This window comes from Onychomys torridus, chromosome 3 (genome assembly GCF_903995425.1).
Source record: "Onychomys torridus chromosome 3, mOncTor1.1, whole genome shotgun sequence".
Lineage (NCBI taxonomy): Eukaryota > Metazoa > Chordata > Mammalia > Rodentia > Cricetidae > Onychomys > Onychomys torridus.
In genome coordinates, this window is record NC_050445.1 from 156,122,437 (window position 1) to 156,244,332 (window position 121,896).

At 44.7% G+C, this 121,896-nt stretch overlaps 1 protein-coding gene across 5 annotated transcripts; it reads right to left on the reverse strand.

Annotated features, from left to right (window-relative positions):
* Positions 1 to 33,928: 33,928 nt before the first annotated feature.
* Positions 33,929 to 119,482, reverse strand: Bcat1 (branched chain amino acid transaminase 1). Of its 5 annotated transcripts, none has more exons than XM_036180767.1 (11): positions 119,237 to 119,482; positions 87,734 to 87,802; positions 79,369 to 79,569; positions 72,137 to 72,247; positions 70,478 to 70,597; positions 58,937 to 59,100; positions 48,126 to 48,268; positions 42,652 to 42,737; positions 40,444 to 40,584; positions 37,927 to 38,001; positions 33,929 to 34,413 (listed from the first exon to the last, which is right to left on the reverse strand). In XM_036180767.1, exons 1-11 carry the CDS (start codon positions 119,240 to 119,242, stop codon positions 34,372 to 34,374), a joined length of 1,158 nt encoding a protein of 385 aa, XP_036036660.1. In that variant the 5' UTR covers positions 119,243 to 119,482; the 3' UTR covers positions 33,929 to 34,371. The 5 variants fall into 5 exon arrangements, with proteins under 5 accessions (XP_036036660.1, XP_036036659.1, XP_036036661.1 ...); XM_036180766.1 differs by lacking the exon at positions 119,237 to 119,482 and adding an exon at positions 88,982 to 89,382; XM_036180768.1 differs by lacking the exon at positions 119,237 to 119,482 and adding an exon at positions 87,880 to 88,117.
* Positions 119,483 to 121,896: the final 2,414 nt, after the last annotated feature.

The window sequence follows — 121,896 nt, forward strand, 5'->3', positions numbered from 1 at the left end:
TGGAATTTTTCATTTAATATTTTCAGATAGCCATTGACCAAAGACAACACAAACTATAGAAACTGAAGCCACAAATAGAAGAGTGTTAGATACTGAGAAAAACGTAGAGGTGAGAGGGTTCTTTTTGACTCACTGTATCAGAGATTTCAGCCCATGGTCCCAGCTCGATGATGAGGCAGTGTCATGGTAGCAGCATGCAGAGGATGAGGCTCTTCATCTCAAGGCAAACATGAAGTCCAGACCAGTCTGGTTATACTTGCAATTTCCCTCCATTTTCCACAAGACTCCCCCAAGGCCACAGAACCTCCCCCTAACACTCCCAGAAGTGCCCAGAACCAAATGGTACCACCACTGGAGACACTAAGGAACATTTCACATTCAAACTACCAGGGATGTCAATGCCCTGGCTCTTTTGATCCTCAGGACAATACTAAAATAAGGGCATGCCTCAGAAGAGTTGTTTATGCCAGTGTCATCGACCCCAGCCTACCTGTCCCCATCCTTTCTGTTGAAGGATGAAGCTCTTGAGGTATCCTCAACTGTCTCTGTCTCATGGCCCTTTCCTACTCAGGCAAGAAGCCTTCTTGATTCTGCCCAAGCACTTCCTACCATTTCTCCACTGTCATGACTGAATTACTAAGTGGCGCTCCTGGCTAGAGACATGGCTCAGAGGTTAACAGCACTACTAAGTGGCACTCCACTGACCTTTCTGCTGTCTTCAGGGAAGACACTCAATACAAAAACAAGAGGGGTTCTTTTCAAAAGCAAGCCAAATGGCACCTGTCCACTGCTCAGAGCTGCCTTGCAGCTCATTTTGTTGAAATTCAAGCTCTCATTGGGTTCCATGAGGACCACACTATCCATCCTGTTCACATCCCTTCCATCTCATTTCCACTTCTCTCTACCACCCTCTACCCCTGCTCTAGCCATGGTTCCTATCCAGACCCTTAACCTACTGCTGGAACACAAGGTTCACAGAAGCAGGGGACTGCGTTTGGTTCCCTGCAGATCCCAAGAGCCTGGAGCAATACCCAGAACATAGTTAGCTTTGAACATGCAGTTGTTGAACAAAGGCACCAAACTTGTGAACATAAAAATAATTCAGGCATGCTTTCTCACAAATAGAATTAAGCCTTCTATTGAATTTCTCTTTGTCAGCCCTAAACAGGATGTCTGTAAAACTCCTCCAAGACCCAGGGAACATGACAGAAGGGTGACAAAAAGAGTCAGAAGACAGTGTCTTAGGGTTTCTGTTGCTGTGAAGAGACACCATGACCATGGAAACTCTATAAAGGAAAACATTTAATTGGTGTGACTTATATTTTCAGAGGTTTAGTCTATTATCGTTATGGTGGGACATGGTAGCATGCAGGCAGACGTGGTGCTGGAGAAGGAACTGAGAGTCCTACATTTTCACTTGCAGGAAACAGGAAGTGGTCAGTCTCACTGGGCATGGCCTGAGCATATATGAGACTTCTAAGCCCACCTCCATAGTGACTCATTTCCTCTAGCAAAGCCACACCTCCTAATAGTGCCACTCCCTTTGGGGGACATTTTCTTTTAAACCACCATCATTGGTAAGAATGCTGTGAGATGCTGTCTTGTGGATATGACACGGCTGTTACAATAATGAATGCACAGCAGCTATGGATGCCTGCACAGGACATATACACAGAGACAGACGAGAGATCAGGGATGGCTCAGTTTTTAAAAACACACGCTGCTCCCCCAAAGGACCAGGGTTTGGTTTCCTGCACTATTGGTGAAATTATTAAGGCCACTCCACATAGTTAAAAGGGAGGTTTATTTTGTGGTAACTTACAAATGAAGGGATAGGTTGCAAGGTCTGGGAAAAGGATGGCACAGTCCAGAGGTGTTCTCTGGAGAACTCTGCTTGGTCTACCTCCAGCGTCCAGGGTCCTGGAACCAAGAGAAGCCTCTCCTTTGGATCCTGGGTCTTCAGTGTCCTCCCTCAGCCCTGCCTTGTGGGTATGACCATTACCAAAGCCTCAATGGGGGTTGGAACTTCCAGGCCAAGGCTGGAATGGCTACCCACTGCGCTGCACCATGCTGGATGACTCACAACCATGAGTAATTCCAGATCCAAGGAACCCAATGCCCTCATCTGGCCTCTGCAGCCCCTGCACTCATGTGCACATGTGCATACATACTTCACACACACACACACACACACACACACACACACACTTACAAATAAAATATTATTAAAGATATGAAAGAGTTCTTTGGAGTCAGTGAACACTCATCAGATTAAATACTAGTTTCTAATTTTATATATCAGAGGAAATGGTTGTTTATGAAATATATACAAATATTCCCTTTTGAAATGTTTTGTGATTTAGTCACTGGTCCAGAGATTTCTGGATAAATAGGGAATCTTTACATACACATCAGAAATGGTGACAAGAAAATGTATGTACACATTGAGCCATGAGGTATATGATAAAACAAAGAAAGTAAAATATTTAAAGAATAGCCAGACTGAGCATGGTAGCACACACCACTAGTCACAGCTCTCTGGAGGCAGAGGGAGGTGGGTCTCTGAGTTTGAGAATAGCCAAATCTACAGAGTGAGTTCCAGGTCAGCAAGAGCTATAAAGAAGCCATGTCTCAAAAAAATTAGAAGGTAGATAGGTAGCCAGGCTATACAGAAGCCAAACCACCACAAGATTATGAGTTCAAGGAAGGCCCCAGCTACATAGTGATTTCTAGAACCAGGTCCTCAAGACACACAAACAAAAGAACAAATTGCTTCTATGACTTTTATTTGATTAAAAAAAATATGTTGCACTAAAGTCTCATAAAAATTCTAAACTGATTATGGCAAATTTACAAGGGTTTTTCTTGGACTTAAAAATAGATATATTTCCCCTTCACTCACATAACTCAAAGTCAAATACACATATTCTCAAAATGCATCTTACATTGTGCTGATATTTTCTTTGTGCACCCCAATAAAGCTTATCTGAGGATCAGAGGAAAAACCCAGCCACTATATTAAACATAGAGGTCAGGCAATAGTAGCACACGCCTTTAATCCTAGTATTCAGGCAGAAGATATCCATCCTGATCTCTGTGAGTTCAAGGCCACATTGGGAACAAAGCCAGGCATGGTGACTCACACCTTTAATCCCAGCACTAACCATAGAGTTCTGGAGGTCTGTACAGACAGACAGGAAGTGATGGAGCTGGGTGGACAGAGGAAGTGAGATGAAGAACAGAAAGGCATATAGGCGTGGGTATACAGGAAGTTGGTCTCTTTGGAAGCTGAGGAGTTGGTGAGGTGAGGTTGTCTGTGGCTTGTCCTATTCCTCTGATCTCTCAGTTTTTCACCCCAGTATCTGGCTCTGGGTTTTTTATTAGTAAGACCATTTAGCAATTCAAGTTACATTACATTCCTCCTGTCTCCCCAAAACCATGAGGAAGAAGAAGTCCGGCTGGAAGGGTACTTCCTTCTATTCATCCTCCCTTAAAGAAGAAACTGAGGGAAGATTACAAACCTTAGAGTCATCCCTCTCACTTCCTCTGCAGCCATTTCATCGCCAGCACAGAATCCGAGCAGAGCAGACTTCCTCAGTCAGCCAGCCCTGCAGAGGGTGTCCTGCTTTCTTATAAGGAGCAAGAGGTGTGATTTTCAATAGAGCCTGGTAAAGGTGCTTATGATTTTCAACTCAAGGAAACCACTTGAGACCTAATTGATGCCCCACCCTGCTTTTTGACACAACTGTGCTCCTAGTTGATGGAGGAAGTCCCATTCAGGGCTAGCCACACTCTGGAACAAATGAGATATTCTGGGGTGTTCCTTGGATAAAACTTGATAGACCCACACTAGCACCCCTCTGCCCCCTTCTCTCTCTCTCTCTCTCTCTCTCTCTCTCTCTCTCTCTCTCCCCTCTCTTCTCTCTCTCTCTCTCTCCCTCTCTCTCTCTCCCCTCTCTCCTCTCTCTCTCTCTCTCTCTCTCTCTCTCTCTCTCTCTCTCCTCTCTCCTCTCTCTCTCTCTCTCTCTCTCTCTCTCTCTCTCTCTCTCTCTCTCTCCCCTCTCTCCTCTCTCTCTCTCTCTCTCTCTCTCTCTCTCTCTCTCTCTCTCTCTTCCCCTCCCTCCCCTCCCCCACCTCATCTTTTTTGTTTTAAAGACAGAATCTCATGTAGTCCACACTGGCCTTAAACTTCTGATCCTCCTGCCTCTACCTCCCACATGCTAAGAAAATCGGCACATACTGACACACCAGGAAAATCTGGTAATAAAGGGGCACCCACACATTCACCTGCCTAATTCCACTTATTTGCTTTAAAAAATGCAAAGGCAGAAGGAGGCAGAGTTACCTGGCCCCTTAGCTTATTCTTGGGTGGCTCGCTGAGTTAAGTTGGGGTGAGCTGTCATCCCATACTGAAAATGTTTGATGCAGTTTGCTTCCTGTGGTAGAAAAATCTTCACATAAAAAAAAAGTTCCTCTGGTCTAAGTTTTGAAAGTAAAATGAGTCATTCTGAATACAATTGCGTCTCAGCTCAGTTTAAAGACACTCTTTTTATAATCGGGCTTAACATTTTGAGTGATGGTGTGACATCTTTAAAAGAAGTATTTGTTTGAGTGTTGTTTGCCACCATCAGAAGAAATCCCAACTTTCTGAAAATGAGGCCTGCATGCTGCTCTGATCCTTTGTTAGTCCCTGTGGTATTCACGACGTTCTTCCCAGAACATATGGGATTTTATACAGTAAAGCAAAGCTGTGTTTGTTAAAAATAAAAATAAAAGCCTGCTGATTTTAAGTCCTAGTTTTAGTCCATGTACACTACACCCTGTTAGGAAAAAAAACAAAAAAACAAAAAAAACAAAAAAAAAACTTCCAGATCATTCTTTGTTGCCCCAAATTCGCAGAACAGAAGCCTCTGTATCAAGAAAGGAGCGTTAATGAAAAGTCAGGCTACTGTTTACACGGCCGCAAATATCACAAGGCAATGCTCTATGTTTACATTTAGCTGGACTATTTATAGAGGGTACATGCTGCAGTGAAGCCCTCTTCTCCCTCATAATAGATATCTTTGTGCCTGGATTCTTCTACAGACACGGTTGACATCTTTATCCCTCTCCTGGCTCCGGTTACCACTGCATTAGTTTGTTCTCTGTGGCTCACTGTATTAGAGCAGCACCTTCTGGCTAGACACAGACATGGAAAGTCTGTAAGAGGACAGCATCCCACCACTCGGTGGTGCCCAACTGGAAAGGCAGACATAAGGAGCAGTGGCCATCCACTGAGTCAGCCGTGAGAGTCTTCCCTTCCCTCTCCAGTGGACTATGAAAGCACTCACTTCTAAGTAAGTTTCTTTCTCTACAATACTGGCCAATACCTGTATCTCTATTTTAGTTATATCTTCACTAATTAGCATCTTCTGACTATTCTAAAGCTGTTCTTGTAGCAAGGACAGTACCAGTAATTGAATTTGGGAGTCCCTCTGGTAGTGATGGGCATGAGTTTCAAATGCAGCTGATTTTTTCCCTGCCTTTCTTAGCTACATTCTCACTCCCTTGTATCTCTGTACCCCAATGGCCACCAGCTCTACTTCCCTGCATCTCCTGTGGCACACACTTCCTTACCCCACATCATTGTGCTCAGATGCTAAGACCCTGTCTCAGATACTAAGATGAGAGCTATAAGGCATAAACCAATATCAACCTCTAACCCCCACATGTGAACTCATCTGTCACTCTCTTTTTCTTCAGTTTGGGATATTTTGACCAGGTCCTTGGACTTTTAATAAAGGTCTCTCACTTATAAGGACAGTGCCAAAATTTAAAAACTCTTACCAGTCCTTGGTTCCTCACCAGCAGGCCACAGTTCCAGGTTCTTTCTTCCAAGTGTAGATATGGAGATCAGCCTGTCTCTGGAAAAGATGGCTTTCTGCACTGGTATGGACCTTACTAATTTGTCTTTCTTTTATGTCACATGATTTCCTCTCTTTAACTGTTTACTTACACTAGTTCAAGAAGATAGAAAACAATTCATTATGCTAGGCTTGGCATTCTGACTCATATCTGTAAACCCAGCACTGGGGAGGCTGAGGTGGGCATATTTCTGTGCATTCTAGGCTAGCCTGGGCTACACAGTGAAACCTTGCCTCAAAAGAAAATAGGGTGGGGAGAAAAAAATTATGGTCAGGATCAATGACTTGGATTGATGATTGCAAAGGATCCCATCTGACCTTGGCTTCTTCTTCCCCACATGGGAGAAAGTCTCCCTAGGGTTAGACCATGAATGACAGAGAAGACTTTCAAGTAAGCCTTGAGTTGTGCTTAGAGGAGATAAATTCTTTACCTAAAACAGGGATGTTTCCAGCCCATGGTCTCAGATCAGAATTAAGCATTCAACACTCAGCCTTGAGAGTCTGCAGTTGCTCTGAGTGGAGATGTGTTTTCTGCCTTCATGTTCAGCTGACAGATGTTCAACTTCAAGGGGGTGTTGGCTTTTACTCAGGACACAGTACATACTCAGGACACAATACACTGGATTGGAGAGATGTCTGACTGGTTAAGAGCATGTACTGCTCTTGCAGAAGACCAAGGTTTCTGCAACACTGCACTGCCATGCACACAGGCACACTTGCACAAGCACACACACACACACACACACACACACACACACACACACACACAGAGAGACACACACAATTTCTCTGTTTTCAAGAGAAAATAAGTACATGAAATGTTATTTGTTGTGGGATATTTGTACACTGTGTGAAAATGTGTTGTTGTGATTGGTTTAATAAAAAGCTGAACAGCCAATAGCTAGGCAGGAGAGGTTAGGCAGTACTTCCAGGCAGAAAGAGGAACTTGGGGGATGAATTTATGTGCCCAGCATTAACCCATGAGACACATAGGGAATTGGACTTACAGAATGGAGAAGATGTAAAGAGCCACATGGTAGACCATAGATTAATAGAAACAGGTTAATTTAAGTTAACCAGTTTAATTAAGAGCTAGTAAGACAAGCCTAAGCTAAGGCTAAGCTTTCATAATTAATAATAAGTGTCCATGTCATTATTTGGGAGCTGACAGTCCAAAGAAAGTCTAACAAGAAAGACTCACTACAGTTCTTTCTGAAAAGGAAGTGAGCAAAAGTAGCCATGACGTCAATGCTTACATCTCCCAGATGCTCCTCTTCGTGGCTACCTTTCCTTCTGTTACACTGAGTTCCAGAGTGGTAAAGTGCTGTATTATACACCACAAATCTGAGCTATCAACAACCTGTTCTACTAAACTCAACAAAGAAAATTGAATATACATGTATGGTTAGAAATGTGAAATACACAGATCATATTCTTAAATGGCAAATATAAAAACCCTAGACACAAATTACTAAAGCATCATCAAAGCTTCTATGGTGATGCACTCTTTAATACCAGCACTTTGGAGGCAGAAGAGGTGGGTCTCTATGAGTTCAAGGCCAGCCTGTCTACACAGTGAGTTACAGACCAGCCCGGGCTACAAAGTGAGATGCTGTCTCAGAACAACAATAACATCAACAAGGAGATAAGACCCTGCCCAGCTGGGTCTTAACAAATGATGCTGCCTTTGTTGCTATTCAACACTAACAGGAATAGAGTGAATAATTTTCAAGAAAAGACATGGAGGCAGCTTTTGCTGCCTTTTCTTAAACACTGAAGCACACATGTGTTTAAGTAAACAAATGCCTGTGCCTCAACTGGCTTTGCTGACATCCCCTGGAACACTAATTTCCCAATCACTTTTTTGTGCTCTGTGACTCCATGGTGCTCAGGGATTCTGAAAGGATGCTATTCTTCACATTTTCATATTTTGAAGGAATGTAGAATACACAGCAAGCAGACAGAAAATGAGTTTAATCTCTGAGTTTTTTCATAAGTAGAGACTGTTGGGTCTCGAATGTGATGTCAGTCACCACTACTCTCGGGCAGGTTTTCTGAGTCTATAACAGTGGGATTTACACTTTCCCAAACAACTATGTCAGCGACTGTCATGTGGTCCTAATTATTTTAGATTAGAAGAGGTGACTGACATCTCCAGAAACATGGATGCTTAGCACCATCTAATGTTCAAGAATAAAATAACTACATGGTGAATACCAGGATGCATCCTAGAGCAGGGTGTGTGTGTGTGTGTGTGTGTGTGTGTGTGTGTGTGTGTGTGTGTGTGGTTTGCCTGCATGTATGTGCAGTGCCCATAGAGACCAAAATGGCATTGGATTCCCTGGAACTGGCATTACAGACAGTCATAAACCCCCATATGGGTGCTGGGAATCAAACTTTGGTCTTGAGGTGGGATTTTTTTTTTTTAAGGAGAGTATTTGTATTAGTTTCCTGATGCTTCTATAACAAAGTGCCATACATTTTTGTGGCTAAAACAAAAAAATTTATCCTCTGGATTCTGTGGATTATAAATCTCAAAAGGGTCTTCCTGGGCCAAGTCCAAGGCATCAGCAAGATGTTCCTCCGGGGGGATCTCATTCCTCTTGAAGCCCCCACGTTCCTCTTCCTTCACCTCTTCAGAGCTCATGTGACTAGACTGAGTTGATCCACCCAACTGACCCGAAAACCTCCCCACCAAGGTCCTCGCCTGTGAGAAATGCCTTAGTCACAGGTCCCAGGTTGGGACACAATGGGGAAAGGGGGAGCATTGTTTCACCTGAGGCAGGGGTGAAAGTTAAAGCAGTGACTCAGATCACAAACTACTATGCGTCCAAATGGGAGTCCCGACTTCCTGTGGTCCACACATTGACACTGGCATGTTTGCTTTATATTGGTGGAGTTGGGGAAAATACTGACTACAGAAAAGGGACCCTCCCGAGCTATCCTATGTTTTCTAACTGTCTTTCTCCTCTATATTTCTATCTACATATTCCTCATTTCTCCCTCCTCAAGAGTACCCTGGGAGGGGAAAGAGGAAGCAGGTCTCCCTCGCTTTATGTTTAGGGTGGGGAAGAAGATGGCTTCCTTTATGTTTGGGGTGGGGAGAAGATGGCTACATCTTGCAATTGCAACCTTTTTCCTCTTGCTCACTTCAGTGCTTAAGCACCTAGGCTGCAGTTTGCTTCCTGCACCTGGCTATTACATAGTGAGCACCTGGTCTTTAGATAGTCTCTTAAGACCCACCCAGTTCAATGGAATGTTCCAAGGGGGCCAGGGCAGGTCTTATTACTTTGTGTCTTTGTTCATCCAACCTCTGCCTCTCATCTCATCCATCCTTTGACCAACACACACACACACACACACACACACACACACACACACATATACACACGGACGGACAGACGGAAGGACATATATTCACAATTTAATGCCATTTCTTTCATGTCTTCTCTACAGACACTCTTTACAATGCATAGGTAACTTTCCTGCCTACCTCCCATGCTGAAAGCTCACACCTATGTATTGGTGAAATTATTAAGGCCACTCCACGTAGTTAAAAGGGAGGTTTATTTTGTGGGGTAACTTATAAATGAAGGGGTAGGTTGCAGGGTCTGGCAAATGTATAGCACAGTCCGGCGGTGTTCTCTGGAGAACTCTGCTCGGTCTACCTCCTGCGTCCAGCGTCCCCGAACCAAGAGCCCGACCTCCTCTTCCTCCTCCGTCTTCCGCTCCCTCCTCTGCCCCGCCTTGTGGGCGTGATCATTACTGAAGCCTCAATGGGGGTTGGAACTTCCAGGCCAATGCTGGGATGGCTATCCACTACACCTATGAGTTATTCGGTCTTTTCTTCAGTAATACTATTTATATATTAGCAATAGACAATCTTGATGATGGATACTAATTTTAGCATTGGTAATTGAACATTCATGAGCTGTTAGCTCTAAGCTGCTGCTCGCACTAACTGACCACACTAGGAAAGAAGAAGAACAAAGCTTGCTCCATTACACACCTGCTCTGTCTTCTGGCCACAGCTCCTGGCTGATAAGGTTACTAGTGAAATTGTAACCAGCATTCCTTGCTGGGTTGTAACTGGAGGAGAGAGCACTCCACACTGACTCAGAGATGGATTTGATGATTATCAATGAGCATGAGCAATGGGAAACAGTAGAGATTTTGGGAACTAACACCCTCTTTCTATAATTTCTCAAAATTTCTAATAAAATAAAGTTTTGAAAATACTTCAGAACAAATATCAGGCATTCAAGAGTTTTCCAAACTTCCTTCTCAATAGCGACCAGGGCCGCCCAGATGGGGTAGCTGGTAAAAGCGTTTGCCATGCAAGCCTGACAACTCTAGGGAGTTCCATTCCTAGAACCCACAAATTGTGGTTTCCTACCTGTTGTTGTGGCAACAATGCAAACCAAAGCAACTTAGGGGAGGAAAGGTCAAAGGTCAGTCTGTCATGAGTGAAGTTGGGGCAGGCACTTGAAGCAGAAGCCACGGAGGAACAGTTTGCTGACTCACTCCCATGTTCATGTTTAGCTGACTCCTTCTACAGCCCACGATTCCGTTCCCCGGGGAATGGTGCCACCCACAGATGGTGGAGCCCTCTACATCAATTGGCAATCAAGACAATGGGCCACAGACCTGTGCACTGGACCATCTGATCTGGGCTATCCGTTCTCAGGCGACTCTAGGCTGCATTAAGCTGACAGTTCAGTTGACTAAGACATGACATAAAGATGGAAAAAAAGAATGGACTCTACAAGTTATCCTCTGGCCTCCACATTGGGCACCATGGCACATACACACCCACATACATACATCATACACATGCAATAATAATAAGTAAAAATGTAGATAGTAATAAAAATAGAATATATACAAAAATTGTTACTTGTGAATCACATTTACAACCATGGAGTGGACTAATACCAACTATGTGGGATAGATGTCATTTTATAGTTCAAGAAATGAATGTCTGTATTTAACTGACCAGGAGTCTTGTTGACAAGGATAGGGAGAAATAGAGAGGTGGCTCCTTGGTTAAGAGAAATTGCTGCTCTTCCAGAGGACTCAAGTTTTGTGCCCAGCACCCACATCAGGTAGCTCACAACCACTTGTAACTCTAGCTCCAGTAAATATGACAGCCTTTTTCTGGCCTCCACAGACACCAGGCACACATGAAGCATACAGATATACATGCAGGCAAAATACCCATATGCATAATTTTTTTTAATTTTAAAAGGACATGGAGAAATTATTACAGTTATATCAACAGTGACAAAAGGACTTGATTCAGCTCCCCAATAAAGGCAATATCACAAAGTTCAGTCTTTGACCCCAAACCCATTTTAGTTTGTCCTAAAGAAAACAATGTGAACAATGATTGAAATAAAGTAGTGTTCATCTCAGAGTTTTTTAATCACAGCAATAAATTGGAAACAATATAAGGTATAAACTACTAGTATTCGGAAAAACATCTCCTCTCTCTGCTGACATTCCCTGGCCTTTCTGGAGTTTGACCACAGGGTTGTATTTTGGGTCACTGACTATAAGAAGTATGACACAAGCAGGTTCGAGTTCAAATCCACCCATACTGCTGAGACAGCCTCTGTGCTGATGACAGTGAAGTGCAGAGGGGCAGATAAAGAAACCTGGAGCCTACAATGCATGTTGTCAAAACTAGTAGGAAGAATCCTACATCTCTGGATGGACCATCTGCAAAATGTCACCTGAACTGATTGCACTTTGTATGAGCAACAGATATGGTTTTACCAGAGTAAGACACCAAGGTTTGAGTATTTGCCCAGTGCAGCTGCTAATGTAAACACTAAGATGAACTTTAAATAGCCAATGATGAAGAAATCAGTCCAATAAACTTAAGTGATTTTCTTGCAGCTCGGATTCTCTTTGAATGAATTATTGATCAGAATCTGGGCAGTCACCAAGCTGAAGAGAGATCAAAGCTGTGTTTCCATCCTGCTGGACCATTGGCTTTAACTGCAGCTCTTAAATGAACGTAAAATGTGCACTGGCTGCCTGCTTTGTGTGGTTAAGCCAGGGTCACTCTACTTCACATCTTTAGTTTCTCACACTGTTAGAGGCATCGAAAAATAAACAGTGATTTAAATAAGTACATGGAAATTCACCTCCGGTTAAATCATTTTAAAGTAAAATGACACATTCTCTTTTCTTTACATTTTTGGGGGTGCCACACCTCCATGGCATCACCGGTCAGAGGACAATTTACAGAATTCAATCATCTCCACTCGTAGGTGATCAAGCTTGACAGGAACCACTTTTACCTAGAATGTTGCATCTTGTGGGCCAAAATTATCTTGTGTTTACTGTCCATCTCTGTGTGTGTCTCCTCGTGACTATTAGGTCAATTCTTTTAGTGAACAGACTTCTAGGTTCTACAAACCCAAAGGCTGGCAGAATCTTGACAAGTAGCCCCTGAAACCTGCAGCAGAGACTTCCCCACTTTGCTATACCCTGCCTACCTAAGGTTTCTGCCGATGCATTCCAAAAGTGTCTTCAGAGGCTGGAGATGTTTCTGTGGTTAAGAGTATGTACTGTTCTGCATAGTTCTGTTCCCAGGAAGATACACACACTACACACTATAGATGAAAAAATAGATGAAAAGTATCTTGACTTGCATATTTCTTTGTTAATACTATATAACATAACGAAACTGTTACCACATTGAACAAAATGAGGTTGTCTGAATCTGTGTTCTGGGCCACGGTCACTTGCATTTGACTCCTAACAATCTCCTATTCCCTTTGAGGTGCAAGCTATGGTTTTTTTTGTGTGTCAACAACTACAAAGAGAATATATACATGACAGCCACCTTCAGAATCACCCCCACCTTTGAGAACAGATCACCCTCTTCCTAGAACAACCCTAGAAAAAGACTGGGTTGCTAAGACTCCCCATTTCTATCCAGCACAAGACCTGTCTTGGGGGGTTATCTTGGCTCCAGGGTATCCATTTGTGGGAAACACTGCATGTCCAATTTCAACCCTCCCTTTTCCACAGGCATCTTATCCCCTGGTGAAACACATATATCCCTGAATCCAGCTCAGCACCCACTTCCTGGAAAAGGCACATAAATCATTTTGCATCCTTCTTAAGACAGAAATTAGGTCAGTGGCTATTTAGTAAATTAGTTGAGTATAAAAATGAAATTTAACAGTTCAATGTGACAATGTGCTTTCCTCAAACTTTAAATGTAAGTGATTGCCCTACAGATAATTCCTTATTTCTCTGGTAAGGCAGATACTACAATTGGCACATAAATCAGTGTTCTGGGATCTGCTGTAAAATGTCAGCTTGGAAGGTACGCAACTCATGTCCACAGACATAAACTGAAATTGATGGCAGTGTGGCCCACCCATCTACTTCAACCACTAATTCTTATAAATGATATTCAGATAGATTCGGTCATAAGGATAGACAGCTTTGGGGGCTGGAGGGACGGTTCTGTGGTCACAAGTATGGAAGGTTGTTACAGAGGCCTGAGTTCCCTTCTCAGCACCCAAGTGAGGAAGCTCACAACTGCCTATGACTCTAGGTGATTCAGGTGAGCTTGGTGCCCTCTTCTGGCCTCTGAATTCACTGCACTCACATCCATATACCCACACAGACACAGACATAGACACTTTTTTTTTTAAAATCAGGGGCTGGAAATATGGCTCAGAGATTAAAGTCCACCAATCCACCCAAGTTTGGTTCCTAGCATCCATAACAGAGGACTTACAACCACCTGTAACTCCAGTTCCAGAGGATCTGATGCTTTGGTCTCTGGTACCCATCAGCACCTGCACACACATAGCCCATACCCATAAACAGCACACATACACCTAATCATAATTTAAAATAATAAAAATAAATATTTTAAGTTAAAAAATAATTTACAAAAGAAGATCAGCAGCTTTCTTGAATGGAAGAAGAATACATGGCCACATGAGGCAGAAAGAGCTCAGAAACAAAAATTGGTCTGCCCATGGGGGTTGTCACCATTTAAGTATATTAGGGCTGGAAAGATGGCTCAGCAGTTAAGAACATTCGGCTGCTCTTCCAGAGGTCCTGAGTTTGAGCCCTATCAACTTCATGGTGGCTCACAACCATCTGTAATGGAATCTGATGCCTTGTGATGTACATGAAGACAGAGCACTCATATATATAAAATACAGGAATAATTAAGTATATTGGAACCATTCCTATTGTCTCAAATGGAAAGAGGTAGTAAAGTTCATCCAGAGCTTACAATATCCACAGAGTTCAATAGAACAAAGACCAGACGTATAACCACCAGGGCAGAAGAAGTACAACCAGTGTAGGAAGGCATCCACCAGTGACTGTCAGCCAGCTGAAATCCCACATGCCAACAGAAGCCACCATGAGTAATCTCAGCTGCCACTGGAGGATGCTGGCTCTTCCTGTGGACACTCTAAAGTTCATGCAAATAAATGGAGATCATTTGTCAGGATGAGACCCCAAAAGAGTTTGTATTTCCCAAGACTTTATTCCTTCCTTACAAGAGATGGAAAGACAGAAGTCGGGAATGATGTTGATTCATTAACAGATAATCCAGTTATGGGCCTCACAGCTTTGTGTGGAGGCCAAAGGAGGACATCAGATCCCCTAGAGCTGGGGTTACAGGTAGTTGTGAGCCACCCAACATGGGTGCTGGGGTGAGGAAAAAAAATGGGTCCTCTGCAGTGAGTATGCTTATGCACTGAGTTATCTCTCCAAAACTCTTAATTTTTAAAATTTCATAACAACTTGAAAATTACTTAACACAACAATAAAAATGTGCACACCTCATCCTGAAAATGAACTTCTTGGTTGGGGATCAAAGCATATAATTCTTATCTGCAGTGGAAAGTGTGTGTTAGTGTTTAAATGTTTAACTTCCCAAACAAGAAAAACTGCAGCATCTTCAAGAAAATGTGAGAAACACAGCTCCTCTGCATTTAGTCATTGCTTCTTTCAGAGGACCCGGGTGATGCTATTACCTTTAGTCAAGCAGTCCTTGTTTCCAGTCTAAATGTCAAGTGTAGTTGAATACTGTGATAAGTACATATGGACCAATCAGTCAACTGTACAGGAAAAAAAAAAACTCCTGAAAATACTGTGACTTCAGGAAACATGACACCTAAAGGCTTGTTAAAAGTCTGGGAGAGTGACTCTCCCCCTAACAGGACATGTACTAGGGTAAAAGCCCCTCCCTGTCACACATCAGAGTCTCACAGCTAAGCCCTACTTCCTGAGTTCTGATTCACTGCTATAACTGTTTTCTCCTTTTCTTTCTTCTTTTTCACATTGACCTAAATTCTGGTCAATCACACCTCTTGAGAGAAACAGACACAATGCATACATTACTTCTTGAGGCCTTTATAGACTGGTCCAATAGGTGATCAGGCATTTATTCCCTACACAGTCATATTTAGAAATGCATCCAGTCATCATTTAAAAGAACTAGAAAGCTGGATGATCAGGATATTTCCAAGACAGAGCTGCGTACATGGGCAAACTGTTTCACAAACCAGGTCACTGAATGCCTCTGCTGACGTAGTTGGCAAAGAAGGTATCCTCTGAATTCAGTTATCAGCTCTTCAGTTTCTTGCTTTAACCACTCCTTGCTGGTAATCCATCAGTGGTCTTTAAATTCAAGGATGCCCAATCTCCATGGAGCTTGGTGTTCAGCTTTGTATCTGGATTTCCCATTTAGAGAGAGAGTCCATACATTGTGTATGGTTAATTCATCTTTTGTTGGGAGTTTGTTTATCCATCCAGTGAATCTCTTGTAGACAGACTTCTTGTATGTTCTGTCTAAAGGCTTATATCTTGAGCAAAATAGCAGCCTGCTCTGGGTTATGGTGCCTCTCCTGTAGACATTTTGAGCAGGTCGTGAGTGTGTGCTAGGGGTAGAAGTCTTACAGAATGGGTGTCCCGTATAAGGAGCTGAGGCACCAACAACCACAAAAGGCAGGATAGAAAAATGGGGAATGTTTGGGAGATGTGAGAGAGAAAGAGGTCCCTATCTAGAATCCCATTAAAGCCTCTTGCCAGCCTCAAAGCAAAGATTCCAACACAATTAACCATTGCTCAAGGCTTCTCCCTTCCCATTATAACCCAGCAGTTTTCTGGGAATCTCACCAGAAACCCATTAGAGGGAAAGGAAGTGTTTCACCTTATCAGACTACATCCAAGGCAGGTCCAGAACCACCTCACTTGTCTCACTTATCAAATTAGAAAAGGGGGTGGCTGTTCTTAGCAACTTTTGAGACGTAACTTGAGAACCACCAAAATGTTAAACATGGCTACAGCTAAGACATCCATTGCTTCTGCTCTCTTGGAGACTGTACCCAGAAAAGAAATTATTTTCCTCTTCAAAGCTGTATGTCCTGATTTGTCCTGAGTCAATGTCCCTAGAGTCCCAGGGGAAGAGGAACTGACTCCTTGGGCTACGGAGGGTGCCAGTGTAGAGCTGTCCCCTCATCTCTAACAATAATGTCTATAATCACCCCCAATGAAGACCACATACTTTCCCAAAATCTTTCCCCCAAAGCGGTGACATCAGATTTCTATTCCTGCAGTGGTGTGGGGAGGCTGTCACACTGAAGCTGTTATCTCTGCTCATCTGTGACTCTCAGACAAGCTCTGTGAGAGGGCACACCAGGCCTTTCAGTCTGAGGCATGTCTCCTTTAGACCCCTTCTCATGCAGTTAGAAGAACGAAAAAGAGAAATACCGTGACTCACCTCCACTCAGTGGGATAATTTTAGTAAAACTTGAGTCTATTCTGTGAACCTGAACGTTGACAGCTGTACAAACTACTGATTTGAGTTGTAGTTTGACTTGTATTTTTATGGATGTAAGTCTATACCTATTTATTTTTTGAGAAGCTGCAGATGCAATTTCAATTTCCATCACTCATAACAGGCATGGTGGTTCACAGTTGTCATCCCAGCACTTGGAAAGTAAAGGTTCAAGGCCATCCTTCCCTCAAACAAACAGAAAACACCACAAGGCACAGCAAGGGAAAATGAGTCCTAACACCCCTGTTCTAAGTCCTTAATAACTTTAGTTAGTAATACACATCAATACTGGTCATCAGCAATAATAATAATAATAATAATAATAATAATAATAATAATGATGATGATGATGATGATGATGATGAGATTGCATTAGTACATGCCAATAATAAGGAATCTGGAGGGCAGGGGAGGCAATACAATTAGCATATACCTTCTGCTTATTACTTTTAATAAACTTAAAACATCTTGGAAAATAAAATTATAATCATTTTAAAATGCTTAAACCAATGGCTCCTTCAGTGGACGTATCACTGAGCAGCCAATACTGTCACCTTGGGAAAACTGCAAATTTCAGTGGCAGTGTCTGCCACCCAGCTGCTTGGTGTCATCTGAAGTGGAGGAGAATGGCCACAGTAAGCGAGGCACTTAGAAGGACTTGGAGATGTGCTCTTGCCCCTACATCTTTTCTGGCAGATCCACAGCCCCTGGCCAGAATGAGGACCAAGAATGTGAAATGTCCACCATTCTGGTCAAGCTCGAGGCCCTATGGAATGAGCACATGTGCTCACCCGACTGTCACTTAGATGTGAAACTTACAAAATGTCAAGACATTCTCCAAGGCATAAAAAGGATTTCAATAGAACTTTTTTCTATGTCATTTTTGGTGGCTCTGGAAGAAAATTTTGTTACTGGTTTTAAAATATGTATATGTGAATGTGTGTGTGTGTGTGTGTGTGTGTGTGTGTGTGTGTGTGTGCATGCTGCTGTGAGAAAATCAAAAAGAGAATGTTGTACTTAATTTTTACCACAAGCAACAATATTTCTGGTGGAAATATTAAGACATGAATAGCATGGAAAATGTTGCGTAAACTTTTATGCTGGGCAAAAATATCCTCCAGAACTTTAGGAATATTACACAGCTCAAGCAATCACAGTAGCCTACAGGAGCAATGCGCTCTCCAACTTGTACATTAACAAACATGCTACACCCCCAGGCAAAGAGAACCATTTCACATTCCCAGATAAAACCTAAGACAAATGAATCTGAGCAGCTAGTTAGGAGCTTGAATCACAATCCTTAACTCCGCTGAATCTCTTTCACTTTCTTTGTTAATCGAATGTCACCTTGAATGCTCTATGGGTATGCGTTTGGCGGTTAGGCACTCTGACTGTCCCACTGTCTGATTAACAGCTAATTAAAAAGGCAACGTACAGGTGCCTTTCTCCCTTTCTCTTCCTCTCAGGAGTGTGGTGACGTAAGAATGAAAGGCACATTCGTAATTAGCTACTGGTACCCATCGTCCTGTCTTGTCCCTCAGGGTCTGCATGCTTCTGCCAGGTAACTGGTCCTTACTGGTTTGTCTTGAGATATCCCAGAGTTCTGCTGTCAGCTGCTCAGAGCATATGGAGAATCATGGGTGAATTGTTTTTTAGCACAATCAAGACTTAATCCTGCTTATGACTAACTTGGCGGGAAGATCCGTTTACAGATTCTCTGACCTATCGGTTCTGCAGTTTTAACTCCAGTTCCAGAGGACCTACCGCCTTCTTCTGGCCGCCTTAGGCATGGCATGCCTGTGATGCACTCAGACGCAGGCAAGACGTTCATACTCATGAAATAAAAGTCAACAAAAGGGTTGGGATGTGCAAGGCCCCGGGTCCTATTCCAATACCATAAAAAAGGAAAAAGTGAGATGAGCACATGGGTGATTTAAAGAGTCTTCATAATGTGTGGGGGTTTGAATATAACTCTTTTTTTTTTTTTTTTTTTTTTTTGAGCTGGGGATTGAACCCAGGGCCTTGCGCTTGCTAGGCGAGTGCTCTACCACTGAGCTAAATCCCCAACCCTCTTAACAGAATCTTCTAAAAATTTGACAGTGTACTCCAGGTAATGGTGGTACAGGCCTTTAATCCCAGCACTCAGGAGGCAGAGCCAGGCAGATCTCTGTGAGTTCAAGGCCAGCCTGGTCTACAGAGTGAGATCCAAAGCTACACAGAGAAACCCTGTCTCGAAAAACTGAAAAAAAAAAAAAAAAGAAAGAAAAGAAAAAAATAGACAATGTATTAGTTGTTTATCTGTTGCTGTGATAACGCCATGACCAAGGCAACTTACAGAAGAGTTTACTGGGCTTGGGGCTTACAGTTCTGAGCAGAGGTAGCAAGTAGCCAAGCTGGAAACTCAGACCGACCTTGAACCTCAAAGCACAAGGCACAAATGGCTGATGGGAAGTAGGTATCAGTCTTGCCCCTCAGAGCCTATCCCCTAAGCCTACCAGAACATCCCACCAACTGGCCGCTCAGGTAGGTTTCATTCAAACCTCCACAGATGAGTAATGTAAGACCCACACCCCTCCACCATGTGCAACAGCTAAGCAACTGAGTCCTTAAGAGAATTAATTGTAAGAGAGACAGAAGTCACAGAAAGACACCAGGAGTCACCCACTAAGGGCAGGTGTCATAGAGGTGGCAGCTTAACAAGGCGCACATGCGCAGGGAGAGGTGGGGACTATGACGAGGCTCAGCTTCTGAATTCTCCCAATTGAATGCTTCCTTAAGACAGTCTCTCTCTGCTCTTTCTCTGCGTGCTCGCTCTCTCCCTCCCTCCCCCTCCCACCTCTCTCTCTGAATCTGAAATTTAGACAAATACGAAAAAGTGCCTTAGACAAAATTAATAATAACAACAGGAGATGGCTCAAGGGTTAAAAGCACTTGCTGCTCATACTGAGAACCCCCATGGCAGCTCAACCAGAGAATCCAAATCCCTCTTCTGACCTCCTCAGGCACAGGCACACAAGTGGTATTCAGACATACATGCTGGCAAAACACAAACACACGTGCACACACACCAAGGAACACAGCAGCAGTCACCTTGGCTGAAAAGAAAGATACACACGGTAGTTAGTCAGCCCCGCATGAGCAATGCCAAAACCATGCATCTAAACTAGAATAGTAAGAGAAACACGTCTTGATGGGCCTGTGTCTCCTCCACTGACCACAGCTCAACCCCAAAGTCCACTGTGGAGGTCCCCATCTGAAGTATAAGGGAAGCTATTCTGGTTTGCTTTTCTGTTTCTGTGACAAAACACTGACCAAAAGCAACTTGGGGAGGGAAGTTTGTTTGACTTGCACATTCTGATCACAACCCATCATTGGGTGAAGTCAGAGAGGAACTCCAGCAGGAGAAGAGGAAGGAACCACAGAGGACTGAGGGAGGAAGGAAGCTCAGCTGCCGCCATCTACAGCCCAGAACCATCTGCCCAGAGTTGGCACCACCCACACCAACCATCAGTCAAGAAAATGCCAAACAGACGTGCCTACCAGCCAATCCAGTGGAGGCAATGTCTCAACTGAGGTTCCTCTTCCCAAGTGACTAGTTTGTGTCAAGTTGACATAAAACTAACCAGGTCAGGAGCAGAGCACTCTGAGAGGCTCAAGACATGAGACAAAACCTCAAAAGAGGCAGAGGAGACCTCAGGGCAAAAATTGGCAACTGATTAATGACATCACGCGTGTGGAAGGAAGTCACCTAAGGGAGGCTTGGTGCTTCTCCTTTTGGAAATGTTGGCCCTAGCTGGATTCAGGGCTTTGTCACTGGACAGTGGGAAGGATTTATGAAGCTTGCAACACTTTAAACATGAACGTGGTGTCCTGAACTCCTGAGGGGCTTGCTGCACCTTTAGTCTGGTGATAGTTTAAAAGGAGGGTAGAGGTCCTCCTGTCTGCTGGCTCAGATACAGCCCAGTCTAGTGTGAGGAACACTGCTGAGCTGCAGTAGTCCACGGAGCTAAGGTCTGCAAGAGACAAACTCAACTGCAGATGAGCAGATGGCTCAGTGAGTAGCTTTAAAAATGGTGCTTGCCTCACAAGCACAAGGACCTAAGTTTGACCCCCCAGAACCCACATAAAAAGCCAGGTATGGAGGCTGGAGAGGCAGCTCAGAGTTTACGAGCAGGAACTGCTCTTATAGGAGATCCAAGTTCAGTTCCCAATGTCTGTCTTGGGCAGCTCACAATTGCCTGCAACTCTAAATCCAGGATGATCTGAAGTGTCTGGCCTCTGACATCTCTGGCCCATGTGGACATCTGCACTCATATGTGATACTTACACATACTACACATAATTTTAAAATCAGGCATGGTGGCACAGTCTTAAAACTCCAGCACTGGGCAGACAGAGACAGGCAGTTCCTGGGATTTAGTGGCAAGCTAGCCTAGCTTGGGAATCATTGGCAAGCTAGCCCAACCTAAGCGTCAAGTTCTAGGTCTCAGTGAGGAGACTCTGCCTCAAAAAACAGGAAGACAGATAGCCAGAGCTGTCCTCTGGTTTCCATATGCACAAGTACACATGTTCACCCTCACCCCCACATGACACCCCCATACCCCCACACACACCCCTGCCCCTTATTCTAAGAAAGGTATGACCCTGTAACTGGAGAAAGATAGCTCTTGGGGCTGTGCTGACCCTTGGAAGGTTCCAGTCCCTTGCTGTGTTCTCAGAGCCAGCCCACTGCCATTGGCAGAGCACTTTCGAGACTACAAGGCTATGAGAGGAAGCACTCATGAGGGATGCATTCCAAAAGTCAGCCCGCCGCAGCTTGGCTAAGAGTCTTGTTGATCTTTCTAATTGTGTAGATAGGCCCTGAGGCCTACAGTGCAAAAAGAAAAAGAAAAAAAAAAAGACTAAATAAAGTATAGGAATTCACTAATTAAGAGCTCCTGTTATTTCCTGTGTGGTAATTTTTATGGACCACCATGATACCTTCCTCACAGGAGACCCAGACAGAAGGGAAGTGCCTGGAAAGTGCTTGGGAGGAAAGATTAGCTATTTAGGGGGAACATTTACCAACCCAAACCCAAGGCTTCTCTGAGCACTGTAATGTGAACCCTTTAACATCAGTACTGATTATTTTATTTTATTAATATGATATATGCTATATACATGCATGCATATCTGTGTGCATTTGAAAGCCAGATGGCAACATTTGGTGTCTCCATGATCACACTGTACCATATTTTTGAGGCAGGATTTCTCACTGAACCTGTTGTTCATGGATTGGCTAGACTGACTGGCTTGAGAACCCCTGGATCTTCTTGTCTCTGTCTCCCCAGCACTAGCCGTACAGACTATGCACTGTACCTCGATTTTTACTTGGATGCCAGGGATTTGAATTCAGGTCCTCATGCTTGTGTAATGACACTTTACCCACAGAGACAATCGCTCCAATACCCCCAATTCCTTTACTTATAAGATCATTTCTGCTTTGCAAATGATTTGGTTGCTAGGCATGCTGTGGCTTTGTGATGCTGAGCAGGTTTAAGATTAGTGCTTTTGGACTGAATGTGCAGGGAAGTCATCTTGCTAAAATGAGAATTCTGATTTGGTTAGGTCTGACAAGGGTCTTAGAGACTGTATTTCCAAAAAGCACACAGGTCTTTGCCACTGGTCTGCTAGCAAAGCTGTGCATGGCTAGGTTTTAAATCACTTCAAAACTAATCCAGCAGGTGCAATTTTAGATTGTAAAAGATACTCTCTAAAAAAAATTAAATTAAATTAAACCCACACACCAGGAAGCTACTATGATTTTCAAAGCTAAATGGTTATGTCTTTGGGGGCCAAGTAGGAGCTCTTGCAAGCTGAGGCTTCACGAGGAAGTTGGCAGGACAAAACAGTGAAGACTAGAGCCAGAGCAGCCCAGAGGACGCAGGAGGCAGCCCAAATCACCGTGGGCAAAGTGCTGTGGTAAATTCATGGCAAATCAAAGCCACTCTCAGAATCTGAGTTAAAGACTGGCTGGTGGAGTCCGAGGCAATCATAATCAGGCAAGAGGCAGTGATCTTGTTCCAAAAGTGTTGATCTAGAAAGAAGACCCATTTTACCTGTGTGGAAATAGAAAAGTCCAGACTTGAAAAGGTGGTGGGTCCTGGCCAAACAAGCTGCTGAGGTTCTGGGCATGGTATCCATTACAAAGAACTGAACCAGGGTGGAAATCCTGTCCATGAGCATGGATGAGCCCACTCATGGAGGGCAGGGAGAAAGCTCATTCAATGAAATCCAGGGATTTGTCAGGAGATGCCAGATGCTAGGATTAGCACCACACAACTGCTTTTATGCTCCTGACCCTCAACTGTAGCTTTCCTATCAGGCCTCTTTCCAGTGACCTCTCTAAGAGGACTCAATGGAACCCGAAAGCCAGGTTGCAACAAATGCCCTATTAGATGTGAGACGCTATGATGATTGCTTAAAAGGAACACTTGTCTGTGATTGAAGATGTTGTGGTTTGAATGCAAATGGCCCCCATTAGCTCATAGGAAGTGTTCTTGTTGGAGAAAGTTGTCACTGGGGTGGGCTTTGAAGTTTCAAATGCTCAAGCCAGGCCCCATGTCTCTTCCTGCTGCCTGCGGATCCAGATGTAGAACTCTCAGCTACTTCCCCAGCACTATGACTGCCTATGTGCCACCATGCTTCCTACCATGACAAAAAAAGGACCAAACCTGTGAACTGTAAGCAAGCCCCAGCTAAATGATTTCCTTTATAAAAGTTGCTGTGGTCATGGTGTCTCTTCACAGCAATAGAAACCCCAACCAAGACAGAAGAATTTTGTTCTTGGAAGATGGGAAATTTGATTAGACGAATTCTTTTAAGAAAGCTCTAGTCTAGTGAGAGAGGCAAAGAGTGACATGATAATTACCAGTGTGCACTGCAGTGGCTAACCAGAACTAGAAGGAATAGCAGAAGGGAAATAGAGAAACAAAACTACCTGTTGACTTTGTCACCTGACTAGAGATTTAAGTAGGTGATTAATAAGAAGGAACAGGACAGAAGGGTGATGGGACTCATTTAGTCCTTCCCTAGCTCCTCAGTGAAATGTAAACAAGGTGTGATGGTTCACACCTGTAATCATAGCACTGGGAGGTGGAGGCATGGGGATCGGAACTTTAAGGTCACCGTCAGCTACATGTGTGAGGCCAGCTTGGCTTATGTGAGACACTATCTCAAAACAATGGCAAAGTTTGTTAAGAGGAATTCAGTTAGCTCATGATTTTGGAATTAGGGAGGCTAGCCAATTCAATACCCACCAAGTGTCTTAACTCCCGCCCCCAGGACCTCATGGAACCCAGGACAAACTCAGACTTGCTATGTAGCCAAGGATGACTTTGATCCTCCTGCCTCCACTCCTCAGTGTCAGAACCAAAGCCATTCCCAAAGTCAAGTCTGTTTTAGTTGGCTTTCTGTTGCTATGATAAACACCACGAGCAAAAGCAGTTGGTTGAGGGAAGGGCTTATTTCATCTACAGGTTTCATACAGTCCATCATCAAGAGTAGCCACAGCAGGAACTCGAAGGAGTTTGAAACCATAGAGGAATGCTGCTGACAAGCTTGCTCTCAAGCTCATGTTCAGCTGCCTTTCTTACTTGGCTCAGGTCCACGGGCCTAGGAACACACACAGTGGGCTGGGCCCACCTACATCTATTAGCAATAATTTTTTAAGTGACCATAGACATGCCCAAAGCCCAATCTGATGCAATTAATTCTTCAGCTGAGGCACCCTCTTCCCAGGTGTCAAGTTCACAGCTGAAGCTATGACACAAACCCACAATCAAACTTGATCACCGCATGGGATGCTGACAGGTGGGAAATGCCGATATTTGATGCTGTTGTCATCTTCTGTGACCTGCAGAGGAAGCCAAGCAGGTTGCAGAGTTCAGGCAGGATTTCTGTTACAATCTAAAGGCCAAGTTCCCAGGAAACTTAGCTGTGCCCTTGGTGTGTCAACTGATGGGGTGAGGGCCACCTACCAGAGGGCCTTCTGCTGTCGTTAGAGCTCCCTGATCCTATAGCAGTCACATCTGAAAGTTATTTGACATTATGGCCCCATAGACACACAAACTGCCCAGGGAGGTTTTATTCACAAGGAATGTAGAACTTGGCTCAGTTGGTTTCCACTCTGATTTCTATCTCCTCTACTCACCAATTAAGGAATGAACTCATGACCACAAGATCAGCCAACAGCTCTTAGCCATTCTCTCATGATTAGCCATCTGCATGTTAGGATATTTCCTTCTAGCTCAGAAGATGCTAGAGATTAAATCGGGGTCACCTGGTTCCCAGGGTGAAGGAAGCTTTAATGAGAAATGTTACTAGATTTTTAAACAAATGCAAGTCAATCTTTCTCCTTTCCTCCCTCCCTCCCTCCCTCCCTCCCTTCCTTCCTCCCTCCCTTCCTTCCTTCCTTCCTTCCTTTCTTCTCTTTCTTTCTTTCTTTCCCTTCCTTTCTTCCTTCCTTCCTTCCTTTCTTTCAATAGTTAAGCTTTGAAAATTAGGTATAGAGTCAGCACAGTTCTGTTAAGAACAGAACAGCAAGGGCTGGAGAGACTCAATGGTTAAGAGCGCCATCAGCTCCTGCAGAGGACCCAGGTGCAATTCTATACCCAGACAGCTGCTCACAAATATCCATAACTCCAGGGCCAGGGGATCCAATACCCTCTCCTGGTCTGTGGGTCCTGCATGCATGCAGTACAGAAACATACACACAAGTTGGGGATTTAGCTCAGTGGTAGAGTGCTTGCCTAGCAAGCCCAAGGCCCGGGTTCCATCCTCAGCTCAAAAAACAAACAAACAAACAAAACAAAACAAATAAACAAAACATACATGCAGGCAAAACACCCAGACACATAAAATAAATACTTTAAATAAAAAGAACGGAAAACTGGAAAGATTTTTTTCATTGCATTTTGAAAACCTCTGGTAACCATGACCTTGGAGGAAAATAGCCATAGGTTTCCTAGACAGAGCTAGAGAGCCAAGCAGTGGCTACTTTATGGATCAGCATCTACACCTACCTGATCATGAGGTTCCTGCCTTCAGGATGTGAATTTGCCTCTTGTCAACAATCTAAATGAAGTCAGGCTGTACAATACATTATCATGACAGGAGGCATAGGTCATGTGTCTTATATGGAATCAGACCCTTGATCAGGAGAATATGCTCCAGATCATGTCAAATCAGCCTTGTAGAAAAATCATCACAAAAATTGGAAACCCCGTCTTGTTCTCTGGACCTCCCGTGTCAACACAGAGACACTTCCAACCCTGAAGGAGATGCCTGTCTCTCCTCATCTGCCACATCAGTGCCTGCAAGTGTGTCACCACCCTCAGCAATGTCACATCTCCCTTGTCATTCTTGTGGGAGTGCAGCATTGACGTGGTCAGAGGGACAACGACGACGATGATGACCTTCCCAATTCCATGTGTTGTTTTTTCTCTCTCCTTTTTTCTTTTGCCCTTCAATGCTGGGGAACTGAACCCAGGGCCTTGGGCATTCTAGTCAAGTGTTCTGCCACGAGGCTGTGTCCCCAACACTTACATGTAACTTTGTTAGAGATCTTAGCTAAGGGCCAAGATGTTCACAGGTTAACAATGTGTGCAGGTCATTTAACACACTACACTTCTAAGTTCAATTTATGGCAATTCTTGAAAAAAAAAAAAAAAAACCTTTGGTTTTTGTTACACTTACATTACTTTGAGTATACCACAAAAATGCCTATGTGGAGGCTGGAGAGGTGACTCAGTGGTTAAAAGCACTGGCTGGTCTTCTAGAAGACCTGGGTTCAATTCCCAGCAAACACATGAAAGCTCACAACTGTGAAACTCCATTCCTAGGTGTCCTAACACCCTTTTCCCGCCTTCATCAGGCACATTTATGTGCACAGACATGCATGCATGTGTAACAAGTGCATTTGGACACATCTGAATTCAGCTTTATTCTCTCAAAGGCAAGTGCATCTGAGAGCAATTTACTCAAGGCCTAATATAAGGTCTTGTTTATGCTCTCAGGGTCTTGACCAAGTATCTTTTCCTTTGTAAAGTTTTTTTGTATTCTGAAGGTGACTAGCCACATGCTGTACACCATTTGTCAGGAAGGTGAACTCATGGCAGTAGATGGGGAAAGACCAGTTTTAGTGACTTTGCTCATTGCTAAATGCCTAACAAAAGCAAGTTAGAAAAAAAAAAAAGGATTGATTTTGACTCAGTCTGGGGAAATGTGCTCTTCACAGCAGGAATGTTTCATGACCAGATGGAAGGCTGCTTGTTCACATCCTGGTAAGGCAGTAGGCAGAGAAACAGGTATGTCTTCACTCAACAGGCTCCTTTCTGCTTTGTGTCTGAGATCGCAGCCCATGAGATGTTGCCACTCAAACCCAGGGCAGGTCCTTTTCCCTTCAGATGACCCTCTGAAAAGCCTCAGACACACCCAAGTTGATGTTTGAAGTTGACCAGTGTGCAGCACTGAAAGGAACAAAATGCTGTAGCCAAGGGAGGTGGTTGGTTTGTTTACTTATTTATGCATGTGTTAAGGGTGGTGAGAGCATTCTGACATACACACTGAGGTCAACCACGTCAGTCCTGGGATAGTATTTAGGTCATTAGGCTAGGTGCCCAGCACCTCTACTCCAAGCCATCTCACCAGCCTGGGGTGGTCTTTAAATGCCCATTTTATTTCTTGCTCAAACATTTGAGATGGAGACACCCAGACTCTCTTTGGTCATGTGGTTTCAGGTCTCTGGTGCCCTCAATCCTCAGATTCTTGGTGCTGCTGTGGTTCAAAGATGTACATTCCATTTACTACCACCGCTGCCCAAAACCTTGGGACATAATACAACTTCACACATGCAACCTTGCAAGTTTCACGACACTAGACAAACTGTGTGTTTTTCAGTTGTTTTATTGGTGGCAGAGAAGTGTTCATAATCACAGATCTGAAGAACCTGCCAACAATGAAGAATTTATCTATTGCCAGCAAAATACAACCACCTTGGGTCCTTAACACAAACATAGAGTGCTTCACATGAGATGACTGTGATACAACAAAGCCACCTTCGAGCGCTCAATTGAGCTTCTACAAACCCTTCAAAGAATGAGGTAATTTCCTTTACCCAGCATCCTCCACATCACCATCTTTACAATGATATCCCTTTAAATCCTGTCAAGACCTTCTAACCACCTTCCCTGAAAGCTGAGACTTGTTCACAATGTTTCTTTCTGTTTGCTTAAGAAAGAAACCGGGTCTTGCAGTGATGTGGTTAACCCAATACTGATGCAGGAGGACTGGCTAAGACACTACTGTTCAGCTAATCTGTTCCCACTCATAATCTCTGATGTCAAAACTCACTGTACACATTTGCTCTCAGCCACGAAATTGCCAGGCATGGTGGCAAAGGGGCACAGACCCTAGGCCTGTGTAGCTCAGGCCTCCCCTGTAGAGCTGTGGCTGCCCAGACATGCTGTGGAAGCATTCCCCACTGGATGTCAGCAGAGAAAGATCTACAACTATGCAGATTTGTACACACTAGCTAGTTGGATCTTGAGATGGTCTTGCTATGCTTCTAAGACTGAAGATTGAATTCCCAGCTTCCTGCCTCAGCCTTCTTAGTGTCTGGAGCTTATTAATTACATCACAAAGAGGATATCACTGTGTAGTCCAGGCTAAACTGGACTTCAGTCTGTAGCTCAGGCTGACCTAGAACTCACAGAAATCCTCCTGCCTCATCTGCCCAGGTCTTTTTGAGACCTGATTTTAATCTACAGAGAACTGAAAGAACTCTGCATTCCTGGGAAAGGAACCAGAGCCATGGGGACTGAAGAGCTATGTCCATCCTTTCCCCTGGGGATGACTTCCAGGCCCTCATGAAAGCAGCCAGAGGGAACAGCTGCACGATGCCTTATCTTAGCTGTAAGCTACATCATTTTCACCAAGGAGTGGGAGCAGAGGGTCCAGGGCTCCAAAGGGAGGAAGAGCCACAGTCTGGTCATCACTGGTTATTTGGGTTAGGGCTTCTGAACCTGAGAACACAATCACTGAAGGCCAGACACAACAAAGCTCACACACTGTGGTGCTTACCCAACTGGACATTAATAAAGGGTTTCCACACAACAGGACCCCCAGGTTACAACCGCAAAGCTTAGCCTGAGCATCTGAAGGGACAAGCTGCTGGAGTGACCCCTGATGACACTGACTGTACTTGGTATGGGCCTGGCAGAATAAGGAGGCTTCTGTGAACAGCATGAAAATAGTTTGCACCCCCAGATAGCCCATCCTAACTGCCTTCATTTGTCCTTCTCTTGTTTTCATTCAGTGACTGATACCTTGTGTCATCACCACATGGCAGTGGCCTGCAGACATGTCTATCAGTGCAATAGACTTATTCTCTCCCACTCACTGGCTTTCATTAACTCTCAGGATCTCAGTGCAAGACTTCAACTGAACATTGATTGTACTGCTGAGGTATCAAAGCTCCAACATCGGGTCCATCATGAAAAAGACACCTTCAGATGGATGGCCTGAAATCTCAAAACACACACCCAATAGGTTCTAAAGCACACTTTGGTTCCTACAGCTGAATTTCATGCTTTCCTTGATAGTACCCCAGAAAAAAAGCTGGGTCTCCCTATGTAGCCCTGACTATCCCAGATCTCATTCTGTAGACCAGGCTGGCCTCAAATTCACAGAGATCCTCCTGTGTCTATCTCCTGAGTGCTGAAATTAAAGGCATATGCCACTACACCTGTCCTAAATTTCATGTATTAAAGCAAGTGGCCCCATGGAGTTATTACCCACAAACATTACTATGGTCTTCCTAAATTTCATGACCAATCTCTCCAAATTAAACAACTCAGAAGTCTTCTACTATGGAATGTGGCAGGGTCCTGTGCTGTTGTTCCCTTTGGGGGAGCGGGCCAAGTAGGCACAGAGTCAATGACACAGACTCTGGGAGAATGTCAAAACAAGCTCAGTTTATTCAGGAAGTGGCAAGCATTATATACCCTCCACCTCACCCTGGGGGAGAAAGTCTGATGAATATGCATCTGCTGGTGTGGCATGGCTGCCTCTCATTGGTCCAGGTCATCTCCAGATCATGTCTCAGCTGCTGTTGCTAAGGCCCTTAAGCAGACCCAGGTTGGCTCTCAGAAAGTATCTTTGTTAGTGGTTTGGGCCAGCTGGCCCTCAAGCCTGTTATGGATGAGTCATCCCACAATGGAACACACACTAAGGGTCAAAGGTTCTTGATTCTACCCAGGCTTTTCAACAATAATTTAAAAAAGAATAAAATAAGCTTTATAATATTTTAAATGGCCTTTGTTTTTTTGTTTGTTTGTTTGTTTATTTGTTTTTAATGTGTGTCTCAGGCTGGCCTCAGACTTGTCTCCTGCCTCCACTTCCTTCAGCAAATCCTACTGGCGTGTGCCACCAGAACCGGTGGCTTTTGTTTTTGTATTCAAATCCTCAAACTGAAACTGGGCCTGGTGCCCCTCAACTGAGGCAGGAAAATTAAAAATCTAAGGCCAGCCTAGGTTACAGAGTTTGTAAATTTGGGCATCAAAAGTGAGATGGTGTAACCAAATAATCCTGCTTTGAGTTTACTGAGATGAGCAGAGATGCAGACCTGGATGGTCTGTTAGATGCACCTGACAACACCGCTTCAGAAGAATGAGGTAACAGATCAGAATGCAGGTGACAGATGCCCTGGATGGGTAACAGTGAGCCTGGTGGAGTTCCAGACACAAGGACAGTAACTCAGCTCTAACTTCCTGAAGCAGCAAAAAAGATCACAAGCAACAAAGACTTCCTTACAAAGAATGAAACCAGACATGTTTGCTTAGAGAGGTATGCTCTGAGGTCTTTCTGTTGTCTGTTTAACATCACTTTATGTCTAAAATTAGTTCAGGTTATCAGCCCACATGCTCCATGAGGTAATGTTTACATGCTACTTGTTTTCTGTGTGAACTTCCTATCCTACTGCTGGCTGTGTGAGGTGTACATTGTGGGCATGCAATCAGTGTGCATCCTCATGACCTCTGTCCAGTAACACATAATACAAAGGAATCTGAAACCCTTTGTTTCTTAGGGGGCATAGATATGTAGACCATAGAAAGCTGAACAAATTCTACCTGCATCAAAACAAAGTGACAATTGCTATCATGTCCCTGGACCCATGGCCTGTAGCTGCAGCACTTGCCTATTCATAAGGAACCCACTCAGCAAGGAAGGGTTCCTTTACCTTATTTAGGTCAGAACATGAAACAGCGAAGTCCTTGGCCTTGATGTGATCCAAGAGTATCTATTGCTCTACATAGCTTAGAAGGTACCATCCAGTGGGAGTGAGCAGCTGTTGTCTCCTTAGAGGCTGCCAGCCTCTGTCATGGATGTTAATTAAATATGATTTTGAAGAAAGGATGCTGGACTATGTAGAACACAGAGCTAGGGAGGCAAAGAAAAGAACTTGCAGGGACAGCTTCGTGCTTCAGCTAATTCCCTTCAAGCAAACCCAAAGTGCAGAAGTGACAAGAAGTCTTTCTACCCTTGTGCTATGCTGTGCTCACACCCATCTCCGCATGCCCAGGAACATTCCACAGAGGGAAGGCAGCTTGTTTAGATGTGTTATTATCAAGCAACAACTGCTACAATAAGGATTGTACCCCAGAGTGGCTGAGGTAGCCTCTCCACCTCTTCATGGAGCTGACACTACATCAACACACAGCTTAAACAAGCTTTATGAATATGTATGTGGGCCTCAGTGTATTATCTGTGTACCACATGCATGCAGGTACCTCTACAGGCCAGAAGAGGGCATCAGATCCCCTGGAACTAGACTTAAGATAGTTGTGAGCTGCCAGGTGGGTACTGTGAACTGAACCCTGGGTGCCTACAAGAGCAGCAAGTTCTCTTAACCACTGAGCCATCTCCCTAGACCCCACTCTAGCTTGTTTCTTTCAGCAGAAAAAAAAAAACCTGGCTTCCTAACAAAGTTTCTCAGTCACTTCCTCTTCTGTTTGTGCCTTTGCAAGCACAGGCCAGAAATCGTTCATTTATGCAGTCTCCCCTGCTTCTCTGTGACAGCTCTTCTCAGGACCTGAGGCCTCTTCTTAAGCACCCTTAGTAGAATCCTTAATAAACTGATTCTAATAACCACATTTCCATCAGCAAACCATATTAGCCAAGGCTCCGATTCTCTCTACCTTTCAAACTCCTGGTTTTCATGTGTTCTGGGGAAAGCTGACAAACGGAGATGTGCGAGATAAGCTAACCATCCTCTTAAGCTACCAGTTATGTTTAGTTATGTTTATACCTGCTCACATAGGACTTGCTGAATCTCATTGGATCAACCCAATTAAACAGGAAATCATTGAAGTCAGTTATGCAAATATCAGCAATAATATTAATTTGTTGATTGCACCCTACAGGTTAGCCTTACATGTTCCTAATGCTATTCTGTCTTGTGCCTTAAATGATCAATTAGTTTTGGGATAAGTGAGTCTTGATGAAGGGGTAATTGCCTATTGACAATGCAACCCTCCTGCTGCATTATGCTCCTGCAATTGAATAGATAGTGCACAAGGAAAGGGGAATTCCAAACATTCCTTTTATGCCTACTTAAGAAGTCATTTCAAAAGTTGATCTACTGTCCTGTTACTTCAATAAGAATGGTAGACTGAGCTCTGTATCTGACCTCCAGGTTTTTTAAAAAACACATGTTTTGCCTTCCATTTTAGCTGAGTCTGATGGAAAGCTCAACAGGTTTTATGTAAGAGGTCGTAACATATGCTCTCTAACCATCACACAGGCCACTGTTGATTTAGAAATGTAAAGTCTAAAGTGGACTCAGGGCAGACAAGTCTTCTTCCTTCTCAGACAACTCAGCCTGGTCATGCTGTACTATACTACTTGACCGCTAATATACCTACAGCTCTCGCAGACAAACTAAAGATGAGGTCAAAGGGCGTGGGAAGCCAGAAGCATCTCTGAGGATGCTGCCTCATGAACATGTGTAGGAAAGGATGAACAGCTGGGCACCCTCACCCAAGACCAGTCACCAAGGGCAAGGCCAAGTAAGACATATTTTTACCATCTCCTTTCACATTGTCCTCCCAGTTTCTTACTGTTTCTGTCTAAAAGACCCAACAGCTAAACGTTTTGGAATGGAACTAAAGTGCTGTGTGTTGTTAAATGTCTCTAAGGAATGTCTCTAACGGATGAAGTTTTTATAATGTCCTCCCCTAGAACACAAAAGAGACCCAAGTTCCAACAGCAAGATGAAAGCCACTATAACCAAGAAGCCACAGTACCATGGCTGAGAGCTGACCTTCCAAGGGTGAGTGCTTTCTATCAAGGCCTGACTTTCTCCTGGATAAACTGGGAGATGAAAAAATTCTTCACTCACAGTTCTGAAACAAGGAAAACACTGTCTGGAATTATTCTGTTATCTCGCCAGATGCTCATTAATGCTCACCTAAGAGAATGGTACAAAATGAAGATCAAGATCAAAATCCAAAGTGTGTCTCCCTACCTACCCCTCTATTTGGCATTTAACATTTAATGCACAGCATCTGTAATTTCCATGTGGTTGTTATTTTATCATGAATTCTGTCCAGGGCAATCACTTCAGTTCCAAGATAATCTTAAAATATAAGGTAATTCTTCCAACTGACCATGATGTCTTCCATGGACAAGACAGACAGCTTGAGGTACTACTGCTACATGTTGCCAGAATTAGGCATGGCTTCCAAGAGGGCTTCAGCATGGAGAGACAGAAAGTATACTTCTATGTTCATTTTTAAAGTAAACATGTGCTGAATACCTATATTGTGCTGGGCTTTGAGGACACAAAGATCTAGAAGGCATAGGACCCCTAGTCTCATAGCAGCACAGTGAGCAGCCAGTTATACTACTACGTAAAGAGGACGAGGGGACAATGAGTGTGAGCCTCACTGACACCCAGAGACTGGGGCAGACCATAATACCAAGAAGGGACAGACTGCCCTTAGCTTGGACTTAAGGACCTACAAAAGCATGGAGGAAGGAAATCCAGGGGACCAAATTTGTTAAAAGAAAAATCAAGGCATGATAGTACACACCTGTCATTCAGCATTCAAAAGGCTGAGACAGGAGAACTGCCATGAATCTGAGATCAGCCAGGGCTACCTAGGGAGTCCAACTCCCAACAACAATAACAACAACAACAAAAACTCACAGCAAAAAGCCCTGTTCTGTGTGTTTCTGACACCCATGAGCCACAGGGATGCCACCTACGAAAGAAATGTCCTCAGGTCATCCCTCCGTGCATACAGAGGTCTCATTGGTTGAGGAACCCTACCTTCTACTGAGGAACAGACATTTGGATCTTGTGCAGGACAAGGGTAGGCATTTATCATCATCTTTCCAGAGAATGCTACAGGAAGCAATTGCTACCATGTTTACAGGCGACATTTGGCATTGGCAACTTTCTGTGGCTCAAGGAAAACCTCCACTTTGTTAAACATGAACAGTGCAACTACAATATGCAAAACTACTAACAGGTGGTCATGGTTGAGGGCAGAGGTCCGTCTTCTGTGGCACATCACTGACCCACTGGGGTTTCCATCAGGGTAACACTGTTGTCCAGTTGCTCTCCACCCTTCCGTACTATAACAAAGGCAAAAGCACATGTTTCAGTCTAAAACGGAGACTTGAGCAAACCCTCCAGAACCCTAGCAGCCACAGCTGTACAATGGGCTCATTTACTACAGCAGAGAGAGGGCTTGGCTGTTAAGAGCACATACTGACCTTCCAGAGGACCTGGGTATCCACTCACAAATGTCTCTAACTCCAGCTCCATGGGATCCAGTGCCCTCTCTGGCCCCCATGGGCACCAGCACTTACAAGTACATGTACCTCCACCTCTACCATCCCCTTCTACACATAAGTAAAATAAATCTTCTAAAAAAAAAAAAAAAATCTGGTAAATCAAGTGTGTCAACATATACTTGTAATCCCAGCACTTGGGTGATGAAGGCAGAAGGATCCACAGGAGTTAAGGCTAGCCAGGGCTATATGAGATCCTGTCTCAATCAGTCCATAAAATGAAAATAACCTTAATATGGACCTGTAGCTGTCTTTTCCCATCCTAGGAAACAAGAGCTCATTCCTCACACTGCTTTCCCTGATGCATGAGGCCAGGACTCCAGCCACCCCAAGGCAGGTGTCATGGTGTCAATATCCACTGTGTTAAGAAAATATGAAAGGCGGCTTTGGAAGAAGACTGTGACACTGTAATCATGTGACATCAGCAGGGTCTCCTTCGGTGGCTCTGGTTTGAAGGCTTTTTCCCAGGGTGGTGCTCCTGAATGAGAGCAGAACTGTAGGGTGAAGGGCTTGGTTACTGGGGCTATTCCCTTGAAAAGGGCAGTAGATCCAGCTAAGATGCATGGGAACCTGCTACCTGCCAATCTCAGAGATCAGACCAATGTTTTGTTTTAGTATTATGAAGCCCATCAATGTCACGTTACTCAAGACATTTCTCCTATCTCTTCTTAGAATACATAAATACTTAAGAGCAACATATGATTTAGTTCAAAAACAATTTATTGGGCTGGAGAGATGGCTCAGAGGTTAAGAGCACTGACTGCTCTTCCAGAGGTCCTGAGTTCAATTCCCAGCACCCACATGGTGGCTCACAACCATCTGTAAGGAGATCTGGTGCCCTCTTCTGTATAAATATATCTTAAAAAAAAAAAAAATTTTTATCTTGGCATCTCATTCCTTCTTTCAATGAAGTATTTATTACTGTGCATATTCTCTACCCTAGACCCTGTGCTAAACCCCAGGAGACATAAGAAAGTAAAAAACTCCGGCATTAAAACAGCTCTGGGAGGGGACAAACGTAGGACAATTATAATGGAACTTCGTGGTCTTAGGTGGCTCAAGAGGTATTTCAGGTTCCCACAGGGGTTCAGGTCTAGCCTGGTCTACACAGTAAGACCCTGTCTCAAAAACAAACCCAGTGATAAAAAGTTCCTACATGAGATGAGCACCTAAGGTCACCATTACGCTATGAGGCAACCACACTGTTGGGGTTCAGCACAGACAGGTAGCATCATGGACCAAAGAGCATTTGGAGAAGAGAAACTACCTAAAGAATGGAAGCCAAGATGATTAGGGCAGAAGCACAAGGGCAGACAGCATGGCCAGTGTTGTCCAAGTTTACCTCAGCTTCTGTAAAAATACAAAAAAGAAAAAACAGGAGTGCTTCTCCTTGTTGATTAGAAAAAGAAAGAAATGGGGCAAAGAGAAGATATAAAACAACCTTGTATTGAACTCTCCCCCTACAGCAGGTATTTATTGTAACCTAGCACCCAGGACCAATGTAGATAATTGGCCCCATGGGACAAGTACTAAGTGCTAGCACTTAGAAGTATGGATGTTAAGTCAGATCTGAGGTTTCAAAGACTTCCCCCTGGGTCATACTGGAAAGAGCTGTGGTTTTTCCTTCTCTTGTTTTTTTGTGGTTGTTACTTGTATTCAATTTTGTGGAACACTTGTAAGGAAACATCATGTTTCCATGTAACACCCAAAGAGATCAAATGTCAAACATGATGTAACATCCTACTTTTTTTTTCTCTCAGTAATTACTAAAATTATTTTTCTTGGAAACAGATAAGCTAGTCGCTTGGCTAACAGAACCAATTTGCCATCTTGTAAGAGAATAATTTGGAGACTTGAGGACACAGCACAAAATAATTGAGGGAAAAAAGATGTGGTTTTTGATTAGAGATGGTTGGCGTTGTTGCTTAACAAGCTGGAATATGTAGGGCACTTATTCTTTGTGACTGAAGGAGTCACTTCCGATCTCTTGTGCCTGTGCTGATGACCTCATTGCCTCTGTTCAGTATGAGTTCTGAGTGGACCATAGGGCTTTTTTGTCTGTTTTTAAAGATAGGCTCTCTTGTAGCCTAGGCTGGCCTCAAACTTGCAACATATCAGATAGCCATGAAGTTCTGATCCTCCCACCTCAAACTCCTAAGTGTTGAATTGTAGGCATACACCCAAAACACTGTTGGGTGTATGCAGTGCAACCCAGGACTTCATGCATGTTAGAAAGCCCACTACCAGTCAAGCCACATCCTTGCCCGTGTTGGATTCAGTGCCTCCATCACTAAAGAGCATAAAGTGGAGAGGGAAAAGTTCTGTTTTTCTCAAATGTTCTACCATGTATATCTCTTACCATCTTTTTCTTTTCCCATTGTGTGTGTGTTATTCACATGTATGCATTTCTATATGTATAGACACATGTACATGTGGGTACACATGTGCAGATGTGTGGTAAGTCCCAAGGTTGACACTCTTCTACCATATCTCTGGATGGAGGGCCTCCCAATCAAGCCCAGAGCTCATGGATATGGTGGTCTTACTAACCACTTTCTCTGGGGATCCCCTGGCTTTCTTTCAGAAGCTGGAATTACCAGCTGGGTTGCCATGCCCATCCAGCATTTGCATAGGACTCTGGGGACCTGTACACAATAAACAGCAAGCATTTTAATCACTGATCCTCTAGGTACATCTTTTCTATTTCAACTTTTTTTGGGGGGAGGGGGGATTAAGACAGGGTTTCTCTGTGTAGCTTTGTGCCTTTCCTGGAACTCGCTCTGTAGACCAGGCTGGCCTAGAACTCACAAAGATCCACCTGCCTCTGCCTCCCAAGTGCTAGGATTAAAGGCATGCGCTGCCGCCACCACCACCCAGCTAACTTTTTTTTTTGAGACAGGCCTCACTGTGTATCCCTGGTGAACCTGAACTCCCTACATAGACCAAGAGGGCCTTGAACTCAGAGATCCCCCTGCCCATACCTCCCAAGTGCTGGGATTAAAGGCATGTTCTACCTCACCAAACTGTTTATGAATATGAGCCCCAAGGTAGATTTCTTTGTAATATTTCCTTTAATTTTGTTTTTAATCTGAGTGTTTTGCTGCATGTGTGTGTGCATATGTGTGGAGTGCCTCAGGCATGCAGAAGAGGGTACCAGAGCTCCTGGAACCGGGGCTGTGAGCTGACCCATGGGTTCGGGAAACGAACCCAGGCCCCCTTCAAGAGCAGTAAATGTTCTTAACCCCTGAGCCATCTCCCAGCTGACCCCCAACCCCAGCTGGTAAAAATGTCTACCTGGATATCAGTCAGCTTTCCCAAGATGCGGCTTGCAAGCCTGGGGCCATTCTCCATTGTTGGGATGTGCAGCATCTGCAAAGGAAGGGGGAGAGTGGTGTGAGGGTGTGGTGCACACATGGTGAGGACAGGAGACACATTCCTGTGAGATGAAGGCAACTCTGCGAGGCCCAGAGGCACCCCAACGTACCTATCACACACTACCTCTGACAACTGAGTCTTTTCTGCTCAGAATCTGAATAAAAACCAGTCAGCCAATGACAACATGTTCATTTCCTACCAACTCAATCAAGGGCACAAAAGGTTGGAATGCCATTCTTCAGGACAGTGTGAGGAATTCAGGAGACCAGAAGGGTCCCTGATGCAGTAGAAGAATTCAACCCAGGATTCTAAAAATTTATAGGGTGAATAATTGCCCTCTGTTGAACCCTCTGGCAAGAAATCAGAACTCAGAGATATTTTGCAACAAACGAAAGCAAGTCATTTCAAAGGAATAAATTAAAGCAAGTCTCATCTCCATTCACAAAAGGGATTTCTGAACCTGGTCTGGGGCAAGTCATACATACCTCCAAGGGCTACTATTCTCATGAGAAGTCAAGGTTAAATCCATAGCTGAAGGAGATTTCGTGCCCTTAGTTTGTCTCTGAGCCATGCCCATTCATGCCTTGCTGGCTGGCTTTTGATGCTTTGATTTTAATAGATAGCGCATATTCTCAAACACTCTTCTTATTATACCTTTTAGTATAATAGGATAATTACAAACCCTTTGGGCTCTGAAGGTCTCCCAGAACCATTTAGGAGAAGCATTAAAAATAAGTTACCCTTTGTAAACTTTTTATTTGTAGAGTGGAGTTAACAATTGGATTTTAGTTACTAAAATGGACCAATAGCATACATAGATATTGCCATAAAATACTCAAATTATCCCCTTACAATCTTTCCTTCCTCTCTCTGCTTTTCTCTATCTGTCTCTGACACTCATGCCTCCCTCCTGTCTCTCTGCCACATGGACATAAAACCAGGCAGTTCTTCCACAGTGAAATAATTTGTATGTGAAATTGTTTCAGTTGCCACATCTGAAAAGCAAATTCTAAAATGTTAAGCAAAACATAATAGTAATAATAATAATAATAATAATCCCAGTAAGCTGACATTGTAATGTTGAATTCATAAATCAGAGGAACTTACATTTAACGAGTCATCTGAAGCTGTTAGTCTTGTAGGAATAAAAAGCATACACCTACAGAATAATGCCTATACATTTCCAGACAGCCTATATACCTATAGAATAATGCCTGCACAGTTCCAGACTGCCTATACACCTACAGAATAATGTCTACACAGTTCCAGACTGCCTATACACCTACAGAATAATGTCTACACAGTTCCAGACTGCCTGTACACCTACAGAAGAATGTCTACACAGTTCCAGACTGCCCATACACCTACAGAAGAATGCCTGTAAAATAATTCCTATCTTTACACTCTAAAGATAGAGGCTGACCAGATGTGCATGAGGATTGGATTTTGCTATAATAGGGAAAGCCCTCCAACTGGCAAGATAATGCATTTATGGCACAAGTAAAAGTGGATAAATGGGGGCTGGAGAGATAGCTCAGTGGTTAAGAGCACTGGCTGCTCTTCCAGAGGACCCAGGTTTGATTCCCAGCACCCACATAGTAGTTTATAACCACCTGTAACAACAGTTTCAGGGAATCCAACACCCTTTTCTGGCCTCCACAGGCACTGTATGCATATGGTACACAGACAGACATACAGATGAAATATGCATACACAAATAAAATAAACCAATTTGTTTTTTAAAAATTAGACAAATGCAGTAAAGAGGTAAGTATTATTTCCTTACAACTAAATCCTCCAGTTGCTTCGGAAGATCTGAGTAAGCACAGTGCACACCACTCCAAATGTCTGCACAGTAGTCTGTACAACGCTGACAACGGGAATAGCAGCAGATGAAAGAGCAGACAGTCAATTCTCATGTGCACTTTGTACCTACTGCCCCTCCGCTCCAACTGCAGCAGGTTCGAAGACCTGGCAGAAACCAGAACACTGAGACCCAGCTACGTGCTCTGCAGCCTACCTTAGCAGGCGGGCGGTAGGAGGTGAAGAGCTCCACAGCTGCTAAGGACAAGTCTGCCTCGCTCTCACGTCTGAGCTCACACTGAATCACCAGAAAGACGCAATTGCTGCGCCAGCTCAGGCCCAGCCAGCTCAAGTTCCCCTTGCACACTCTATGACTCCATTAAGTTACAGGTAAACATCTGCATTTTGTAAAATTCCATTCATTCATTTACTTATTGTGAGCATCAGGTAGTGAGGGGGCCATCAAGCACATGAGGAGGTCAGAGGTAAGCTCCTTCCGTTATGTGGGTCCCAGGGACCGAAACTTGAGTTTTCAGCCTGGATGACAAGTAACTTCACCACTGTGCCTCCTCACCAACCCCGGGGCAAAAACTAGCTTTAGAAACGACTAACATATAGAACTATCTGTCTTACCTGTCCCTTGTAGAGAATGTCTGAAACCGGGCAGACGACACAGGCGGTCCCTGAACCAAACATCTCCTTCACTCTGTTTCCCTCCAAGGCAGCGGTCAGGTCCTCCATGGTGAGGTATCTCTCACACACCTTAAACTCACCCTGTTTGGAGTATTAAAAGTGAAAAAAAGAAGAGAACAAGAAAGTCAGTGCTTATCTTTGGGTCTGGTTGAACTTGGATGATGTCATAATGGGAGAGGTAGAAAAGGGCACACTGTGTGATTGCCCTAACATGTTGAGCAGGAAAGGACACAATGTGTGATTACCTAATGTATTAAGCAACCTACTTCCAAATGAATGACAGCTTTCACAAATGAAGTCATCAAGATGTTCACCTGGGTTCCTGGCATGTTTTCACACATGCCTGTGTCAAGACTTACATGTTGTCATGGATAAGGTTCCACACACTAACTCATCATTCTAAGCGCTACTTACTACATTTTCCACAGCCTTCATGATAAAGGAGAGCAACTGACTGCACATCATATATCAGTACAAGGACAGCTGCCATTTATCAGGTCCCCACCACATGCCAAGGTCCTCAATGCGTCATCCTCTCTACCTTACAGTTTAGGGTACATGAATGAATTCCAGAAGATTCAGGGGGCTTCCTTAAGACCAGTCAGCTAGTAAACAGTAAACCCAGATTTGAACAAAGCCTGATCTGGTTGCCTTCAAAACTGGAAAAAAATCATAAACTTAGTTCATACAGCTGAAGCAGTCACTATTTGTTAGGAGCCAATATTTTGACTTTATGAGAAATTAAACCGAGGAACGTTGTGATTTTGTTCAAAATTAAATAAATTACTAAACAATTTGTGTTCCAGAAAATCAGCAAACGTTACTGAAAACAGTTAAGGTCTGTGTTCTGGAGAGGAAAAACAAACAAACAAACAAACAAAAAAAAAAAAAACATCTTGCAAATCAACAGAATCGTGTTTGCTCAGCTCATCCTTATCTCTGGACTAGTTCCCCTGTCTGGCAAGTTGTGGTGCCTCTGAGTGGCTCTTGGCATTTTGTCTGTTTCAACATAGCTTTAAAATGAATTGCAGTTAAGGAGTCAAGAAAGACCTCCATAATAACCTGTTTTCCAAGCTCAGGAACCAGAGGTGCAGGACACTCAGGCTCATACCTTGCCATCGGGCCTTCTATACTCAGTCCATTTGTTCTCTTAGCAAAACAGAAATTACTGAGCTTCAAAAAGCCATCTTTCCAAGGGCAGACATAGTTGGAACAGGGCAAGCTGTCTCAAATTAAACCAACAGTCTGCAAATGTCATGCCCAACTGGCAGCAGTTAGGTCTTGTCTACTCTGGACATGGTAGGATTATTTAGATAATGTCGTCTACTTTCTGTCTTTTCCAGGGAAACTGCTGGTCCACTCTGAGATAATATGTGTGTGTCTAAACATCTGTCCACTAGGACTGTCTGGCCACAGTGTGCTCAAATCCTTTTCATGATCTCTGGGGATCTTTAGAACACATGGGTCACAAGGACCAGCCAAGAAGCCATGCTAGCCAGCTATCCAACTCACTCCCACATCTACCTTACAAATACTGTCACTTCAAATAACAAATGTCTTACTACTACTCATGCCTCTTTGGCATGTATCTGAAAGTTCACTGAAAACAACTTTATATTTGCTCTGAGCATTTTTAAATTTAAAATAAGCATATGTAGAAATCTAAGACAATAGGGGGGCAGTAGAGGGAGAAAGACAGACAAATCAACATTATGCTGATACTATTATGTCAATGAGAATCTGTAGCTCCTCTAATGGTCGTGGGCACACTGGAATAAATACAGGACATGTCACAAATGCAATGAGGAAGAGTTTACAGTTGAAGTTAAGGGCTGGGTGGAAACACCCAGTGTAGACCAGGTAAGCTAGTAGTAGAAGACACCCTGTAAACAGACTGAGTTAGTTAGAAGCTCTCCTCACTAAGACAGCCTGTTCAGCTGGTTCTCTGTGTATTCTACTAAAAAGAATACTTACTGGCTGGTTTTGCCAACACAGACCTTCTAGAGAGATCTTTTGCACAAGGTAAGATTTGAAGATTAGATAACATTGGTGGGAACCACAGGATATGATATCATTGCAAAGGGAGGGTCATTTTTCGTGATTCTTTGTGTCGGGCTCATGGGAATTGTTCAGATCAAGGGCACTCACCCACTGTTGTGCCAGCTCTATGATGCTCTGCCTTGTCACACCTGGGAGAATGATGCCATCTAGCGGAGGTGTTGCCAGCTCTTCTTCTGTTAATTAGAAACAGGAATGTTTGCACAATTTGACTCATTAGACATGTCACAGCAATAGCCATTTTTAAAACCATTTCTGACAATTTGACTAATAATAAACATGCAGATAATTAATTCCACTGCTCTGCATCATTAGGTTTCTCAAATCTCTACTCGCTTTTCACGAGATACTTATTTTACTATAAGAACAAGAAAGATAGCTCAGTGGGTAAGAACAGGTATTGCTCTTGCAAGGACCAGAGTTCTGTTCCTAGTACCCACCTAAGAGGCTTACAACTGCCTGCAACTCAGCTCCAAGGAGACTCGATTTGGGGGGAGGGGTGCAGGGTGGCTTTGGAAAGAGGGCTGGGGGTGGGAGGGGGAGGAGGGGGAATCTGTGGATAGTATGTGGAGTGAGTAGAAAATTTCTTAATAAAGAAAAATGAAAAAAAAAAGTCACTTTGATGGATCTGAAGGGAGAATGCTTGCATAACACATGTGAAGGCCTGGGTTTGACCCCTGCACCATGTGAACTGGGTGCGAATGAGATAGGACTGTAATCCCAGTGCTAGGGAGGTGGAGGCAGAATTGGGAATTCAAGATCATCCTTAGATAGGATTTGAGACTAGATGGAGCTACATGAAACCCTGTCTTAAAAAGTCATCTTTGATGGTCAACTTCTCCCTTTCCTTCCCACCTTGGGCTTCTAGCAATGTGAACTAACAAGCCTTAGGTCATCACCTTATGAAGATGTTGAACCTTATAGCAGATGACTTATTACCTATCACCTGCTTGCAGAGGGATTCACAAATATGCTTAAAGGAACACCAAGTAGAAGCCATAGGGAATTGCCCTGTTGTCTTGGGACTCCCCCAGGCCCTTGAATATAGTTAAGAACTTTAGAACTAACTCCTTACTCTACAGGAGAAACAAATGTGCATTTTTCCCAAGCTAGTGACAGTGAGCAAAAGGCATGACCCCACGTCGGTGTCCTAACTCTGGGACCACTACTCTCTGTCTCAAGGTGGGGTAGAGCTAGGCTCTTCAGCTCCATGATTGTTACCAGAATAGAGACCTGCCCATCTTTGTATGCCCCAGTCCCTGCATCATGTCTGACCTAGCATTAACTATAAGGTTTTTTGTTGTGTTTTTATGTGTATGGGTGTTTCACCTACCTGTATGTATGTGCACCACAAGCATGCAGTACCCACGGAGGCCAGAAGAGGGGACCAGATCCCCCAGAACTGGAGTTACAGGTTATGAGCTACCACTTAAGTGCTGGGAACTGAACCTGGATCCTTTGGAAGAGCATTACTCTGAACCACTGGGGCATGCCCCAATCCCCTAAAATAAGTATTTTTTTTTTTAAATTTTACTAAATGAATGAATGAACTGTCTTTGCTAGGCTACAGCAATTTGATTTGGAGGGATTATTTATTTTCTGAAAATTGCTTTTTAGAAAGAAGAAAATGGTTCTGGAAATGTTCCCGAGGCTACTTGTCATTTTAGAAGTGTTAATGATCTCAAAATAAATGTGTTTTGTGATAGCTCCTTAGCTAGACACAGAAATGTGTGTGTGTGTGTGTGTGTGTGTGCATGTGCGTGCGCAGTTTTCACACATGCATAGACCTTTCCTATAGTTAGCTCAACTCTAAGACAATACCGAGTTAAACACAAACAGCAGCCTTCATGTGTGCAAAGGCTGTTGTGTGAAATGAATTTAGCACCCAACTGTAACCACCAGCCTGAGGTCAAGAGGCAGAACATCTGTTCCCCTGTTTCCCAGACAGAGTGAGGACATGAGGACATTTGGGTGAGAAGTAGTCATTTTCCTCTGCAAACACAGACACACTCCCAGGAGCCAGCCGAGAGGGAAACACAGCCTGTTGCTCTGCAAAGGCTGGGGGTTGGTTACTGCCCTAAGTTCTATGAGCCACTGTTTCTCCCCCTCCTCACCCTCCAAGGAGAGCTACACAAGGATTGTGGTAGATAGTGGTAGATCATGGCTAGGACAGAGAACAGGACTGAAGAGGCCCAGGAAGAGGACCTTTTTATTTCTTCTTATTGTATACATGTGTGTGAGTGCCTGTGGGTCTCCTGGAGCTGGAATTACAGGCAGCTGTGAGCTGTGAGCTGCCAGACATAGGTGCTGGGAATCCAATTCAGGTCCTCTGGAAGCAGAGCACTTGTCCTTGGCCCACTCACTCCCACCCCCTTTTACCTAGTGATGAATACCCCAATGGAAGGAGCACACTGAGACTAAAACCAGCTTGGGTAAGTCATAAAATCGAACTCTTATTAAGGACTCATGTATTTTGCAAGAGGCAGTAGACAAACCACTCATTCCTACTCTGATCTTTACTCACAGTCATGCAGGAATGCTGTGACTTCTCAGGAACAATTAGTCACCAGGACAACTTCTGGAGCTATGATGCAGGTGGTGGTTAAGTCCTTGACATCTCCCATAAATAATGGCATTGCCTTTTCTGAATGATGTCCACTGTGGTGGTTTGTGGTGCTGGGTGGGTGGGACCAGGGAGAGGAGTGGACAGGGAGGAAGACACCTCTCCTGAGCACAGAGGTCGGCGGCACCAGCCACCACTCTAGCATCACTTCACATACATGTTTATGAGAAATCCCAGTTTGAAAGCCCCCAAACTCCAGCATAAATTTTGTTTCCTTACATTTCCAAGTGCAAACAGCAGGAGTAGAAGTATGTCCAGTGTGTCTGGCTGAATCACATGCCCAGGGCCAGAGGAGATAGCCTAGCAGAGGCGCCCAAGGCCAACTCACCCTTAGATGGAATGTGAGGCTCGCCTTGTACCAAACCAGTACACAGTGCTACCTACATTCAGCCTCATCTGAATCATCTCTTCCCCTTTCGCAAAATAAAGCACGCGTGAAGGAGCCACCACTAAGCAACAAGCTCCTTTTAAAAGGTTCACTGAAGCCAAGACTGGGAGCTTGTATCATTTAATTCTGTGTGTGTGTTTGTGTGTGTATGTATACATGTGTGTGTGTGTGTGTGTGTGTGTGTGTGTGTGTGTGTGTGTACATGTGTGTATATGAGCATTGCGTGTATGTGGGTGTGTACATACATGCAGAAATCAGGTGACAATACTGAGTCTCTTCCTCTAATTGCTCTCTGCCTTATTTTGAGTCAGGGTCGATCTGCCTGTCTCTACATCCTAATGCTGGTGTTAGAAACATGAACAGCCAGCCACACCCTGACTTCATTTCACAAATACAGTGTCTATAATCACTTACTGTGACATAAACAATCAAAAATCATAAACAGGTCTAAAAATGTGCTCCTAAATTTCACAACCAGTATCTTAATGGTCAATGCAGGCCAACTTTGTCCCTCGTTTTGGGTCATTTAGCTCAACACCATATAAACTGTTAACATTTCACCGAACTCACATCAAAGGCAGACACTGAGCATTCAGAATGCTAGACACAGCCCTGAATTTCAAGCCACATATATTGGTACATACTTATAATGGTACAGCATTCCATAGCCTGAGGCAGGAGGATTCCTCTAAGTTTGAAGTTGGCAGAGACTATAGAATGTGGTCCTACCTCAAAACAACAACAACAAAAGCCAGGTGTGGTGATATTTTATTTGTGGTGATATTTTATTTGTGCTTTAATAAATAAAGCTTTCCTGGAGATCAGGGGGGAAAGGCCAGCCATTTTAAGTAAACAAAGTCAGGCAGCAAACACCCTTAATGTGATCACTTGGCAGGCAAGATCTCTGTATGTTCAAGGGCATACAGGAACAGAGCAAAGCACGGTAACACACGCTTTTAATCCCAGTACCAATCAGAGACCTGGAGGTCTGTACAGACAGGCAGTGACAAGGAAGTGAGGTAGCTGGGCTAAGAGCCAATGAGAGGGCAGAACAGCAAGGCATAGAAAGGCATGGGTAGACAGGAAGTAGCTCGCATTTGGAAACTGCAGAGTTGGTGAGGTAAGGTTGGCTGGTGACTATTCCTACTTCCCTGATCTCTAAGGCTCTCACCCCCTATATTTGGTTCTGTGTTTTTTTATTTAATAAAACCATTTAGAAATTTGTCTACAGCCAGCTGTGCTATAATCCCCCACACTCAAGAAGTAAGTAAGAGAATGGAGGATCAGAAGTTCAAAGCTAGCCTTGGCTGCATAGTGGGTTCAAAGTTATCCTGGCCTGTATACACAGGACTTTGTCTTAAGGAAAGAAAAGAAAAGAATGTCTGTGATTTACATGTAGTGAGTGGCCAAGAGCCAACAAATATGGATCTACTGGCAACCTCAGGATATACACTGGGTTATATTTTAAAGTGCAGCTTATTTTGTGTGCGAATATTTGGATACATGCATGCCAGGGCATTCAGGTGGAGGTGCAAGGACAACTTCTGGGGATCGGTTCTCTTTCCACCTTGTGGGTGGCGAGTGTTGAACTCAGGTCATCAGGCTTGGCGGCAAGCACTCCCAACCTCTGAGCCTCCTTGCAGCCCCAAGGTCTAGGTTAATCAAATGGAAATGCAAAGAAAACCTGCAGGGCTTCTGAGATGTCATCAAAATGTTAGAAAGGACACCAATTCTGAAGAGAACTCTAGTGAGAGAGAGGTATGGAGCAGTGGTGGAGCCCTGGCAACAGGAAGAAGGGTCCTGGCTTATGTCTTCAGCACCACAAGGTCAAACAGAAGTCAAAGGGGCGTCGAAGCCAAGCCTAGTGGAGCATGCCTGTAACCTCACCATGCAGGAGGCTCAGACATGGCAACCTCAATGTCAGTGTGGGGTGCACAGTGAGTTAAAGCTAGCCCAGGCAACTATAGAGAGCCTCAAAATAGACAGTAAAATGGGGGCCACAAGTGTAGTTCTAGAGAAAGCTTGCCTAGCATGTAGGAGTTCAATTCCAAGTTCTGAAAAAAAAGGAGGGGCGCACTAATTCCCCCTAGTCAACAGACGGTTTACTAGCTAGCACACACTACGTGGCACAGATTGACTCATCGCTGAAGACTGTAGTGACTCTAGGAGACAGCAATGGGGAGGAAAAATGATCTGTCTTTAAGAAAAAATGTATTTATTTTATGTACATGGGCATTTTGTCTGTATGTCTTTACATTGTACATGCGCAGTGCCCATAGAGGGCAGAAGACTGCACTGGATCTCCGGAAACTAGAGTAACAGACAGCTGTGATCCAGCATGTGGTTGCTCAGGACCCAGGTCCTCTGCAAAAGCAGCCACTGCTCTAGTCTGCTGAGCCATCTCTCCAGCAGCTGAGTCTTAAGCCACAGGCTCAAACCAAACTGCAGAAACAAGACTATAGAACCATGTGTGATGTAGGCTCCACAGCAGCCTCTGGACCCCAGCCCCTGCACCCCTGTCACCAACTGTCACGTCACCAGAAGAGCAATTACCTCCATCTTCATTTATCCAGTAGAGGAACAGATTCATTGTGCCCACTTCAGTTATCTGGTCATCCTTGCCGTATAGCCAGAGGACCTGCTGACAGCCCTTCTCTGCTGCCTCGCACTGTGCCAAAAGGGACGCACCATAATTGCTAGTGAGGAAAAGAAAACTTGCTGATTTACATACATGTCACCCCATGCCTACAATCCACTCTAACCATCTCATTATTATTCATTCATTTGATGGTGTATGTGTGTGCGTGTGTGTGTGTGTGTGTGTGTGTGTGTGTGTGTGTGTGTATGCACACATGTATATGTATGGAGCTAGAGGACAAATCATCAGTCGGCCTTCTAAGTGAGCTGCTGTGCCCACCTTCAAGGCTTAATCAGACACCCACACACACCCACACATAGACACACATATCCATACACCCACACATAGATACCAACACATAGACACACATATCCATATACCCACACATAAACACCAACACACACACATCCATACACCCACACATAGAGACACTCACACCTCCATACACCCACATATAGATACACACATGCATTCATAGACACACATATATACCCATATGTCCACACACAGACACACATATACATATACTCACACATAAACACACACATACACCCTACACCCACACATAGACACACAAACACAGACACACATGCAAACACTTATGCATGTATGACATTATCACTTTAATACATAATTCTATCTCCAGAACATAAAGCCCACCAGAGACTATAACAGCAAAGAAATCTGTTTACAGACCTGCCCAGCACCATCACAACTGAGCAGAACCACATGCATGCCCCAGGTGTCAAGAAGAAAACACGGGCCTCCTGATGCTTTCTGGGAAGAGGAAGCTAGAGCCATAGAAGAAGGAAGTAGGGCTAGAGGTGTTGATATTTCCCAAGATTAGTTTCTCAAGAAGGCCAGTATGCTGATTTGCAAAGTTTGGCTTTGATGATCGCACCTTGGCCCTATGTCTTCTAGCAGCTTTGAATGCTTGGGATAAGGTTAAAGAATCAGGAAAGAGGACTGAGTCATTCACAAAATTATACAAGGCCCAAAAGAAGGCTTCACTGAAATTTTGCAAAGATTGAGTTCAGCTGTAAATAAAATGTTATCAGATCCAGAAGTTAGACAAATATTAATTGAATTTTTGGCTTTTGAAAATTCTAATTCTGAATGCAAAAGGGTGATTAGGCCTTTAAAGACAAGATCAGCACTAATAGATGAGTGGATTAAAAATGCAGCTGATATTGGAGCTCATGTTTATGCTGCTGCTTTGATAGAAGTAATTTCTAGAAATTTTAAGAAAAATCAAAAGGTCAGGTGTTTTTATTGTAGTAAACAAGGTCATCTAAGGGATTGTAGGCAAAGTTTTCCTAGAAACAATGTTTTTTCTAAAGATAATCTAAACAGAGGCCATAGCCTTCTAGAATACATAGAAGGTGTGGCAAAGGCCTGCATTGGACTAATGAATGCAGATCAACGTGGGACAGGCAAGGTAACCCTTTGCCACCTGAAAATGCCTCAGGGCCTCTCACTATCAAATATGGCTCAATCATTTCCTGTCAGCATTGGAGAAACTCCTCCACAGAGCAACTAAAAGATTTAATGCCTACTACTCAGAACAGCTTCACTGTATTAAAAAAAAAAAATCATGAGAGACCATAAAAACAAGTATTTTGGCAAACTTCTATAAATGATCAAAGACCAAAGCACATATACTAAAAATATAAATAAATGCACTGTAATTGAATGTATGGTTGACATAGGCACAGATGTAACAATAATTGCACTAAAATCTTGGCATCCAGATTGGCCTCTTTGGGAGGTAAATATTCAGATTCTAAGGATTGGAACTTTATCTTAGATAAAACAAAGTAGAAGGTGGGTCAAGTATACAGGATCTGAAGGACAGAGAGGAAAATTAAAGCCACAGGTGGCTAATACAGTAATGAATTTATGGGCATATGATTTGTTACAGCAATGGAAAACACAGATTATCATTCCTCCAATCTCAGAAACAAACCATAAAATAAAGAGAAATATTAAAAAGCATTATCAAGAACAGTAACCAGCCATTCAGGTTGTACATAAACAGGGCACAATAGCTGTTGATCTTTCAAAGGCACCAACAGCCCTACCTTTAAAGTGATTAACTGACAAGCCTGCCTGGGTGGATTTAAAAGACTGTTTTTTCACTATACCTCAATAAGAACAGGATAGATAAAATTTGCCTTTATGGTGCCCTCTTATAATAATTCTCAACCTCTTAGGAGACAGAAGATACCAATGGAGGGCCTTGTACAACTGCTAATAGAAATAATTCATAAAGTTTCCTCAATCTATAACTTACCACTAAAAGGATAATATCTTACTAGCTGAGTCAGATGTAGCTACCTTAGGAAAAAATGTTTGATGAAAGTAAAGAGAATTTGTTGAGGATTACAAATTGCTATTGAAAAAATACAGAGAGAAGATTCTATTAATTACCTAGGATACAAGATAGTTTTATAAAAAAAAAAAAAACAGAGAGAATAAATCAGGAGAGGTTAATTATGAACTCTTAAAGATTTTCAAAAAATCACTGGAAGATATTAACTGGCTATGGTCCACAACTGGATTAATGACTCAAGAACTAAGTAATTTGTTTCAAGCTTTCAAGGAGATAAGGACTGAAATAGTCCAAGAAAATTATCAGCTGAGGCTGAGAAAGAATTGATAGAAAAGAAATTACAGGAAGGACATATGGATTATTAGGATCCAGAGATTGATTGTATTCTGGTTATTTTACCTTCTACACATTCTGCTACTGGAACTCTTATACAGAAAGAAGATAATATTTTAGAATAGATATTTTTGTCACATGAAGACAGTAAAAAATTAAAGATCTGTGTAGAAAAGTTTCCTGAATTGATTCTAAAAGGAAAATTGAGACTTAGTCAATTAACATGAATAAATCCAGCAGAAATTGGAGTGCCTTTCACTAATGCTGAAATTTCCTCATTATGGACATAAAATGAACATTGGCAGAGCTTGCAGGAATTTTTCTGGGGGGTTAACAACAAATATCCCCAAAGCAAGAGACTTCAGTTTATAAAAAGAACTAATTGGATCCTTCCTCACATGTTATGAGGAACACCAATTTCTGGAGCACCTACAACCCACACTGAATCAAATAAATCAGGAAAGGCAGATTATAAGTCAGGAAAAATAAGTAACATGGCTCAAAGCCTTTATGAATCAGTTCAGAAATCAGAGTTATATGCTATTCTCATGGTATTATTAGACTTTGAGGCCTCAATATAGTTACTGACTTCAATATGCAGAAAGAGTTGTCTTACATATCGAAACTGCTGAACATAAGTTCTAGATAATTCAGAATTAACTTTGTTATTTATTCAATTACAACACGTAATCAGAAGTAGAAATCATCCATTGTATATAACATATTATCAGATGTCATACGGCCTACAGAGCCCTTTAACACAAGGTAATGATGAAATTGATCAGCTATTGGTAAAAAATTTGGAAACAAGCCAAATTATAAGGAACTGTCCTACTTGTTCTTTGTATAACCAAACTCCACTACCTACAGGAAGTAATCCAAGGGGTACTCAAAGAAATGAAATTAGGCAAATGGGTATGTTTAATTTTGTGGAGTCATGCACCATACCATAGCTACATATTCAGAATATCAATGGGCAACTTCTTTGAGTTCTGAAAAGGCTGAGCCAGACAGTGGTGGTGCACGCCTGTAATCCCAGCACTCAGAAGGCAGAGGCAAGTGGATCTCTGTGAGTTCAAGACCAGCCTGGTCTACGAAATTAGATCCAGGAAAGGCGCAAAGCTACACAAACAAACCCTGTCTGAAAAAAACAAAAGAAAGAAAGAAAGAAAGAAAGAAAGAAAGAAAGAAAGAAAGAAAGAGAGAAAGGGAGAAAGAAAGGAAGGAAGGGGGAAAAAAGGAAGGAAGGGAGAAAGAAAGAAAAGAAAAGGCTGATTATATAATCACACATTTATTTGACGTTATGGACATCATGAGAATACCTGTACAAATTAAGACTGACAATGCTCCAGCATATGTGTCTAGGAAAATGAAACAGGTGTTTGTTTATTACAATGTAAAGTATATTACAGGTATACCACACAATCCTACAGGACAAGCAGGTGTAGAAATATCTAATTGCATTTTAAAAGATTAATAATAGTAAAATCATAAGTATTAACAAATATTAAAAAAATAATGCTTAATAAACAGAAGGGGGTAATAAAGACCCCCAGAGATAGATTACACAATGTTTTATTAACTTTAAATGTTTTAAATGCTAATAAGAAAGAAACAATGGCTGCAGAAAGACATTGAATAATAGAAAAAAACTACAGAATTAAATCAGCCTGTATACTTTAAAGATGTGCTCACCTCAGAATGGAAACCAGGATATGTGTTACATTGGGGAAGAGGTTTTGCTTTTATTTCCACAGGAGAAGAAAAGCTATGGATACCATCAAAATTGATAAAATTAGATTTGAACAGGAGAGACCTCTTGATTAGGGGAGGTGATAGTTCATCAACTAGTATGACCATTCAATCTAAACTAATTTATAAGACTAACAAATGCCTTTCATTTGATCAGATATAACCTACCAGAAGGGAAACTCTCCAAAGTTAGGGTTGGAGCAGGGTTTTGGTTTTGTCTTTTCAGGAGAATGAAGGCACACAACTAAGGGATCTGAAGACTACTAAACAAATGAGACATCAGAAGAAAATGTCCCAAGAAAAAGAGTAAATTGGCCTAATGGTATAACACATGTCCAACAGGATAGAATTTCATAAATCTTCCGAAATATTTGTTTCTGCTGTTCTCTCTCTATATATAAAGCAAATAGTCTTTTTGTAGTCCCAGTTCAATAAAAAATTAAAGGTAGCTTTGGAGTTGGAATGTGGCTCTCTCCTCCTTTAAACCTAAGCATATGTTAAATGTTAAATGAAAATTAAAAATCTCTATTTCATGTCAGAAGAGCAACCTGGTATGGGACAGAAAAAAAAATTAAAGCGACTATTCTCTTGTCATTAATCTCATAATCCTTTGGTTTTATTTTGACCCTTTAAAGTGTTTCTTAAGGTATAAATATTATCTAAAAATCTGTAAGATGTTTTTATAGCCAGGTGGTGGTGGTGCATGCCTTTAATACTAGCACTCCCCGGATATATTTAATAGATTGTGGCTCTTTAACCTCTCTGAGATCTAATGCACATGACATTTAAAATGTTTAAGTTTTCTTCAGTGAACCATGACCATTCCTGGTAGGGACCTTTGAGGTCTCCAAGAAGATGATGGGGCCCTGCAATGATGAATCCACCTAGACTGTGTGGTAACACCACTAAGCTAACAAACACCATCCAAAGATCAGCTTTGGACTACAAACTTCAAAGTGGTTAGCTAGCACAGTCCAGCCTCACAGAGTACTCCAGTTAGGACTTCAGAGAAGCCTGCACTTTCCCATCACCCAAGACTGGACAACAGCTAGCTCTCCTGGGACTTGACCATTATCTTAATTTTCTCAGGATCCTTTAAAGATGCTGTTGCCCCCAAACAACACGAAGTAATTTTAAGAACATGATGCCCACATTCTCAAGAGTAGGGTGGGTGGGTTTTGGTCATTCAATTGATTATGGATGTTTATCATCATTTAACAGGGTTGGTTTCAAGTTGTTATTGGTCATAGTCAGGGAGAAAACTAAGCAAAGAAGGTTAGATTCAGAGGTCTCTTTCTAAAAAGAAAAAAAGGGGAGATATAGGAATGAAAGGATAAAAAGGGTAGATTATTGAACCTACTTTTAAACTAAAAAGCAAATATTAATCTCAAATATCTCATATTGGTATGGATTTTGATATATTGATACAAATTTAAGGTTATTTTTGTTAGAACATACTGGGTATATGTTTCGACACTTGCTTAAGGTATTATACCTATATAGCTCATTTAAAAATTTAATGTTAAATTCTAGTGCTTGTAAGTTATTATTACAAACTATTGAGGATAATTAAGAAATGCAGATTAGTATTCACGTATAACAAATTTATAGCCAGGTTAGGTATGTTTTCAAGGTCAAACAGATATATTTTAGATAGCTAGGTGATCTTCAAATACTTCAATGATCTACAGAATATGGCACTTGAGATATTTTAATAACATAAGGCTTTTCATGACAGTGAGCTACATCTGCTCCTGGCAGCACTAATTTACTTCAGAGAAGATGATGGGCATTCCATATGTAGTTTGCATTCATTTGTGCCAAAGTTAGCCATTGGGCAAGAAGCTGCCCTTGCTGACTGTTGACAGTATGCTGTCCAAACTGGACAAACAGGACATAAAAGAAAGGACTGCACAACTTTGCCAAGACAAAGTAGGACAGTCCTTCAAAATTCGTACTTCACAGAAAAGTCTGTCAGACATTCTAGGCCTATAGGCTGAAAAGATGGATGCCCCGTTACCTTAAGTGACTGTCCCGGTAGCTAGATGTCTCTATTATTTTTATAGTTTTAGAAGTTGTTTGTTCTGTACTTTCTGCTTACAGATAATATTTCATCCTTCTCTGGTCTCTGATGGGACTGAAGACTAGATAGTTATACCATTTTCTTTGTTACCAAATTCAGAAAAGAAACTTACAAAAGAGATGTAAAGTGTATAAGGTTGAGAGATATGAAAGCTTAAGTAGTTTATTTAACAAAATGTTTTAAGGTCTAAAAAGATACTTTTAGGGTGGTAATACCAGTTATGATAAAAAGTGGTCTAGGTATATAATTGTGGACTCATCAAGATATAATTCTCTGAATTTGCCAAATACAAATGGACTGGACATTGTGAATATAGTTCTTACCTGATAATTGTTCTTACTGTATAAAGTTTTACTGTGTTAGAGTTAAATCCTTTCCTTTTTATTTAGACAAAAGGGGAGAAATTTGATCATACTATGATAGTCCAAGACTGTCGGTTAGCCTTGAATCAGAGGGTGAAGTCAACAACTAGCTAACCGGAATTAGCCATAGAGATTTTGGAGAACCCAGGATATAAAATAACAGAGAAGCATAGGAAGGAATAAGGAGGGGCTTAGAAAGGTTCAGGGGCCTTTTGATCTGGGAAGCCTGGAGAGAGAGGGTCAGCTGGTCACTCCTCTGCTACTTTCTTGATCTATCAGGTTTTTACCCCAATATCTGACTCCTGAGTTTTTATTAATGATAAAACAATATAGAGAAACACTTCAGTGCCTATGGGGACCAGAAGAAGGGATTGGATCCTCTGGAAGTGGAGTTACAGATGGCTGTGGGCCACTATGTGACTGCTGGAAACTGAACTCAGATCTTCTTCTAGAGCAACCAGTGCCCTTAACCACTGAGCAACCTCTCCAATCCTATTTATTACTTTTCATAAGTAAGAAAATACAAAACAATGACTGAGGATGTAGTTTAGTGGGAAAGCATTTCCCAGCATGCACAAAACATTGAATTTGATTTTTCCAGCGACTCTCTCTCTCTCTCTCTCTCTCTCTCTCTCTCTCTCTCTCTCTCCCCCTCCCTCCCTCCCTCTCTTTCTCTCCCTCTCTCTCTGTCTCTCCCTCTCCCTATATCCCTCCCTCTTCCTCTCTCCATCCCTCCTTCCCTTTCTCTCTCTCTCAGGGACAGAGAGCACATGTCAGACCCAAGTCTTTCTCCCCCAACATCTCTAATTATTATAATCCACTTATAATTTTGAAGAATTGGTGGTCTCCAAATCCAAGCCTAGTTAAGGTATACTTGACATTGTCTCAGCTGAGAAACCCATAAGCCATACTCTGGATTGAGCCTCCAATACACTGACCTATTTTCTTCAAACACTTCCCTTAAAATACTGCCCTGGAGCAGCAAAATGGCTCAGCAGGTAAAGGTGCTTGATGCCAAGCCTAATGACCTGAGTTTGACCCCCAGGATCCACAAAGGTAAAGGAGAGAGCCAGCTCCCATGAACTGTCTTCTGACCTGCCTTGCATGCCATGGCATATGCATCGACACATAGACACACAGATGAATAAAGTAACTACAGGATAGATAAATGCTTAATTAAACAAATGCTGCCCTGGGAGAGGAAGGAGGAGAAACAGGATGTGAGAATTAACCTGAAACTCAGGCCTGGCTGTCAGCCATGTGGAAAATAAGTACTTAAGCCAATACATCTCCATTTATCCCAGAATGCCTCAGGCTCTAGAGGTTTGGAAATTGAAGTCCCAAAGCTTCTTTAATGTTTAAATGGCCTACATTTTCTCTCTCTCTGTTTAGTGGCTTCAAATAGAAGCCCAAAGTGTGCTGGTTTTATTATTCCCTGATGTGTAAAGAACACACTAGCACACAATGTTAACACATGAAATGGTTGGACAATCCCCATAATTTAATGCAGGTGGAACCTTAAAACCAGAAGCAGAATCTTCTCTCCCCAAAGTGATGTCTGTATCCTAATCCTCAGAACCTATGACTTTGTCAACTCACTACAGCAAGGCACTCTGGGGATGGGGTTAATGTCTTCATGCGGCACCATGATGATGGCCCAGGGCCACCATGAACTGGGGACACAAATAATGGAGCAGAAAGGATGAGGGCACTAACCCTCTGTCCTAGAAGGAGACATTCGGCTCATGCTGAGAATCTAGACACATATAATGACAGCTTCACACGCGTGTGCTGTTACTAGTTCATTCTAGGTTAACCTCCCTACCATTAACTGTCTGCACTATTCACATTCCAAGCAGAGGCTGAGCGCAAGTATCCAAAGAATGATGAAAGGCGAAAACATAAGAACCTGTAACAAGGGAAGCAGGGAGGCTGGGGAGAGGGCCCAGTGGTTAAGAGCACTTGCTTCTCCTGCAAAGTGGGTTCAGCACTCACATGGCCACTCACAGTCACCTAGAAGTACAGTTTCAGGGATCCAAGACCCTCTTCTGGCCTCCAAGGACATTAGACAAGAACACCATTTACAGACTTGCATGCAGGCAAAATGCTCACACACATAAATTTTAAAACAGGACAGACAAGGACACCATGGGGCTCAGGAAACTGCCCTGACACCTGGCTGAGCTCCAAATGGGCTGCTTTGTGCCTAACTTCACTCCCAACCCCCATAACGCTTGCTGGCTGCAAATGACATGTGAGACAAGATGTTAAGATGTAATTCTACTGTCTATCTCAGATCACAGACTGAATAAAGCACACCTAAATTTGCGCTTTGGTCCCTGCCTCTGCTCACTGGCACTTATGGTGAAAGACAACATGAACACTGATATTTCCAGCAACACAAATATACACTATCCACATATGTCTGTGTTCGCTTGCTTGTGTGTGTGTCTGCTTATGTCAAGTGCAGGTGCCTACAAAGGCCAAAAGAAAGCATCAGACTCCTGGGAGCTGGAGTTACAGGCTGTTGTGAGCCTCCTGACATACAGCAAACTCAGGTTCTCTAGAGGAGCAGCAAGTGCTCTGAACTGCTGAGCTGTCTCTCCAGCTCCCATTTGCTCTTTTAAAGGGAGACTATAATTCTAAGTCTTTTGTTCCTCTGTAGCAGATACTGCGTAAGTTAGATGTAATAATATTACACATACAAAGACTGAAGGAATAGACCTGAAGCACTGGATCTATAGTTGTTGTGGAATAGAATATTTGTTTAACTAACTATGTAAAGATGTGTTACATTTGTTTTACCTTGCCTGCCTAAGGCACCTGATTGGTCTAATAAAAAGCTGAGCAGCCAATAGCTAGGGAGTAGAAGGATAGGAGGGGCTGATGGGCAGAAGGAATAAGCAGGAGGAGGAATCTAGGAGTGAGAGAGAATGAGGGAGAAGAAGAGGGAGAGCCAGGTAGCTGCCAAGCCAGCCAAACAAAGAGAAGGCAGGAAAGTAAGATATACCAAAGGAAAAAAAGGTAAAAAGCCCCAAGGCAAAATGTAGATGAAAGAAACGGGTTAAAATAAGTTATAAGAGCTATCTAGAAATGAGCATAAGCTAGGGCCAAGCATTCATAATAATAAAAAGTCTTTGTGTCATGATTTGGGGGCTGGCAGAGGGAGAAAGCCTGCTACATATAGATTTCTGTAGAAGGCCATCTTCTAGAAATGCTCTAGAAAAGATTGTCACTGTGAGTGGAGAGCACCTGGGGCTTGTGGGAGACCTTTCACATCCCCCATATCTCAGAGGCCTGTCGCTGGGTTCAACCTTCCCAACCCTACCAGGACATCATTGAAAGTCACTTTCCAGGAGTGTCTCTGTCCTGGATGTGACATGTATGTCACAGTTGAGTCAAACCTGGGGAGAGCCACAGCATACTAATCCTCTTCTATACATCCAGGGGCATTCTGAATTAGGGCCAAGTCCACCCTGAAACTGGCCAGCACATCTCCAATGCTCTTTCTTTTCTTGCCAGATGCACATGGTCTGGGAGACTGGCCAGAGGTTATCAATGCAGGGCTTTCCTCCTTCACAGCAGGTACAACTGCCATCCATGGCAACTGAAAGGATCAATCCCAGGACCACCCTACGGCTGGAGAGGAGCAGAGCTCAGGGACACTGGTTCACAGCACTGTCCCACTTCCTGTCATCACTGTCACCGCTGCCTTAGAAGGGCCAAAAGTAACACCAACAGCTAGTACATTTGCAGAGCTAAACCATGAAGAGCTATTCCCCCTAGAACACAGCTTGGCAGACCACCACTAGAGGCACACAACCACCACTAGTCAGGAAGGACACCCAAACTGACTTGACTTACCCACCAATCTTGCAGTCCCCAGTTCCACCTTGCCAGGCTCTGACATATTTCGGATTGGCCCACAGTGACACGGGATTAAAGGTTCCACTAGAAAAATAAGGTCCCACAGGGCTCAGGATCACAAAGAGCAAAGCTCTGGATGGTTTCTTGACTCCAAGAGATTGCTGTAATAAAGAGAAAATGCACACCTCTGTAATTGACAATAAAACATCCTTCTTAAAGTCTAGAACAGACCTGTGCCCACCTCCCAGAAGGGGTACCCAACCAAAGTCCGGCGACACAAAGCCTTTTAAAGAAAACCCTGACAATGGGCTGGAGGGACAGGACCAGAGGGACACAAGATGGCTCAGTAGGTAAAGGCACTTGCTGCCAAGCCTGCAAACTCAACTCACTTGTGATGATCCCTGAACATCACACGGTGGGAAGAAGAGAACTAGACCTGACAAGCTGTCCCCTCATCTCCACACACATTATGACATGCACATTCCCCCACCCCCACCCTGCACATACATAATTAATAATTGTAATTTCTAAAAGCTTTAAGTTTCATTTTGGTTTGCTTTCTGAGTTATGATGTTAGAGGGAAAAAATACATCTTTTGGTTGCAGTTGCTGCTATTGCCAACAGCAGGTGAGGAGTCTGTCTCTAACCCCTTCAACTCTTCTCCTGGCCTGCTGCTGGGCACTCCAGAACATGTGAAGACAGTGAGCGGAGAGTAGATGGCGAGTGAGGCTGTGATCATGCCTGCCTGGAAGGTACAGAAAAGGCAGCAGAGGGAGTAGCTTTTTTAGAGGCAAAGACAGACGGGAGAAATAACATCAAAAGGACAGGAGAGAATGACCCAGACCTCACATCATGAACAGGGAGCTGAAGAGGTGGTCCAGCAGCTAACAGCACTAGCTGCTCTTGTAGAGGACCCAGGTTCAGTTCCCAGCACTCACATGGAAGCTCACAGCTGTTCATAACTAGACTATCAGGGGATCCAGTGCCCTCTTCTGGTCTCCACAGGTACTGCACACACATAGTGTACATACAAAAATGCAGGCAAACAACCATGCACATAAAGTAAAAATAAATAAATCTTTAAACAACAAATAAATAAAAGATAGCCTTTTCCACAAGTACCAGAAACCTAAAAATTCCTTCAACATGAGGGAGGCTCTTAAGTTGGGTCAGTGGATTATTAGAGACTGAAAGTCCAAGAGGCCGAGTGTCATAAAGGGAAAATGGTCTGTCTCCAGTCAGCTATGTAGTGCAAGACCTCAGGAACAGACAAACCAACCAGAATGGCCCATGATGGGTTAACCACTGCAGCCTGCCCTGCCCACACCATTGAAGCCTTCCCTGCCCACACCACTATAGCCTGCCCTGCCTGCATCCCAGTGGATGGCAGCCATAAAGAGCGTCAGTGACTCTGGATGCTGCACACCTTATACTGTCTGCATGACAAGCTAATGCTGAGCTCTCAAGTTGCCTTTTACTTACATTTCCAATACACCTGCCTCTACTGCACACTGTCTATCAGGGCCCACCCATTAAGAACCAGGTGATAGCTGGGTGGAGACATTGCATGCCTTTAATCCCACTACTTGGGAGGCCAGCTTGGTCTACAGAGTGAGTTCTAGAACAGCCAGAGCTACACAGAGAAACCCTGGCTTGAAAAAGAAGGAGGAGGAGGAGGAGGAGGAGGAGGAGGAGGAGGAGGAGGAGGAACTGGATGGTAAATATCTGTAAGCCTTGAAAAACTGTTCGCTGATGAGATGGCATATTTGCCGTGTAAGCCTGAATACCTGAGTTCAATCCCCAGGACCAATGTTAAAAAGCCAGATGTGGTGGGATGTGTCTGTAATCCCTGCACTCCTCCAGTGAAGTGGGAAGAGGAGACAAGACAATCTACCAGAAGCTTGTTCCTGCTAGCCTGGGGTACACAACATGGCAGCCAGATCTCACTTCAACAAGGTGGGACGAGAGAAAAACCTCAGAAGCTAACTTCTAGCCTGTACACCTGTACACCTGTACACACACACACACACACACACACACACACACACACACACACATTGCCTGTGTAGGTAACAATGTCACCTAAAAGCCTCCACCTCTCTCTATCAGGAAGACCAAGCAGGGGTCCGAGATCCTAGAACAAACTGATGGTGAACTGTGACCAAGCCAGAGACCAGTCAGGGAGCCCATAAAGGCTTTGCTTTGAGGCTGGTTTGGTTTGGTTTTTTGAGGGGGAGCAGTCTCTAGCTATTCTGGAACTTATAGAGATCTGCCTCCTCTGCCTCCTGAGTGCTGGAATTAAAGGTGTGCACCACACCAGGCAAGTGTCTGATCTTTAGTAGGAACTTGGTCGGAAAATGAGACTCTCCTCCCCTCACCCCCATGCAGGATGCAGATCCTGGAAACTCCACCGCCCTCTCATCTGGGAAGGAGACTGTGCGTGGACATACACTGCTCCTTCCCAGCTCTGAAGGAATGGCACTGACCCTGAGTGGGCAGGAGTTGGGTGGGAGGTATCCAGCTGCTGCAACTTAGCTGTGTCTCTACTCAGAGTGCTCCCGCGGCTAAGTGGCCTTTGGGATGCTTCTACTGTGCCAGAAGTGAGGGCACCAGGGAGGGCACATTCCCAGGGGCTACACACCCACACCAGCGGGCCCTGGCTTCATTGTAACACTCTCCTGGTGGTGGTCACCCCCTCTGCCCTGTGGGCTTTTCTAGAAACTGGTAAGAAGAAGTACCCTAAAAGGAAAAGCCTGCCCACCATAACCAGAGGGAAAAGGGGTCACCTTACCCCCCACACACCACTCACCTTATAAACACCCATAAAAATGCCAGGTAAACCTGTACAACGAGCCTGGCAGAGGAGGGGTCATGAGAGGGAGGGGAGGACAAATGGCTCCAAACACATTAGGGCGGAAGTGAAAAACGTCACAGACCCATTTTGAATACAATTAACAAACACTAATGCAAAGTAAAATGTCAAAATCCACAACCCACAGTTCACTGGTCCGCTCCTCCCATTAACAGGTCAGCCTGTTGTGGGATATTTTGTTCGTGTTTGGACAAATAAAGCTTGCTTGGAGTCAGAGGACGGAGCTAGCCCTAGTTAACGATAGAGGTCTGGAGGTCTGTACAGAGAGGAGAGAGGAAAGGGTAAGGCGGGGTGGAGACAGGATCTCAGCCCTTTTGGATGGACGAACAGAAGAGGTGGGTAGGGACTATGGCTACTCCCTTGCTTCTCTGCTCTTTCTGGTTTTTACTATGACATTGACTCCTGGTTTTTCTTGATAAGATTAATTAGATTTACCCATCATCAGCCCACTGCAGGTTCTCTTTGGAATTCAAGCTCTGTTTTACAAGGTGAGCTTTGTCTCTGGATTCCCTTGAGGGAGATAAGACCTGGGAGGAACTTCTGCCCTGGAGCAGAGGCTCACTTCCTGAGGGCTGACAATTTGCAGCCTCATTGACTTTCTTATGTTAGTGGTTGAAGAAGTGATCTCTGGCTTCCTGCTAGCATCCCATCATGAGGGACTCCCTCTGGAATCACAGGCCCAAATAAACTCTTTATTCTATAAGTTGCCTTGCTCACCGTATTTTATCACAACTGGAAAGTAACTGATACAAACAATAAGGAATCCAGAGAGGCCACTCGGAGTAAATTCCAGGTCCAATATGCTTCTAAATCTTGAATGAATTGTCTTTCTGATGTACAACCCAATGGCACTTCGTCATGAATTCTGGGACACCTCACTGGATTTACACATGCCAGTGCAATGTGCATTCTACTAAAAACAGTAACAATCACCTAAAACAGAATAATTTTTTTTCTGTACTGAATTTTACCTCGTTCGGGCTGAGGAAGAAGATCTGTGGCGGAGAATACAAAGCCCTCTAGATCTCAACAGCAGTACCAAAGCAAAAGCAAATTTCACTTTGTAACTGTGCTTCGTTTGCATTTATTCCACCAAGGGGCGGCAGAGAGCAGACAGAAGGAGAAAGGCAGGATTCAGCACCTCCATCTGCCTCTAGAAAAAGCATCTTGATGAGTCATTTCATTCATATCTGTTCTTGATGAATCATTTCATTCATATCTGTATCCTTGGCAACAGCTAAGTTATACGTTAGCATTTTTCAATGCTGGCCAAAGCTGCATCTGAGATTTAAGCTGGGTCCACTCACATCTGCAAGCTCCTCTGTGGACTACACCTTCATTCATTGTCTTTGCATGAAAAGAACTCATTGAGGGAGGGGGCAGATGGCTCAGCAGTTCAGAGCACTTGTTGCTCTTGCAGAGGACCCAGATTCAGTTCCCAGAACCCACATGGAGGTTCCCAACCAGCTGTAATTCCAATTCTAGGAGAGCCAATGCCCTCTTCTGGCCTCAAGTGAGCACAGTACCCATGTGCACAGATACACATGCAGACAAAACACTCATAGCCATAAAATAAAGATAAAATAAAAATAAATATCAAAGAATTCACTGGCTCTCCTGGAGGAGCAGGTGGGAGAACGCCATTTCAATACTGAGCATGAGTCAAATGTCATTCTAGGCTCAGAGAAGGAGCTTGGTGACGGGCACTTCTCCCCTCAGGACCCCTGACTACAGCTTCTCACCTCTACCCTGGAAAGCAATTGAGATCCTGTGCTCGTGTTAGAGTTTTATTATGTGCTGTCAGTTGGACGACAGTCAACGGAGTCCTTGAATGATAGTTGTTTCTGATCAACTAAAACAAAGCCACATCACCCAGGGGAAATGTGGGTGTCAACAGCTGAAGGGGGACATTTCAGAGTGTTTTTGTTTTGGCTTTGGGAGACAGGGTCTCACTTTGCAGCCCAGGCTGGCCTCAAACTCAGAGCAATCCTCCTGCTTCAGCCTCCCAAGGACTGTAATTACAGGTACATACCACCACTAGCTCCTTCTTGGGGTGTGGGTGTTTCTGGGGAGATGTTGGGAGTTTAATGTACACATTAGGTCAGTGCAGACCACTAAGCTACACCCCAGCCTGATCAGGAGCAATGGTAGACTTAGAATCCTCATCGAATTTGAATAGATAAAGAATGGATGCTGGGCAGTGGTGGTGCACGCCTTTAATCCCAGCACTCAGGAGGCAGAGGCAGGCGGATCTCTGTGAGTTCGAGGCCAGCCTGGTCTACAAAGTGAGTTCTAGGAAAAGGCTCCAAAGCTGCACAGAGAAACCCTGTCTCAAAAAACCAAAAAAAAAAAAAAAAAAAAAAAAAAAAATGGCTGTAGTATTTTGGGTGTAAAACGCTGCTTCAAGAGACCATACTGAGGCAGAAACACTAACGCCTTTATATATTTATATGAGTTTCTGTACACAGAAGGAGAGACAGAGACGGGGAGAGATTTTTTTACTGCCTAAGCTAAGCTTCACAACAGTCAAACCCCTTTCTACTCTGCATAGAGGACTGATTCTTAGGTGTGATGTGAAACAAAGCCTACTTCACTGTGAGAATCATCACTTCTTTCTGGGTCACCCAGAATCCCTCACAGAAGGGCGGGATGTCACTAGTTATTTGAAAGATGGCAGAAAGGAGTCAGTGAGCCGAGAAATTCCATTAGAAACAGTGTGGCCTCAGAGGCAGAGAGCTGAGAAATTCCATTAGAAACATTGTGGCCTCCGAGGCAGGAGCGCAACAGTGGGAGCGGGGAGGGGTGCTCCCTCAGGAGAGCTCTAACCAGCAAAGCAAACAAAAGCAAAGCCTAAGGCACCTGGGACCAGAGGGGGCTCACAGCTATCAGTGAGACCAGCTAGCTTTCTCTTTCAATCAGAGACTTTTTTTTTTGGGGGGGGGGGGGGGGAGTTGAGACAGGGTTTCTCTGTGTAGCTTTGCGCCTTTCCTGGGACTCACTTGGTAGCCCAGGCTGGCCTCGAACTCACAGAGATCTGCCTGCCTCTGCCTCCTGAGTGCTGGGATTAAAGTCGTGCGCCTCCACCGCCCGGCCAGACTTCTTTTTTAAAAGGTTTCCGAGTTAAAGGAGAAAATGGAGCTAGGTACTATGGCATATGCCTGTCATGTCAGCACTTAGGAGAATGAGGCTCAAGAAGACAGGGCCACTTCAGCTACATAAGTTTGGGGCTATATAGACCTTTGAAAGAAGAAGAAAATGAAGAACAACTTGGCTGGAGAGATGGCTCAGGGGGGTTAACAGAGCTTGCTGCTCTTCCAGGACCGGAGTTCAGTTCCCAGCACCCAAGTCAGACGACTCACAGCATTTGCAACTCCAGCTCCCAAGAGTTCAAAGCCCTCTTCTGGCCTCCACCAGGACCTGCACACACACACACACACACACACACACACACACACACACACACACACACACGGAATAAGAAAGAAAATGACCAAGAATCTGTAAATGAAGGGTGCCGTTAGGCTGAGGGCCCAGAGTCCCCTCTTCTGGCCTCCTTGGGCACCAGGCACACATGTGGTGCATGTACACACATGGGGATAAAAACTCACATACATGTAATAACAATAATCAGTACAGTACCCATGGCCTCCCCTGAACGTACACTCTTGCACGGCTCTTCCCCACTGCCCTCATGCTCTGTAGCCCCAGCTCAGACATCATGTGCTCATTCAATTTCTCCTCCCTCCCCACTCCACATCCTCTCCTGCCTTCCCCATCCCTACCAGCAACTGAATTATGCCCCCCAAGTCCATGTCGAAGCCCTGACCCTACAGTAATGATTTTTCCCATACTCGGCAGAAGCCACTTAATGAAGGAAGAGTACAGGGTGTGTCAAGTGTCTGGTCACATTGTGTCCTCAGTCAGGAAGAGGGACAGATGGTGGTCAGTTCAGTTTCCCTTTGATTTAAGTAGGGACACATGATGGGTGACATCGAAGGATAGGTCTCCCTCCTCAGTTAACCTCTCTGCTAAGGCCCTCACAGACATGCCCAGATGTGCATCTCCTAAGTATTTCCAAATCCAATCAAGCTAACAGTAAGGATAGAATGTCACGGCTACAGTGGACTGGCCAAGGACACAGGGCCTTTAAGGTGGGGCATAACATCGTGTGAGGTCACAAGAGTAAATCCCTCCAGCTGGACTTGGGTCCTCATGAAGAAAAAAAAGCACTGCAGCTCTCTACCTTACTGGCACACAAGGGTCAGTGAGGACTGGCTGGCAGGGAGGCCTCACAGGAAGCTGGCCATGGCCAGGCTCCGATGCCCAGCCTCCAAAGCGCTGGGAAAATAAGTCTGTGGTTTAAGCCACTCAGGCTGTGTGGGGGAGCCCGGATTTGAACACTGGGTCTCCAGTTGGTGGCGATGTCCGGGAAAGGCTGTGGAACCTTTAGGAGGTACAACCTTGCTGGAGGAAATGTGTCACTGGGCAGCAAGGCTTTGCAGGTTTATGTTCTGATGCCTCCTCCTATGTTCCCAACCATCTACCTCCCCTTCCCTTGTGGATGAAAATGTGGTCAGCCAACTTCCTGTCCCCACCGTTTCTCTCTGCCTGTGGCCACATCTTCCCTGCCTTGAGAACTCTCTCCTCCAGGAGCCTTCAGTAACCTGAAAGAAACTCCTTCCCCAAGCTGCTCTTGCTCACAGTATTTATCCACAGCAACAGGATAGTTAGTGAACTCACTGTGATAAAGCAGCCAACCGTGCTAAGCACTTCAACCCCATCTTAGACATCATGTAGATGTCATTTCAGGGAACAAATGCCCTAGCCTGAGTTAGGGGCTTGTGGTACTTGCCACTCCAGCATCCTGCTTGTCAAATGTAGACTAATATGCAGTCACTTTACATCTACTATTTCTTTCGGTTTTGATAACCAGTGAAGTCCATAAAGTGCAGGGTCATTTCCTCTTGCATTTTACTCCAAGTGTTTGCCTACATGTGTGTAAGTGCACTGTGTGTGTGCCTGGCCCCTGCAGAAGCCAGAAGAGGGCCTCAAATGCCCTGGAAATGGAAATACAGATGGTTGTGAGCCACCATATAGATGCTGGAAACTAAACTCAAGTCCTCTGCAAGAGCCACTGGGCCATCTCTCCAGCCCTGTTAATCCAGGTTTTGATCAAATATTTGTAGAAAGACAACCGAACCTTAGTAAGACCTTCTTTACAGAAAAATGTACAGAGGCAGGCACCGTGGTATACAACTGTAATCTCAAACACTTGAGAGCCCAAGGCAGGAGGATCACTGTGCTGTCAAGGCCAGCCTGAGCTACATAGTGAGTTCAGGCCCATCTGAGATACATGAGACCTTGTCTCATACAAAAGTCACTACATTTGAAGGTCACCCAGCTGAGCAATATATTGGTGGCCTCCCACAGGCTTTGCCATAGATAATAACTCTGCTCTGTGGGTTCAGGTGATAATAGATAACCTGGTTTACATTTCAGGGACTCTGAAGGTCACTTTTGAGAACAGTGACTCCACAAATGACCCACAGAGTGAGCAAAGAAGGACAAAGAAGCCTGACATCTCAATATAAGTACTGCATCCTTTTCCTCTATGGCTTAACTGCTGGGCTAAAGACACCTCACAGACACCAGCCCAACACAGCACAGAGTGTGATGATGCAACACTGGAATTCAGGAAGACCTCTGCCTTGTCCTCCTCCTCCATCTCCCACTCAGTAGCCTCAGCTCCTGCAGAGCAAAGCTGCCTCCTGCATTCCTGAATAAAGGTCTCACAAAGACGACTCTCAGACAAGACAAGCTGAGAAGTAAACAGACCAGACCAGCTGCCCGGAAGAAGCAACAACCAGCCCATCTGCTTAGAAGAGACTTAAACCAGACTGGGAAAGGACATTCTCCAACCTCTTAACCTGCCTGCAGGCTCTACTCCAGGCTCCCAGCTTTTGAGAACTGTCACCTGGGCTGGGGTGGGCTTTGGTGACGCAGCTGTCTCTGAGTCATTTCTGCCCCTGTAAGTGACCCCTCACCCATATTCCTGTAAAGAACAATAAAACTCACTGGCTCACCAAGATGGACTGTGACGGTCTCCATACTTCAGTCTGTCATGGGCTCCCTATCTGGGGTAAGTAGACATGTGCTGCATCTCCCCAGAGAAAGTCTTGTCAACAAAAGGCCAAGTCCCACACTAACTCCTACAGTTAAGAATCTTAGCTGGGCAGTGGTGGTGCACGCCTTTAATCCCAGCACTCGGTAGGCAGAGCCAGGCAGATCTCTGTTAGTTCGAGGCCAGCCTGGTCTCCAAAGCGAGTTCCAGGAAAGGCGCAAAGCTACACAGAGAAACCCTGTCTCGAAAAACCAAAAAAAAAGAATCTTAGAGAGGCCAATAACCACAGCTGAGTATGTGAGGGAGCAGAGACCAGCAGGTCAGGTGAACAAGGGCCCAACCCTGAAAGAAGGTCCACAGCAAGGCACAAGTATTAAGAAACCACATTCTCGTTTTTTAAAGGGCATACATGGGTAGAAAGCCCGTTGACTTTCTCGGTGAAACCCTGATGTGTTGTGAGCAGGCGCTGTAATCAATGTGGAAAAATAGGCCAGCCTGGGGATGGATTGGACAACTTGGTGTCTACGTGGAGAAAGCGAGTCCTTCAGCACAAAGCCCACATCCATATGGATGATGTTTAAATGAAATAAAAACTTTAGAACAGAAAGAGAGAGGAAGCCTTTAAAACACAAAGAACAGAAACCACAAAATGCAAACAATAACTTTATACTAAAAGTAAATGTGTGAGTCTGGTGGGTCACCACACCCCTGCTACCCCAGCACTAGCAGAAGGATCAGGAATTCTAGCCTTGGGATCCATGTGTGATGTCGCATGCTTTTAATACCAACACTTGGGAGGCAGAGGCAGGAGGACTCTGAGTTCAAGGCCTGCCTGGTCTCCAGAGCGAGTGCAGGACGGCCAGGGCTACACAGAGAAACCCTGTGTCAAAGGACCTGGGTTCGGTTCCCAGCACCCATATAGTGGTTCCCAGCCACCCAGTTCCAGAGGATCCAATGCTCTCTTCTGACCTCCTGGGGCACCAAGCACACATGTGGTATGTATACATACATGTAGGTGAAACATACATAAATTAAAATGAACAAATCTGCAAACAATTAAATGCTTGTTTCTCAAAAGATGCCAGTAACAGACAGGGAAACCATCTGCAATACATTTATCTTATAAAAAGTGGGACTGGCAGAACAGCTCAGTGGGCAGGGACACTTGCCAACAAGCTAGGCCCATCCTTCAACCCTGTTTGTTGTTCAAACCGTCCCTCCCCACCAGCTCCCGAAGGCTCCTCATGAACTACATTTTCAGTAATTCTTCTTTGGACTGGGACCCTCTCTTCCTATTCTTTACCAAGAGATGCTGAGGATTCAGGAAAATGAAAATAAAACCAAGCACTCTCCTATAACTTCTACAGCACGGTCACATCCACACCCAGAGGTCTTTTGTGGGGGAGGCACACCCCTACAAGCTCGGACTAGTAGTCAGTCTTGATCAAGGGAGGGCAAACATCACCATGCCTTTCCCTTCAGTTAATCCTGAGTGAACTGCCTACAGTTACCAATTTGATGGTAACAAACCGTCACTCCGCAAACCTAAAATATCAGGTAAATCTCATCTTTCACAGGAAAGACGGCCTTCACAGTTGGGAGGATGAACAGAGCTGGAGGATGACTGGGACTGGGATGGGTGTGTAGATTGGGGCGGGGAGCATCATTCAAACCACATACTGAAGGCTCAAGAAAGAAGCATGCCGGAGGCTAAGCTGAGCAACAGTGCTCATCCCCGGCTTCACACTTGGGGGCACACAAGACAGCTCAGTGAAGAGGAAGCCGCTTGCTGCTGAGTGTAAGTACCCAATTCCATCCCCAGAACCCACACAGAAGAAGGGAGAACCTGAGGGAACTCTAGCCAGCCAGAGTGCAGCAAGTGTGACTCAGGCAGTGTCCTCCTTCCTCTTCCCTCTGCCTTACTAAGAAACCCTTAGATCACATTCCTAAAGCCAGCCACCAAGGTCTACTCCCTTATTTGGCCACTTCCTCCTCCTGAGGTCCAGCTATCAAAATATTAGAGCAAAAGCCCTTCTTTGGCTTACCCAATTAACATGCCCTATCCAACTCCTGATCCTAACCCAAGGTTCCCCTTCACCTTTATAAACCGCCATTTGCCTATGGGCTGTATCAGTCTCCTCTCTATCCAGAAGCAGACCTTTGGGTCTCCATCCCACCCCAGGACATCCCTCCCCTTCTCCCTCATCATCTATTTCCTGTCTTTGCCTCTTATTCCCTGCCTCTGTCTCTCTGGGGCAAATAAATCTCCTTGGTGCTGACAATTTGGTCTTGGAGTGTCCTCTGCTCATAAGGACTCCTTCAGAACCAGCTCCCAAGATGCTCTCTGACCTCCACATGCTCACTCGTGCACACATGCAAAACAGATTTTTGTTTGTTTGGTTGGTTTGTTTTTTTTTTTTTTGTTTTTCGAGACAGGGTTTCTCTGTTTAGTTTTGGTGCCTGTCCTGAATCTCGCTGTGCAGACCATAATTTTTGAAAGGCTTTTTAATCATAAAATCCTTCCCCCAAATAGAGTCAGGTTTACCTCAGTCCCAATGAACGTGGGGCGGATGTAGAGACTGGCAGAGGTGGAATAGGGGACCCACTCTTGGTCTATCTGGATAAGCTGCCGAATGCATTCTAGAAGCTCCTCCTGGTCAAACACCTGAAAAGACAGAATCCCTAATGAACGCCAACAAAGGACACCAATGCAGACCTTCAACAGAGAGCCCACAGAAACTCAGTTCCAAGACTGCTCCCGTTTTAGTCCCGATCGGCTCCTTGAACAAGCAGCTTCTATTCATTCTCCCCAACATGAAACACCACGAAAGGTATCTGTAACAAACACTTAAAAAAAAATTCTGTGAACACTTTGGCAAAATAGAAAATTATGTAAGTGTGAATTATTCATAAGGAAAAGATAAAAAAACCAGATCTCCTGAGGCCTCAGATGGCTCACCATGTAAAGACACATATTGTCACTGCCTGATGACCGTAGCTGATCCCCAGAGCCCACAGAGTAGAGAGAAAGCAAAGCTGTCTTCAGAACTCCACACTGCCTCCTTCCCCCCAAATAAACAAACAAACAAATAAATGAGATTTTTTGATAAAGAAATTAGACCCCTCTCTACCACACTCCCCCATCAGCTATAATTAGGTTTTACATTCAAATGTAACAAATTATGAATTTTTTATTTCAAAATGGACGTCTGTGGCCTCAAACTCCTAAATCAATTATAATTGGATTTTATACTCAAATCTAACAAAATATTAGGACTTGTATTTAAAAATCGACATCTATGGCCTCTTTTATTCTCAATTATAACTGGATATTATAAACAAGTATAACAAAACATTATGACTTCTGTTTTTAAAATAAATATCTGCAATTTTAAGGTTTAAAACAACTTCTTACTCAGGAAAAACATAACACAAAGCATGAAGGAAAATAAAGATAAAATTTGCATGTTTGAAATTTAAGGACTCCTGGTTTTTCAAGACCAGAAGCTGCTTGTGAGACACCAGTGTGGAATGTCACCAGTGCATGTTATGACATCCTGAACACGGGACGTCCCCTTAACCCATGGGTTACAAAACAGGGTTTGTAAAATGGTCGAGCAGTTTCCTCGTGGCCACAGGCCGAAGAGGGACAAGTTCAGAGAGACAAAAAGCTACATAAAGTGGAGCAGCACACACTAGCTGAGGGGCTGACCTTCACCCAAGACCACAGTGCAGGGATGCCAGACACTAGGGTGGCCATCGACACTGGTAACCCGTGTCAACAAGTCAAGTCTGGGTACAGCTGGCCAGAGGTGAAGTTTAACGGATGCCATGAATACTTGGCTGGGAAATCAAAGAAACCTCAGCCTGCTTTCTCACCCTCCTGAGTGACCACAGACAAGTGGTTTACTTCCCCTAGGCTGAGTTTTAATTCTCTCTACACAAAGGCGTTAAAATGTACAATAAATGCCTTAAGATGGCTCAGCAGGTTAAGGCACTTGCCATCAACCCATGTGGTCAAGAGAACTGGCTTTTGCAAGGTGTCCTCTGACCTTTAACTGAAGGGCACTGCACAGATAAAGTCGGCGTTCAAACAGTTTGTGGAAAACCTGATGCAATTATTCAGAAGAGGTTTTGTTTTGTTTTGTTTTGTTTTCGATGTAAGACTGGAAGAACTCATGAAATAGAACACCAATGTGCATACCGGCAAAGTGGCCCGCAGAGCAGAGCGGCACATTCTCTTCATGTTGAGTTCAGGCCGAAACAATCGGATCTTGTTATCGACTCCTCGAAAGGCCTTCAAGCCTTCAAACAGCTGAGGAAGAGAGAAAGGTGTCAGGAGGTGATTGAAGACAATCCTAGTGGGAAGTTGCTGCCCTTGGCCTTAACTTCAGATGAACGGTTGACAGAACATGTTAGAATAACTGCAATGAAGGGGGCGGGGAAGGGGGAGTGATGGGGAGAGAGGGGAGGAAAGGGGTCCTCCTTTCAGTATTCAGGAAGGGAAGATCCAAAGTGTACCGATACCACCTCTACCCACTCCTGGCCAGGAGCTGAGAACGCACCTTTGGCAGGCTAAGGACGGGAGGAGAGGAAGGGAGGAGAGGGAAAAAGAGGAGAAGAGAGGGGGAAGGGAAGGAGGGGAGGGACCAACTGTTAGTCTAGTTTTTGAGACAGTCCTTTCTCAAGGTCCTGCTCATGCAAGACTGCTCTGACCATCTTACCACCTGATGGGGACTTAACTCACACAAGCCAAGATTTCTTCATGACAGTGCCAGCTTCACAGGGGACTAAACAATTGTGGGTGTGCTCCCATAACAGGGTGACCACTGCCTCCCACTACCCTCCAGGCTCACAGTGGAACACCCTGGAAGTCCTGTCTCACCAGAAGGAAATGAAGAGAAGTCCAGGGACTTGTTCAGGTTAATCTGGCACATCAAGACACCCTCAGAGGAGTCCTCGCCCTTACAATATCTTTATTTATCAATGTGTAATGTTCAGTGGTTTGGAAAGACCAGTGACTGAGAGAGCTAGGTGGGTCAGCCTCCAAAGGCTGATATCAACAGCCTGCTAAGAGCTCAAAGTGATCAACCTGACAGAAAAGTCTATTAATTTCTTTCTTTTCCTTCCTCTTTTCAATTTATTTTAATGTATATGAGTGTCTGCTCACATGTATGTGTGCACACTGTGTGCATGCCTAGTGTATTCAGAGGCCAGAAAAGGGTGTCTGGTCCCTTGGGACAAGGGTACAGGTGATCATGAGCAGTCATGAACCTGGATCTTCTCCACAGGCAGAAGTACTTTTAACCACTGGGGCATCTCTCTGGGCCCTCTTCCTCTTTCTTTCAGTACCAGGTATTGATCCCAGGCTGTGTGCGTGCAAGTATCTACTCTACCAACTGCCTACATCACTAGCCTCCCAGTTCCACTAATCCCTCCAGCAAGAGGGTAACCACTGGTAACAAATGTTCTGCACTGCACTTAAAACGGCAGAGCCATTTAATTTCTTCTTCAAGGGAACATATGCCAAATGCCCAAATCGAAGTAATTAGATCACGTCCTTTCAAGTGAAAACAGTGTCCCTAAAAAAACTGTGGCTAGTTTGTTTGACTCACAAATTCCTGGCCAAGGTGGGATTGCTTCCCCTAAGGCTGCAGTACTAGTGCACACCAACGTAAGCTGTGGAGTGGCTGATTCGTCATACAAAGTAGTAAAATGATGCTCACTGTAGAACTGATAATCAATAAAATAATGAGGAGCAGACAAAATGCCTCAACAGATAATGATTGCCTCCATGGCCTGAGTTCAAACCCCGGAACCTATGTGAGGAGAAAACTGACTCCTGTGTATTATCCTCTGACCTCCACAGGTGCACTATGGCAACACACACACACACACACACACACACACACACACACACACACACTCACACAGATACACACAAGTAAACATGAGGACCTGAGTTCAAGTCCCAGAATCCACGTAATCAAAGCCAGGCATAGTGGTTCAGACTTGTAATCCCAGCTCAAGGGACAGACAGATCTCCAGGGCTTGCTGGACAGCCAGCCAAACCTACTTAGTCCCAAGTCAATGAATCCTTGTATTAGAGAGCAAGGTAGAAAGTATCTAAAGAGTGACAGGCAAGGTCTCTCTCTCTCTCTCTCTCTCTCTCTCTCTCTCTCTCTCTCTCTCTCTCTCTCACACACACACACACACACACACACACACACATGAGAGAGAGAGAGAGAGAGAGAGAGAGAGAGAGAGAAGGAAGGAAAGATTTGTGAATTGAAGTTCTCTGAAAAACAGACAGAAAGCTGAAGATCCCTCAGGACATTCCATAACTGTGGAGAGTTGGGATGTTGTGGATCCAGAGCCCAAATCACCCTGCATTATCTTCAATCTCCATAGCCATTAATTACCCACTTGTGTTCTAACTTCACATTCTTTTGACTATCAAGAGATCATAAACCAGAAGCTGAGAACATCATCAGATGGCAGGACTTCTCGCTTGGCTGAACCTGTTCCCTGATATCCCAATCAGTACATTTCATAAGTGTGCTGACTAATGTCCCCAGCAGTACATTCTGTATGTGCACTGACTGATGACTTGTTCTGTGACTATAAAAGGTTCATGTAGTCACTTCCATGGTGGGCCACGTCATTCAAGGCAACTTGATTCCATGTGCCCAGGCCATGGCCACTGTTGACTCAGAAGACCAGAGCTGTGTTTCACACACCACACGCCTGCCTCCATGCACAAGAACGTTCCCAGGAGAACAAAGACTCACCCGAAAACCTAGACAAGGGCACACGATGAAAACTACTGCTTCAGGGACTTACAAACGAACCCCTGCTGCCCTCAGACCCCAGTAACTACACTCCACAGCTGGGCAAGTAGGCAGAAGGCCAAGGGCCATGCACACCTGGACCACAAACTTCCTTTCTAGATGGAATCCAAATATGTACTTTCCCAGCACTCCCTGCCCAGTGGCCCTGAGCCTCGACCGTGTCTCCACCAAGGCTGGTTGGGACCACCTGCACAGGTAGGTGGTGTGGGTACTCACACACCAGAGTGTGGTTCAAACCCAGAGCCGCCTGTTGACGACAGAGGAGCATTTACACTGAGCTGCATCCCACTCTCAACCTAGTTTGTTTCTTTCATTGAAAATAGATACTTTTCTCACATAATATATCCTGATTGGTTTTCCTCCTACGCTTCCCAATTCCCCCTCACCTCACCTCCCTTTTTGTCTCTCATTAGAAAACAGACTTCCAAGTGATAACAATAAAATACAACAAGATAAAACAAAAACAACACATCAAAACTGGACAAAAATCAACAGAAGGAAAACAGCCCAAGTGAAGGCACAAGAACCAGGACCCACTCGCTCACACACTCAGGAATCTCATAAAAACGCTAAACTGGAAGCCAAAATATAAACACAGAGGAGCTGGTGCAGACCTGTGCATGCTGCTCAGTCTCTGTGAGTTCATGTGAGCTTTGCTCAATTGATTTAGAAGGCCTTATTCTCCGGGGGTCCTCCATGCCCTCTTATACTCTTTCTGCCTCCTTTTAGGGGGGAAGGGGTGGAGTAAGGAGGGTGGGATTGAGGGCGGGGCTGGTTGTCCCCTGAGTTCTGAGGGGATTTGATGGAGACATCCCATTTAGGGCTCAGTGTTCCAAGGTCTCTCACTCTCTACATAATGTCTGCTGTGGGTCTCTGCATTTGTTCCCATCTGCTGCAGGAGGAAGCTTCTCGAGGGATGAGTCATTTTATTGCTACTTTTTTTTTTTTTTTTTTTTTTAGAACAGTAGCATTTGGTTTTACCCTAGGTCCCTGGGTTATCTAGTCTCTGGTTCTCAGTCACCCAAGCAGTGTCGGGTCTACACTAGGTCTTAATGAAGACACTAAGTCTGGTAACTTAGTCTAGCTACAAAGCCTCATAAAGAAAGAAGCGCTCTGTTTTTATTAGATCATAATAATACAGAAAAGTTGTACCTTTCACTCTGACACTCTCTAATTTGAGGGCTATGATTGTTTTTGCTTATGTTTTCAGGCTAGGGATGGAACACAGGGCTTTATTCACATGAGGTAAGTGCTTGCACAGTGAGCTACATCCCAGCATTTGGGAGGCTGAAGCAGGAGGATTGCTATGAGCTGGAAGTCAGTCTGCCACCAATAATAATAATAATAATAATAATAATAATAATAATAATAATATAAAAAAGTCAGGTTGGGATTTCAGTTGATCTACTTCAAAACCCCAAATCTTTAAACTTCAAAAATGACCTTAGTTCTTTCTAATTCACTTCCTGCAGGCCAGCAGTCCTCAGGCTGTGGTGCTATGCGTTTAGGTTACATGGCTTCAAAAATGTATGGAAATCAAAAACTCACTGTAATTCTGAGTGTTAAGTCTGAGAATCAGGGTCCTAGAAGCCACCAGGTTACCAACAGCCTTTTCTGAAGGAGAATGGTCAGTTCACCGCCATTTGAGGCAAAGGGCTTGGCATGAACAGCCTAAGAACTCAGCCCAGTGCATCACCCAGGAGTCAGCTGGGAGAGAAACTAAGACCCGCTCCACCTGGCAGGTGGTACACACCTGTAACCCTAGCACCTGGGAGGTAGAGGCAGAAGGGGGAGTTCAAGGCCAACTTCAGCTATACTATAAGCTGGAAGCCAGCCTAGGCTATAGGAGACCCAACTTTAGAAAACAAAACAAAAGGCGCCAGGGATTTGCTTTGATCGGCCTCTAGAACAGAGGAACGCACTGGGTCAGGGGTCATGCAGTGGACACTAGCAGCGAAGTGCAGCAGCATGCTGTCTGAGCTCACTGAGTAGCTCAGTCTCCATGCAAGACTGGCCCCTCCCACTTCAGACCCAAGTGTGTTTACCCCAAGTGTCCTCCAAACCTGGAGCGGGCACACCCTCACCCTGTGATGGAGAGCAAAGAAAACAGCAAAAAACACTGTGTCCTTGAGAAGAGCTGGAAAGTAAAACAGTACCACTATTTATCCCACATTTAAAAATGTCTGTGGTGGGAATCTGAAGCCAAAAGCTGGTTCAAGGACAGATCAGCCTGCTTTCAACTGGGAACTCCAGCAGGTCCCCCAGGCCATGTCTCCCAGCCCTGTTGAGTTCCCCATGATCAGACCAGCTCTGCAGCACTCAGGGTGTCTGAACATAGACACCCCCAGTCCCTTCTTACAGGGTGTTGTGAGCACCCATTTAATGATGTGATTTTTGCTTGTCTTCTCAATGGGGCTACGCAGGCTGTCTTCTCCCCCAGATGCGACGAGCCCCCCACCTGAGCGTGCTTTGCTGTCTGGCTGCTATTCATGCTTTGACTTCGTGCTTGCCATATGCGCAAGTCACTCACTCTAAAGAGAGCGCATGGGCCATGCTTTGAACTCTATAGGACAGGTCATCCATGCATTTTCCCCGGCACCAGGCAGGGCTCTGCAGTTGTACCTTTCACTCTGACAGAATAACTCTCATTTGAGGGCTATGTTTGTTTTTGCTTATGTTTTCAGGCTAGGGATGGAACACAGGGCTTTATTCACATGAATAAGTGCTTGCACACGGAGCTACATCCCCAGATGAATGACCCTTTCACAGGGGTCGAATATCAGGTATCCTGTACGTCAAATATTTACATTATGATTCATAACTGTAGCAACATTAGTTATGAAATAGCAACAAAATATTTTGTTTTGGGGTGGGTTGACAACATGAGGACTGTATTAAAGGGTTGCAGCTTTACAAGGTTGACCACCACTGCTCTACAGCCTTGAATGCACTCCCTGATTTTACACTTTTAAGAACATAGATCCTCTACAGGGTGGGAGAGAAGGCTCATCAAGTGAAGGGTCTTGCTGCTAAGTCTCACAACCTAAGTTTAAGAACAGACCCCACTTAGAAAAAAGACAGCCAGTTCCCACGAGTTGTCCTCTGATGTCCACATGTAAACATGGTATGCCCCCCAACACACACACACACAAAATAAATGTAATGAAAAAAATTTAAAGGTAATATCAGTACCCAACTTAAACAAAAGTATTAAATCATAAATGATTGTACTTCCCAAGTTCCATAACCCTCCAGGAGCACCTGAGACAGAACTTGAGCCCCATCCCTATCTGCCTCTAGACCTTCAATTTAATTTGAAACATTTATTTTTTTAAAGATTCCTTTATTGTATGTGTGTCCGTGTCTGTTTGTGTTTGTGTGTGTGTGTGTGTGTGTGTGTGTGTGTGTGTGTGTGTGTGTGTGTTTGCTCAGAGGCATGAAGAGGGCATTTGATCTCCTTGGAGATTGAGCTGTGAGCTGCCTGAAATGGATGCTGAGGACTGAACTCTGGTTCTCTGCAAGAGCAGCAAGTGCTCCTAACCACGGAGCCCTCTCACCAGCCCTGCACACTGATGCAGACGCTTCTTACTTCAGATCATTAAATGAGTGGATTCCAAGGTAAGGTGGGAAATCTGAACTCTAAACACAAATAATTCAATAAGAATGATCTATATAAAGTACAAGATCTCTAGAAAGCACAGCATTGGAATTCAATATTCAGAAATGGTTATTTTATCATAGCTCTTGATATTTTTTCCTATGGTCCTTTTTCAATCCCTTGGTAGATCTCTAGCACCTTCAATATTCTGGGAAAAGCTATCCCATAAAATGAAATGTAGGGCCGAGGGAATGGGGCAATGTTCTGCAAACCCGATTAACTGTGTATCTGCCGAAGGCCAGGAAGTGGATTCTCCAGTCACTCAAGCATGAAGGAGCACATTCAACCCCACCCCGTCATAGGCAAAACCACAGGCTGGTAATATGACAGCAGAGAACATGGGCATCTCATCCTATGACCTTTCCCAATCACTCAACAATCTAAGGAAAAGAGGGAACTTAACAAAATACTCATGGCTTTGGGGTTCCTTCAGGTGTCATTCTATGGCCCACCTGGGCTGGCCTGGAATGAACTGAGTAGTCCAGGCTAGCCTTGAACCTTCTGTCAGACACCCTGCTTACCTTGCCAAATGCTGAGATTGCAGTCATGGCCACTACACCTGGCTTAGTGTGAGCTCTTGAACTTCTAATTTTCCTAACTATCCTTTCTATGCGATCTAAGTTTGTGTGTGTGTGTGTGTGTGTGTGTGTGTGTGTGTGTGTGTACATATATATGTGTGTATATATAAATATACATACACACATATATATACACATATATACATACAGATACATTCTTTTAAACTAGCACCACAGATAAACCAAGACAGTCTGTGAAGTTAGTTCTTAGACTTATCTTCAAGTTTAGCTGCAGGAGAAATCTGAAAACATCTATGGCAACCTTCAGTGAAGACAGCAGAGCCTTTCCCAGCCCAGAGAAGGTTGCAAGGAGGAGAATCACAGCCCCTAGCAGTTCCCGAGCACTTACTTCCACGCCATAGTGTAAAACTGAGGCAGCAGGATGCATAGACAAGTTTTCAAAAGGCTTAATGTGAGGTTTCTCCCATCCAGATGCCAAGGACCACTCGACTGTCAGCATGTGGTCAGTAAACGTAGCTCCAAACACCAGAGAGTCAGGGTCTGGCTTTTCCTTCAAAACAGTGGCTGGTGTAATGACAAGGTCTTTGGCCTGTAGAAGAAAAAGGAGAATGGTAAGGAGAGAGTGATCAGAACCACAACGCACTGGCTAAACAGACAAAGGTCCAAATGTGAAAGGCATCCCTTGATATTTGCAGCAAGCACAGAGTTTAACACTAGGGGGTCTGAGGGCATGCTTTGATTGGTGGAGTGCTTGCCCAGCATTCATGAAGCCCTGGGTTTAACCCCCAGCACCACTAAAGACGTGCAGGCAGAAGGTTCAGAAGTTCACCAACCTTGTCTAAAAAACAAAGCAAGTCTCAAACAACAACTCAAACATAACACCATAACACTGTGAGAACCAAATAGACCAAACCTGTGCTCAGAGTTCAGCCAATTATTTAAAATCTCTGCATCAGGGCTGGCAAGAGGGCTTAGTAAGTAAAGGCGCTTGCTGCCAAGCCTGACAACCTGAACTTGATCCCTGGGACCCACATGGTAGAAGAACCACCAACTCCCACAAGTTGTCCTCTGACCCGATATAAGCACCACGGCACAGGTATTCTCACCCCCCCCCCCCCCGACACACACACACAATAAATTACTGCAATAAAAAACATTTAAAACAAAACAATCATCTTGGAGCTGGAGAGATGGTGGGGCGGGGGGAGGGGGGGGCATCTCGTTTCTTTGTAGAGGATCCAAGTTCAATTCCCAGTACCCACATGGTGGTTCACAACCATTCAAAAATCCAAAGTTCCTGAGGATCAGATGCTATCTTCTGACCTCCGTATGTACCAAACATGTACACAATGAATGCACGCATATACATGAATGCAAAACATACATAAAACAAAATGAACAAATCTAAAAATATATTTTTTATAAAAATCAAAAAATCCCTGCAATAGTGTGGCATTGTACACCTGTCATCCCAGAACTTTGGAGGCTGAAGGGGGAGAGTCACATACATGAGGCCAGCCTGGACTATATGGCAAGTACCAGGCCAGCCAAGGTTACATACTTAGAAGACTAACTCACAAACAAATCTCTGCAATGACGTTGGCTATAAAGTCATGAGAAGCAGACCTCAGGGATATACCAGCGTGGTAGGTGTGGGGAAAAGACACAGAACTGAGGGGAGGGTCTGCTCCCCACTCCCACCAGACTCGAGTGGGATGTTTCAGAAAGGAGGGGCCTCCTCCAGGAAACACAGGCCTGTTCACAGTGGCAGGAGACCCTTAAGGATTGAGCCACTGTTCGCCATGGCTGCACAGCATCTCCCCAGAGCATTCCAGCACAAGCTGCCGACTCCTCCAGATGCGGCAGAGCGCTCTCCTCTTTGAAGATGGACCAGCAGAGAATGGAGCCTCAGATACAAGCCCTCTGTTCTGGGAAGACAAGATCGTGAACAAAAGCCCTCCTATTCAGGGACACAGAAACAACTGCACTCAGCCACTCTCCACAAAGCCAGTTTGACCGTCACAAATGGCCAGAGTCGCCACAGCTCTGATCCTTGAGAACAACTATAGAACAGTAAACAAACAAAAACACCCTTTTCTCTTAAGTCATGGGCGAATTCTCTACTTTTCGTCTGCGATCTCACTCTACTCATTAAACGTTTTCAGCGTATCTCTTCACTCTCGCACATCCTTCCGGCCTCGGGTCTCTCCTCTGTGACTTCTCTCCCTAGCTCTGAGGTACAACGCTTTTTTTCCTCGGTGCTGTATGGTTATTATATTAGTGCGATTAATCCCTCTCCTTCGCTCTTCACGCATGCGGTCTGTCTTCCACCCTCATTCCTCTCACTCTCTGCTTTCTCCTCTGATCCTCTCTCTCTCCTCTTCCTTCTCTCTCTCTCTCTCTTCTCCCTGCTCTCTCTGCTTCCCCGTTCTCTATTACTAACGCTTATTGACTGTCTTCCTCGTTTCTGGCTCCCTTACTTGCTTTACCTCTATACTCCATCATCTTGTGCCTACTCTCCTCTCCTTCCATCTCCGGTGTCTCCTCCCCTCTCTCCTCTCTCTCTCCTCTCTCTCCTCTTCCTACAATTCTCTCCCCTCTCCGTCTGTCCCTCTCTCACTCTCTTTCCTCCTCTCTCCTTCTGGACTCTCCCTCGGTTCTCCTTTGTACTTCGTCGTCTGTGCGGGGTTTTCTTTGACAGCAGTTGAGACCTCTTCTCGAAATCTTATCTCTCTCCTGGTCTTGTCTTCTGTCGCGACGCATATCTGTCGCCTACTCTTCCTCTCTTCCTTTCGGTCATCCCTGCATGCTCTCTCACTCCTCTCTGCTCCCTCCTCTCCCCACTGGTCTAGTCTGATGTTTCGCTCAAGAATGCGAGTGCAGCTCTCCAAAGCTCTTTTCTGACATTCATCTCTCTTCGCTCCTACAGATACCTCTGCATCTAAGTGAGTATTGAGATGCGAGAAAAGGTATAGGCCGATGGAGAGGGTATAGAAGCAACTAAGAGGAGAGAAAGGGAGAAGGGAGAGGCAGAGAGTCCCACATCCAGCTTCTAGCGAAGGGGTCGTGCCGCGTCAGTCCGGATGGCATTAGGGAGGCCATACTCTCTCTCTCTCTTTGCTCTCCTCTCTCTCTCTCTCTCTTCCTCCCCCTCTCTCCCAATAAAACAACAACAAACAACAACAAACCCTAGAGAGGAGAAAGCTCTTGGAGGGGGTGGGGGTGGGGCTGTCAGACTCTCTTGTTGCTCAGGTAGCTTATAAACTCTCCTTAGCTAAGGATCATCCTGCTTCTGCCTCCTGAGAGCTACAGGTGTGCATGTCACCCCAGGTCTAAGTAGTGCTCATTAGGCAAAAACTCTACCAACTGGGCTACATGCCCAGCCCCACCCACAGTCTGTGACAATCAGAATTATCAGCATTTCTCACAGGAAGACACAGGTTGGAGATGGATAGTGCAAGCTGAAAGGTGAGACTGAATTCCAGACCGACCTTAAACACTGCGAAGACAATGGGCATTGGCATTTTAAAATTTTATTTGTTATCCTGTATAGATGCGTCAGTGTGGGCACACCACACATCTGTGTGGAAGTCAGAGGACAGCTTTTGGTTGGGAGTTGGTCCTCTCTTTCCAACATGGGCTCCAGGGATCAAACATGGTGTTAGGCTGATAGAGCGATCATTTTCACCACGGAGGCATCCATGACCCTTTCTTTTTAAGTGACAGTCAAGAATATGCATGGTTCTTCAGCAAGACTGCCTCTCCCCCCCTTATCCACCCACCTCCTCCAGGAGGCTACCAAAATGTATAGCTTGCCTACCCTGCTGTTTTTCTCTTAAATTTAATAAAATTGTCCTCAAGCATAATAAAATAAACTTTACTTTCACTTTTCAATGACCATCTGAGTTAGGATAATTTAAAAACTCCAGCTTTGCCTCATCGAAACTGAATATGCTCATCTTTTCCTTTTTCCTCCAGCTCTGGTCCTCACTACATTGGTCTTAGTGTTCTGAGTTGTATCAGAAGGATTAGCTGCAGAGGCATTGGCTGGGGAGTGCACAGAATGCATCAAGTCTGCTTGAGGTTCAACCCTTGCTTCCTGAACAAGGTCACCATCAGTCAGCGACAGATACATAGGTTAGCACAGGATTATCCAAACCTCCAAACAAGTATTTTTTAGCTACTCTGTGCCTATAATGCCATGGGTCATTAAAAACATCAAGTCCTTGTTCTGCTAGCAAAGGGAAGATAATAAATAACCAAAAAACTAGATCAAAAGACAATTAATGCTATGGAGAATTAAAGTAACTCAGGAGAACAGGCAGAGAAGGGAATGTTGGTCTTTGCTTTGCAGAGGCCTGTCAGTGTAGCTGAGCTGCCTTGAGTGCGGAGAGAAGGCAGGGTGTCTAGAGACCTAGGATTAATGTACTTCAGGCAGATGGGCCAAGCAGGACATAGCAAAGACCCTGAGGCAGGAACACAGGGAGGAACGAGAGAAGGGAAAAGGGAAAGGGTCACAGAGGTCCTGGCTGTCCTTAGGAACACCAGGCAAGGGATGGACCAAGACAGACGACTATGAGCTCTACACCAATCACATTCCAGCTCTCAGAGACCTCTGGCTGTTTTGCTGAGACTGCAGCCTTGGCTACTTCCTTCTTGGGAATGTAGTTTGCCATAAACTCAGCAGGCACAGTAAGCCTCACTCACCACACTACTGCAAGCATCAGCCTGTGGGAGGGCCATCACCAAAGATGCCTGCAGAGGCAAGACTGTCCTGTATTTCCTGGTGGTTTCATCGGTTGAGCAAGCAAGCTCAGCTAGGGTGAGAAGCACTTAAGGAAATGTAGGTAAAAGAATCTGAGCAATGCTAAGTTCTATCCTGCTGGGCTTCCCCACCTCCATTTCAGTGATTTGCCAGGCCCAGGTCCTCAAGCCTGGGAGATCAGCTGGAGATAGTTTGTGGTCTGCACTTTGCCCGGCTAAAAATCATGTTTGAAACTTTGAACAAACTAAGTCTGAGCCCCAAGGCCCCTTGGAGGTTCTAGGTCCACTTTGAAATGGGGTCTAGCTTATAGCTTTTAATTTTTTTCACAGTTGGACAATGGAGAAGCTCAGTGGAAGGAAAAAAACCACTTGCTGTAAAAGTAAGAGGACCAAAGTTGAACCCCAGGTTAAGATGGCCCTGGTGTAGTTTGTACAGTTGTATATTCTGAACCTTTTGCCTAAAATGCTTCCAGAGCTGGGCTTGCAGCTCAGGGTAGAGCACTCTGCCTAATGTGTGTAAAATCCTGGGCTCAACATTCAGCATTGCAAAAAGTAGAAGAACAGAGGTGGGGCCACCCAGTCAGCCCAGGCTAGACCAAAGTGCTAGAGCTGCTTAACGGCCAGGCTGAGACAGAGAGTACATTTATGTTCAAATTCGTGTTTCTTCTAGGGCCAAAGAGATGGCTCAGAGGTTGAGAGTGTTTGCTGCTGTTTCAGAGTTCAGCTCCTAGCATGGTCAGGAAGCTTGCAGACAAGCATGACTTCAGCTCCAGGAGCGTCTGCCATCTTCTTCTGGCCTCTGAAGACATTGCACACAGCCACATCCATGCAGACACATAAATAAATCAGAAAGATGTTACAATCAGTGTTCCGATTCTAACTTTCGAATACTGGCAGCAGTTCTAAATAACAAAATGTGCAGGCCTCCCTTCCGTGTGTGGACCACAGTATCTTCTCTGACTACCACCCCTCCCATCCAGAGTTGAAATAAAGAACGCCCTGGATCCAGCTGTTTTCTAAGTAATACAAAATTTTGTGGCCTTCATAATTTCACCAAGAACTCTAAATTCCTTTGAGAAAATTTCTGCAATTCTGGAAATCAAGGTTTCTTTGAGACAGAGTCTCACTATATAGCCCTAGCTGGCCTTGAGCTCAGAGATACACCAGCCTCTATGTTCTGAGTACTGGAATTAAAGGCAAAGGCTGGGGGCACAGGGAGGTGGGGGTGAGGCCTGAAGACATGGCTCAGCAGTCAAAACCACAGCACTCACATGCCAGCTTACAGTGCTCTGTAATGCTGTAATCCTAGTCAGGTCTATGTGGACACCAGACATGCATGTGGTACACACACACACACACACACTAAATCTTTTTTTTTTAATGTCAGATGTGCTAGTACACACCTTTAATCCCAGTGTTTGAAAGGCTAAAGCAGGTGGATCCCTATGAGTTCAAGGCAATCCTGGGCTACATGGTGAGACCCTGTCTCAGAACAAAGAAGGGGGAGGGGACCAACCAACCAGTTTTTGTTCAGTGACATTTTATATCAAGGGCATTGGAAGGCTAAAGAAAAGCATGTTAACTGGGAGACAGTAAGAAAATACAAGTTTCCAGGCCATCTATCTGGCTCAGTGGGTAAAGGAACTTCACCTCCAAGCCCGATGACCTAACTTCAATACCTGGAACATGTTAGAGCCAATGCCTACAAGTTGTTCTCTGATTTGCACATGCATGAACCCATACACATATACAAAGTAAGTAAACAAAAACATGTAAAAAATAGTTTCAATTTAAAAAAGGAAAACAATCTCTGATTTGATATCTACGATGAGGAGATACCTGGACACTTTGCTTGCCGAGCCCAGCCATTCTTCTCTGCACTGGATATAAAAATAAACATAACCAAAGCGCAGACTATGTCAATCAGCACTGGAAGGCACGAGGCTCTGCATGTGCCACTGAGAAAGACTGCCCGGTCTGCTCAGTGCTTTTCTGTGGATCCTCTCTGAGAACCTACAGAGGTCTGAAGAAGAAATGCTTTGGAGTCAATTAGGGGGAACTGTAAGATGCAGAGAGCACATTTCTTTCAAAAAGGACCCTGGTGTCCACAGTAAGACTCAGAGGTAATAAATACAGTTCTTTAAAAGAATGAGCTAAAGGGAGCTGGAGAGATGGCTCACCAGCTAGAGTGCAGGCTGCTCTTCCAGGACCCAGGTTCAATTCCCATCACCATGTCAAGAGGCTCACTAGTCATCTGTAACTACAGTTCCAGAGGATGCAATGCATCTAGTCTCTAAGGGCACTCACATAGATGTGCACAAACTTACTACACACACACACACACACACACACACACACACACACACACACACACGTACATAATTAAAAACAAATCTTTAGGGGAAAAAACTGAGAAAAAAGGTCTGTAAGGTGGCTGAGGGCAAAGGCACACACTGCATACACCTGTGCTCTTTATAGCATGCTCAAGTCATGGTGGGGAAGGGGAGAAACAACCCTCCAAGTTGTCCTCTGACACACCCAAGCACACCATGGTGTCCTCCTACAATAATAAATAAATAAAGGAATGAATGAATGAATGAATGAATGAATGAATGAATGAATAAGATGACTGCTTTGCGGGCCCAGCTAGAAAACATCAGCCTCACTTTGACAGGACCCCACCACAGTGGGAAAGGGACAATAAAATAAGAAAGGATCTACAAGAGACCTGGACCACAGACAGAAAATGGTCAGAAGCGAAGATCCAAGGTAAGGGTGTGATGCAGGAACAGAGGCTCCTGGTTTAGTGTATGCAAGGAAAGACCCTGGGTTCAACAGCCAGCACTGAGCTTTCAATAAAACCCATCAGATGATCAATACTGTCTCAAGCCATGCCAGGAGCACAAGAAGTGTAGGTGGGCATCAGCACACATAACCAAGCTGCACACAACTTCAGCTAACAAATACATTATTTTCACTATGAACTCTATCGTGCACTGAATACTTTGTATAAAAAAGCATAAAGTCCTTTCAATTGAAAAACATAATTTCTTTCAAGAAATTGACTCACTGAACCTTTGTCTTATAAAGCTTAGCAAGAATCCAAGGCCAGCCTGGTCTGTACAGAGTTCCAGGACAGCCAGAATGATCCCCAGCCTTTCATGTATTATAGACGAGACCTGGGAGCACTGGGGATGGAATTCTGGACAAGCACTGTGAAAGAACTGAGCCCCACACCCACCGACTGCAGCCTCTTGGAAACTACCAAGCAGTCTATGAGGATTAGCAGCTAAGCCTATTGCTTCGGGCTCCCGGGGAATTACTTCAGTGCACCAGAAATTACACAGACAAAATCCACAGCAGCTCATTGTAGCATATTATACTATATTTTGGTTTAAAACAAAACAGTTGTGATCAGAGAGCTTATCTTGAATTGAGTATTACCCAGCACTGTCCCCACACACCAAGTGTCCCCTGTGGGACTAAGCCCCTCTCTGAACTCTGCCAGGATGTGAGGTCACAGGACAGTCTGTACTATGGATGACAATTGGTAACGTATCAGAGCCAGCAAAGTGGCAGAGCCAAGCACTCATGGAGATCTGCAAACTGCTCCAGGCTGTGGCTGGCGGATGAGGATAAAGGACAGTCAAGTACTCAGAAGAGATCTTTATCTCTGTCCCTTCAATAACTCCCCTGGGAAGCATGAGGCCATGTCATACATAAACCACACAATTCAGATAGAAAGAAAATGCAACCCTGGACTGTAGGATTTTTAACGAGAGAAGACACTGTTTTTTTCTTGGACAAGCAGGGTAAAGGATTAAGCTGATACATTTAAGAAAAAAAAAAAAGGTTCCTATTCATCAATTGAGTCGTTTCCAATAAAATTCAAGAAATGTGTGTAAACTTACACAGTTAAAATTCCCCAACCCCCAATCTCAACCTGAAATGCATCACCTCTAACTTAACCAATCCCACAGACGCCTTACCCTAAAAGTCTCAGCCACTTCTGATCCTCCTTCTCCAGCAAAGGGCATCGTGCATCCATTACTGAAGTCCTTAAAAATAAAAATAATTAAACCTCCATTAAGCAAAGTTAGGTGGGTCATTGCAGGTGCCTGATCGAGGGACTCACCATCACAGAAAACAGAAAAGCGGAGCCTGGACCGTCCAGCACCCGGTGTCAGCACCAGCCGGAGTGATGTCCAAGCCTCCCAACCCGCCCCAGGTCTGGCTTATCTTCTAGTAGTTTAGGGAGGGGCTCCTTAAATTCCAGGTCAGCCCAGGAGCCAGGGTTCACCCGCAATGAACAAGAAAGCAATTGTCTCCCGAATGTCCAAATGAGTCATCTAGACCGAGGGGTTTAAGCCATTTATAAAGAAAAAAAAAAAAAAAAATTCCCGAGAGCGCTCAGCCTCGTGGTCTTGTCAATCACAGGCGCACAATAGGCAGGCTGCCACCAGTGTGAGAGAGCGCGGACTAGCTGGAACCATTTTCTCCACCCACAGGGTCCCGGGTGCTTCGGCGCGGCCAAAACCTCACACTTGAAGGACAAAACCTCTTCATACTGGTGGCAATTAAATAAATGAAAGATACCGCAGTTTGGAATTAACTAGGGAAAGGGGCAGGCATTCAAAAGCTGGACGCTAATTTGCTAAATAGCTGGGAAGGAGGGAAGGGGTCCTAGCCTGCAGAGGCTGAGGTGGGATTTGGGGGTGGGGACGGCTTTCCCTCATCCTCCAGTTTTCCAGGCTGTAACATCCGCATCCCTGGTGACATCCCTGCTATCCCTAGTGATGCCCAAGTCCCTGTAGCAACCCTCAAGTTCTTCCCGTCCCGGATTGTGACCCCAACATCTCTAGTAACGATTCCTGCGTCTCCAGTGGAGAACCATGAGTTTCCCCAAGTCCCACTGTCTTCCCTAATGCCGATCCCTGAAGCCCCACAGTGACCCCCTCAGTCTCCTATAGTGTCCCTAGTGGAGACCCCCGCTTGCCTAGTGGAGACCCCAGGGATGACCCCAGAATTCCCTGAAGACACTAGCAGCCCCTGAGTCCACAGTGGCGACCCTCGAGCATCTATGAATCATCTCCATCCCCGCCGTAACCCCAAATCTGCCAGTCCCTGCATCCTCCGTGGTGAACCCCGAGTCCCGTGACCGCTTCCGCCGTGACCCCCGAATAAGTCCCCTGCGGGATGCTAGTCCTGGCGCCCCTGGCCCTTCGCCCTGCGGGTACCTGGCGGGCCAGGGCTGCAGTTCCCCCAGGCAAGCAGGCCATGACGAAGCTGTGGACGCGTGGGAATGCGTGGCGCGGCGGCGACACGTGGCACACGGCGAATCCCGAGAACCCAGGGCCGCTGTTCCGTGTGGCGGGCACTGGAGGTCCGAATGGAGAGCCACCGGCGAGCAACCGGCACAGGGAGGAGCGCAGACGCTGCAGCATCTCCGTGTGGTGGGTGCGTGCAGTCACGCCGGGCTGGGCAAGCGCATCGAGAGCCCAGAAGCACTGGCGTTTTACTCAAGAACTCTGCAGGGCAAGACCTGGGACACCTCTGCGACACATTTACATCACAATGGCTTTCTCAGGGACTAAAGGGGTAAAGGACCAGGGTTTGCAGGTGGGGACCTGCATTTAGTATCTGGGCTTTGACTTGCCACCGACCTACATTTGCTGACCTCATCTGCTTTTCCACGCAGAGCCTCTGATCTAGCTACACTGCTGGCAGCCTCGGAAGCAATCTTCTTGCGGTTTATCCGGTTCAGACAAGACAGCGTCCCTGCTACCGTGGTGGCTGTCGCTTTTAACCCTAGCACTTGAGAGGCTGATGAAAGATGGTTGCTGCAAGTTCTGGACAAACCCGAGGTACAGTGAGACCTGGTCTCCGAGACAAACAAAAACTAGGGGGCTGGAATGATGGCTCAGGGGTTGATTTTGATTCCTAGCACCCACGTCCTTAAAAACCACCCCCAGCTCTAGGGATCCCATACCGCTGGCCTCTGAGTGCCTGCACTCAGGACACATAATTAAAAATGATGAGCTCCCGGGCATACTACTTTGGCATTTTTCTGGCAGTGGACTGTGAAGAAGCCCCAAAATAGTTTGACCACACAGCAGCCATGACAAGCTTAGGGCCCTAGATACGGCTTCTGTGACGGGCTTACTGGCAGGCAACACTCAGATCCAGGAAAAGCCTTAAGCTGATACCGCCCAGGGATCTACCCAGGGGTGAGGAAGTACCTGACATCCCAAACATTCCAACCATTAGATAAGGTGGCCAGATGCCCTTGAATCTAGCACACACCTGTTTTTGTTTTACAGATACCCCTAGACAATTGTCAGTCAATCAGGGTCCTGGACCCTGGAAATCCCCTCACCCCAACCTCTGCTACAATAAAAACTCTGCCCCACCTGAGCTCAGGGCTCTCTGCTCTCACCACTGTGTTGGACAGACAGAGGGACCAAGCTCTGAGCTTGAAATAAAGACTCTTTGCTTTTACATTAGGGATTCAGTCTCCGTGGTGGTCTTTTGGGGGTCTGTCCCCCGGCATGGTCAGCATCTGGGCATAACAGGACCTCAGTAGCAACATTAGAAAGAGGCGCTGGGGGAGGAGGGGTAGGAATAGTTCTGGGTTTCATATAGGAAATGGGAGAGTAGGACAGCTTCAGTGCCCTCCACCCAATCTCTGGCGCCAAGTTGAAAAGCCTGGCCTGTTCCAACAGCCTGAAGAGTTTCTCTTATGTGTATTTTTCCTTAACTTTTTCTCTTTTTTTAAATATTGAGGTCTATTTGTTCATTGTTACTAAGGTACACTGTGATCCTAGAGATTCTTGGTCAATGTCAGCCCACAGACAGTGAGCCCTCCTCGGTCCAAAATTAATAGTGGGCACTGGGTTGACCTAGCCGATCTTGAAATGGGAATCTGGCCTTGCATTGTGGGGAGAAGGCAGTTAAAACCCTCCTGGTTTCAAAGTCAGCTATTAAGGAAATAGACAGAGAGCGGCTTGTTTTGGGGGCCATAGAGGGTGGATTCCTTCACCCTGCTTAGCTCAGCACCCCACCTGCTGTTTCCCAGGTAAAACTAGAAAGGAAGTTTCACAGCTACCACTATTTAGGATTTAAAATTTCCTTTCTGTATCCAAAGGTAGAGGCATCAGAACTCTGTTGAGGCCCCTTTTTAAAGGAAAACTACTTCCTTCTGGTCAACAAAAAAATGGAATCTAAGTTCAACCTCCAGCCAGAGTGGAGAAGGAAATTCTGATCTGCCCCAAAGATTAGAACTTTAAATACTACTGACCCCTCCCTAAAGAGTTAACTAGTTGGGTATGTCAATCACCTGGCGAGAGGCCTCTTCAAAAAGCTGAAAATTTGTTTACCTAAAGATCCAACTCTAGTACTCTTGGGCATATGCCCAAAGGACCTACATCCATGTTCATTGCTGCTCTATTCATGATAGCCAGGAATTAGAAACAGCCTAGATGTCCATCAATTAACTGATGAATAGATAATAAAAGGTACATTTACACAAAGAAAACTATTCAACTGTTAAGGAAAATGAAATGTGAAGGTAAATAGATGGAGCTAGAAACAAGCGCCGTGAGCTAACTCAGATCCAAAACAACAACTATCTAATGTTTTCTCTTAGATGTGGATGCTAGCTTTTAAGCTTTAAATATTTGTTTCGGTGAATAATCACAGAGGGTAGATGGCTTGTAAAGGACCAGGGAGAAGAAGCAGATCTTCCAGGGAAGAAGAAATAGAGTATAGTATTACAAAGAGACAAAGGGTAAACACAACAGGGTTAACTAGGGGCGGGATGGGAAGTGGAGTGCAGGGACTATGGGAAAGGCCACATGGAAGCCTACTACTATAGAAACTTCCTAAAATATATAGACATATGAATAGAGCTTACATGGAATCACTAAATAATGGGGGAGACAATGCCCAACTAGACATCTTATGCCACCAAGCAAAACCTCCAGTGCCAGGAATAGGTTATATAGCTTGTTGCACTGTTGGCCAAAGGGGTCCCATGGATTTCCAAACATCACAGGCTGTTGCCAAGGCTATTAATGTCTCTCCATGACCTGATGGTAGGGTCATATTGCTGAAGACACAACTTATGCCATCAAACATGGAGAAATCGAGCTAGTGCCCAGCTGAAGCCTCATCCCTACAGACTAGCATGTATGGTGCTGGAAGGTGCTCGGTGCTGCCAGAGGAGAAAGGGAATCAGCAGGAACTCCCAGCTATGAACCCGCAACTACAACAGCAACCTGTCTGCAAGACACACCAGTGAAACAGTGGCACAAATGTCATCGTCGGATACAAAGTAGGGCCCCCAAAATAGCAGTGCTGGTGACAATATCCTAAACAGAAGGACTCTGACTTGACCCGGTAAACAGAAAGATTGTTAGGAGTAAAAAGAGAATCGTAAACTCAGCATTGGGCAGGTTTGTTTCCCAGGAAAGCCACTATGCCCTAACCCAGCCTCTGGCAAGAGCATCCAGCTCCAGACTAACCTTGCACCAATTCCCAGGCTTTTCTGGCCCACACCTCTCCTTCCCTGTCTCCTTAAAACTGACAAGGCTTTTCCTGTTCTGTCCACACACAGCCCTCCTGCCCAGACAGCCCAGCAGTTTGATTCCTCAGATAAACTTTTCTTTCTACAACCACTTTTTCTGATTAGATTTAAAGACCCACTCTATGAGAGGAAAGGCATACATAACACTACTTAAGTGGCCCCAAACCCGAGACTAAACAGGTCATGGGCCTAGAGGAAAACTTATTACTATTATTCTGCTAAAGAAACAGCAATAAAATGACTCCTAGTGACATATTGCCATGCACATGGAGCATCACTCCACCCTCTTCAGAGAGGTTCTTCTGGCAATAGATGGAAATTAACAGAGAGACCCACAACTGGACACTCGCAGAGTCAGAGACTCTGGAACACTCGGCCCTACATAAGATGCCTTGATTAAACCTCCCATCTCAAGGCTAGGGGCTCTATGCAGAGAAGGAGATGGAAAGCCTCTGCAAGCCAAAGGTGGGGGATGACTCATAGCAAACAAGATCTTCCAGGCCAAACATGAATGAACAGAGACTGTGACAGCATTCATAAAACCTGCACAGGTTCAAACCAAACAAAATGCTGGTACTGAGACAGGGAAAGGGACACAAAGACCCACCTCTAACCAAGAAGCTATTTGTAATTAATTCGTGCTGGGAGAGGGGAGAGTCTGTTACCTCCAGTGGAATGTTCAGGGGTGAATCAACCACACTCCAGTGCACCCAGGCATAGTTGACCAACACAAGGTGAACTCCATGTTTTTATTTTGTTAGGTTTTTTAGTTTATCTGTTTTCCTTTTGTTGTTGTTGTTGTTTTGGTTTGGTTTAGTTTTGGTTTTATGTTTTTATGTTTTGGTTCTTTTTTTCCTTGCTGTTTTGTTTTTGAGAGAGAAAGAATATGAAGTTGATTGGATAAGGAGGTAGGAAGGATCTGGGAGGAGCTGGGAGAGGGGAAAGAATATGAACAAGATATGCTCTATAAAAAATTCAGGACAGGCCGAGTGTTCTGGAGTCTCTGACCTTTAATCCCAGCACTCGGGAGACAGAGGCAGGTGGATCTCTGTGAGTTCAAGGCCAGCCTGGGCTACAGAGTGAGATCCAGGACAGGATCCAAAGCTACACAGAGAAACCCTGTCTTAAAAAAAAAAAAAAAAAACCATAATAAATAAAATTTATAAAAAATAAAACAGAATATCTGCTGCAGGATGAAAAGATGAAGGATGCCACCATCACCCACCCCTCCGCCTCCTGGAGTGAGTACGATGTGACCAGCTGCTCTGGCTTTTATGCCTAGACTTCCCCACCCTGAGGGCTGTGGCCTCCGACTGCGAGCTGGGTTGCTTAAGTCCCCTTAATGCTTTCCAAAATAATGATGATGATGATGATGATGTTATCAGGACGTATGTGTGTCTATGCACATGAGTGCAGGTATCCTTGGAAGCCGAAGAGAACATCAGATCTCCTAAAGCTAGAGTTACAGACCAAGAATATTGGGTAGAGGAAAAAATGTGGAAGTTTTTGTTGTTTAGAAAGCCAGACTCTGGACATGGTACATGCTAAGCCAGCACTGCATCACTGATCTGCTGTCCAGCACACCACTGAAGGAATGTCCATCAAGGAACAGTAGTGCTAAGTTAGCCATAAGTCAAACAGGAGTAGGGACTTCTGGAACATAGCTGCACAATGGGGTGACAGAAGGTAATAACATCATGTACCACACAGCTCAGAAGGCTGGAAGAAAGGGTACTGACCATCTCCACAGTGAGCAGTGAATGTTTGAGGAAATGAGTTCAGCTTGATGTGGTTATCATGCAATGCATTATGGGTGGAACCACTAATATGGAACCCCATTAATATGTGCATCTTATAGGCTTCAATTTAAAATGAAGTTTTAAAAAGAAACATTTTGCTGTGGGATGTTCAGTATGTTAAATGTGTTGCTCTGATTAGTGAATAAATAAAACACTGATTGGCCAGCACCCAGGCAGGAAGTATAGGCAGGACAAGCAGAGAAGAGAATTCTGGGAAGTGGAAGGTTGAGGCAGAGAGATGTTGCCAGCTGCTGCCATGACAAGTGAGATAAGGTACCAGTAAGCCATGAGCCACGGGGCAACTTATAGACTAATAGAAATGGGTTAATTTAAGATAGAAGAACTAGATAGCAAGAAGCCTGAGCCATTAGGCCAAACAGTTTAAATAATATAAGTGTCTGTGTGTTTATTTTATAAGTGGGCTGTTGGACTGCTGGGGCTTGGCGGGACCCAGAGAGAAAACTCTAGCTACAACAATTTTGTATTTCTGTCATTTAACTATGAAATGTGACTCAAAACAAAATGAAAGTGAATGTGGATTTAAAAATGAGATAACACTGTAGACGTTTTTATAAATGTGCTGGCTAGTTTTATGTCAACTTGACACAAGCTGGGTCTTCAAAGAGGAGGGAGCCTAGGTTGAGAGAAACCTCCATAAGATGGGGTTCTGGGCAAGCCTGTAGGGCATTTTCTTAATTAGTGGTTGATGTGGGAGGGCCTAGCACATTGTGGGTGGTGTCATCCCAGGACTAGTGGTCCTGGGTTCTATAAGAAAGCAGACTGAACAAGCCATGGAAAGCAGGCTAGTGAGCAGAACCCTCTATGGCCTCTGCAGCAGATCCTGATCCAGGTTCCTGTCCTGTTTGAGTTTCTTTCCTGGTTTCCTTCAATGGTGGACTACAATGTAAGAGTCTAAGCCTTTCCTCCTTAACTTGCTTTTTTTGACAGCAGTAGTGACCATAACTAGAATAGTAGATAAGTCACTGTTCATTGTATTTCATGAGGAACTAGTTTTTTCCCCACAGGAGGATAATATCCTCATGCTTATCAATTATTAATATGCCATAACTAGAATCATCAAGAATGTTAGGTTAAGTTGTGAGATGTTAGGTCACTCTGTTTAAATGCCATATTAAGAAAAGATAATTTAACTCTATGTGTGTATGCTGGAGAGTGTGTGTGCGTGTGTGTGTGTGTGTGTGTGTGTGTGTGTGTGTGTGTGTGTGTGTTTCAGGGTCTCATGTTCCTTAGGCTGGTCTCAATCCTATGAAGCCAAGGCTGACCTTGAACTCCTGACCCTCCCTACCTCCACCTTCCAAGTCCTGGGGTTAGAAGCATGTACCATAACACCCAGCCTATTCAGGGCTAGAATCTTACCCGGGGGCTTGGTGTGTGAGGCAAGTACTCTACCAACTGAGCTGTATCTGCAGCCAACATAAAAAGAGGTTTCATTGATTTTAACCTACAGGCAAGTAAACCCACTGCAAGGTTTAGAATTGAGAACAGAGTACAGGAGCAGGATTGTTGTCTGAGCTCCAGTTTGGAGACTGGAGGAAGGCCAAGCAAAATGGAGTACTGAGAAGACAGCTCTTGGCAAATACGCAGAGCAGATGATCCTATAATGGAATTTTCCCAGGGGCCTGCCCTGAGAAGATTCCTCTCAGAGTCCTGGGGAAGACACTACGTCTGGGTTTATTTTATTTCTCTAAGACAAAATTCTATCTGTACAGCTTCAGTTCTATCCTGACACTCAGTTCCTCCCTGTCCCTTCTTTTTCTGTCTTCTTGTAGTCCTAACCAAGCTCCTGTGCTTTTGACCTCTTCTCCATCCTCTGTCCCTTCACCCTCCATATTTGTTTCCTTGCTCCATACCCCCAGCCCTGAGAAACTCTGCCTTCTTCTCTTCTCTCTGGCCATGCAGATCTGTCTGCCTCTGGAATTCTGCTCCAGTCCTTACTGCACCTGGTTATGCAAAAATCCCTGTTGTCCTGAGTCAATAGCTCTGCCTTCCTACTAAGCCTGAAGACAAGTGATGATGATCTGAGTTTAGTTTGCACAAGAAACAAAGCTATGCATCTACCTCCTACCTGTCTCCTAGGCCCTGTAGAGGTGTAAGTTACCTAGTGGATCAGCTCAGCAGTAGGTCTGAGAAGCTTAGCTGTTGGCCAATATGACCTAATAGTATATGGGAAAACAAGAATTTCATAGCAGAAGACAGCTGATATACATATATATATATACTAAATAAAACCAAATATTCCTTGATAAATGGCTTCCTCTTGAAAGACTCTTGATCAGTCAAGGTATAGCTTAATATAGCTGAATCTCTATAATATAGTCTTGCAGCTTGCTGCAATCCTGTTAAAAAACTGGACCAGGCTGCAGTAGGAGATAGGGATACAGGATACTGTGTAGCTATGTTCTCAGACAGAAACAATCTGGACTAGAGGGAGACTCTTAAGTCAGGGAAATAAATACAACTCAAGAGACTCGGGAAGTGTAGCTGAAAGTTTTCCTGTGTCCTGCCCAGCCTGCAGCTGCTCAGACCCAAGTAAACACACAAAGGTTTATATTAATTAAAACTGCTCAGCCATTAGCTCAGGCCTACCACTGACTAGCTCTTACACTTAAACTCAGCCTATTCCTGTTAATGTTTATGTAGCCATGTATTCCATGGCTTTACCTGTAGGCCATTACATGCTGCTCAATGGACAGCAGGTTGGCATCTCCTGACTCAGTCTTCCTCTTCCCAGAATTCTCCTCTCTGCTTATCCAGCCTATACCTCCTGCCTGGCTACTGCCAATCAGCATTTTATTTATCAACCAATCAGAGCAACACATATTCACAGAATACAGAACATCCCACAGCACCTCCCCTTTTCTGTCTAATCCAAAAGGTAGGTTTTTAATTTTTTTTTTTTTTTTTTTTTTTTTTTTTTTTTTTCAAGACAGGGTTTCTCTGTGTAGCTTTGCACCTTTCCTGGAACTCACTTTGGAGACCAGGCTGGCCTCGAACTCACAGAGATCCACCTGCCTCTGCCTCCCGAGTGCTGGGATTAACAGCATGCGCCACCACCGCCCGGCCAAAGTTTTAACTTTAACATAGTAAAATTACATATGCTAGAACAGTTATCAAGCAAGAATTATAGTTATAATCTAGTCTATTTGTATTTGGAAAAATTAAAGAAGATATCCTATCTATCCTATATTTGTGAGTCTAAGGTTTCATATCTATCTTACCTCTTATCATAACCAAGGAAAATTGTAACTATCTAGTCTTCAACTACATCAAAGACCTCAGAAGGATATAATATTACCTAAGTAAAGAGGCAGAGCATTGTAAGCAACTTCCAAAAATCTAGAATGACAGAGACAGTTGCCTGCCTGGACAGTCATCCAAAGTTCTTCTGCAATGTTGGGGCATCTGTCTTCAGCGCAAAGACCTAGATTCTCTCAGTCACTTCTCTCAGTGTCCTGTAGAATGTCTGGCAGTTTCCTCTGCAGAGCAGGAACCTGAAGGACCATTTTGCCTTGCAAAGTTCAGTGGTCACCATCCCATGGATCCTGCATGTCCAGTTGACACAATATTTTGTCAGTCCAAGCAAGAATAGTAGTTTCTTGCCTAAATGGCTGTCTTTGCCAAGAAGATAAACTCTACATGGAGTGTCCTCAATGCCCATCCTCCTCTCTAAAGTAAATCGGTCCTGCCAGGAGCAGACATGTCTCACTGTCCAGAAAGTCCAAGTTTTTAAAACATTTTAAATGCCATATTCTGTAGGTCTTTGAACTGTTTGAAGATTACCTACCTAATTGAAATATATCTATGTACACCTAGAAAACTTAACATGACTATAAGTTTGACTATCATAGAAGACTTATTATTAATCTGTATTTCTTAATTATACATTACAATTTAAATGAATTACATAAACATAATACCTTAAATGAGAGTAAAAATGTATATAATGTATAACAAAATTAAGTTTAAATTTGTATCAATAAACTAAAATCTATAGCAATGTAAAATATTTATCCTATATTTCTATATCATATCTCCCTTTCTTACTTTAGAAAGATATTGACTATGACCAATAACAATTTGTAACCAACAACCTAAACAAAGACAAACATCCATAATCCACTTTTGGGAATGTGGGCATAATTTTCTCTTCCTACTGATAGAGAGTGCTGGTAATCTTATGGGGACACAAAGAAAATTTTAGGATTATGGTCAAGTCCTGAATGGAGTAGTCTGTGATGCTGTATTCTCTAAGCCAATTGCCTTGAAGTTGATTTTCAATTATCTGAGCCATGGGGTCATCAGAGACCTTTTAGGGGGTCTTGGCTGATCAAACCTGATGTATCTTAACCTGGAACAAATCCATAGCCTCTTGCTTTCTGTGGAAACAAAAACAGAGCCTCCTTTCCAAAGCAACATATCCTTAGATCAAATTTTGAAGTCAAGATACCTTTAAAATACACATATTGGTTTAACTGAGCAGTCTTTACAATCAAATGTTTTTCTGTAGTTAAAAATCCCAAAGACAACATAATCTAGATTCTCTGTGTGATATCCATCTTTATATGGCTTATTTTTTATATTGTCTTTACTGTCTCTTTAAAGACTTTATTTTTTAAAAACTATTTCTTTATATAACTAGCTATATTCCTTTTCCTCTCTCTTCCAAGCCGATGTACATTTTTATACACATTATAAGCCATTTTAAAGTCTTATTCCATCTGAATCTGTCTTATTGTGAATCTTGTCTTTTTTTTTTTTTTCCAGAGCTGAGGACCTCAAGCGTTCTACCACTGAGCTAAATCCCCAACCCCATTTTTTTTTTTTTTTTTTTTTTTTTTTTTTTTGGTTTTTTGAGACAGGGTTTCTCTGTGTAGTTTTGGTGCCTGTCCTGGCTCTGTAGACCAGGCTGGCCTCGAACTCACAGAGATCCACCTGGATCCGCCTGCCTCTGCCTCCTGAGTGCTGGGATTAAAGGTGTGTACCACTACTGCCCAGGCCTTATTGTGAAGCTATTGCTTTAAACTGCAGCATTACTAGGACTGAAATGGCAGCTTTGGCTGCTGGCTCCACCCATCTCAGCTTCTCAACATGGCAGAGCTATGTTAACCAGGCTCAGTGTCAACTATGTGACGCAGTGGGTCTATGCTTCCACCCAGTAGCGTGTAGCTCAGAAACCTCTTTTTTATTTATTTATTTATTTATTTTTTTATTTTATTTATTTTTTTATTTTTGTTTTTTTGTCTGCACTAGCAAAAGCTATATCCACCATGCAGTGTACTATACAGCTTGGAGACGCCTCTGTGTAACATGGCATAGGTCAAGCCCACACGCCACAAACCGGCCATAGAGTAGCTTAAACCCACAAGCCACAGCTGGCCTAAGAGAGACAACTAGGAAGCTGTTTTTAGCTCCGTTTCAGAATTTTTTTTTTTAAAGGTTTTCTCAGGTTTTAGGTAGAAACTCTTGACCCACTTTTTGGCATGCAGGACCAGTGGATGAAAGAGATTTGTCCTGACCGTGGGCCAGGTGGGACACAGAAAAACTTCAGCTACACAGGAAGTCCCTAAAACTCACAAGACCCCAAAGGCCTGGGACTGGAGAGATAGCTCAGATATTAAGCATGCATTGCTCTTGCAGAGGACCCTAGCCACCTGGGCAGCTTGCAACTGTCTGTAGCTCCAAGTTGTCTGCTGTCTCTATGGGATGAACAGAAGTCAGATAACAGGAGGAAACAGCCAGATTTCAGCAAGTCTCACCAAGTGGCCAGGAGAAAGGATGGGAAAGGGGAGAGGATGGGAGAAGGGCAGAGGAAGAGCTCCCAGGAGAGCTCAGTGGAGACAGTCACTGAGAACCATAGAATCCTCCAGATGCTGTGGTCTGAGGAGGTGAACAGAGTCTGGTGAGGTACACTGAGTTCTGAGGAATCTCTGAGACTGGCTACGGGAGATCCCCCAGGGTCTGATGACTGACCTCACTGGCAGTAGCTTTTGGCAGGGCATTGGATACAGGTGGATACTGAGCAATGACTAACAAGAAGAAAAATCTGCATCCCACCACGTGTCACCTCTGATCAATTCTCTGTTGATTTTTGAGACAGTATCTCACCACCCGAGGCTCATGAAGTATCCATATGGCCTTGAACTTCTAATTCTCCCCTACCACCTTTCAAGGCTGGAATGGCAAGAGCACTCCACCACACCCAGTTTATACCGTGTGCTGGGGCCAAACCTAGGTCTGCAGACACGCTAAGCAAGCGCTCTGCCCACTGAGCCACGTCCCCAGTGCCTGAGTCACCCTTATCTCACAGTGAGGATCAGGAGCCCTGGTGATGAGAACTGTAGATCATTTCACCCTGCCACAATTATGTGACTCCCTCTTGGTTTTACACTGCTGGCATTTTCTTTATTCTGGACTTATTCTTTTCATTTTTTAAATTTGTGTTTGCTTTTTCTTCACAGATTTCTTAAATCCAATTATCCCAATCAATTAGCACTTCCTTACCTAATCTTCAAATCTCCTTAGCTCAGCTCCTGGAGACCCTGCATGGCAAACCTACTTGAGAGGCCTTTCACAGGTGGCCCAATCTCTAGTCGTGACTTAGTTTCCTCTTCCCTCAGAACACCACACAAAATCGTCACTGTGGCCACATAACAGGCAGAACACATGCAGTCCAGTGTCACAGGGGAAATGAATGTGGTAGCTCCATTCAGACAGGACAGACGCCCAGCCTGCTCCTCACTCCCCTCCCTGTCCTTTGTACCTCCTGTAATTCTCTGTACAAAGGACAGCTTTAGCCTGAAAGGCCTCCAGCCATCTTCAAGCTCTTTTCCCAGGATCGATGGAGAGAAAGAATCTGAGTAGAGATTAGAGATTTCAATATATATTTGGAAACAAGCTCAGAATTTTGCATTTTACCCAAATAGTCTTACATCTCAGGTTCTGAGCAGGAGACATTAAGCCTAACTGAATGAGGCTTAAAGGACAACAGGAGGCATTTCCTTCAGGGCTGTAGAGAACGTAGTGTACACACTGTCACTTGAAGAGGCGCTCACGCTTTCTTTATTTTCTTTTTTTTTTCCTCCTCCTCACTGTGTAGTCCTAGCTGGCCTCAAACTCACTATATAGACCACATTGGCCTTGAACTCACAGAGATCTGTCTGCCCCTGCTTTCTGAATACATGGACCACAACACTAGGTAGTACTCTCTACAGAGCGAGATCCAGGACAGGCACCAAAACTACACAGAAAAACCCTGTCTGGGGGGGGGGGGATTCATGTCATAGAGCTGGAGAGATGGCTCAGTACTTAAGAGCAATGGCTGCTCATGAAGATGTTGCAGAATATTACTTTAGCTATGTAAAGGTGTGTTACATTTGTTTATGCTGCATTTGTTTAATGATGTAAGGACATGTTGCTGTTTCACCTTGCCTGCCTAAGGCACCTGATTAATCTAATAAAAAGCCATTAGCTAGGCAGTAGAGGGATAGGAAGGGCTGGTGGGTAGAGAGAATGAGGAGGAGGAGGAGGAGGAGAAGATCTAGGCTCAGGGGAGAAGAGAGGAGAGAATGAGGGAGGAAGAGGAAGATGCCCAGGCCACCTAGCCAGCCAGCCAGCCACAGGGGCAGTGAAAACAGGACATACAGGAAGGAAGGAAGGAAGGAAGGAAGGAAGGAAGGAAGGAAGGAAGGAAGGAAGGAAGGAAGGAAATTAGTTGGAAACCCCAAGGCAAATATAGATGAAGAGAAAAAGGCTAAATTAATTTATAAAAGCATATGCTAAGGCTGAGCATTCATAGTTAATAGTAAGTCTCCATGTCATGATTTCGGAGCTGGCTGGTGGCACAAAATCAAGCATGTTACATGCAGAGGGTTAGAGTCTGGTTCCCAGCAGCCGTATAGGGGACTTCATAACCACCTGTAACTCCAGACCCAGGAGACCCGACATCTTCTTCTGGTCTCCACAGGTTCTGCACTCACATGCACAAGACCATACACAGACACAAAATTGGTAATTCCACGGGCCTCTGATGGTGACCATGTGAAGATGGAGGGCAGGGCACTGCTCCAAACTGGTTCTGATTAAATGCCAGGAACTGCCTCTGCCAGCAAACACTGGCTTTCCTTGAAGGTCTTGTGGGCCAGCAGCCTGTGCTGTCTGCAGCTCCACTGTGTCACTATTAATGATCACCAGGAGCTTTGCAGCCATCCATGGAAATGTATCTGTGTGCTTTCTGTTGCTACAATAAACAACATGCCCCCAAACAATCTGGGAGTCAGGGTTTATATTTGGTTCATGTGTTTGGATCACGGTCCATCATTGAGGGAATGTAGGGCAGGACTACCTTCCCAGGGGTGGCAGCATCTACTGTGGGAGGAGCCCTCCTACACCAATCATCAAGGAAATGCCATCAGACATGCCCACAGGACAGTCTGAATGGAGGTATTTCCTCAACAGAGGTTCCTTCCTCCCAGATGACCCAGTTTGTGTCAAATTGACAAGAAGGAAGGAAAGAGGGAGGAAGGAGGGAGGGAAGAAGGGAGGAAGGAGGAAGGAAAGGAAGGAAAGAAGGAGGGAGGAGGGAGGAAGGAGGAAGGAAAGAGGGGAGGAGGGAGGAAGAATGGGAGGGAAGAGGAAGGGAGGGATGAAGGGAGGAAATGGGCAGAGGCAGGTGCATAGACGACCACCCCAAGCTTGCTATGCTCCTCTGAGATGCCCCAGTCCACAGATGAAGATCCCAGAGACATGGGAGACCACTGCATGGACTAGGTCGGCATTTGTCTGCCCAGGAAGCACAAGGCAGGACATATTTACAAGTGATCAACACAGAGAAAGGTGGGGGCATGGCTGGTAGTGGACAGCAAGCAAAGATTCTCAGCAAACAGAGAAATGGGAAGTTGAACCACCACAGTCTGCAGGAACAGCTAACTAAAGGGTCTTTCTCATAAGGGTGCCATACAGTCAAAAGAACATGGCAGTGCATGGGAGCACAGACCTGTCATCACAACACCTGAGATACACAAGCAGTAGGGTCGAGTTCAAGGTCCACTGGGTGTGGTAACACAAGCTTTCTAATACCAGTACTTGGGAGGCAGAAATAAGGAGATTAGTGAGAACAAGTCTAAGAAAGAGAGAAAGAGAGTTCAGGGTTGGCCTGGACTTACATAAAGCTGTCTCAAATTTTTTAATCAAATTAATATATGTGTGCAATAACTTATCTATGAGGAGTCCTTGTTGTGGAACTGTCCTCTGAGCATGACACACCTGGGAGTCTGCCACCCCACCCTCCTGCTCCATGCAACTGCTGTCCTGAAAGGTCCTGGAGTCTATAGGAGGTGGAGGCTGACGGGGGTGGGGGGTGAGGCTTCCACCACACAGCTTTTGTGAATTGTCACCCAGGCTGGGCTCTGGGGTGACACGGGTGCCTGAGTCATCCATGTTCGTGAAAGTAACCCCTTGTTTCTGGGGAAATGTGAACAGCTGTTCACCCCCAACGGTACCAACCAATGACAGATGGCAGAGTGTTTACTAGAGGACATTGGTGCCCCCACAACAGCTGCATCCCCAAGGACCCACCCATCGTGGAAGACTGATTCATAGAGCTGTATCACAGACCTACCACTACTTCATAGGCTCCAGCATCTCCCAAGATCACGAGCACCTGGAGGTGGGCAGGAGGGGGTAGTGACAGACTCCCGAGGGAGGGGTCCTGTTGTGGAACATTATTTTAACTGTGTAAAGGTGTGTTTCTGCTGCTTTTGTTAACAACACAAAGACATGTTACATTTGTTTGATTAAATAAAATTAACCTGGGGTCAGAAGGCTGAGTCAGCAACTAGCTGACAGGAAGGGCTAGGAGGAACTAAGTATAGCAAGGGTTCTTCAGTGGCTGAGCAGAAGGGTAGACCTCTTTTTCAGGAGACACAAGCAAAGAGAGGTTAGCTATTTGCTGTAGTGATATTTGCTGTGTTCATGACCTTGGACTATACAATCATGACCTTGGGCTATACTGGGCTATACTCATGACCTTGGGCTATATAGCCCAAAGGAGGTGGTGCTTCCTGGCACTGAAAAGGAAAAGGAGAGAGGTCACAAGGTCTCTTCTTCCTGCTTCCTGGCATGATCCAACTGCCAGGTGGATTCGCTCCTGGTCAGAACAGAGAACAACTCCAGCTGTTTACTCAGTTCTGTATTTGTGAATGTATTTCCTCAATTTATATCTTAATAAATCCCTACTACCCATTAAGTAACTCACGTGGTTGATCTTAACAATTTGCTCTTCGGCCTCTCTGAGCTAGCAGATTTCACCTCAACCTCTGAACCCTGAGTTCTATAGAAGGATAGACATCTAGCTAAAGTTCCCCGTAGCAGCTGTGAAGGACCCATGCCTGAAGGCCAGTGCAGGGAAGGCTGCTGGAAGCTTCAGAGTGGCCAGTGCCAGATGGGCCAGCAGCTGATTTAGGCACAGCCACCGGGTTGAATGAAGAACAACAGGAACCTATGACCCTTCTGATCCAAGCTCTTTTAGGAAGTGTCAACAATTCCACTGCCACAGACCTGGTTATCACTCTGTCCTTCATCCCCTGGCCAAGGTAGTCTCTATTCCAACTGTGCATGGCCCTAAGGAAAAAGCCATACAAAACCCCATGCTATTCTAACCCCAGTAGACCCCCTTCATTAACTCATCGGTTCATAAAACTGGACTGGATGCAGATGCAGAGCCCTGAGACATGAAGACTTGACCCACGCCCACTGAGTGGAGTCATTTCTTCCATCTGCCATCCCTCTGGCAACCTTTTCTTTCTACAAACTGCTGTGCCCTATCAGAAATGAAGTAAATGGGCATCCGGCACTCCTTGGGAGATCAGTAAGCTCACAACAAACACCAGCTGGCTAAGCGAGCCCATCAAACTTCCCGGGGTGACAGTGCCAAGGGCATGCCTGGTCCTGGTGTGCAATCTTTATAACCTTAATGCCATTGCCAGTTTGGGCAGGGAACTGTCAGTAACAGCATCCTAAGGAGTTCTGTTCAGCTTCTAGGGACCTTGACTCTGGGTAAAACTGGATCCCTGGCTTTGTAGGGTAAGCCAGCAGAAATCAGGATTGAAGTTTAGGTGGGTGGAGAAAAAGGGGAGGCTGGGAGGGTAGCATGCTTCTCTGGCATGCACATGCATGGGTTCAGGCTCCAGCACTGACAATCTTAAACGGTAATAATAATAAATTTTAAGAGGCTGGAAAGGTAGCTCAGTGGTTAAGAGCACCAGCTGCTCTTGCTGAGGGCCCAGGTTCAGTTCCCAGTAGCCACATGACAGCTCATAATCATTTGTAACTCTAGTTCCAGGGGATTCAACACCTTCTTCTGACTTCTGCAGGCATCAGGCATGCATATGGTGTATATACAAACATGCAGACCAAATACCCATACACATTTAGAGAAAGGCAGACAGACACAGACAGACAGACAGACTCGGTATGCAAGCCCAAGAGCATGGTATGTGCTTCTCAGAATCATGGTTCAGCATCTCAAGAGTAGGCACAGACATCATTCAGATGGCTCTCCAGTCACACCTCAGAGGTTTGCTAAGAAACAGCTTCCCCTTCCTCCTCTTTTGCACTAAAATAAATATACATTCTAACAATTGACTTATCTTTCATTTTCTTCTAGACAAGGTCTCATTCTGTAGCCCTGACTGGCCTGGAACTCACTGCCTTTAACCAGACCAGCTCCAAATTCACAGAGATGCACCTGCCTCTGGCTTCTGAGAATAAACATTTAAAGGTATGCACTACCATTCCCAGGCAAATAATTTATTTTTATTTTTAATTGTGTGTATATGTACGTGTCTGTGTGTATGTGAGTACAATGCCAGAAAAGGGTATCGGATCCCTCTGGAGTTTCAGGCTATTGAGAACTATCAGACAGGGCTTCTGGGAAAGGAACTCGGGTCTTCTGTAAGTGCAGTACGTTAAGACCCCTTGCTTCTTTCTTGGTAAGTGGAGGAGTGAAGTAGCTGTGGCTGTTGTGATCCTGTTCCCCTCACCGACCTGGAGTGAAGTCTCAGTGAGGAAGAGCTGGAAGGACAGACGGATTTATAGTAGCCTGATTAGAAGAGGGCTTGAGACACAATACCTGAGTTCCATTTCCTTCTGCCCTAGCAACCTCTGTGGCTCACCACTTGGAGAGAATGAAAGAAAAGTTTAGATCCTTTAAAGAGGGCGAAAACCATGTGTGAAAAGAGAGATGGGACCATGCTTGCCAAGACCCTCCTGTCAGGTGCTTCCAGGCAAACCTTGGGGAAGATTTAAATAAAAGTTCACCAAGGACAAAACCACTGCCCAAAAAGATGGCACAGTGGGAAAGGATTTCCCACACGCGTGACAACGTGAGTTTGATCCCCAAACCTACATGGTGTTAGAAGGGAACTCACTCCCCACAAGTCAGACTACATGTGTATCATAGTTCACACACACACACACACACACACACACACACACACACACACACACATATGTTCTTTCTTAAAAATCACATTGTAAAGACTTTTAAAAGGTCTTTTTAATTTAATTTAAAGATCTGGCTTCATTTTCATTTTGCTTTAAGATGAGGTCTCCCTATATAGTACTGGCTGGTCTGCAACTCATTGTAGACCATACCAGCTTCAAACTAGAGGCAATCTACCTACCTCTGCCTCCATACACCGTAATGGGAATGCTCCACCATTCCTGGCTTAGTTAACATTATTTTCCATTTCAGAATCAGAAAACACTTTACAAACTAGAATACTTATCAGATGAATCAGTGGATTGGCTAACATCGGGGAACATCTGATAAGGGCTTAGATAGAAATTGTTTTGTGTCTGTTGAAACTAGAATAGTGGGTGTTGTGGAACTCAGGTGCTAACAGACTCCATTTTGACTTTTAACCTGATCAGTATAAAGGCTGAGTTCAAAATAGTCACTTCTGCTGATGTTACTCAAAAGGCTGGAGATGGAGAAGCTAAGTGGCTCCCAAGCCTTTCTGTGTGTGATCCTCTTTGGAAAGTTATGCAGGTTGAAGAAACTGTTTCAATCCCACATTTTGTGGGGCAGTTATGGAACTGGATGGCTGCCCCACCTGCTTCTGTTCCAAGGCAGTGATGTCATTCTCTTTTAAATGTCTAGCATCTGCAACACTTGACAAATGGATGAAATTTGGTGAATTATTCACACCTACCATGCTTTTGTTTAAAAGTGAGACCCTGAATACTGGTGCACACCTATAGTGATATTTTATTTGTATTGAAATGTGATTTTATTTGTATGTCAATAAAGTTGCCTTGAGGTCAGAGCAAGCCAGAGCAGAAGCCGAGCAGTAGTGGGGCACGCCCTTAATCCCAGCACTTGGGAGGCAGAGCTAGGCAGATCTCTGTGTGTTCAAGGACATAGCCAGCATAGCAGACACACGCCTTTAATTTCAATACCAACCATAGAAGACCTGGAGGTCTGTACAAACAGGCAGTGACGAGGAGGTCATGTGGCTGGGTTACAACCAATGAGGGAGGAGAACAGAAAGTCTTTAAATAGACAGGACGCACAGAAGTAGGTCTCTTGCGGAGAGGAGGAACCGCAGAAGCAGTGAAGGGTAAGGTTTTCCGCTTTGGCTCTGACCTCATGGTTTTTAACTCTGCAACTGGCTCTGTGTTTCTTATTTAACAAGCAGGATACATCTACACACACCTTTATTCCCAGCACTCAGGAGACAGAAGCAGGCAGATGTAAGTTTGAGGCCAGCCTGGGCTACAGAGTGAGTTCCAGGAAAGGCACAAAGCTACACAGAGAAACCCTGTCTCGAAAAACAAAAACAAAAACAAAAAATCAAGCAAAAAAAAAAAAAAAAAAAAAAAGTAGGTTTTAAATGTGGCTGTTAGGGTGGAAACTTTAGATCAGCCAGTGTATTAAACTGTCTCCATCTCTGCCTCTTTAGAGGATATTTTGCCTTGGTCCAGCTTCCATAGGCCACTGGACACACAATTAAATGTCATTGGGACTTTTGCTTTTTTTTTTGGGGGGGGGGGGCTGTGTTAGTGAAGACCCCATTCTTCCTGAGCTGTCCCTATAAACAGGCTGCAGTTCCAGGCTATAGCCATTGGAGAATGCCACCTGATTGATTACTATACATGGGTCTGTCCTGTCCCCATGCCCTTGCAACTGCTAATCAGGGTTCTAGGACACAAGCCCCAGAGGTCATGCAAGTACATGCTCTTCACTCCTGAGCCACCTCTCCAGACCCTCACTTATAACTTTTATGGTGAAGACTCATAGTGGGTATGAAACTTTTATTTTTATTGGGGGGGTAATTTTTGTTTTTGTTTTTGAGAGACAGCCTCATGTAGCTCAGGCTGACCTAGAACCCACTGTGTAGCTCAGGCTGGCCCGGACCACCTGATCTGATAGTCTTCGTCCTTTAGAAGTAGACAGAGCACTGAAAGTATGCTCCACCACACCCCTGAGCCAAGAGCTCCTTTGACATCACGTGTCATTTGTGAAACCTGAGCTGTATATAATTTAGGGAGTAGAAAAGAACCACAGAACCCGAGCTTCATAGGGCACAGTTGCAGTCTGGCTTAATGTGAGACCTGGGCAGAACTAAGAAGTAGCACTTGACCTTTCGTGATCCACAGGGCTTTTGGCAAACTCACTATGCCATGTGGCTCTCACGTTTCCTGAGAACTCTGGCTAGTTAGCCTTTCCTGGATGGCTGGAGCCACACACAGAAAAGCCACTTTCCCACTGAGGTTCCTTAAATGTTCAGGTGTAGTCTGGTCCTCCAAAGAGTTAAAACTTACTTCTTCAGTCTGGATGTTTCTTTCTGTGCTTCTGTGTTGTGGGATATTTGAACACTGTGTGAGATGTATTTGCTGTGATTGTGTAATAAAAAGCTGAACAGCCAATAGCTAGACTGAAGGTATAGGAGGGACTTCTGGGGAGAGAGAGGAAAAGGAGGAGAGTCTAGGTGCACAGGAGACGCCAGAAGACACAGGGAAGAAACAGGAGGTACAAGATGGAAGAGAGGTAATGCCATGTGATAGAATGTATTTATAAATGGGTTAATTTAAGTTCTAAGAGCTAGTTAGGAACAAGCCTAAGCTATAGGCTGAGCTTTCACAATAAGTTTCTGTGTAGTTATTTGTGAGCTTGTGGCCAATGAAAAGCTTGCTACATTTAGTAGCTAATTTATTAGCATGGGGGCTATTTATTGCCAATCATTTGGCACACATTTTTATCTCTGTGAGTAAACAGTTCCAGTTTAGGAAGTAAGTGAATCAGAAGTCTTTAATATGTTTTAGTGTTACAGATTTTTTTTTTTAATTTCTCATTTTGCTTTTTTGAGACAGGGTCTCATAGGGCCTAGGCTGGTCTTGAACAGTCAGAAAATGACCAAACTATCACTCAGTCCCACAGACTGAAGCAGAGTCTTTCCAGTAGCTGGACTGTGTCCATATCATTTTGGAATGATATGAGGCTGACCAGAGGCAGCCACATGTTCTGCCTGGTCCTCAATATTGCTGTCTATTAGAAATTCATTAATGAGAAAGGGCCTTCCATAGATAGTGTTTTCAAGGGTCTGAGCCTGGAGCAAGAACTGTGTTTCTGATTCAAATCAGGGCCAAGGAAAAGGGAGAGGCCCAAGGCACCTGCCTTTGAATCTACTCCCTTGAGGGTTTAGTTATTTCAAGATTTTTGTGTGGAGGGGGTGGATAAGTGTATGTGTGTGCAGGTATCAAAGGAGGCTAAAGGGGGCTGTTCCCCCTGGAGCTGAAGTTACAGGCAATTGTGGGTTCTGGCAATCAAACTTGGGTCCTCTGTAAGAAAAGTCCTTGCCCTGAACAGCTGGTGCTCTCCAGGCCCTTTAGGAGGTACTGCTCCACTCTACCTCGGGACTGAGCACCGTGGAGATTAACTGCCTTCCCTCCTGGGGCAGCTGAAATTAAGTCATTTCTTCCCAATGCATAACTGACTGACATTTCTTTTGCTTTCAAGACAAAGTCTCATGCATCCCAGGCCAGCCCCAAATTTGTTCTGTAGCCACAGCTGGCCTTGAACTTCTGATCCTCCTGCCTCCACCTCCTGGGTGATGAGATTAGAAGTGTGCCCCATCACACCCAGTGTAAGGTGGTGCTGGGATGGAACTCAGAACCTCCTGCTTGCTCAGCAAGTGCCTGACTGACTGAGCTACATCTCCGGCTCCCGCTATGGCTTCTGAGACAAGGTCTCACTTTGTAGACCAGGCTGGCCTTGAACCCAAATTGCTCCAGCTCACTCATCTTCCCAAGTACCAGGATTACATGAGCCACCATATATGGCTTGAAAAAAAAAAATCGTTCACTTTATTCTATGAATATCTTGTAATAAGTTTAGCTGATATTTATGCAAAACATACAGTCCTAAATATGATTTGCCTGTGTGACTGTGTATAATCTTCACACCTTCCATAAGAGGTACATATTATCATCACCGCCACTCCATATCACACCTCCCATAAGAGGTACACATTATCATCGCCACCACTCCATACATCAGAATGTTCAGTCAATTGAAAAACAAGATCTTTGGGGGGTTGGAGAGATGGCTCAGTAGTTAAGAGTACTTGTTGCTCTTCCAGGGGACCCAGGTTTGGTTCCCAGCACACACATCAGGTTGCTCACAACCATCTGAAACTCCAGCTCCAAGAGAACCTATGCCATCTTTTAGCCTCTATGGGTAAGGACAATCACATGTACACATACACACACACACACACACACACACGCACGCACGCACGCACGCACGCACGCACGCACGCATGCTCCCACTATTTTAAAAATAAAATAATTTTTTAAAGTTTAAAACAGAAAATTAAAACAACTAGGCAGCCTCCTCAGAGTGCAGCCAAGTTCACACCACCCTCTGGCCCTCATCTGTGCTCAGGGCCTTTATGTCACTGCTTGTTGTTGTGGAAATTTTGATAGCACTGTGACACTGTTAAATAAAGTGTACCTTGAATCAGGGGGTGGAGCAAGCAGCTAGCTGACTGGAATTGGCCATAGAGAAGCCAGCACTGGGGCAGAGAAGACACACTGGGAGAAAGGAAAGGACGGGGCTAGAGTTTGGCACTCTCTTTGTTGGTAAATACAATGGAGACTTAGTTTAAACCTACAGAAGGTCCTCTACATGAGTGGCCTTCATGGCAGGGCATTGACTTCTGAGGGACCATGGGGCCACAGACAATAAGTAAAATATCAGTTGATCCCTGTGCAGCCACTAAGCCAACAGAGAAACAACTGCGCTTCTCTCTGTGGCTCCAAGACCTTCAGGAGGGCCAGAGGCTTCGTGAGAAGTCTTCGTATGTGCTTCGTGCACACATTACAGTAAGCTGAGGTCGTCATTCTGGGACACAAGGAAAGCAGGGGACCGAGATCGCTCCTCTGTGATTAGCCCCACTCTGTTCTAAGGCAGAGTCTTGGAGACAAGCAATAGAATCTCTGTGGATGGAGGCCAAGAGCTCAGGATGCCAATTATGCTTGGGAGGAAAATACAGCACAGCCTGACGAACAGCACATCAGGGTAGTTACACAGAACCCACTGGATGAGGTGGCTGTAATCACCTGTCTCCAGCCTAAGGGAAGGGACCGGGCATCTCTGCCTCAGAGGCCAGCACAGAAGTGACCTCACTACAATCAGAAGGCTCAGAACATGTATGGGAGCTGGGGAGAGGGTGCTACTATTGGGTTGCAGAAACAGATTTACGGAGATTCTAGAAAGTAAGGGAATGAACAATGAGTCAGGTTGGATGCAAAGTGGATGATGCTTTTACTTTCTGGTCATGTGATATTCTTTCCCAATTCAACTCCAGGGTCCCACCTTCCTGACAGCTTTTCTGACCTCTGTACCTAATCTTTTTTTTACTACCTCTGTACTGTGCACAAATGTGTAACTGTAGAATTCAACTCTATTATACCTCTGTTTGCTTCCCCCTCCCTCCCTCTCTCCCACCCTCCTCCCCCATCTGTCTCCAGGAACACAGCTATGTCTCAAGACATGATATGGGGCTGAAAAGATGGCTCAGTGGGCAAAAGTATTTGCTGCCAGGCCGGATGATCTGAGTTCCATCCTGGGGAACCACATGAGGAAAGGAGAGAACAGACTCCCCAAAATCATCTTCTCACCCCCGTGCTGTGGCATGTACACAGCCACATAATGTTTTTGAAATAAAAGAATAAGATAATGCTTAAATTACACACTATAAAGTCTAGTAGCATCAGAAAGAGCTAGCTATCCCAAGGCTTAATTATATGAAATTAAATCAGCTACTGTCTGTAGGTTGTTACTGCACTGTATAACTAGTACATTAAAGACACGTTTATGTACTCTTTTCTATTTTTATTTAGGAAGGAGGCTTGTTTTTACTTGTTTGTTTGTTTTGAGACGGGAGCTCATGTTGTCCAGGTTGACCTCAAACTTTATGTGGTACTCCTTTGGCCACACACATGTACACACATTCAGGTGTGCACACAATTAAATGAATAAATGTAAAAGTAAATAAAAACATGCATAGACCCCTTGGTAAACTGTCAGGGAAGGGGAGCATAAATAGTTGTATGGAATGGAAACAGCCACAGGAAGCTGAGATGAACACATCGGGTGGCAGAATTCTTCAGGAAACTGGAGAAGCCCTGCTCTTCTCCCTGGGAGAGAACTAAAGACTAGAAAAATAAACCCAAAAGAACCCCTCTTTGGCAGAAGGGAAGTACAAAATGGCCTAATAGATTTTTTTCTTTCAGAATCCGAGGGTTTGGTGAACCCTGTCTCACCGCCTCTTTGTTGGCTGTATCTGTCCTGGTATGCCTTCATTAGTTTGCTTAAAAACAGCATTGTCTGCAACAAAGGAAAACAAGTTGACAAGGACGGGGAATGAGCAGCACTCTGGGACATGTGACTTTCTATAATCTAACCCCAGCCTGAGTCAGCTGAAGAGCAGGAAGACTTAATCACCAAGCCAGCTCTCCACCCAAGCACCATTTTCTTAATTAAGCTAGCACACCCTTCTTCAAGCCTGCTGTTTCTTCTTGGGTTACCAGCAACGTCCTCCCATGCACAGAGCATCCACCAACCCAACACCATGGAGTCTGTGATGAAGCACACCTCCCTACATACTTTAAGGCTACAGCTATCTTTATTCTTTAAAGCCAAGTTTCACACAACCCAGGCTGGCCTCAAACTTTATGATTCTGTCTCCATCTCAGAGTGAGTGCCTAGATGGCAGGTGTCCCGCGCCATGCTTGACTCCCTATTTTAACTCACTCTTTTATCTTCAAAGTTCAAAGAACTACTTATTATGGTTTCACAATTTGCTAAGGATGCGGATCACAAGAAATGGTAGCTGAACCAACTAATCAGAAGTGACCACACTTGGCAGAATTCCCCCTTCTGTGTGGTAATGGAATGTAAACAACTGTTCAATGACTGCCCAGTGCAAATCCACCATAGCCGTACACAGGACGGATGCAAACTGCAGCCCAGCTGGGTTTCTTTGTCAGACAACTGTGGCTTCTCTGGACAAGCACAGCAGCAGGTGTTCTTATGTCTACACTCAGAAGGAATTGGAGTGTTTGGCCTCAAAAGCTCTTCCAGAGGCTTCCCTTGCGTGTCTCCAGCCCACATCGAGAGCTGTGTGGTGAGTTACACCCTCACCTCAAAGAACCAAAACCAAACAAGGCTTCCAAAGGCAGACATCCAGGTAAGGCCAAAATAACAGTATACCCTATCTGTATATGAGACAGTTAATGCCAAGTGATCAAACATTCATGTTTACACGTGAAAATAAAGAATAAATGAGCTGGCTTTTTTTTTTAGTTAAGACTATTTTCAGTGTATAGCAAGTCCACAGTTTTTCAACCCCAAAGGGCCATGGTTTTTAGTATAACTTGAAACTATTGCTAATTTTGCAATTATGTCTTTATATTTCTTCTGCTTTTTTCCCCTTTCATTTTCTTTTCTTTCTTTTGTTTTTATTAGAGAGAAGATCTTGCTATATGGCTCTGACTGGTCTTGTACTCAATATGTAGCCCAGATTAACCTCAGATTTTTGGCAGCCCTGCCTTGGTTCCTGGGTGCAGGAATTAGAGGCTTGCACCACCATGGTTGGCTATTTTCTTCTTAGACTTGTCTTTCTATTTACTTTGATCCTTTTTCTATATTTCCAGAACAGGTTTCAACCTTATTATTTGACATTTTCTTTTTCCTGGAGTATGGCAGCTCAAGCCAGTAACCCCACACTCAGTGGCAACCCCACACTATGGAGTAACCCCACACTATGTGGTAACCCCACACTATGGAGTAACCCCACACTATGGAGTAACCCCACACTATGGAGTAACCCCACACTATGGAGTAACCCCACACTATGGAGTAACCCCACACTATGTGGTAAACCCACACTATGTGGTAACCCCACACTATGTGGTAACCCCACACTATGGAGTAACCTATGGAGTAACCCCACACTGTGTAGTAACCCCACACTATGTAATAACCCCACACTATAGAGTAACTCCACACTATGGAGTAACCCAACACTATGGGGTAACCCCACACTATATAGTAACCCCACACTATATAGTAACCCCACACTATATAGTAACCCCACACTATGTAACAACCCCACACTATGGAGTAACCCCACACTATGTAGTAACCCCACACTATGTGGCAACCCCACACTATGGAGTAACACCACACTATGGAGTAACCCCACACTCAGTGGCAACCCCACACTATGTGGCAACCCCACACTATGGAGTAACACCACACTATGGAGTAACCCCACACTATGGAGTAACCCCACACTATGTGGTAATGGGATCTCAAGTTCAAGACCAGTCAGGACTATCTGGTAAAATCGTTTTCATAAAAATAGGGCCTAGAGAGATGGCTTGGTGGTAAAGAGCACTTTCTAACTTTCCAAGAGACCTCAGTTCAGTCCCAACACACGTTAGGCTGCTCACATCCATTTGTAACTCCCATTCAAGGGGTCCTAAGGCCTTCTTCTGGCCTTTGATATCACCCTCACACATGTGGCGCGCGCGCGCACACACACACACACACACACACACACACACACACAAAATAACTAACTAAATAAATAAATCTTTCAAAAATAAGAGTTAAAGTCTTTTTTTAAAACTATGTATCATTGGGGAAGGGGTAGGGGGGTGGCTCACACCTTTAATCCCAGCACTCGGGAGGCAGAGGCAGGTAGATCTCTGTGAGTTCAAGACCAACCTGGTCTACAGAGGGAGTTCCCATTAGCCACTGAACACAAGACAAGTGTTCTGGGGGAACTCTTTTCCACCCAAGAAGTCATGGCCTGTGTGATAGAAAGTGTCTGTGAAATACACCATGCTATTGTGGGTAAGATGGTCTCCTTTCTGAGCTATTTTAAGGACATAAATATTCAATTCTGGAGGTAATGCAATTCAGTGAGTAACTCCAGAGAATGACTTAGAGCAGGGATGAAACAGACGCTGGTACCAGGGACTGGCCTCCACATCTCTACCTTGACTTCCCATTCACACGACACCAGACATCTAATGAGGTCTTAGCATGCCACCAACTACAAATGTAGACAAAGTCACACCTATGGACCAGTACACCCTAAATCCTAACTCTGCATGAGTATGTGCACTGCAGCTCCTGCTCATGGAGGCTAGAAGGCGTCACACTCCCTGAAACTGGTAGCTATGAGCTACAAGATGTGGGAGCTGGGAGCCAAACTCCAATGCTCTGTGAGAGCAGCAAGCACTCTTAACCACCCAGCTGTCTCTCCAGCCCTAAAATGTTTTTTGCTTTTTTTTTTTTTTCAAATTGGATTGCAGTTCTCATGTGTGTTTCTGTTGGTTTAAACAGAACCTAGTTTCAGCTGCCTTACCAGCTGTGCTTCAGAGCCCAGCAGGAGGGATGGTTATCAGAGGCTGTGTTAAGCACTCTGAGCACTGGGCAGCTGTTCAAGAGATAAAATGGCATGGCCAAGGCTGCCCACAGGTGCAGCTGAGAAGTGAGTGGGTCAGCTAGATTCTCCCATGCTTGCTGGGAAAGCGGTGTCCCACAGAGAGTATAGAGAGCTGGGACAGAGACATCTAACACACAGGTCCCACACTCATGTCCCCAGCAATGCACTGAACATTTCCCTGGAGTCGTTACATATTTAAAGGAATTGTGGGAGGTGGGGTGGCTCAGTGGGTAAAGCATAGCCATGAGGACCTGAGTTCCAGTTCCCAGAACTCAGCAATGTCAAGTGAGGTGGAACATCATACTTCCTGGAAGCTCACAGGCAGCTCCCCAACATACTCAGTGGCTCACAGCAAGGACTCTGTTTCCAATGAGGAAGGCAAGGAGCCCGGAGGTTGCCCTGTGACCTCACCCATGCATGGTAGCATGTGCACACCCACACTTACACACAGAAACATACAGGTACAAGCACACATCATATACATATGCACAAAAGACAGTGGGGCCATGAAAGGCTCCATGGGCAAAGGTGTTAGCTACCAAGCCCCATCTCTTCAGTTCTAACCTGGTGACCCCATGGTGGGTGGAGAGAATTGACTCAAACATTGTCCTCTAGGGCCTGGAGAGATGGCTCAGTGATTAAGAACACTGGCTGCTCTTCCAGAAGACCTTGGTTCAATTCCCAGAATCCATGTAGATTCACAACCCTCTGGAACTTCAGTTCCAGGGGATTTGATGCCCTCTTCTGGATGCACACAGTGCACAGATAGATATATATGCAGCCAAAACACCACACACACACACACACACACACACACACACACACACACACAATCTTTTTAATTAATAAATGTGGTTAGCAGGCTATGGTGATATTGTGTTCCCCAAAATATTATGCACCCTAATAAACTTATCTGGGGTCAGAGAACAGAACAGCCACTAGATATAGAGGCCAGAAAATGGTGGCACACACGCTTTAATCCTATCACTTGGGAGGCAGAAATCCATCCGGATCTCTGTGAGTTTAAAGCCACACTGGAAACAGTCAGGCATGGTGACTCACGCCTTTAATCCCAGGAAGTGATGGCAGAAAGCAGAGAGGTTTGTAAGATGTGAGGATCAGGAACTAGGCCTGATTAAGCTTTTAGGCTTTTGAGCAGCAGTTCAGCTGAGATCCATTTGGATGAGGACTCAGAGGCTTCTAGTCTCAGGAAACAGGATCAGCTGAGGAACTGTCGAGGTGAGGAAACTGTGGCCTGTTCTGACTCTCTGATCTTCCAGCATTCACCCCAATACTCCAGGTTTGATTTTATTAATAAGACCCTTTAGGATTCATGCTACATCAGGCTTTGGAGGAATAGAAGAAACTCTTCAGCCAGGCATCCCATGCCACCTCCACAAAAGGCTTCCAATGAAGCGTGCATCCTGAAACCCCAAAGTACATAACCCAAATGCCCAGGCAGTTTCTTTGTTTATGCACCAAAACAAGGTCTGGATAGCACTAACTTCCTCCAGGTTGGTAACAGCTTCCAAGCAGTTCCCTCATGGACACATATGACAAATAAGGAATAAAAGCAACAATTATGGAAACAACCAGCAAAGTCACAGGTACTCCCAAAAACCATATCAGTTAGGATCATATGGCTGTTTGTAACTTCCTTCCCAAAGGTTCCAACCCATTCCAAATACTTAATAAACGTTAGAATCCAATGAGCTGAGAATAGTTCTTACATACAGATTTTTTTCCCCCCATTTTTGTTGGTGTCCTTAGTCCAGGGCTGTTCTCCTGTAGCCCAGGGTGGCCTGCTATATAACCAAGGATAGCCTTAAATTCCCGATTCTTCTCTCTCCACCCCACAAGCTCTGGGACTACCGGTGCATGCCTCCAAGCCTGGCTCACAGAGACTTTTTTTTAAAAAAAAAAAAAAAAAAACTCTCCAGCCTTTGTCTGTATGGCTCAGAAAGCAAATTAAGCTGAGATGAGCCCCTACTCCCCAAATATCTTCCAGACAAGAAAATACCATCCTAGGTTACTCCCCTTCGCTAGTTATAGAGCTTTGAGACTTCCCAAAGGGGCCACAGAGGGGGAATGCAAACCCCTGGCATTCAGTGTGTAGCTTTTCTCTATACAGACTACCCACCTGCGGAGTTTGGGAACTCATATTTAAGGCGGATATATATAGCAACTGAAGAAGAAAGATAGTGAATACACTAAATGCATGTCTATAAAAATAGTAAATGCATATGATTTAGTGAAATAAGATAGAGATGTTTAGAAGAAAGATCCATGTCTGTCAGGGCTAGAGGCAAAGGAAGCCACGGTATGAATGGAGAAGTCACGTGGAGGTTCCATCCAGCGAGGCTTGAGCAGTCTGTATCTCTAACTCCCTCCTCCACCTCTCCAGAAACTGAAACGTGGCTGCGCTCTGCGCCTCCCAAAAGCCCACATTTTATTACTGGAATCTTCCTTCCCGGAAGCTAGAAAACGGCATAACCAATGGAGTATCATTTCCCTGAGAAAGGGGCGCCTTTCAGATCTGGCAGCTTTTCAAGAGTCTGAGTCCTGGAAAAAAGCCTAAAACGCCTCTGGCTGGTGGCTGGGCCAGCTACTTCAGACTAGCGTTAGAATACAACTCCTGGCCGCTCCAGTTCTTCAGGCTGCCCTGAAGCTCAAGTGATCTGTATCTGCCAGAAGCTTCCACGTGGAACCTGGAACCGAAAAGCTGAGCTGCCCGCTTTCCGCAGCTAAGAGGGCCCTCCTCCTCCTTCCGTAACACCCACCCAGGAGAGAGCCCCAGCATCCTCCCCAAATCCCATCTCTAGGCAGCTCAGACACAAGAGCACAGTCCTTCCTTCCGCCTTGGGAACACGTGGGAGAGGCACTGCGGCATCCTCTGAAGCTGAGTAACCGCACCCACAGACCCCGGACACGAGCCCGAGTGGGAGCATCTGCTGGCGGAGATGAAGCCGGGTCCCCACGCCTGGTGGCCGAGGACAGGGAACAAAGCAGGCTTGTCGGAGATGTCCCCAGTGGGTGGCTGCGTTCCAGCAGTCAGATGCTTACCTTCATGGCTTGTGGCCGTGTGGAGCTCCAGCCCCTGGGGCAGGTCTGAGTCCAGCCGTGGCACGGAGAGACGTGCCGCTCAGGGTCGCGGAGCGCGGAAGATGGAGAGCTAGGAACACTCTGCTGCGGATTGCATCAGCGACTGGCCCTGCAGGGAGCTGCAGCTGGGCCTCAGGCTCACTCCAGGGTGGGGGACTGTGTGATGAGCGCGTGTTTGTACTGCAGGAGGGGAAGCAGTGGAGGAGGACCGATCTGACAGCACCTTTGATTCATTTCCTCTCTGCTTGCTGAGAGAAGCCCTGGCTACCTCCCTCCCCGAGCCGAGTCCTGCTGCACCAGGGTCGGGTCTCAGAAAGTGAAGTTTTAAGCCGTATTTGGGGATAGTAAGGAGCAGGCTGGATTTTTCCAGGGTTGTGGGTCTTACCCATCTTGTTCTCACTTCCACCCTCAGTCTATTCTCAAACACCAGCTCCTTTACTTTTTTAAATCACAGTTAAATAAATGTGATGAATTGTGAAACTGTGGAGGACAGCTAGCGGGAGCCGGTTCTCTCCTTCCACCTCTGAACCCTAGGATGGGTTCTCCGGCTGAGGAGCCAGCTTCCTTAGTTTGAATCCTTTGATGTGCACACAGAGGTCTTTTCCAATGTGAAATTGCTCCCATCACCTGGTCACTTTCTCACACACACACACACACACACACACACACACACACACACACACACATCGTTGTGACTGGATTTCCATGTGGAGCCTCAGGCTCCGCTCCAGCTGACTGCTCAAGAGAGTCGCCTCCCTCTGAGGATCTGACAAACTTTCTGTTCAGTAAATCTAAGCAGAAGTCTCTGCTGTGGAATTTTCATTCCTAACTCCCTACAAGAGAACCAGCTTTGTCCACGACTGTTTTGCCTGTATCTTTTATAAAGGAAACAAGTGAATATGTAAATAAAAATGATTTTTCTTTTCCTTTTCTGGTGCCTGGGATGATGGAAAGACTTGATCGTTTATCTGACAGATGGACAGACATACTGAGTTATCTATGTACCCAGCACAACAATAAAAAGGCCTTTCCTTCAGGAGACCATAAGTCTAGGCAGCCTTTAACTCAAGTAGCACTATTCACCAAGCAGAAATAAGTGGGTTATAGTTCATATGATGGAGCATTAATCCACAATAAGAAGAAATGAAGTCACTGGTTAGTGGTGGCACACACCTTTAATCCCAGCACTCGAGAGGCAGAGCCAGGCAGATCTCTGTGAATTCAAGGTCAGTCTGGTCTACAAAGCAAGTTTCAGAACAGCCAGGGTTGTTACACAGAGAAACCCTGTCTTTAAAAACCAGCAGGAGGAAGAGGAAGAAGAGGAAGAAGGAGAAAAAGAAGAAGGAAGAGGAGGAGGAGGAGGAAGAAGAAGAAGAAATTAAGCCAAGGTGCTGTGGTGCCTGTCTGTAGTCCTAGCTACTCCAGAGGCTGAAGCAAAACACACACACACACACACACACACACACACACACACACACACACACACCCAAAAGCAGTTATGCCTATACCATGGATAAATCTTGAAAACATTAAGCAATTTGAAAAGAAGCTGGACAAAAAAGCCACGTGGTAGGTTGTCACCAATCTGGTGAATTGGTGCAGGATTTCTTTGGTGATGGCTAAGATTTCCCAGGCCTGAGGTATAGCTCAAATGGTAGAGTACTTGCCCGCCACCCAGCAACTCCTTCTTCAGTCCCTAAGTGGTGGTGGTGGTGGGGGGGGGGTAAGGCTGGAAAGAAGAAAAAGTTGATGAAATTGTTCTAAATTCAGGTGATAGTTATACACTCAAAACCCGGCACCACATGTTTTTTGGAGACAGGATCTCACTATGGGACCCTAACTGACTTAGGACACAGAGATCTGCCTGCATCCGCCGCCCAAGCACGGAGGCTGAAGGTGTGGGCCACCACGCCCTGCCACCGCATCTCATTCTCTAATTGAGTTAGATATGTGTTTGAGACCAGTCCATGGGTCTGGGCACTCTGAGACTCAGGGTACTCCATGCTTGTGGTGGTGTTGTGTTCCCCAAAATATTGTGTGTTCCCCGAAATAAACTTATCTGGGGTCAGAGACCAGGATGGCCACAATATTAAACATGAGGATAGGCAGTGGTAGCACATGCCTTTAATCCTAGCATTCCAGAGACAGAAATACCTCTGGATCTCTGAGTTCAAGGCCACATTAGAAACAGCCAGGCGTGGCGACACACGCCTTTAATCCCAGAGAGTGACACAGAAAGTAGAAAGATATATAAGGCGTGAAGACCAGAAACTAGAAGCATTTGCCTGGTTCAGCATTTGGCTGGTTAAGCTTTTAGGCTTTGGAGCAGCACAGTTCAGCTGAGATCCATTCAGATGAGGACTCAGAAGCTTCCAGTCTGAGGAAATAAGATCAGCTGAGGAACTGTCGAGGTGAGGTAGCTGTGGCTTGTTCTGTCTCTCTGATCTTCCAGCATTCACCCCAATAACTGGCCTCAGGTTTGATTTTATTAACAAGTACCTTTAAGATTCCTGCTACACATCCTGTGTAAGACAGTGGGTTTTCCATGCAGTACACTGTTTTCCAAGCAGCTTTTGAGTCCTTTCTGAGGGGGGAGAAGGAGGATGGTGCTGGGTAGACCC

Bases quoted from the DNA above. Each gene is read 5' to 3' on its own strand.
- Bcat1 (XM_036180766.1), bottom strand. From the start codon at position 89,188: ATGCTGCAGCGTCTGCGCTCCTCCCTGTGCCGGTTGCTCGCCGGTGGC. The intron at 79,570-87,733 runs GTAAGGCGTCTG...TTTCTTCTACAG, and splicing joins AAGTGGCTGAGACTTTTAGG to GCCAAAGACCTTGTCATTAC. The intron at 34,414-37,926 runs GTAGACATTTTT...CCTTTGTTATAG, and splicing joins GAAAGCTGACTGATATCCAG to TACGGAAGGGTGGAGAGCAA.